Source organism: Saccopteryx leptura, chromosome 4 (genome assembly GCF_036850995.1).
Source record: "Saccopteryx leptura isolate mSacLep1 chromosome 4, mSacLep1_pri_phased_curated, whole genome shotgun sequence".
In the NCBI taxonomy this organism is placed as follows: domain Eukaryota; kingdom Metazoa; phylum Chordata; class Mammalia; order Chiroptera; family Emballonuridae; genus Saccopteryx; species Saccopteryx leptura.
In genome coordinates this window covers 173570242-173710235 of record NC_089506.1, presented here as the reverse complement: position 1 = coordinate 173710235, position 139994 = coordinate 173570242, and the positions used below count along the sequence as shown (strand labels likewise).

The window sequence follows — 139994 nt, the reverse complement described above, 5'->3', positions numbered from 1 at the left end:
CTACCTGGTGTTGAGATTTACAAGTTCTTTATAGATTTTGGTCATTAACCCCTTATCAGACGTATTGTCAAATATGTTCTCCCATTGTGTAGTTTGTCTTTTTATTCTGTTCTTATTGTCTTTAGCTGAGCAAAAGCTTTTTAGTTTGATATAGTCCCATTTGTTTATCCTGTCTTTTATTTCACTTCCCCGTGGAGATAAATCAGCAAATAAATTGCTCCGAGAGATGTCAGAGAGCTTACTGCCTATGTTTTCTTCTAAGATGCTTATGGTTTCACGGCCTACATATAAGTCTTTTATCCATTTTGAGTTTATTTTTGTGACTGGTGTAAGCTGGTGATCTAGTTTCATTTTTTTGCAGGTAGCTGTCCAATTTTCCCAACACCATTTGTTAAAGAGGCTGTCTTTACTCCATTGTATTTCTTTACCTCCTTTGTCAAATATCAGTTGTCCATAAAGGTGTGGGTTTATTTCTGGGTTCTCAGTTCTGTTCCATTGATCTATATGCCTGTTCTTATGCCAGTACCAGGCTGTTTTGAGTACAATGGTATTGCAGTATAACTTGATATCCGGAAGTGTAATACCTCCCACTTTATTCTTCCTTTTCAAGATTGCTGAGGCTATTCGTGTTCTCTTTTGGTTCCATATAAATTTTTGGAATATGTGATCTATATCTTTGAAGTATGTCATTGGTATTTTAATCAGTATTGCATTGAATTTATAGATTGCTTTGGGTAATATAGACATTTTATTGTGTTTTTTTTTTATTCATTTTAGAGAGGAGAGAGAGACGGAGAGAGAGAGAGAGAGAGAGAGAGAGAGGGAGAGAGAGAGAGGAGAGAGACAGGGGGGAGGATGTGGAAGCATCAACTCCCATATGTGCCTTGACCAGGCAAGCCCAGGGTTTTGAACCGGCGACCTCAGCAATTCCAGGTCTATGCTTTATCCACTGCGCCACCACAGGTCAGGCAATATAGACATTTTAATGATGTTTATTCTTCCGAACCATGAGCACGGTATATGTTTCTACTTGTTTGTATCCTCCTTGATTTCTTTTATCAATGTTTTATAATTTTCCGAGTACAAGTCTTTAGTCTCCTTGGTTAAGTTTACTCCTAGGTACTTTATTTTTTTGGTTGTAATAGCGAAGGGGATTGTTTCCTTAATTTCTCTTTCTGACTGTTCATTGTTGGCGTTTAAAAATGCCTCTGATTTCTGAATATTAATTTTATATCCTGCCACTTTGCTGAATTCATTTATCAGGTCCAGTAGTTTTTTGACTGAGACTTTAGGGTTTTCTATATACAATATCATATCATCTGCAAATAATGATAGTTTTACTTCTTCTTTTCCAACTTGAATGCCGTTTATTTCTTCTTCTTGTCTGATTGCTGTGGCTAGAACTTCCAGGACTATGTTAAATAAGAGTGGTGAAAGGGGGCACCCCTGCCTTGTTCCTGATTCTTTTCATTTTTTCCTATTGAGTATGATGTTGGCTGTGGGTTTCTCATACATGGCTTTTATTGTGTTGAGGTATGTTCCCTGTATTCCCACTTTGCTGAGAGATTTGATCATGAATGGGTGCTGGATTTTATCAAATGCTTTTTCTGCATCTATTGAAATTATCATGTGGTTTTTCTCCTTCCTTTTGTTTATGTGATAAATCACACTGATTGATTTGCAAATATGTACCAGCCTTGCCTCCCAAGAATAAATCCCACTTGATCATGGTGTATGATTTTTTCCATATATTGTTGGATCCGGTTTGCTAATATTTTATTGAGGATCTTAGCATCTATATTCATCAGAGATATAGCCTATAATTTTCTTTCTTTGTGTTGTGTTTGCCTGGTTTTGGAATCAGAATTATGGTCACCTCATAAAAGGACCTTGGAAGTCTTCCTTCCACTTGAATTTTTTGAAATAGTTTGAGAAGGATAGGAGTTAGTTCTTCTTTATATATTTGGTAGAATTCAGTTGTGAAGCCATCAGGCCCCGGACTTTTCTTTGTTGGGAGTTTTTTGATAACTGTTTCGATCTCATTGGGTATAATTGGTCGGTTTAGGTTTTCTGATTCTTCCAGATTGATTTTTGGAAGATTGTATGTTTCAGCGAATTTGTCCATTTCATCTAGGTTGTCTAGTTTTTTGGCATACAGTTCTTCATAGTAGTTTCTTATAATATTTTGTATTTCTGTTGTGTCAGTTGTTATTTCTCCACTCTCATTTCTAATTTTATTTATTTGAGTCCTCTCTCTCTTTTTCTAGGTGAGTCTAGTTAAAGGTTCATCAATCTTGTTTACCTTTTCAAAGAACCAGCTCCTGGTTTCATTGATCCTCTGAATTGTTTCTTTATCTTCGATGTCATTTATTTCTGCTTTGATCTTTATTATTTCCTCCCTTCTACTACATTTGAGCTTTACTTGCTGTTCTTTTTCTAGTTCTTTTAGATGCAGGGTTGTTTATTTGAGCTTTTTCTAGCTTCTTAAAGTGTGCCTGTAGTGCTATGAACTTCCCTCTCAGTACTGCTTTTGCTGTGTCCCATAAATTTTGAGTTGTAGTATGCTCATTGTCATTCATTTCTAGGAATTTTTTTATATCTTCTTTGATCTCATTCTTAATCCATTCGTTATTTAACAACTTGCTATTTAGTTTCCATGTGTTTGAGAATTTTTGAGCTTTTCTGTTGTGCTTCATTTCTAGTTTCATGCCGTTGTGATCAGAGAAAGTGCTTGATATTATTTCAATCTTCTTAAATTTGTTGAGACCACTTTTGTGCCCTAGCATATGGTCTATCCTAGAGAATGTACCATGGGCACTTGAAAAGAATGTATATTCTGGTGCTTTAGGGTAAAAGGTTCTGAAGATATCTATTAAATCCAGTTGATCTAGTGTGTCCAATAAGTCTGCTGTTTCTTTATTAGTTTTCTTTCTTGAGGACCTATCTAGTGATGTTAGTGGGGTATTGAAATCCCCTACTATTATAGTATTGCTGTTGATCTCGCCCTTTAAATCCATCAAAGTCTGCTTTATATATTTAAGTGCTCCTATATTAGGTGCATAGATATTTATAATAGTTATATCTTCCTGTTGGATTACTCTCTTTATCATTATGTAGTGGCCTTCTTTATCTCTTACTATAGCCTTTGTTTTAAAGTCCAATTTGTCTGATATAAATATTGTTCCCCCTGCTTTTTTTTCATTTCCATTTGCATGAAATGTTTTTTTCCATTCTTTTACCTTCAATCTATGTGTATCTTTTGTCCTAAGGTGTGTCTCTTGTAGACAGCATATGTAAGGGTCCTGTTTTCTTATCCACACAGCTACCCTATGTCTTTTGATTGGATCATTTAATCCATTTACATTTATGGTTATTATTAATATGTAGTTGTTTATTGCCATTTTATTCTTTAAAGCTGTATTCCTTTTTTGCTATATTCTTTTCCCCCTTTGATCTGTTTACACCATGCCCCTTAACATTTCCTGCAGCATTGGTTTGGTTGTAATGAATTTCTTGAGTTGTTTTTTGTCTGGGAAGCTTTTTATTTCTCCTTTGAGTTTAAACGATAGCCTTGCTGGATAAAGTAGTCTTGGTTGTAGGTTCTTGTTCTGCATTACTTTGAATATTTCTTGCCATTCCCTTCTGGCCTCAAGTGTTTCTGTTGAGAAGTCGGATGTCATCCTTATGGGAGCTCCTTTGTAGGTGATAGCTTTTTTTTCTCCTGCAGCTTTTAATATTTTCTCTTTATCGCTTAGCTTTGGTATTTTAATTATTATGTGTCTTGGTGTAGGTTTCTTTGGGTTTCTTTTAATGGAGTCCTCTGTGCTTCTTGGACTTGTGAGAGTTTCTGCTGCATTACTTTAGGGAAGTTTTCAGCTATGATATGATTGAACAAAGTCTCTATCCCTTGTTCTTTTTCTTCTTCTGTAGGAACCCCTATGATGCAGATGTTATTTCTCTTCATGTTGTGACAGTGCTCTCTCAGAGTTTCCTCAGTCTTTTTGAGTCTCTTTTCTCTTTTCTTCTCTGTTTTCATGCCTTCATTCCAGTTGTCCTCCAACTCGCTGATTTGATCCTCAGCTCTATCTATCCTGTTTTTAATTCCTTCCATTGTGGTCTTTATTTCTGATATTGTATTTGTCATCTCTGACTGATTCTTTTTTATACTTGCTATTTATTTATTTAGGTGTTCATAATGACCATCTCTTGTTCTAAGATCCCTAAGCATCCTTACAATCATTATTTTGAACTCCGCATATGGAAGTTTGATTATTTCCATATCACTCAGTTCATCTCCTGAAGGATTCTCTTGTGGTTTCATTTGGATTGCACTTTTTTGTCTTCTCATTGTCGGTGTTTTGTTTGTAGAGTTGGTTGAGTCTAGGCTTGGTGTTGTCTGCCTCCAGTTTTCAGTTGTGTTATTTCTAGGTCTTTTTGGGTTGGTATCAGCTATTATTTGTAATCCACTTTTGGATTTAGGCAGTTTTGAAGTCTTGATTTGTTTGTTTTCTTAACAGGTGATAGTCTTGTTTACTGATCTCAGCAAGGGGCTTTCTTGAAACTGTATCCAGGAATGCAATGGGTGTAACCGAGATTCTGAAGGCCTCTTCCACCAACTAATCTCTCTGGGGGCAGGGTGTTTCCTCAGCTTCAGTAGGGGGAGGTGTATCTCAGATATCCATGGAGACCTGAGTTACTGCCCCTCCTCCCCACTTCTTGTTTTCAGCTGTGTCTTGTTGCACTGATTGGAGCTGGAGAGATGTCTGGAGATCTCTGATCCGGAAGCAATTCAGTACTGTTTTTTTGGAAGGGTCAGTCCCTCCCCCATATATGGCCACCTCCAGCACAGATGAGTCAGCTTTTTTAGGTGGTCTCCTGCATTCCTTAGCCCCTCACAGTCTGTCCCTCTCTCTCTCCTTTCCACTTGGGAGATAAGCTGGTCTTTTCAACACACCTCTCTCCCTGGTCGCCAGGCAAGTATCTGTGAGCAGTATTTTCTGCTCTTTTCCCTGGAGTGAGATCCCCTCTGGGCTCTCAATCTCACCCCCCCCCCCTCCGTTCCTGTAAGCAGGGGAGATTCAGTCGCTCCCTACCAGGTTTGTTGTGGCTTCTTCTTTGCTCCTTGGTTTTTGAGAGCTGTTCTTATAGTCCAGAGTTGGTTTTTCATGCTGATATTTCCTAAATTGATTTGTATTCCAGTTTGGTGGTGAGAGCTGGGCGTCTGGGCGTCCGCCTACTCTGCTGCCATCTTCAGGTCTCTTTGCTCACTTTTATTGTTAAAAAATGCACTGGGCAACCATGTGTGCTTGCCCTCAGAGCAGGGCAGTTGATTTCAGATTGCATTCCTGCTTGGGAGGGACATTGTTATGCTAATGTGTGCTGTAGGAAGGGTCTATGTGGGCCCAGGTAGCTTTTTAGAAAGAGGAAGAAGAAGAAGGAGAAGGAGAAGGAGAAGGAGGAGGAGGAGGAGGAGGAGGAGAAGGAGAAAGATAAAGAGAAGCCGAAGCCACCAAGGTGGAAGGGAAGGAGAGAGAAGCCAGTTTTGCAGAGTAAGAAACTATGTTGGCAGATGGGGAACCAGAGGTGACTAAGACTGGTGGGGGTCTTTGTTTCTAGGAAAAACCAGATGAGTCAGTGGCATTGGGTGTCCTGAATGGAAAGGGAAGTGTTTTCCAGCTGGTGTTTACTCACTGGCCAGTTGCAAGGCTAGAATAAAGGAATGGCCCACCATTTTTTGGGTCTACTATCTCTTTACCATCTGCCCGAATCTAATGTGAACCTGCATATAATTGTCCATGATAGTGGCAGCTACTGGCCATACAGACAAAAATTTCTTAATCTTTCATATTATCTTAAAATAAATACATCACTTAAAAGATAGATTATAACTTGTTAATCTGGTTTTTAATTTTTGTAAGGGTAACAATTTACAGAACTATAGTATGAATATGGCTCAGAGAGTATGGAAATATTTTGTCCAATTTGACCCACTCAGTGATAACATAGACAATGTAAATAAAGAGATTGTTATTTTGAAAACAATACTAACAACTTAATGTCTACAGCTTTCTTTATAAGTCATATTGTCACTGATCTTGAAGGCACTTGAGATTATGACCCCCCCGCTTTAGAAGAATATTTTAGGGACATACATATATTTGTTCAAGAAACAACTATCAAAAATAAAGCAATTTCTTCATTTTTTTCCCCTTCTCTGATCCATTAATAAAATAATTTCTATACGTCTATTGATTGTATATGTCACATATTGATAGAGATTACTGGAATTGGGTTTGGCTAATGTTTACAATATTATTTCTGGTTGACAAGATTTTATATATATATATATATATATATATATATTTTTTTTTTTTTTTTTTTTTTTTTTTTTTTTTAAACAGAAACAGAGAGTCAGAGAGAGGGATAGACAGGGACAGACAGACAGGAACGGAGAGATGAGAGGCATCAATCATTAGTTTTTCGTTGCGCATTGCAACACCTTAATTGTTTTTTGATTGCTCTCCCATACATGCCTTGACCGCGGGCCTTCAGCAGACCGAGTAACTCCTTGCTGGAGCCAGCAACCTTGGGGTCAAGCTGGTGAGCTTTTGCTCAAACCAGATGAACCCGCGCTCAAGCTGGCGACCTCGGGGTCTCGAACCTGGGTCCTCGGCATCCCAGTCCGATGCTCTATCCACTGCGCCACCACCCGGTCAGGCAGATTTTCTATATTTTTTACCTTCAATTTTGTACTTCTCTGTATTGGTTGGGTTTCCAATAATGAGAAATGTATTATTTTTATAAAGTAATAAAGTTGTTATTCAAAATATAATAAAAACAAAGTGAATTATATGTTCAGACTTTTTGACATTAGGTACTAAAAGAGATTATATATCAATAAAAATACTTCAGGTGATCCAAATATTAACATCATTCTCATGGTAACTTGTAAATAATATTAATTTATAAATTATTATCAAACTTTACTGTTTTTTTTTTTGTTAAAGGCAAGAAAGGTACAAAGTAAATTATTAATCGTATTGCATTTGAAAATAATGCACTTATTTATCTCTTCACTATAACTATCTTTTATTTAGACAGGGTTTTAAAAGATTTCTTTTTACTCTTTGCTTAGATTAGTAAGCTGACGAGACAGGCAAAGTTCCTTTCCTTCAGCATGAGTCGGCCTAGAATTACTAAAGATAAAGTGGTGTTTCTATCAAGTCAAATAGCCGATGAGGTCCTCATCTACCTCATCCGAGTCACAGGTAAGTATGCAGAGTATATTTGATTTTTCATCCGTTTCCTCATTGTTCCAGCAGAATGCCAGCCCATTGCCAATTCTGTGCCTAGAGCTGAGTAGTTTCTCCTTTGTGATACCCTCTCAAACACAAAAAAGGCATTAGGAAAAAAATTTAATAAAGCTGAATAAAGTATTAATTTTATATAATAATGTATCACTATTGTTTCATTAATTATAAAAAATATGCCATATTAATGTAAAAAGTTAATAATAGGGGAAACAAGGTGTAAAGCCAAGAGCCACGGCTACCATCACAGCTGCCTGGACCACGCAGATTCACATTGGATTTGGACAGTCAGCAAAGAAACAACAGAGCCAAAAACTGGTGGGCCATCATCTTTAATCCTAGCTTGCACCTGGCAGGCAAGTAAAAACACACACTGGGCTCCAAAACCCACTCACATTCAGTGATCACCAAGCTACTGACTTATCTGAGTTTCCTAGAATCAAAGGTTCCTAGCTCACCAGACTTATTCACCTCTGTTCCCCATCTCATTCCTTCTCCCTGCACAAACTCCGCACAAACTGACTTCTCACTCAACACTCCGCCATCTTGGCTGCTTCTCCAGGCCTCTTCCATGTGGCCTTTCTCTGCTCTGCTCTCTAATGCTAATCTCAGGAACCAAGAGCAAGCTCCCGTTCTGCCTCCATTTTATAGTATAGAAATCAAAACTGGCCCTGGCCGGTTGGCTCAGTGGTAGAGCGTCAGCCTGGCGTGTAGAAGTCCCGGGTTCGATTCCCGGCCAGGGCACACAGGAGAAGCGCCCATCTGCTTCTCCACCCCTCCCCCTCTCCTTCCTCTCTGTCTCTCTCTTCCCCTCCCGCAGCCAAGGCTCCATTGGAGCAAAGATGGCCCGGGCGCTGGGGATGGCTCCTTGGCCTCTGCCCCAGGTGCTAGAGTGGCTCTGGTCGCCGCAGAGCGATACCCCGGAGGAGCAGAGCATCGCCCCCTGGTGGGCGTGCCGGGTGGATCCCGGTCGGGCGCATGCGGGAGTCTGACTGTCTCTCCCTGTTTCTAGCTTCAGAAAAATACAAAAAAGAAATCAAAACCTTTAATCCAATATACAAAATAGGGAAGTCTCTAATACAAAGTCACTTATCAGAGACATGATGGGACTGTACCACCCCACATCAAAAAGAGTGGGAAAGGTTTAGTCCTAAAACCAAGCCACAGGCTACAAGGATCCTGCCTGCCCACAGCCCGCCCCCAACATACAATATCACCTGGGTGAAGGCCTCCATGTGGGCAGCACCATCTTTAACAAAGTGAGCATAATATATTTTATCTGCCCTACACGAGGGTTTATGGAAACTTTTTGTACTATCTTTGCAATTCTTCTGGTTTCTAAAACTGTTCTAAAAATGAAGTTTATTAAAAAAAAAAAAATTGATGCCTGACCAGGCAGTGGCACAGTGGATAGAGCATTGGACTGGGACGCAGAGGACCCAGGTTTGAAGCCCCGAGGTTGCTGTTTTGAGCATGGGCTCACCAGCTTGAGCAATGGGTCACTCACTCTGCAGTAGACCCTTGGTCAGGGCACTTATGGAGGGTCAGTCAATGAATAATTAAGGTGCCACACAAAGAATTGATGCTTCTCATCTCCCTTCCTGTCTGTCCCTCTGTCTCTATGTCTGTCACACACACACACACACACAGACACACACACAAAACAATTAATTACATGGAATTTTTTAAATGATAAAGGAAATACTGCTGTCAAACGACACATACAAAACTTAGAAATATTGTCATCTCTGTGCTTTCTCATAGCAGCACAAATAGATCGTGGGGACTGTGGATGCTGTGCTGTGCCATCCATATCCCTCCTTCAGGAATGAAGGATATGGTCTCCCAGCTGCAGGGCAGGTTGCTGCTGACAACTCTGAACTATCAGTCTTCTTCAGGAATTGCTTCCTGTGGAGAGCACCACCTCGCCCAAGGTCACAGTCACCTGTCAAGGCAGCCTGTCTCCAATGACTGTTTATGTTAACTACCAGCTCTCTGAAGAAGAAAAAAAAAGTCCTAATCGGTAGCATTTGCCAATTTCTATAGTGTAAATGCTCCTATCTCAGCCCATTTCAAGCTACAAATGTTTAATCAATGAACGTACATCTGAGAAGAGATGCATGCAATTGCTTTTTCCAAGCTGGTAGGAGCCAGGTCCAGCACACCACTGGGTCTTCCTGAAGTCAATTTGGGACTTCAAAGAACTATTTCAACTCCAGAGCTTCCGGTGAGGCCAGCTGAGTGCTTGGTACAACTGCATTGCAGCCCACCCTCCCCTCTCCCTAACCCTGCTTCCTTCCCACCCTTCTCCAGGTGTTAAATGCAAGAGCACTCCTTCAGTAACTTCCTGCATGCTAATGTCAGCTCCAATTCTGCTTCCTATGAGATCTAACTTGCAATGGGGATTTATTGTTGAAGGTGTTTTTTCAATTATTGCATGAAGTAGTTGAAGACAAGGATGGTGGTGATGACGATGGCAGTGCTGGTGGTGATGCGAATACAAAGAAAAGGAAAAGCTTTAGTCTGGATAGTCTCCTGAATTTTATTTGAACAAGGGATCAGAACATTTGTCAAGTGGAAATGAAAAATTTTAAATGATAACCAAATATTTAACTGAAAAAACATTATGTTACTATTTGGGAAACCCAGAAGACCTTGCATAACCATGCCTACTTTACTTTAATATTCCCCTCAGCATGGACCCCATATCTCTCCCCTTCACCCAATATGTATTTATTATCTACTCCGAGCCAGGCTTTGTGCCAGGGACCTGGTATTTTAATGACAACAGTACTTTCCTATAAGGAACTTACAAACTAATGTGAGGCTAAGAAAAAAAGTGTTGTGACAGATGTGAACACGAGAAGGGTGGATGCTCTGAATACACAGTGACTGCCACCATTTATCAGGTTGTGCTTACTGTGTGCCCACATTGTTTTAGATGCTTTACAAGCATTATTTCATTCCATCTCGCTTCAATCCTGTGAGCAGTTCCACTTTAACAGATAAGGAAGCTCACATGAAAGCTTAAGTAGTTTTCCCACGGTCACTCAGGGAGTGAGTGGTGGGTAGAGCCAGAATTTGAACCCCATGGGCTAACTCAACACTCAGCACTCTTAATCACTGTCCTGCTGGGAAACTGGATATAACAAGGAGTGTGCAAGTGGGCTGAATAACAAAACAACAACAAAAGAGACTGGGAAAAATAGTCTGGGAGGAAGGAGGGGAATCAAGGGTTTAGATAGTTTCAAAAAACAGAGCGTGGCCAACAGAGTCAAATAGAGAGAGGAGGTCATCCAAAATAGATAAAGGTTCTTGGGCTTTAACCACAGTGAGGTCCTTGGGGAGCTTGGTAAAGGAAGTTCTGGAGGTTGGAGGGAGCTGATACCAGACTTCAGTGAGTTGGGAGATGAATAAATACATGACAGTGAGTATGGAGTATTATTTCTGGAAGCCTGGCTGTTCAGATAAGGGTGAGCAATAGATATCAAGTTAAAGGGAGACTTTTTCTACAGTTGGTTTTGCTTTGATTTTTCTAGGAAGGCAGATACTTGAGTGTGGATAGTGCCTAGATGTTGTCTCATCCAACATCCTAGACCTGTCTAGCGTCTCTTCCACTTTTTTTTTTTTTACAATAGCACTTGATTTTTATTTGAGGTAATTCTCTCCTCCCCATTGATGCTGTTCTGGTGGGACTGCTAACTGGGTGAGGGGTGGTTCCCTGACCTACCTTAGGTCCTCCTGACACTCTCTCTAGGGACTTCAAAACTTGAGTGGTTGATACCAGAAAGAACAAACATGGGCTGGAGTTGATTCACCCTAACAATAATGAGGAGTCTACCCTAACAATGAGGAGTCTGGCTGTGGTTATAAAATCTCCACATGAATGTGCAGGTCTGTCCCTAGGCAATTACAATTACAGAAGCTTTACCTGACAGGCTCCACTGGGGAAAGCTGCCCTATGCACCAGCTTGGTGCATAGCCAGCGCAGTGCAGTCTGGGGTAGTACACTCAAGGACTCAGGATCTCGGGCTCCTGCTCATAGTATATTTGCACACCTAGCCCCAGTGGCTTCATTCCTTGGTCTCTTAGCTGAGGCCTTGAGGTCTTCTTCAGGCCCCTCTGCTGCGGCCTCCTCACACAGAGAGGAAGAAATCCTGAAGACACCTTCCCCCACTCAGACTCAATACCCCTACCCCTCTTGCCTCCTCCATCCCAGGCTCTATAAAACTGCAGGAGCCTTTAGCTCAGGGCTTCTAGACAGTGAGATGACCCACTTGTCTGTGCTGATCAACTTGAGCCTCATCCAATGCTCATTTCATGGGGGGAGTTGGCACTTGTCTGGTTTTAGCTCCTTGCTTAAACCATTGCAGTAAATGATTAAAATTCTCTTTCCCTTGGCCCTGGCCAGTTGGCTCAGCAGTGGAGTGTCGGCCTGGCGTGCGGAGACCCGGGTTTGATTCCCGGCCAGGGCACATAGGAGAAGCGCCCATTTGCTTCTCCACCCCCCCCCCCCTTCCTCTCTGTCTCTCTCTTCCCCTCCCGCAGCCAAGGCTCCATTGGAGCAAAGATGGTCCAGGCGCTGGGGATGGCTCCCTGGCCTCTGCCCCAGGCGCTAGAGTGGCTCTGGTCGCGGCAGAGCGACGCCCCGGAGGGGCGGAGAATCGCCCCCTGGTGGGCAGAGCGTCGCCCCTGGTGGGCGTGCCGGGTGGATCCCGGTCGGGTGCATGCAGGAGTCTGTCTGACTGTCTCTCCCCGTTTCCAGCTTCAGAAAAAAAAAAAAAAGAAAAAAAAATTCTCTTTCCCTTTGGTTCTTTGCTTTAGTCATCTACTTTGACATCTGACAGCTCAGCTGAGTTCCTGGGAATGGGCCCCAGAAACCCGTCTGTGATGCCATGCTACCCAGCTCCACAGAGCTGCTCTGGCTCCTGTTCTTCCCAAGGCAGGTTCAACATTTCCTTAAATGTGGTGACCACAGAGCTGTTTGCAGATAAAAACCCTAGCTGCTATAGCCTGTCTATATCCTGATTGTGAAAAGCCATTAAAGGGAAATAGTGCAAAGATATAGAAAAGGAAGAGGAGAAATAGTGATGAATACAGTGGAGCCCCTGAATAATCGGGGAAAATAGGACCCAGAGGACATTCCAATTGACTGGCCTTTGACAGGAGGAAAATGTGTTTCTCCAAACCTAGAGGAATGAAGGCAAGAGGAGGCATGGATGAAGAGTTATAGGAGGATTTGGGGCAGGGGAATAATAAGGATGTCAAAATTATCTGTGTTGGATGACCTCCAATATTTCTAAGGAGGAGGAAACCTTGATGAAAGGATGAAGAGATGGTGAGTTAAAGAGGTTAAAGACTTAAGTAGCTGCTGAGGAGCTGATTGAACTAAGGGAGGCCTGGCCATGGGAACAGGTGAGAGTATCAGCCTGTATAACTGGGTACCTTCACCACAGACAACGTGAGAAAGGCACTGGGAGTCATGCATTTTATCCGAAGTATTTTCTAACCTTTATTTTTTTTGCTAAATGTATCCTTTGTTTTCATTTATAAATTTTGAAGCAAAAAGGTAAAAAATCAAAATACATCCACCAAATTTTAAAGTCTGTCATAAGTTTGGAAACATTAAATTAAAAAATTGAACTAAATTTTTGGGGGAAATACCTATTTTAATAGTGTCTTACTCTGTGTAAAACTTAAAAGTACATATGAATGGCCAGCAGAGGGAGCTAAAATCATGCATGGACATTTAAAACTACAAAATGTGAAACTCATCCTCTGAGAATATATGCAAAAATCATACACTCACATAATTTAATGCTTCTCTGCCACCAAGTAGTGCAAAGAAAATTCCAAAGCTAGAATGAGATTCTGAATCTCAAGTAGTTCAAAGAAGAAACAAACCTCCCTTGCTTCTTTCCTCTCTCGTTCTCTCTCTCCTCTTCCGGGACTTGTCTGGAGTAACTCCCCAAAGCTAGGTAATTTGTATTCTATTTACGTGAAAACATTCTATGAGTTGTGTCAATGCTTTTTCAGTTCCTGTTGCATTGCGGGAGTCTGTGGGTTCATAGTAGTTTCCAGCTGTGCTGAAAAGAAGTAGGAGGGTCTAGCTCAGACCTCTTGAATCAGGCCTTAGGTATGTATCCCTTAGGAAGAGAAGGAACATATTTCTTTTTTAAAAAAATATTTTTAACTTTATTCAGTTTTTTTAGAGAGAGAGAGAAGGGAGAGGAGCAGGAAGCATCAACTCTCATATGTGCCTTGACCAGGCAAGCCCAGGGTTTTGAACCAGCGACCTCAGCGTTTCCAGGTCAACACTTTACCCACTGCGCCACCACAGGTCAGGCAGGAACATATTTCTTATAGAAGTTTGTTGAAAGGAATTGACTACTAAATATCTCTCCAATTTCTGCATGATACCTGTATTATTAGGATGTTTTGTTTAAAGAGAAAATCCAACTTTGACTAAAGAGGGGAAAAGAATTTATTGACAAGATACTGGTTTGCATTATTCTTTCAATAGTTTATAACTAAAATTTGGGGAAATATTTTATAATTAAAAATGATAATTTATTTTGTACAACTTATTTTAACAACTTGAAAACTTAGATAACATGGATAATTCCCAGAAAAATATAACTCTCCAAAATTAATATGAAATAGAAAACAAAGTTTAACTATTTTTATAAAAGAGTATATAATTAAGATCCTTCCTATAAACAAACAAACAAACAAAAAAACCGCTCCAAGCCCAAATGGCTTCACTGGCAAGTTTCAACAAATATTTTAAAATAATAATAACAATGTCATCTGAAACAAAATGACAAAGGAAAAAAATACAAAAGACAAAGCAGTCCCTAACTTCATTGCCTCACATTACCTTAATAGCAAAGCCCAACAAGTAACTCCCACTTGCAGAAAGATATTCTTTTTAATATTCTACTCAGTAAGTATGGCTAAGTCATGACATTGTAAATAAAACAAATAAGACAACTCTGTAATATGGAGCAAGGAAGGCAGACTATATAGAGACCTCAGACACAGATGATATAATGGTAAGTAGCCTGGGTTTCTTTTCAATTCATCTTCCTCTTTTTCCCATTACCCATTGTATTCTTAGGGTCTCATAAAGTGTCTGGCAAACAGGAGGTGCTTGATGAATGAAGGAATGAGTGTATGGTTACTAAGTGATGTATTCTTTTAAGGATGCAGGATTTTTTAATGCATTTTTGAAGAAAAATAAACCCAGTCCTTTTGAATCGCTTTGAATTTATTATCTCACATAAGCACTGGCCAATTTAAAAAGAACAAACAGACAAACTACACAAAAATGAGGGGGAGAAATCTGCTAAAACTATAAACACAAAATAAACTTGTTAGACAAAGATAGTGATAATGAGAGAGTAATTTTCCTTCCATAGAGTGATGAAAAATTACTATAGAAAAAGCAGAATTTTAGGGATTATGTGAACATGAAAAATAATACTCAAAATCTAGAATTAAGGCCCTGGGCTGGTTGGCTCAGTGGTAGAGCATGAGCCACCAGGTGGGAGTCCTGGGTTCGATTCCTGGTCAGCGCACACAGGAGAAGCAATCATCTGCTTCTCCCCCTCCCCCCTCCCCCTTTTCTGTCTCTTCCCCTCTTGCAGCCGTGGCTCAAATGGCTTGAGCAAGTTGGCCTGAGCACTGAGGATGGTTCCATGGCCTTGCTTCAGGTGCTAAAATAGCTCAGTTGGAAGCAAGCCCCAGTTGGGCAGAGTATGGCCCCATAGAGGGCTTGCTGGGTGGATCCCGGTCAAGGCACTAGCGGGAGTCTATTTCTTTGCCTCCCTTCCTCCAACGTAATTAAAAAAATAAAAATCTAGAATTAAAATATAGATTCTGAAAAAGAAAGTATGAAAACTGCTTGGCCAGATCAGGTATATGGACTACTTTCCTAAAAATCACCTGAAAGCTGTCTTTTGCTATTATAGACCCCGTGGACAGTGAAGGAAAAAAGGGAAAAGTAGAAAAAAAAAGAAACAAAAATGATAGATTTTCTTTTTTTGACAGAAACAGAGAGAGAGAGAGAGAGAGTCAGAAAGCGGGCCAGATAGGGACAGACAGACAGGAAAAGAGAGAGATGAGAAGCATCAATTCTTTGTTGCGGCATCTTAGTTGTTCATTGATTGCTTTCTCATATGTGCCTTGACCAGGGTTGGGAGGGGCTACAGCAGGGCATAACCCCTTGCTCATGCCAGCGACCTTGGGCTTCAAGCCAGTGACCTTAGGGCTCAAGCCTGCGACCATGGGGTCATGTCTACGATCCCACACTCAAGCCAGCAACCCCTCGCTCAAGCTGGTGAGCCAGCGCTCAACCCAGATGAGCCAGTGCTCAAGCCAGTGACCTTAGGGCTCAAGCCAGCGACCATGGGGTCATGTCTACGATCCCATGCTCAAGCCAGCAACCCTTCGCTCAAGCTGGTGAGCCAGCGCTCAACCCAGATGAGCCAGTGCTCAAGCCAGTGACCTTGGGGTTCGAAGCTGGGTCCTCCAAGTCCCAATCCTACGCTCTATCCACTGCGCCACCACCTGGTCAGGCAATGGAATTTCTTTTCATTATTTTATACAAGAATACAAGCTAATCTAAAGCACTCAACATTTAGAACATACTAAATGTCAATAAATACCAGACAATCAAGAAATCCACACATCAAACGGTACTTGCTTGCACGGCCACTTTGCTGTACAGTTGCAGGGAGTGTTCCTGGCAGTGCTATGTGAAAGGCACCCCTGGACATAATAGGCTTCATGGCCACACACTGCAGCCCTGCTCAAGCAAATGTTTAAGTCCCAAGGAATTATAGAACCACAATCTTGATACCCACCAAATATACAAGTTGGCTTTGTTCAGTTTCCAGAAAAGCAAATAAATATATAAAGGAGAGGTTAGATGATATTCTATGAGTTAGCACCCCAAGGTTTATACCTGAAATGGGTCCAGGATACTGTGCGGGGAGAGAATTAGGTACAAAAGGATTGTCTGTCCACTGTATGAATATTCTTTAATTCTTACAAATTACACTCAGATAAAGTTATTCTGCAAACTGATGTGATATGGCGCTCCAACTGTAAATCTTTTTGTAAATCAGTATAGGATGACTTGTCTAAATTCTTCAGTGTGTAAGTTTATGTTTAAATGACCTTCTGTGAAGTAGCTTTCCTTGCCATTTCTATTCATATTCATTTATACACCCCGTCAGCATTAAAAGATAGTCAAGCAGAAAGAGAAAAATCCTAATACAATGACAATTTTCTTAGTTAATGTAATCAGATAGTATAGCTATATTCCTTGTTAATCTGAATTTACTTCAAATAACTAGAGCTTTGTTCACTTTGTGATAAAATTAGACACTTGTAAAATTGGTTTCTGACAATTCACATAATTTAATTTTTGCAATAATCCTTTAGTGCAGAAGGATTTTTTTTTTAAAATGTATAGAACTGGCATTAGGTCAGGATGAAGTAACCTGATTTCTAAAAAGGCACTTCATTAAATGTCTTACTAGGTTTCCATGAAAGCAGTATGAGATGTCTGCTTAGTAACTATGTAATTTTTTTAAACCTTTTTTATTGCTTTACTTGGAAAACTTATTAACATAATTTGCCAACACACTTTTCAAACTAGCTCTTTTTATTTTATTTATTTTAGTTTTTTTACAGAGAGAGAGTCAGAGAGAGGGATAGACAGACAGGAACGGAGAGAGATGAGAAGCATCAACCATTAGTTTTTCATTGCGACATCTTAGTTGTTCATTGTTTGCTTTCTCATATGTGCCTTGACTGCGGGCCTTCAGCAGACCGAGTAACCCCTTGCTCGAGCCAGCGACCTTGGGTCCAAGCTGGTGAGCTTTGCTCAAACCAGATGAGCCCACCCTCAAGCTGGCAACCTCGGGGTCTCGAACCTGGGTCCTCCACATCCCAGTCCAACACTCTATCCCCTGCGCCACCGCCTCGTCAGGCTAAACTAGATATTTTTAAACCAGATTATTTCATCTAATGTTTCAGACTGAATGACCACTCTTCCCTCCCTCTGTAAAGAAACCCAACACACTAATTTAAAAGAATATATCAACCCCTATTTCATTGCAGCATTATTTATAATAGCCAAGATTTGAACACAACCCAAGTGTCCATCACTACATGAGTGGATAAAAAAGCTGTGATATATTTACACAATGGAATACTAGTTGGCCATAGAAAAGAAGGCAATCTTACCTTTTATGACCGCATAGATGGACCTGGAGAGCATTATGCTAAGTGAAATAAGCCAGTCAGAGAAAGACAAATATCACATGATCTCACTTATATGTGGAATCTAATGAGCAAAATGAACTAACAAACAAAATAGAGACAGACTCACAGAGAGCAAGCTGACAGCTGTGGAGGGAGGGAGTTGGGGGCAGTGTACAATACAGTGTATAGACAATGGGTTGTGCAACTGTGCACCTGAAACCTGTATAATTTTGTTAACCAGTGTCACCCCAATAAATCCAATAAAAAGGAAAAAAAAGGCAAAAGCAAAATCCTCATAACAAAGTTTTAAAATTATAACTATAATTGTTTAAAACAAAGAATGACAAGAGACAAAAGGGAAAGGTACTTTAGTGTTTACTTGCCTAAGATTATTTTTTAATATGAAAATTGGACAACTAATGATAAAGCAATCTTTCTCCAACTTACCTGATACTGAGACTTATCTGGGGTGCTTGTTTGAAAGTATGGATTTCCAGGTCTCATCTATAGAAATGGTGATTCCTGAGGTTTGGGAGGGGGCTTAGGAATGCTATTATTAAAAGCACCTGGGTAAATTTTAAAATTGGACAAATTTGGGGAATGCTTGATGTCACAGAACAATGAAATAGCCTTAGGGCTCAAAGCACCAGGATTGCCAGCTCTTCTGTGTCCTTAACAGTCATTTTATCTCATTGGGTCTGAATTCCCTCAGTTGTAGAAACAAAGCAAGGCAAAAAGACTGGTTTTAGTCTCTAAACCCTGTGAAGATGGGAAGAAGCTGGGTTTTACTCCCTGCCCCATCCTCTGTGCCTAGTCTGGTCCCGGCACAGAACAGCCTCTTTGTATTAGTTGATTGGTTTACTATTCAGACAACCTGTAAGATTACTTTGAATTTTTAAAATATATGATTGTAAAATAAATAAAACAGTTCATTTGGTTAGCCATTTGTAAAATAAAAATTATTCTCAAAACAAGACATAAATCAAAAAAGCCACTACTCCTTTCAAATGGATTCAGGGATGTACGTTCCCGTGAGTATTTCAAAAGATATCACTTGGGTGATTTGATTTCACATCTTCTTCAGAGTTGCTGTGATGGTTGAGGGTAATGAACTGGAAGCACTTAACACAATGTTTGGTTCAGTAAAAGTGAGCTGAATCTGGAAACTCAGTCAATTGTGTGGAAAAGAGAGTAAGTTCTCCTGCTACACATACAGGAGTACTGTATTCATAGCACGACTTTTAAGATTTTTGTTGCTTTAGTTTCAACACATACTGTCAAATCACAAGCCCAGGATTATTGGAATCTTCCTTCCCCAGCACATGTAGATTGTACAGAATTAAGTGCTTTTGAAAGTCATTATGGAGGAAAAATAAGCCCTTGAAAAGTTTAAGATTAAATACTCTCGGACCTGACTGGGTGTTTAGCATCAACCTGGCATGCCAGGGGTCATGGGTTTGACTTCTGGTCAGGGCTTGTAGGAGAAGGAATCAATGAGTGCACAACTAAATGGAACTAAGTGCAAGAATGAGTTGATGCTTCTCTCTCTCCCCCCTTTTTTCCCCTTCCTCTCTCTCTCTCTCTCACTCAAATAAAAAAATTAAATATTCTTCTCGCCTGACCTGTGGTAGTGCAGTGGATAAAGCGATATGGAATGCCAGTTGAAATCCCTGGGTTTGCCTGGTCAAGGCACATACAGGAAGCAACTACTCCAAGTAGGTGCTTCCTATTTCCCCACCTCTTTCTCACTCTCCCTCTCTTCCTCTCTCTTCCCCCCTTTCCAAAAATCAATAAATAAAATCTAAAAAAAAAACCTTAAAAAAATTAAATATTCTTAATAATTTTTAAAAATATTTATTAAATTATCTATGTAAACCCTTCCATACATTATGTATCTAATATAACTTAAAGAAATGGTTCTCGCCTGACCAGGCAGTGGCGCAGTGGATAGAGCATCAGACTGGGACACAGAAGACCCAGGTTCAAGATCCCAAGGTCGCCAGCTTGAGCGTGGGCTCATCTGGTTTGAGCAAAGCTCACCAGCTTGAGCCCAAGGTCGTTGGCTCGAGCAAGGGGTTACTCGGTCTGCTGCAGCCCCCCAGTCAAGGCACATATGAGAAAGCAATTAATGAACAAGTAAGGTGCCGTAGCAAAGAATTGATGCTTCTCATCTCTCTCCCTTCCTGTCTGTCTGTCCGTATCTGTCCCTCTTCTGACTCTGTCTCCATTACAAAAAAAAGAAAAAAGAAATGGTTCTCTAAGGGTGGTCCACACACAAGTATGAAAAGCACCAACTTAAGGTAGTTGGAATTAAAAACAACAAATTTAAGGATGACTGAGTTCAACTTTCTATAAACCTCCTAAAATGTATCAGATTTGAAAAAAAAAATCATATCTCTATTCAACTGCATAGTAATATATTTAATTAGCAAACAGATAACAAATACAGTTTTGTACAATAAGTTTTCTTTTGAAAAAAATTCTGAAATACTGAGGCTGAAATGAAAAAAATATAAACCACTGGCTTTTAGGATATACAAGTCCTAATTTCTCAATTTTACAAATAAAATATAAATTTTTAATAAAAAAGATTACCAAATTTAATTTTAATATTATTGAAATAAATAAAAATGAAACTATAAATATATAATGCAAAGTCACAAGGTCTGGGTCTCTTTTTAAGTCCACATAGCAATTGTTGCTAAATTCTAAATCTGTGTATGACCTAAGGGTAACTAGATATTATCAACTTATGATTTTAATTAAAAAAAAACCTCTCAGCCAAAGAATTCTCAAAATCTCAAAATTACACTTTCTCAGCTACCAGCAAAGAGAAACAAGATTTTCAGTTTGAGAGAAGAGTAGAGCTGGGATGGGAGTGTTGACAAGAGAAACTGGGGTCCACCCACTGTCACACTCTTCGGTTACAAGGGAAAGGATCTGAGAAGACACAGGAAGAATGACTGCCCAATCTAAACTGTTCTACAGCTTTGGAGGATAAGGCTCTTAAGTATGTTTTTCCAATATTTTCCCCTAAGCCCTAGAAATTCACCAAGAGAAAGGGGTTGATTTAAACATAAAGAAGAAACAGATCAATTCACATGTAACAGCTCCTAGTCAGGAACATGAAAAGGCAGCGTGCTGATGACCTCTCCGGACTCGGTGACAATGTCATCATAGACCCACTTGCGGCTGCAGCGGCACTCAGGCCCACACTTGTTGGAGTTACACTTGGGGCAGGGGTAGAAGCAGCCCAGGCAGTTCTTCTCCAGGCAGTCGCACAGATCTGCATCGTTACAGATCAATCTGCCAATTTTGTCATACTTATTCATAACTCTGCAAAGAAAAAAAAAGACACTAACATGAAAGTGTAATTTTCCTCAAAACTGAGGATAAATTATTATGCAGCAAACATTAATATGATCATTTTATTTGGAAGAATAGCACCTTTGAGATTACCCAGCAACATTTCAGAATATTATATGGCAGTTATGTCCTGGAAAATTTAGTCAATATGTGAACAAGTACAGTCAGTATTGTCACTGAGGGTAAAAAATACTTTACTTTTGCAGCATGCTGGAGAATGTAATATTCCATCCAAGCAAATTATGAGGAATAGCTGGTTAAAGCTCCCTTCTACAAATGTCCCAATTTTTCCTTTAAAATATACTGCTCACAAAAATTAGGGAATATTTTATCGCTTCATATGAAGCAGTGAGCAGTATATATATTTTGTGAGCAGTATATAACCATTCTTGATCAAGTTTTCCCTAGCAGATCACATTCTTTTTTTCTTTCTTGAGAAAAAATGCCCTATAGTGAATACAATTACATTTTTTAATGCCAGGCATTAAAATTTCCTCATCATTTAAAAAGTAAATAAATGAAACAGTTTCTTAGCTAATTGTTATTGCTTCTGTTCCCTTTCTGATTCTGTTTTCACCCAGTGAGGAGGAAGAAAACAGGTGACTAAGACGGGGGATCCACTGTAAGCTCTGAGCATAGGCAAAACCTCCTGTACCAGAGGAGAACATCAGAGTCTACACCTTGCCTCAGGTTCCAACACTTTCTCTGTCAGCCTCTACAACAAATCCAGGAAACAAATGGTTTTCAAAGAATTCCAACATCCTCTCAAAACCAAACTGCTTGAAGCCTTAGAATAACAAAAGTACTTCTTTACAGCCTGAATCCATCATTACCAGAAGTCAAAAAAGGCTGTGAAATGATGATCTTCTGCACCCTGGGTCCCAAAGCAGGCATGACCTCTCCTCTCTACCTGTTCAGTTAGGTGATGCTGTTCTGTCCTCTTCCCCCTCCTAGTAAAGCAGGGAAAGTTGAGGATCGGAGTTATGTATATACTTGCTACCTGATTATCACACTTTAGCAGAGAATGAGGATTTCCATAGGAAGCATTTCTTCTGTGGAATGGAAGCTCTTCTACCCCTCCCAAGCCCACTAGGAAATTCAGGTGTCAACTGAATTTAAAATCTATTATGGGAATGATGGGAGAAGGGCGGGTGGCTCTAAAGACAAGAGATCAGGTTCTGTCCTTTCCCTTTGCCTCTTAACCCAAACACTGCCTCATCCTAACTCAGGCATCAAGATAGATTTTATAGTTTCTTGCCCATCAATGTATCGTTTGCAAAATTCTAAACCATCAGACATACAAAAGTATATAAAACATACAAGCACAGATAAAAACAAAATAAAACAAACTGTGTGGCCACTCCCAGCATAATGATAAAAGAGTACTGTACCTTCGATGTCCTCTCTGTGCCCCATGTATTGCATCCCTCTGCCCACAAGGAACTTCACCTTGATATTATAAACATCACCTTCTTGTTTTACTTTTAGTCATTACACATGTGGATGTATCCCCAAGCATACTACATATTTTCTTCTGTAATTTTATTTTTTATTCTGCCTCTGATAGTGTAGCTATATCCAAATATTTTTACTTCTTCATATATTCCACTGAATGAATATACAAGTTACTTATCTTTTCCCTTATGGATGGGCATTTGGATTATTACTACTTTATTTTCTTTGCTGTTGCAGTGATGCTATGAAATGTCTTGAACATCTCATACTGTACATGTGTAACAGTTTTTACGACATATCTCCAGGAGTAAAGATGTTAGGTTATAAGCTATATAGGTAATGCCAAGCTGTTTTTACAGAGTGGTTGTATCATGCTATACTCAATTCATGTCTCATAGTTTCATCAACATTGATATCAACAGACCAAATTCTTTGCCTGTCTAGGAAGTGGGGCACTTCTTCACTTGTTACTGATGGGGTTCAGTATTATTAGCCTTTTCCTCTATGAAATGTCTGTTCATTGCTTGGTTCATTTTTCTGAGAAAATTTATATTTTCATTGACTTGTAGAATTCTCTCTATATTTTGAATACCAACCCTTTTTTTTTTCTTTTTTTCTTTCTGAAGCTGGAAACGGGGAGAGACAGTCAGACAGACTCCCGCATGCGCCCGACCGGGGTCCACCTGGCACGCCCACCAGGGGCGACGCTCTGCCCACCAGGGGGTGATGCTCTGCCCCGCTGGGGCGTCGCTCTGTCGCGACCAGAGCCACTCTAGCGCCTGGGGCAGAGGCCAAGGAGCCATCCCCAGCGCCCGGGCCATCTTTGCTCCAATGGAGCCTCGGCTGCGGGAGGGGAAGAGAGAGACAGAGAGGAAGGAGGGGGGGGTGGAGAAGCAAATGGGCGCTTCTCCTATGTGCCCTGGCCGGGAATTGAACCCAGGTCCCCTGCACGCCAGGCCAATGCTCTACCGCTGAGCCAACCGGCCAGGGCCTTGGATATCAACCTTTTAAATTATAAATAACTTCTCCTGTCTTGTGATTTGTGTCATTATTTTAAGGATATCTTTTAATGAGTATAAATTCTCAATTTTAATGTAGTAGAATGTGTCAACCTTTTTCATTATGGTTTTATTAGTTTCTATTTCTGATGCATTAGCAATCATTTTACTTATGATTCTTTGTGCCCGTATGATACCTGAATCAATTCCCATAGTTATATTACTTCTCCTTCAAATGATACATCTCTCTGGCCCTGGCCAGGTAGCTCAGCTGATTAGAGCATTGTCCCAATATGCCAAGGTTGCAGGTTTGATCCTTGGTCAGGGCACATATAAAAAGCAACAATGAATACATAAATAAATGGAAAAACAAATCAATCTTTCTTATATTTTTTAATTCTTTTTTTTTTTTTTACAGAGACAGAGAGAGAGTCAGAGAGAGGGATAGATAGGAAAGACAGACAGGAACGGAGAGAGATGAGAAGCATCAATTATTTTTCATTGCGACACCCTAGTTGTTCATTGATTGCTTTCTCATATGTGCCTTGACCATGGGGCTACAGCAGACCAAGTAACCCCTTGCTGAAGTCAGCAACCTTGGGTCCAAGCTGGTGAGCTTTGCTCAAACCAGATGAGCCCACGCTCAAGCTGGCGACCTCGGGGTCTTGAACCTCGGTCCTCCACATCACAGTCCGACGCTCTATCCACTGTGCCACCGCCTGGTCAGGCTCAATGTTTCTTTTTCTTCCTTCCTCTCTCTCTAAAAAGATGTATCTTTTATCTTTTAATCATCTTTTCTACTAAAGTTGTTACTCTAATCCAGGGGTCGGGAACCTTTTTGGCTGAGATAGTCATGAACACCATATATTTTAAAATGTAATTCCGTGAGAGCCATACAGTATATTTAACACTAAATACAAGTAAATGTGTGCATTTTATGTAAGACCAACACTTTTAAAGTACAATAAGTCTATGAATCCTTTTAATAACACTGTTATGCTGTTGTTAACCAATGATGAATAAAGTACTACTTACCACTAATGCAACTTCTGGTGCTGCACAGTTTTGCTGATGGCTTTGTAGTCTGGTTGATGCATGGTGAGGTTAAGCTTCATGCAGGTGTTGAGACTTCCATCCGTTAAACATGATCATAGATTGGTCTTAACATTCTTTAGATATGAGAAAGACTGCTCACATACATACGTAGAGCCAAATATTGTCAGTACAGCAATACTCACGCTGCAGTGTGTGGTATGTGACAGGAAGCGCGTTCCAAGTTTTGACGATCAGCTGGTCTGCAGGTTGAATTTTTTTCATTTCTCTCCACTTGTGTTTACTCACCAACTCTGCTTGCTGTCCTGCAAGTCCTTCCAAATCTTCATTCAGTGACTTGAACTTATTCACCCACATGTCTGAGGCCTTCAGGTCAGCAGCTTATAGCTCAAAATCTCTGGTGGAGACACTGGGGATGTAACTCGGGTTGGCGCTGTCCACTGTTCACTCGTGTGAATGGGTGATGAAATTAAAAAGACAAGTGCAGCCCTGGCCGGTTGGCTCAGCGGTAGAGCGTCGGCCTAGCGTGCGGAGGACCCGGGTTCGATTCCCGGCCAGGGCACATAGGAGAAGCGCCCATTTGCTTCTCCACCCCTCCGCCGCGCTTTCCTCTCTGTCTCTCTCTTCCCCTCCCGCAGCCAAGGCTCCATTGGAGCAAAGATGGCCCGGGCGCTGGGCATGGCTCTGTGGCCTCTGCCTCAGGCGCTAGAGTGGCTCTGGTCGCAATATGGCGACGCCCAGGATGGGCAGAGCATCGCCCCCTGGGGGGCAGAGCACCGCCTCTGGTGGGTGTGCCGGGTGGATCCCGGTCGGGCGCATGCGGGAGTCTGTCTGACTGTCTCCCCCTGTTTCCAGCTTCAGAAAAATGAAAAAAAAAAAAAAAAAGACAAGTGCACTCACGAAATTCTCCAAAGTGCGCTTTCAATGACTGCAGGAGATTAGATGTGAAGCCCACTAGCTGCTGGAGATCAAAGTATTGAGCAGGGTCACTTGCTGTGCATGCATCTTTAAACTCTCCCAGTTTTTCAAAGTGTAAGAAACGACCTGTTTCAATGAAGAGTTCCAGCTTGTTTTCAAATGCAAACACTGCTTGTTGAAGGGATAAGACTGTATTTCCAATGCCTTGCATTTTCACATTGAGCTGGTTCAGATGTTCAGTCATGTCCACGGGATAGTAGAACTTCAGGATCCACTCAGTGTTAGCTAACTCAGGATGCTCGACTTTTCCATTTCAAGAATAGTCCGGATTTCGCTCAGACAATCCACAAAACGGCTGAGCACCTTTCCTCTTGACAACCAACGCCCATTGCTGTGCAGAAGCAGGCCAGGATAATTATTCCCAACTTCATCCAGCAGTGCTTTAAACTGGCGATCATTTAAAGCTCAGGCAACAATAAAGTTGACCACCCGAATGACCAGCGACATCACCTCACCAACCTGCTCGCCACACATCTGAGCACAAAGTGCTCCTGATATAGGATGCAGGGAAAACTTAGGATGGGTCTCTTTTCATGTTCATGAAGAAGTGCTACGAATCCTCTGTTTTTCCCCACCATGCACGGAGCATCATCAGTACACACCGAAGTAAGTTTATCCATTAGTAGATATTTTCTTTAGTGAACTCAGTGAAAGACTTGAATAAATCCTCCCCTCTTGTTGTCTCTTTCATAGGCAAAACAGCAAGACTTTCCTCACGTAGTGTGTCACTGACAGCATACCGTGCAATCACGCTGAACTGGAATAAATGGCTTACGTCTGTTGACTCATCCAAAGTGAGAGAAAAGAATGATGTTGCATTTATGTCCTTCACTTGTGTTGCCTCAATTTGATTTGCCATCATGATGGTACGACCGTGCAGTTCTTGCCAACAGAGGCATGTCTTTTTTCATTTGATTATCTTGTCTTTATCCGAAAAGTTGTCAAAAAGTTCATTGGTAACATCAAGCATGAATGTTTTGGCATACTCCCCATCTGTGAATGGCTTTCCGTTTCTCACAATTGCTAAAGCACCAGCAAAGCTAGCTGAATTCTAGTCACCTTGTTGGGTCCAAACATGGAGTTGCTGCTGACTAGCTTGCACTCTGCACAGTAGCTCTTGACATGCTTTCTTCCTGCTGTCCCCCGCTGGATATTTCGACACAAATGTAGTATGGCGTGCGTCGAAGTGCAGCTTTATATTTGACTGTTTCATCGATGCAATTTTATCATTGCATATTAGACACACTGTAGAACCTGCTCTCTCCACAAAGGCAAATTCCTCTGTCCATTCCAGCTAAAAAGTATGATACTCCTCATCTTTTTTCTTTTAGCCATCTTCTTCGTCATAAGGGTTTCTTCAATTAGCTAGCTGACTACTTGATTAAAAGGAGGGAAGTTTACTTCCTGACCTCACAATGACCCATGTACGTTATCCATTATCCAATAAAAATTTGGTGTTGTCCCAGAGGACAGCTGTGATTGACTCTAGCCACCCGCAACCATGAACATGAGCGGTAGGAAATGAATGGATTGTAATACATGAGAATGTTTTATATTTTAAACATTATTATTTTTTTTATTAAAGATTTGTCTGTAAGCCAGATGCAGCCATCAAAAGAGCCACGTCTGGCTCACGAGCCATAGGTTCCTGAACTCGGCTCTAAAACAAGGGCTTCTGAAGTCTTTTGTAAAAATTGATTTCTAATTTGGAATTATAGTCTATTTCTTAAAGGTGATAACTTCCAGACACATGAGGTGATATTGTACTTTAGAAAACATATTTTTATTTTATTTTATTTTTTTCATTTTTATTTTTAATTTATTGTGTTGACATGGTTTCAAGGGTTCCACTCAATATAACACGCTCTATCCCCCACCATCATGCACCCCATACCCCATGCAAAGTCTCTTTCCACCCTGTTTCACCCTTTTGCCCCCCCCCCGACCTCCCTCCACCTTTCCCTCTGGGAATTGCTACCCTGTTGTCTGTATCTATGTGCTATGTACCTATAACTTGGCTAATCCCTTCACCTTCTTTGACCCCGTCTTCTCTTCCCCCTTCCCTTTGACAGCTGTCCATCTGTTCCCTGTGACCCTGCCTCTGTGTGTTTTGTTCCTCAGTTTATGGTGTTCATTAGATTCCATATGTAAGTGAGATCATAAGATAAAGAAAATGTATTTTTAAATCATAAACAAGAGACAACCTTTAATTACTTTGCTTTGTCGAGGAGAACTCATGCATTTTATTATCCCGCTAATAAAATGTAACAAATTATTATCTTACTTGTAATTTATAGAAAAATACTCATTCATCTTTGACATCCGAGCTTTCTTTTTCTGCTGTCGTGTTTCAGGATTAAAGTCTGCAACCTGTGGTCCAGGGTTTTGAAATGCCAAGCATCTTAACTGCCGCTCTATCTGTTGCTATGAAAAAAATAAAATGTATTAGTAGTAAAAACTGGATAGTTTTATCTGTTTTACATCATATCAAAATAAAATTTCAGAAACTTTTACCACAATGGCATGAAAGGATAGATATTACCTAGAGAAAGAACCAGTTTAATCTGATTAAGTTTCAAAAAATGATGTCAATTTCTTCAAGTGAGGTCATTATAAATAAAGAAATTCATAGTCGATGACGTCAGAGTAATGGCAGGGTAGGAAGCAATACCGATAAATCTCCCCCAAAACTCAACAAGATCTTCAACCAGAAACAGAAAAACCTATACTTGGAGCCTCCAGATGCTTCGCAATACACCCGAAGGTATGGTCGAGTGAAAAATTGGCTAAATATATAACCAAACCCCAAAGGAAATAGGGAGTAAGAAATGCTCCGCCTTCCTCACTAACCTAAACAGGGCGGCTTTCTCTGGTAACTGTGAATATAGAAACTGAGGCGGGCAAAGGGGGTGAATAGATCCAGGCTGCGGCACAAACGGCCAAACCAGGCTGTGGCACGGAGATCCAAGCCGAGGAAAAACTGATCCTGTGGGAACCCAGGCAATACAAGCTAACACTCGCGCCAAACCCAAACAAAGAAAGACAAGCGGGGCAGCCATTTTACCCGATCTGCTGGTCGGTGCGCAGTTAGTGGGAGAGAGATTTCTTCCTAAGCCCCGGGAGTGGGTGCCCGTGTTACCCCACAGAGAGGCAAAGTCAGAGGCCTTTCTGTGGGCCAAAAGCAGAATCTCTGGGCAGCCCCAGTGCCCTGGGAAAGCCGCGCACGGGAGGGAGCGAGAACTAATTCCAACGGTGGAAATTTTCCATGCTGGTGGGGGTTTCACTCAGAGGGAAATGCGGCCGTCCTCATATCCTGGTCTGCGCACACAGTTAGTGAGTGAGAAATTCCTCCGAGTGCCTCGGCAGTGCACGCCCGTGTTATCGCACAGAGGGGCAGAGTCAGGGGTCATTGTGTGGGCCAAAGCGGAATCTCGGGCCGCCCCAGCGCCTTGCAAAAGCCGCGCACGTGGACGGAGCGAGAGCCAATTCCAACGCTGCAACTTTTCCATGCGGTTGGGGGTTTCACTCAGAGCGTGAGACTGCTGGCCGGATATCCTGGTCTGCGCACGCAGATAGTGAGGAGAGTTTCCTCCAAGCACCCCGGAAGTGGGCGCCTGCCTGTGGTACTGGACAGAGTGGCAGAGCCAGTGGTCTTTGAGTGGGCGAAAAGCCCGCCTGATTATGCTAGCAGCTCTGACTGACTGAGCCTTACCCAGAGCCCTGTGCTGCGTGGAAATAGAGTGGGGAGTTGCCAGCTTTTTGAGCCTCTTACTATCCAGGCAGAGGCAGCAGCAACCCCATAGCTGGATTATCAGGCTACTAATTGAGGAAGGAAAGACTAAGAGAAAGGCTCCAGGAACATGGACTCTCTCACTGTTGGAGCCTAGAAATGCTAATGAGCCTCGACTGCCAACGAGACTAAAGCACAATACATGACATTGCCATAGAGACTTATCAACTGCAAACCTCTACCTGAGCGTGCCAAAGGGGCAGAACCCAGGGTACAGAGTCACCGACCAGGAAGAGGGAGAGAAAAGAAAAAGCAAGAAGATAACCTCTCAAAATCAAGAATAATCTGCAGACTTTATAACCTATCCCATTTTATTATATTTGTTCGTTTGTTTCTCTTATCTTCATTCTTGATACTTTTTTTCCTCCTCCAATTTGGCCGATTAACTCTCTGCCGGTCTTACTCTCTCCTCTCCTTGAACTACACTACCCATAAGTGTTACATCTCCCATTATCTTTTCTCTCCTCTTCCTTTCTCTCTATGAGGGTTGCACTCCAAAACCCTTAACTCTCTCTCTCTCTCTCTCTCTCTCTCCTTTCTTTTTTCTTCTTTTAGTGGTTCTCTCTTTCTCTCTCTCTCTTTTTCTCCCTCTATATTAGTTTCTTCCTTTCTCCTTTACATCTCCTCTCATTCAAACCTCAATAACGAACAAATTATCTTATCTGGGACTCAAAATTATGTTTGTGGCATTTTGGGGGGTTTTTACTTCACCTTTTTAACTCACTAGCAGTGCTCCCATCCCGGGCTCTCCATATTATCTAGTTCTTGTTCCACTAAATACAATAGTAATTTTTTAGTTTGTCCCCCCACTTTTCTGTTTTCCTCTTATTCCTCTCATCATAACTCTTAGACAACCAACACCTAAAAACAAATCATTTTATTCTTGACCCAAATTTTTTCCTTATTTGCTTTTTGTGGGTCCATACCCTCTTTTTTTTTCTTTTTTTTTCTTTTTTTTGCCCCTTTATTACTTTTCCCCAATTTAGGCCCTCCATCACAGTCATTGTTTGTTATAATTCACAGTTCACCACAAGATTTTCTCAAGAAAGAGGGGAGAGAAGAGGAGAGGAAAAAAGGAGGGGGGCAATAATTTCCTTTTTTGAAAATTTTTATTTTATTTTATTTTTATTTATTTCATTATTAATTTTTTTTAAAAAAACAACTCTTTTCGATTTTTTATTTTTATTTTTTTTAACTTTTTATTCTTTATTAAATCTCATTAATACTATCAACAAAACCACCCTCAGATGCCATTAAGGAAGAGAAAATCGAATATCATGGATACAAAAGAAAGAGAGGTAACACAGCTAGATGAGGAAAAATCTATGGAGAAAAAATTTAATATATTGGAAACCTTGGAGCTAAATGACAGAGAATTCAAGATAGAAATCCTAAAAATCCTCCGAGATATACAAGAAAACACAGAAAGGCAATTTAGGGAGCTCAGAAAACAACTCAATGAACACAAAGAATATATGTCCAAGGAAATTAAAACTATAAAAACAAATCAAACAGAGATGAAAAACTCAATTCACGAGCTGAAAAACGAAGTAACAAGCTTAGCTAATAGAACAGGTCAGATAGAAGAGAGGATTAGTAAAATAGAAGACAAGCAACTTGAGGCACAACAGAGAGAATAAGAAAGAGACTCAAAAATTAAAAAAAATGAGATAGCCCTACAAGAATTATCTGACTCCATCAAAAAGAATAACATAAGAATAATAGGTATATCAGAGGGAGAAGAGAGAGAAAATGGAATGGAGAACATACTCAAACAAATAATAGATGAGAATTTCCCAAGCCTGTGGAAAGAACTAAAGCCTCAAGTTCAAGAAGCAAACAGAACTCCGAGTTTTCTTAACCCCAAGAAACCTACTCCAAGGCATATCATAATGAAATTGACACAAACCAACAGCAAAGAAAAAATTCTCAAGGCAGCCAGGGAAAAGAAGAATACAATATATAAAGGAAGGCCCATTAGATTATCATCAGATTTCTCAGCAGAAACTCTACAAGCTAGAAGAGAGTGGACCCCAATATTTAAAGTCCTGAAAGAGAGGAACTTTCAGCCACGAATACTATACCCATCAAAGCTATCCTTCAAATATGAAAGAGAAATAAAAACATTCACAGATACAGAAAAGATGAGGGAATTTATCATCAGAAAACCCCCACTCCAGGAATTACTGAAGAGGGTTCTCCAATCAGATACAAAGAACAAAAAAAAAACAGAGCCACAAGAAAAAGCTCCAAGAAGAATACAATAAAACCAAATTTAAACTGTGACAACAACAAAAAGAAAAAGGGGGAGAAGATGGAGATTAACAGTAGCAAAGGACGATGGAGTGCAAAAGTACTCACAAAATAGTTCGCTACAATGAACAGGGTAGGGACCCTTTTCATTACTCAAAGGTAACCACCATTGAAAAAACCACCACAGAAGCACATGAGATAAAAAAGATAGCAACAGAGGAAAGATGTATGGAATACAACCAAATAAAAACAAAAGATAGAAAAATGAAAGAGAAGGATCAAACAAGACACAAAACTAACAGAAAGCAAGATATAAAATGGCAATGGGAACTCACAAGTATCAATAATTACACTAAATGTAAACGGATTAAACTCACCAATAAAAAGGCACAGAGTAGCAGAATGGATTAAAAAAGAAAATCCAACTGTATGCTGCCTACAGGAAACTCATCTAAGTAACAAGGATAAAAACAAATTCAAAGTGAAAGGCTGGAAAACAATACTCCAAGCAAATAACATAAAAAAAAAGCAGGTGTAGCAATACTCATATCGGATAATGCTGACTACAAAACAGGAAAAGTACTCAGAGACAAAAATGGCCATTTCATAATGGCTAAGGGGACACTGAATCAAGAAGATATAACAATTCTTAATATATATGCACTAAACCAAGGAGCACCAAAATATATAAGATAGCTACTTATTGATCTTAAAACAAAAACTGACAAAAACACAATCATACTTGAAGACCTCAATACACCGCTGACGGCTCTAGATCGGTCATCCAAACAGAGAATCAACAAAGACATAGTGGCCTTAAACAAAACACTAGAGCACCTGGATATGATAGACATCTACAGGACATTTCATCCCAAAGTGACTGAGTATACATTTTTCTCCAGTGTACATGGATCATTCTCAAGAATTGACCATATGTTGGGCCACAAAAACAACATCAGCAAATTCAGAAAAATTGAAGTTGTACCAAGCATATTTTCTGATCATAAAGTCTTGAAACTAGAATTCAACTGCAAAAAAGAGGAAAAAACCCCCACAAAAATGTGGAAACTAAACAACATACTTTTAAAAAATGAATGGGTCAAAGAAGAAATAAGTGCAGAGATCAAAAGATATATACAGACTAATGAAAATGAGAATACGACATATCAGAGTTTATGGGATGCAGCAAAAGCAGTGATAAGAGGGAAATTCATATAACTTCAGGCATATATGAACAAACAAGAGAGAGCCCAAGTGAACGACTTAACTTCCCACCTTAAGGAACTAGAAAAAGAAGAACAAAGAAAACCCAAAACCAGCCGAAGAAAGGAGATAATAAAAATCAGAGCAGAAATAAATGAATTAGAGAACAGAAAAACTATAGAAAAAATTAATAGAACAAGGAGCTGGTTCTTTGAAAAGATCAACAAAATTGACAAACCCTTGGCAAGACTTACCAAGGAAAAAAGAGAAAGAACTCATATAAACAAAATCCAAAATGAAAGAGGAGAAATCACCACGGACACCGTAGATATACAAAGAATTATTGTAGAATACTATGAAAAACTTTATGCCACTAAATTCAACAACCTAGAAGAAATGGAAAAATTCCTAGAACAATACAACCTTCCTAGACTGAGTCAAGAAGCAGCAGAAAGCCTAAACAGACCTATCAGTAGAGAAGAAATAGAAAAAACTATTAAAAACCTCCCCAAAAATAAAAGTCCAGGCCCTGACGGCTATACCAGCGAATTTTATCAAACATTCAAAGAAGACTTGGTTGCTATTCTACTGAAAGTCTTCCAAAAAATTGAAGAAGAAGCAATACTTCCAAACACATTTTATGAGGCCAACATAACCCTCATACCAAAACCAGGCAAGGATGGCACAAAAAAAGAAAACTACAGACCAATATCTCTAATGAATACAGATGCTAAAATACTAAACAAAATACTAGCAAATCGAATACAACAACATATTAAAAAAATAATACATCATGATCAAGTGGGATTCATCCCAGAATCTCAAGGATGGTTCAACATACGTAAAACGGTTAACGTAATACACCATATCAACAAAACAAAGAACAAAAACCACATGATCTTATCAATAGACGCAGAAAAGGCTTTCGATAAAATACAACACAATTTTATGTTTAAGACTCTCAACAAAATGGGTATAGAAGGAAAATATCTCAACATGATAAAGGCCATATATGATAAACCATCAGCTAACATCATATTAAATGGCACTAAACTGAAGGCTTTCCCCCTTAAATCAGGAACAAGACAGGGTTGTCCACTCTCTCCACTCTTATTTAATGTGGTACTAGAGGTTCTAGCCAGAGCAATCAGACAAGACAAAGAAATAAAAGGCATCCATATCGGAAAAGAAGAAGTAAAGGTATCACTTTTTGCAGATGATATGATACTATACATCAAAAACCCCAAAGAATCCACAAAAAGACTACTAGAAACAATAAGCCAATACAGTAAGGTCGCAGGATACAAAATTAACATACAGAAGTCAATAGCCTTTCTATATGCCAACAATGAAACAATTGAGAACGAACTCAAAAGAATAATCCCCTTCACGATTGCAACAACAACAAAAAAAATACTTAGGAATAAACATAACAAAGAATGTAAAGGACTTATATAATGAAAACTATAAACCATTGTTAAGGGAAATCGAAAAAGATATAATGAGATGGAAAAATATACCTTGTTCTTGGCTAGGAAGAGTAAATATAATCAAGATGGCTATATTACCCAAAGCAATATACAAATTTAATGCAATTCCCATCAAACTTCCAATGACGTTTTTTAAAGAAATAGAGCAAAAAATCATCAGATTTATATGGAACTATAAAAAACCCCGAATAGCCAAAGCAATCCTAAAGAAAAAGAATGAAGCTGGGGGCATTACAATACCTGACTTCAAACTATATTATAGGGCCACGACAATCAAAACAGCATGGTATTGGCAGAAAAATAGACACTCAGACCAATGGAACAGAATAGAAAGTCCAGAAATAAAACCACATATATATAGTCAAATAATTTTTGATAAAGGGGCCAAGAACACACAATGGAGAAAAAAAAGCCTCTTCAATAAATGGTGCTGGGAAAACTGGAAAGCCACATGCAAAAGAATGAAACTAGACTATAATTTGTCCCCCTGTACTAAAATTAACTCAAAATGGATCAAAGATCTAAACATAAGACCTGAAACAATTAAGTACATAGAAGAAGACATAGGTACTCAACTCATGGACCTGGGTTTTAAAGAGCATTTTATGAATTTGACTCCACAGGCAAGAGAAGTGAAGGCAAAAATTAATGAATGGGACTACATCAGACTAAGAAGTTTTTGCTCAGCAAGAGAAACTGATAACAAAATAAATAGAAAGCCAACTAAATGGGAAATGATATTTTCAAACAACAGCTCAGATAAGGGCCTAATATCCAAAATATACAAAGAACTCATAAAACTCAACAACAAACAAACAAACAATCCAATAAAAAAATGGGAAGAGGATATGAACAGACACTTCTCCCAGGAAGAAATACAAATGGCCAACAGATATATGAAAAAATGCTCAGCTTCTTTAGCTATTAGAGAATTGCAAATCAAAATGGCAATGAGATACCACCTCACACCTGTTCGATTAGCTATTATTAGCAAGACAGGTAATAGCAAATGTTGGAGAGGCTGTGGAGAAAAAGGAACCCTCATACACTGTTGGTGGGAATGTAAAGTAGTACAACTATTATGGAAGAAAGTATGGTGGTTCCTCAAAAAACTGCAAATAGAACTACCTTATGACCCAGCAATCCCTCTACTGGGTATATACCCCAAAAACTCAGAAACATTAATACGTAAAGACACATGCAGCCCCATGTTTATTGCAGCATTGTTCACAGTGGCCAGGACATGGAAACAACCAAAAAGCCCGTCAATAGATGACTGGATAAAGAAGATGTGGCACATATACACTATGGAATACTACTCAGCCATAAGAAATGATGACATCGGAACATTTACAGCAAAATGGTGGGATCTTGATAACATGATACGAAGCGAAATAAGTAAATCAGAAAAAACCAGGAACTGCATTATTCCATACGTAGGTGGGACATAAAAGTGAAACTAAGAGACATTGATAAGAGTGTGGTGGTTATAGGGGGGAGGGGGGAATGGGAGAGGGAAAGGGGGTGGGGAGGGGCACAAAGAAAACAAGATAGAAGGTGACAGAGGACAATCTGACTTTGCGTGATGGGTATGCAACATAATTGAACGACAAGATAACCTGGACTTGTTATCTTTGAATATATGTATCCTGATTTATTGATGTCACCCCATTAAAAAAATAAAATTATTAATTAAAAAAAAAAGAAATTCATAGTTTAAAATTTATATAATAAAAATGTAAAAAACAACCAAATGGATTACAGAATTCTTTTTGAACCTGCAAAAATGCCAGTTTGCTTCTCAAATGTATTATAGATGGAAGTCAGAATTAGCATTTTATGGTGGAAAAGGACAAGGGAGTAAGGGCCCTGCACAGCTGGTAGCTGAAAAAGCCTAGGTAAAGTGTGTCAAATCACAGAGAGAGCCTCACACACAGTCCTCCCCTTCAGAACTCTGGGACATTTCAGAACTACTTACTACCCTGTGAATATTGGCTCCATCAGAACTCCAATGCAGAATATAGCCAAATGAAGTTTACACTCTCAGTCAAAGCCAGATTTGAAGAAGAAACACTTGTTACAGTGTTAATTTTCAAAAGTCTCTATTTGGAGATATTTATAATTCCAAATTAAATAGAGCCTAGGAAGACAAGTAATGAAGATGCTTCAATCAATCCTAACAAATTATTTTGAAATTTTAAAACTTTTATCTATTAATTTGAGAGAGAGAGGTAAGGAGAAAGAGAAAGAGAAACATTAATTTATTATTCCACTTATTTATGCATTCACTGGTTGATTCTTGTATGTGCCTGGACCGGGGATCAAACATGCAGCCTTGGCGTATCAGGATGACATTCTAACCAGCTGAACTACCTAACCCAGGGCATGAAAAATTATTTTGAACATGTAACACATATGTCATGAGGGAAGGGAATGCTCTTTTGAAGGATTTAAGAAGAAAATAACCTGAATGACCCAAAAATATATAGGCAAATATACAGGGGTGGGCAGTAGGTTTACAGTTGAGTGCATGGAAAATAATACAGTAATTAATCAAAAGGAGGGATCCAAGATGGTAGCAGAGTAGGTGGATGTTACACTCACCTCCTCCCAGGATCAATATGAAATTACAACTAAAATATAGAGCAATCAACTTGAATAACCAACTGAAGATGAGCTGAACAGAAGTCTTATAACCAAGGATTTACAGAAGAAGCCACATCGAGACTGGTATATAGGGCAGAGATGGGAAAGGACTGGCCCTATCCCCACTGATGGTGGTTGATATTCCGGAAGGGTATCTCAGCACAAAGGTTCTCCTGGAGGAGTGTGGAGTCTCATCCCCAAGCCAGGCTACCCAGCCCAGAGCACCAGGACTGGAAAGATACATCCACACAACACCTAGCTGTGAAAATCAGTGGGGATTCTGTTGACCATGGAGAGACAAGAGTCTGCTAGGGACTCAGGTGCCTGCTTAAAGGGCCAACACACAAAATCTCGTTTGCAACCACTCACCCTGGGTTCTGGCAAAGGGAGGGAAAACTGGACTAGAATTGTGTGAGAACAGACTGGGATTTGTAGCTCTGGGGAGAGCTGAAGGGATAGCTGCAGGATCCTTGTACTGAGTCTATCTCTCACACTGCAAATGCCATCTTTCTTGGGTGGAGCATTCCCTACCAGATGGCATCAGCTTGGGGTAAAGCAACAGTCCCACCCTCTGGAAGCCCTGCAACTAGCCCTATGGAGCTTAAGCCCTGCTGAAAGATCAGCAGCCTGGGCCGGGGTGTTAGGTCTGGGCAGACTCAGGGGGTGTCAGTGACTGAGTTGTGTGGCTTTAAGGTGGAGCCATTACTCCCACTTTCCCTTAAACCTGACTGGTGCCTCCCCCTCACAAGATATTTGCTTGTTCTACTCTCAGAGCTCTTAGCAACCCTACCCTCCAGATTCCTGGTGTCTCTGCCCTGTGAGATCTGGAAAACATCTGGGATAAACTGAGATGTATGGCTCTGGTGTGGTACCAAGCCCCCCATCATTACCTAAGCCTGACCAGCAACTCCCCCGTACAGGAGTTCCCCAATCCCATCCTCTGGAATCCAGGTGGGTCCACCCTGCTGAGATTATGCTCCTGGCAGAATCTGGGAAAGAATGAGTTGTGTGGTTCTAGGATGGAGGCCATTATTACCTCCCATTCTTGAGCAGTGCACAGCCTTCCCTTCACACAGGCATACCTTGGTTGTTTGGGACTGATAAACTTGGCCGGCCTCACCTTGACGACTCCCTGAGACCATATCCACCACAAAGGTGTGCAAGCACACAGCAGGTGACAACTACATTTACTATACTCTGGGACATTTTCTGAGTGGCCTCAGAACTACCTCAGGTACCAAGTTTGACTCTGTATCAATCTGCTAAACACCCCTCACTCCTACCTGGTGACTGATGAAGAACCTACCTCACGCAACTAGAGTACTGCCACAGGCTCTTTCAGTGACTGATTCTAACAGGCAGCCAGCAGTTGGCAGCAGGTGAAGGCGAATCTCAGGGTGCCTACGGACTTTTGCTGAAATGCCCCTGGGCCTGTTGCTGGTAAAAGCTGTCACTGGTGCACAGTTTGGTCCTACCTACACACACCCAAGCCCAGCAAAGGAAGCCACAAGCTGTTGATTGCTTTGTAGCTTCAAACAGGTTGCCCAGAGTCAGTCACAGGGAGTATCTGACATCAGCTGCACCAGAGTCCTTCCTCAAAGGCCCTAGAATCAACACACCCATTAACCAACTTCACACTACAGCAGAGCAAGATACAATTAGCTTCAAAAGTGGCATATCCAAAACAGATCTCAACCAACACAAGACCCTGTTGCAGATTCTGCAACAGTAGCTTATAAACTGAGGTATAGATTGATTCCCACTGTCAGCCAGCCTGAAGGTAGACTCTACGCATGAACAGGCCAACAGAAATCAAGATGAGTAAAACAGAGGGCCCACATAATCCCCATAAGGAATATATGTATATATTCCTGGTGCACTCCACTTTGGTAATCAAGGAGAATGGACACCCACTACATAAGGCCATCTTAGCAAGACTACAAAATATAGCAGAAGTACCTAATACAAAACAACAAACACCAAGAAAGCACAAAAAAGGGAATACAAAGGGCAGAAATAAATGAAATAAGAGTCTAAAAAACAATGCAAAAGATCAATGAAACCAAGAGTGGTTCTTTTAAAAGATAATCAAGATTGACAAACCTGTAAGCAGACTCATCAAGAAAAAAAGAGAGGATCCAAATAAACAAAATCAGAATTAAAAGAGGAGAAGTAACAACTGACACCAAAGAAATACAAAGAATTATAAGAAAATATTAAGAACAAGTATACGCCAATAGATTGGACAATCTGGAAAAATGGATAAATGTTTAGAAACATACAATCTCCTGAAACTGAATCAGGAAGACTCAGAGAAACTGAAAACAAATTACAACTAATGAAATTGAAGTGGCCCTTAAAAAACTCCCAACAAATTCAGGTCTTAGACCAGACAACTTCACAGGTGAATTTTACCAAACATTCAAAGGAGAACTAGCACTTACCCTTCTAAAAGTATTCCAAAACATTCAAGAGGAGGGGAAAACTCCCAAGCTTGTTTTACAAGGCTAGCATTATCATTATTCCAAAACCAGATCAAGGCACTACAAAAACAGAAAATTATATGCTAATATCCCTGATGAATCTAGATTCTAAAATGTTCCACAAAATATTAGCAAACTGGATTAGCAGTACATTAAAAAGATCTAATACCATGATCAAGTGGAGTTTATTCTGGGGATGCATGAAGGATAAAAATTATGTGATCATATCAACAGATACAGAAAAAGCATTTAATAATATCCAGCACCCAATTATGATTAAAAACTCTCAGCAAAGTGGGAACTGACCACAATGTAATAAAGGCCGTATATGACAAACTGATAGCCAACATCATACTTAATGAGTAAAAACTAAAAGCATTTCCTCCTTTAAAATCAGAAGTAAGACAGGGATGTCTGCTACCAGTCTTAGTCAACATAGTACTGGAAATCCGAGCCATAGTAAACAAACAAGAAGAAGAAATAAAGGCATCCCAATTAAAAAGGAAGAAGTAAAACTCTCATTATTTGCAGGTGACATGATAATGTATACAGAGAACCCTTAGGATTCTGCCAAAAAAACTACTAGAACCGATAAATGAATTCAGTCAAGTAGCAGGATACACAATTGATAACCAGAAATCAGTCATTTTTATACAGCAATGATGAACTATCAGAAAGAAAAACTAAAAAACAAACCCATTCACAATTGCACACACATTAAAAGAACTTAGGAATGAATTTAACCAAAGATATAAAAGACTTGTACTCAGAAAACTATAAGGCGCTGAAGAAATATATTGAAGAAGATAGATGTCATGACACTGTATTAGAGAACCCTAAAGATCCCACTAAAAATCTAGTAGAACTGATAAGTGAATTTAGTAAAGTGGAAGGATGCTAAATAAATACACAGAAATTAGTTGCATTTTTATACACAAGTAATAAAATATCAGAAAGGGAAACTAAAAAAACAATCCCATCTACAATTACATCAAGAAAAATTAAATACTTTGGAATAAATTTAACCAAGCACATAAAAAAACTATACTTGAAATATTATAGGATTCTGACGAAAGAAATTGAAGAAGATACAAATAAGTGGACTCATACACCATGTTGATGGACAGAAAGAGTTAACATCATAAAATGTCCATACACCTAAAGCAATCTATAAATTCAACACAATTCCTATCAAGATATCCATGTGTATTTCACAGAACTAGAACAAAGATTCCAAAAATGTATATGAAACCACAAAGGACCCAGAATAGCCACAGCAATTTTGAGAAAGAAAAACAAAGTTGGAGAAATCATACCACCTGATATCAAACTGTACTACAAAGCCACAATAATCAAAACAACATGGTACTAGCATAAAAACAGACACATAGAATAGATCAATGGAACAGAATAGAGAGGCCAGAAATGAACCCATGCCTTTATGGTCAATTAATATTTGACAAAGGAGACAAGAATATACAATGGGGTAAAGATAGACTATTCATAAATAGTGTTGGGAAAATTGGACAGACACATGCAAAAAAATAAAACTGAACCACCTTCTAACACGATATAGAAAAATGAACTCAAAATTCATTAAAGACTTAAATGTTACACTCAAAACCATAAAAATCCTAGTCAGTCCAAAATAATAGAAATATATTATAAGTAATATAAATCTTTAAAATTTCATTTTAGTGTGCATTTATGGAGTTGTACAAATTTAACCTTATGAAACAATTCTGTGTTTAGGTACAGCTGTGAAATGAGTGCATCTTAGTTCCATATGGTAATATTCTCAGTAGCACAGGTAGAACTGAAGAACACAGACAGCATGGTAAACCTATCTGTGTTCTAATCTGGGCTTTCTACTTGTTAATGGTGTATACCTTTAGCAAGTTCCTACTTCTTTAAGTCTAGCTTCTCCTTTTGTGAAATGGGGTTAACAATAGTATCTTGTGATAAGGATTAAGTAAATTAATATATGTAAAATCTTGGGACCATGACTAGCATATAATAGGAAAAAAACCAAGGGCTTGTTAAATAAAGACACTTGACCATATTCTGTAAAATATTCTACTCCAAGGGCTCAGTATACTACACTAGGTTAAACATCAGGGACTGAGAGGCACAGAGGAGAAATGGGAGGTGAGCCCTGCTTAGTAGTGATTAGAGTTAAGAGGAGGGAAAGCCCCATCAGTAGGGAGAGGGGGGACAGAAACCCTTCCTGAGGAGTCCCGACGGAGCCCACCCTCCCACCCAAATCTGGGGTTTCTCAAAGATCCCCACGCTGGGAACTCCCCAAACACCATGGAGTCATCCGTATGCCATGCCATACCAGTTGCTTTTGTCCGATTTGATAGTTTTGCTCAAGATAATTTTGAGCTGTGTGTCCCTCTTCAGTAGAATTGTTTTTTTCTGTTTGTTTACTCATTTCTGGTCACTAAAAAAAAGAACAAGAAAAAAGTAAAACATATTACTTTCACAGATCACCAGTAACTTAATTGTCACTTTCCCACTCTGTCCCTCCATATGTCTTTTATGCTATCTGAAGAGAAACTAGAGTATATCTCTCCCTCCATATGGCTTTTAAAGTCAGATTCCATCTGCACTGCCAGTTTCTTTTTTTACCACTCACTCTTTTATTCATTGTTTGTTCATTTATTTTGATTTTTAAGCTGTACATATAAGTGAAATCACGTGGTACTTGTTTTTCTCTGTCTTAAATCATGCATCTGACTCCCCCATCCACTTCACAGATGCTCTTCTTCGCTGGTGTTCCACAACAAATCAAGTGCACCTTTTACAGTTCTTAGCACTGCGACCTCACTGGAGCAGGCAGCACTGGGACCATTCTCCCCTGCATAAACGGACTGTGAACTCTTAGGCCTCTATTTTTCCCCTTAATACTCCCTTTAAAACAGGTAAGACATTAATGCCATATATCTTCAGTCAGTGTGTGAAAATCTTATCCACTTCTATGGTTTTAGTTGTTTCCTCTTCAGAGACCATTCCCCAGGCGTCCTCCTCACTCAAGTTTTCTGAAAAATTCCCAACACAACTTGTGCTAAATGAAACTCATCATTTTTTCCATAAAACTCAACTGCTAAAATGCCTGTAATTTACTTTGAAATACTTCAGTATATATACAGGGTGCAGTGCGTGTGTGTGTGTGTGTGTGTGTGTGTGTGTGTGTGTGTGTGAGAGAGAGAGAGAGAGAGAGAGAGAGAGAGAGAGAGAGAGAGAGAGGAAGGACACACACACACTCAGGTGAAGCTAATACAGGGCGCTAATCACAAATGCACCGCCCAGGCTGTTCTGAGGATGTTAGAAAGGCCCATGCTCCAGAGGCGGCTTCCACAGCCCTGCTGCTTTCCCTCTCTCTGTCCACTTCTGGTGCTGACTATAGGGTCCTGTTTCTACCAAAGGATGGCCTGGGTCGTTTGGCACCACCACTCTGCTGGCCAACTGGAAACTCCATTTCTATCAATACACCTTCATTCTCCCTTTGTCTAGGGTCACTAGACATTGCTCACTTTTTTGTATCCCCTATTGAATTAATTCCTAACATTAGGTTAGGAAGTATGCTGATTTTTCCCTCCTAATATTCTTAATATGGATTCTTCCTTTCCATGCTCTTCCAGGTGTTACCCACCTTGGAGACAGTAGAACTAGTAACAGTACCTTATGCTTGACCAAGACAGCCTGACTAAGCTTCCATCAGCCTGACTAAACTTTAGACAGGCTTTTCCCCGACAGCAGGCCCCTGACCTCCCCTTCCTAGAGCACTTCCTTCAGAATATTTTTACTTACTTACTTAACAATAATTGTAAATTCTTTTTCTTCCCCATTGAGATGTAAATCATAGCACAGACTCTCATACTTTTATAACCTAGCAGTGTCTTCCTCAAGGATGAGGAGTCATGGTTAGAAATGTAATCAGCTTGAAAAAGAGTCCCTATTTGCCAGTCTCTGTGGGAAGGCAGAAACCTAACTTGCTAAATGGTGGAAACCAGTTAGTAAACACAGAGGGCCAAATCACAGAGATCAACATTTGCAGACTCAGGAATAAGTCAATGTGCTCTACAGTCCCAGTGATCTGACTCTCTCCCCTAAAGTGCTCCCTTCCGGTTAGTGAAGCTGAGTTCAGACTGAGTTCTTGTTTCTCTCCCCTGTTACAACAATCTTGAATAAAGTCTTCACTGACTGTTTAACTTTGTCCAGTGCATTTTTTTTTTTGTATTTTTCTTTTCTTTTCTTTTTTTTTAAATTTTTTTTTTAATTTTTTTTTTGTATTTTTCTGAAGCTAGAAACGGGAAGAGACAGTCAGACAGACTCCCGCATGCGCCCGACCGGGATCCACCTGGCACGCCCACCAGGGGCGATGCTCTGCCCCTCCGGGGTGTCGCTCTACCGCGACCAGAGCCACTCTAGCGCCTAGGGCAGAGGCCAAGGAGCCATCCCCAGCGCCCGGGCCATCTTTGCTCCAATGGGGCCTTGGCTGCAAGAGGGGAAAAGAGAGACAGAGAGGAAGGGGGGGTGGAAAAGCAAATGGGCGCTTCTCCTATGTGCCCTGGCCGGGAATCAAACCCGGGTCCCCCGCACGCCAGGCCAATGCTCTACCACTGAGCCAACTGGCAAGGGCTGTATTTTTCTGAAGCTGGAAACAGGGAGGCAGTCAGACTCCTGCATGCGCCTGACTGGGATCCACCCGGCATGCCCACCAGGGGGCGATGCTCTGCCCATCTGGGGCATTGCTCTGTTGCAACCAGGGCCATTCTAGCACCTGAAGCAGAGGCCATGGAGCCATCCTCAGCACCCAGGCCAACTTTGCTCCAATGGAGCCTTGGCTGTGGGAGGGGAAGAGAGAGACAGAGAGGAAGGAGAGGGGGAGGAGTGGAGAAGCAGATGGGCGCTTCTCCTGTGTGTGCCCTGGCCAAGAATCGAACCCGGGACTCCTGCACGCCAGGCCGATGCTCTACCACTGAACCAACCGGCCAGGGCATGTCCAGTGCAATTTTTTTGCTTTGACATCCTCACATACAATTTCTCATTTGATCAGGCCAACATTCCTGTGGAGTATTTCCCAACTTGTCTGAAGAGAAAATTACATGGAGCCGTTTTAAAAACGACAAATCCCAGACTTAATGGGGTTATAATTTGCAGAACAGAATCTTGGTAACCTTCATAATTAATAAGCTCTCCAGGTGAATCTTATTCTTAGGCAGTTATGGAAGACATCAGGATAGGGAAAACAGCTATCAATTTCTCCATCACTTTCTGTCTGATTCTAAAACTATTGTCCATATTTTCTTCCCACACCCGATTCAACTAAAACATGTGGTCATGATGATATTCCTGTATCAGAAATTTCTTCATCTCATTCCTACTAAAAGACTTAACTGACTTTCTCTGCCAGTAAAGTTCCACATCCCTGGCATATCAGTGAAGATCCATCACAGCTATCTCCAATCTGCCTGGCTAGGCTCATGCACCTCATACTTTCACTTGGGCCAAAGCTTCCTGACCTCCCAACTTACATTAACATATCTCCCACCTCTTACCTAACTGACCCTTCCCCCTTTGAACTCTGCTTTCTCTCTGGCCCAAGAAGTCTCCTCATCACTCCAGAATTCCAAGATCCTTTTCCCTCTTGGACTCTTGTTTATAGCTTCCTCAAGAAAATTCCCCCCAAAGCGGCCCTAAGCCCTCTAGCTTCTTCTTTTTTCTTTTTTTTTTTTTTACAATTTTTTTTTATTTATTTATTCATTTTAGAGAGGAGAGAGAGAGAGAGAGAAAGGAGAGAGAGACAGGGGGGAGGAGCTGGAAGCATCAACTCCCATATGTGCCTTGACCAGCAAGCCCAGGGTTTCGAACTGGTGACCTCAGCATTTCCAGGTCAACGCCCCATCCACTGCGCCACCACAGGTCAGGCCTAGCTTCTTCATATAACAAATTTTCCTGCTCCTGGGAATATATATGACCTTATGATTATCTTTGCAAGCAAGAACTTTTCCTGAAAAGGCTTCCAGTTAATCGCAGTGGGAGAAATGAGTATTTTAGGCAAATCATCTCCCTGAGATGCCTTTGTTAAGTCCTTTGAAGAATGTAGGTCTCCACAAATAGAAAAGAGGAAAAACTTGCTCCTTTGTATTCCAAATAAAGAAAAAAAATTATAATAGAACCTCATCAGGGACTGAAACGGTAATTGGATTTTGTTACAAACCCAAAATATCTGTCCCAGGAAAAGTAATAAAAAGCTTCAGAACTCCCCTTTTTCCCAGCTTGGTATTCCAAAGGCAGGGGTTCTTAACCAGAGAGTGAATGCAGTGGCCCTTGAACTTGGATAAGTAAAGAATACATATTTAGCCCTGGCCTGATAGCTTGGTTGGTTAAAGCATTTTTGCAATACTCAAAGGTTGCAAGTTTGATTCCTGATCAGGCACATATAGGAACAGATTAATGTTTCTGTCCCTCTCTCTCTCCTTCCTTCTCTCTCTCAAATTAATAAATAATTTTTAAAAATACATATTTATTTTCACTAACCTCTAACTGAAATTCTGGCACTTCCTTCTATTATAATTGTGAGCTCAGTTGGCAATGGGGGAAGATCAGGTGAGGAACCAGGCCCGGGAACTTTGGCTGGAACAGCCCACACCCATGCACGCCAAAAAGAAATGGCCCAGAGCCCTTTGAAAAAGAACGACTGTCTGTCAGCCAATGAAATTTTGCCATGTCATATCAACCCGACCACCCTACCGATGCTATAAATTACCCCCAAACAGGGGAGGTGGTGCGACTTCTCTGGCCCCCATCTGGTGGACGAGAGAACCTCGTCCAGGAAGTGCTCTACTAAATAAAGCTTTTGCTATTCCACACTTTGTGGCTACGCCCTTTTTTCTTCCTCAGCAGGGAAAATACAATAATGCAAGCAACAAACCACAAGAGTGTTAGCACTACTTGTGACTTTGTTACCTGTGAAAGCACAGATGTTTTCATTACCCATTAGAGTTGTTGGAAATATGTCAAAATGTTATTTGTGCTGATTTTTTCTTCAAAATAATGGTAGTTCTTAGACTTGATGCTAGCTTTTATTATATGTTAATAATGAAACACATATATTATTATTACAAACTGTTTCTTGGGTTGGGTATCAGATGAAGTAGTTGGCTTATATGTAGGAGCCATCATGGTTAAATTATGTTTACCTTTAAATCTCAGAATCACCCACCCTAGCATGTTGCTCACTGTATAGAAGCCTCAGGAACTGGGTCCTATAGAAACACCACCAGGTCCAGATGTCTACCTTCTTGCTCACTCCAAGACATAGCTCATCAAAGGAAGTGCAGGCAAAATCACTCAAACTTTAATCACTTACACTTATGTTTAGGATGCCTGCAGCACCAGACAGTTGAATTTCATTGAGATAATTGTGTCTTATATAATGTAGAATAAATATTTTACCTATTTTTATCTCCAAGGACACTAGCAAATTATCATACCAAGTAAAGTGCTTTGTTTAAATTCTAGCTCAAAAGTTGGTTTCTGCTTTTATTCAGTAGCAGATAAAGATGTTTATTCAGAGATACCCCTCAGAAAACACTTAGAAGTAAAAGACACACATATTGACACAGATAGAACATTCAGTTGGGTAATATAGTAGTAACTTAACTTTAAAAAAGCAATAAGGTAGAGAGTCAAGCTGCTTCAATCTCATTCTGTCTGTGGCCTTAGTTTTTATCCTTGCTAAAAATGACAGGTCACTGGGGTAGTTGACAGTTAAGTCAAATCCCACCAGTAACATAGATAGAGGTAAAAGGAACAACTGAAGTTACAGGTGTTCAATTAAGTCATTCCCTGGATGCTCCCTCCCAGCTGACTCAGCTGTTTTCACAGTCATAAAAACTTCTCGATAACCTCTAACAAAATTTACATTGCCATTGTCCATAAGAATTAAAAGTAAATTTTATCTAAGCCTTTGAGAGTGTTTTTAGATAAACATTGTTAATGTTTGATAAGCAACTTTATTTACAACACATACATTTTCCTAAAGGCACTTTTATTGCTGTATATTCCAACACACACACACACACACACATAAACATACACATGCATACATACACTTCTGTGGCTCAGTAGAAAATAATGTAAAAACAAATATCGTATTTTAAGAATAATTAGAAAGGGCACTCAGCAGAACATCTGACAAGCTGTGGAACACAATGCGACCATGCAGCTGTTTTTGCAAACACCGGGAATTCTGCAATCTGGTATTGCTCTGAAACCAAACACCCTGAAGGGCCCATCTGAGCTAGTTACAATCAGTATCCACAAAGCCTCTCTACTCACACTTCCTTTATAATCTGGATCTCTTGAATTATACACTTAAATTCTTCCTTGCAATTTTAAGGATCATAAAAACCAGAAACCTGTCTGTTACTCTGTCCCATCAATGGAAAGCAGAGAAAGAAAAGAGCTCTTTTATGAGATGAGAAGATGGGTCATTTTCTGCACTGTCCTGATAAATACAGTTAGCATTATCTTGATAAAAATACTTCAAAACCACTCATCCTAAATTTCGAGTGTGGAAGTTCTTTTTCAGATCCCTAAGGCCCTTGTATGCTCTTCTTTTTTTCGCTTTCATTTTTAATTCAGTCCACACTGAAACAAAAGAACACCAATTTTCTTCTGTTCTTAACTACAACACATTAATATGGCAATATACTGTCAGATTTAACATTCAACAGCTTGCTTTTGCCTCTTCTTTCTCTACAAGCCTCAGAGGGAGTCAAGTTTAAATGCATCACTGAAAAAGAAGTGCCTTTGTAAGGATGACCTTCCGCTGTCCTATGACTCCCTGCTTCTTAATGAGAGTTACCTTGTCAAATGGAAGCAGTAGGTGGTTAAAAGAAAGTCCACATACCTTTAAGTTTGATGAAAAAGAAGGAAAGATTACTGCAAAAAAGAGAAACTATACTGGTTTGTTTCCTTTGTTTTGTTGAGAAACCGTGGAACCCTCTCGGGAACAAATCATAGGCCCCTAAGGTGTTTCCATAATTTAACACTTTAATAATATTGGCCAAGAGGAGGAAAGGTGGAAAAGCAGAGGGGTTTGGTGGTGAGGGGGGAGGAGTATAGATGTAAACATCATTAACTCTCTCTTCCCTCACAAGTCTATTCTAAAATCATATGAAATCAGGAAATGATAATTCATCTGCTCACTCATATTACATTTGCAATAAAAATGAATCTAGAGTTTAAGTTTTTACTATACTGCTAAGTCTTATACCTCAACTTCAAATGTTCAGCTAATATTAACACCAAACTGATCCCTGGCTATTTTTATAATTCAGTGTAAATAATAATATTATATATTATTTTATATGTATTATATATATTATTGTGTCTTGTGTAAATAATAACATGTATTCAGTGTAAATAATATATATGTGTATGTTTGTGTATATAAATACATATATATACATATACATGATATAAATATGTGTGTGTGTGTGTGTGTGTCTTGGCAAGTTGCTTAAATATATGTATTCAAGCTAAAACCCATTTAAGAAATAACTGTTGTCCCAAGAGAGAATGGAACCATATTCATAAGTTGTGTCTGACATATTAATCTCTAAAATCCAGCCCTCTAACCATTGCCCTGAACCATTAGGACTCAGATATTGTGCTATGAACCATTAAAACCAATTTACTGAAGGTTAATACCCATCCCATTCATTTGTGAATTAAAGGGTAAAACCACCATTTCATTCCTCATTACTTTTGCTGCAAAGAACAAGGAAAGGAAACAAGAAAAAAAGAGCTTGCAACCCATCTGGCAATGATGTGGAACCTTAAGGCAGTATAAAAATTAAGTATATTTGACCTGAACTTTATATCCATTAAGCAACTACTATATACACAGTACATTTTACTTATCAAAATTTGCCATTTTGCTATTTAAGGATTGCCATTCCATCTTGCTATTAAGGACTGATAAACCTCAAAGCAGGTAGAAATCTTACCAGAATTTCTACAGTAAATCAAGCCATTGATTGGCCAACATCTGGCTTTATTCTTATGTAATCAACAGGAGAAGGTACTTACTCTTCACTGATCTAACCACACAAGAAGCTACAGAAAGAACAAACACATCAAGGGTCAGGTGCAAAGCAGTAATCTCCTTAAAAACTGGATGGAAGAAGATCTTCTAAAGGACAAGGATTGTGACCAACCAAGAAAAGTCCCAAGTGAAAACTTAAAAAAAAATAAATTAAAGTGCTGCGAAATAACAGTAAACCAGAAAATAGATAGTACTTCCTCTTAATCTCTCAATTAAAAAAATAAACCATGCCTGACCGGGTGGTGGCGCAGTGGATAGAGCCTCAGACTGGGATGTGGAAGACCCAGGTTCGAGAACCCGAGGTCACCAGCTTGAGTGCGGGCTCATCTGGTTTGAACAAAGCTCACCACCTTGAGCCCAAGGTCACTGGCTTGAGCAAGGGGTCACTTGGTCTGCTGTAGCCCCCCAGTCAAGGCACATATGAGAAAGCAGTCAATGAACAACTAAGGTGCCACAACGAAGAATTGATGCTTCTCATCTCTCTCCTTTCCTGTCTGTCTGTCCCTGTCTGTCCTTCTCTCTATCTCTGTCTCTGTCACACACACACAAAAAAGATAAATAGTGGGCAAAGGACCTGAATAGACACTTCTCCAAAGAGGACATACAGATGGCCAATAGGCATATGAAAAAATGCTCAATGTCACTAATCATTAGAGAAATGCAAATTAAAATCACAATGAGATATCACCTCACACCTGCCAGATTGGCGCTCATTAACAAATCAACAAACAATAAGTGCTGGCGAGGGTATGGAGAAGAGGGAACCCTCCTGCACTGCTGGTGTGAATGCATACTGGTGCAGCCACTGTGGAAAACAATACGGCATTTCCTCAAAAAATTAAAAATGACCCAGCTATCCCACTTTTAGGAACATATCCTAAAAATCCCAAAACATTCATTCAAAGGAAGATATGCACCCTTATGTTCAATGCAGCATTGTTTACAATGGCCAAGATCTAGAAACAGCCCAAGTGTCCATCAGTGGATGAGTGGATAAAAAAGCTGTGGTACATATACACAATGGAATACTACGTGACTGTGAAAAAAAAGGAAATCTTCTTACCTTTTATGATGACATTAATGGACTTGGAGATTATTATGCTAAGTGAAATAAGCCAGGTAGAGAAAGGCAATATCATATGATCTCACTTACATGTGGAATCTAATAAACACAATAAGCTGAGAAACAAAATGGAGACAGAGGCAGGGTCACAGGGAGCAGATAAACAGCAGTCAGAGGGAAGGAGGAAGAGGGGATGGGGTCAAAGATAGTGAAGGGATTAGTCCAATTTGTATTGGCTATTCACAGATACAACAGGGTAGCAATTCACAGAGGGAAAGGGGGGATGGTGGTAGGGGGATGGAAAGAGACTTTGTATGGTGTATGGGTGGCATGAGGCACAGCATAGAGGGTGATATATTGAGTGGGGTATTTGAAACCATGTCAATACAATAAAAATAATTAAAAAAAAAAAAAGAAACTAGAAATGAATCACAAGAAAAAAATCCCAAAATCCACACAGAGACATAGAGGCTAAATAACAGATTACTAAACAATGAATAGATTAACACGAAATCAAGAAAAAAATCAAAAGATACCTTGAAACGAATGAAAATGAGAACACAACAACCCAAAATCTATGGGACACAGTGAAAGCAGTCCTAAGAGGGAAATTTATAGCATTATAGACCTATCTCAAGAAACAAGAAAAATCTCAAATAAACAATCTAATTTTACACTTAAAAGACAAAAGAACAACAAACAAAGCCCAAAGTGAGTAGAAAAAAAATAATAGTAAAGATCAGAGCAGAAATAACAGAAGAGTCTTAAAAAAATACAAAACATCAATGAAACCAAGAACTAGTTCTTTGAAAAGATAAACAAAATTGACAAACCTTTAACTCGACTCATTAAGAAAAAGAGAGGACCCAAATAAATAAAATCAGAAGTGAAAGAGAAGAGCAACTGACATCACAGAAATACAAAGGATTGTTAGAAAATGTAACAAATAACTATATGCCAACAGATAGAACAATCTGGAAGAAATGGATAAATTCCTAGAACAATACAACCTTCCAAAACTGAATCAGAAAGAAACAGACAATCTGAACAGACTGATTACAACTAATGAAATAAAGGCAGTAATCAAAAAACTCCCAGCAACAAAAGCTCTGGACCAGATGGCTTCACAGGTGAACTTTATACTTAATATTAAAGAAGAACTAACACCTATCCTTCTCAAACTATTCCAGAATATCCAAGAGGTAACAAGACTCCCAGACTCATTTTATAAGGCTAGCATTATCCTAATTACAAAACCAGATAAAAACACTACAAAGAAAGATATATAATTAAATGCCAATATACTGTACCTGATTAACAAAAATGCTAAAATGCTCAACAAAATATTAGCAACCTGGACCCAGTAGTACATTAAAAATATCATACGCCGCCTGACCAGGCAGTGGTGCAGTGGATAGAGGGTTGGACTGGGATGCAGAGGACCTAGGTTCGAAATCCCGAGGCCGCCGGCTTGAGCACGGGCTCATCTGGTTTGAGCAAAGCTCACCAGCATGAGCCCAAGGGCGCTGGCATGAGCAAGGGGACACTCGGTCTGCTGTAGCCTCCCGGGTCAAGGCACATATGAGAAAGCAATCAATGAATAACTAAGGTGCCGCAATGAAGAATTAATGCTTCTTACCTCTCTGCCTTCCTGTCTGTCTGCTCTCTGTCTCTGTCACACACACAAAAAAAATCATACACCATGGTCAAACTGGACTATTATATTGCTGGGGTGCAAAGTTGGAACTATAGCCACAAATCAATAAATATGATACACCACATAAACAAAATGAAGGATAAAAATGACATACCATCAATAGATGCAGAAAGAGCATTTGATAAAGTCCAGTACCGATTTATGATAAAAACTCAGTAAAGTGAAAATAGAAGGGACATATCTCACATTATAAAGGCCATATATGACAAAACTCCAGCCAACACCATATTCAATAGGCCAAAACTAAAACAGTTCCCTTAAGGTCAGAAACAAAACAGGGATGTCCATTTTTACCACTTTTTACAATATAGTACTGGAAGTCCCAGTCACAGTAATCAGACAAGAAGAAGAAATAAAAGACATTCAAATTAAAAAGGAAGAAGTAAAACTATCATTATTTGCAGATGACATGATACTGTATATACAGAATCCTAAAGATTGCACCACTAAAACTACTAGAACTGATAAATGAATTCAGTAAAGTAGCAAGGTACAAAATAAATATTCAGAAATTAGTTGCATTTTTACACACAAATAATGAACTTGAAAGAGAAACTAAAAAAACAATCCCATTTACAATTGCATCAAGAAAAATTAAATAAATCTAACCAAGGATATAAAAGACCTACACTCAAAAATTGTAAGGGAATAAAAAAATTTAAAAAGACATAAATAAGTGGAAGCATATACCATGTTCAGAATAGGAAGGTTTAACATTAAAATGTCCATATTACCCAGAGTAATCTATAGACTCAATGCAATGCCTATCAGATATCTATGGTGTACTTCACAGAACTAGAACAAATATTCAAAAAATTATATGGAACCACTAAAGACCCAGAATAGCCACAGCAACCTTGAGAAAGAAGAACAAAGTTGGAGGAACCATGCTACCTGATATCAATATACACTACAAGTCCATAATAATCAAAGTGGTATGGTACTGGCATAAAAACAGACATATAGATCAATGAAACAGAATAGAGCGCACAGAAATAAACCCACACCTTACAGTCAATTAATACTTGGCAAAGGAGGCAAGAACATACAATAAGTTAAAGACAGTATACCAATAAATGGTTCTGGGAAAATTGGACAGATACATGCAAAATAAATGAAACTAGACCACCTTCCTATACCATATGTAAAAATAAACTCAATATGCATTAAAGAATTAAATGTTAGACTTGAAACCATAAAAACCCTTGAAGAAAACAAAGGCAGTAAAATCTCAGACATTTCTCATAATGTTTTTTCTGACTTTATCTCCTTGTGCAAGGAAAACAATAGAAAAAAATAAACAAATGGGACTACATCAGACTAAAAAGTTTTTGCACAGCAAAGGAAACCTTCAGTGAAATGAAAAGACAATCCACTGAGTAAGAGAACATTCACCAATGACATATCTGATAAGGGGTTAATATCCAAAATTTATAAAGAAACACCAAAATAAAACAATCCACTGAAAAATGGGCAAAGGACTTAATAGACACTTCTCCAAAGAGGATATAGAGGTGGCCAAAAGACATATGAAAAGATGCTCAAAGTCACTAATCATCAGATAAATGCAAATTAAAATCACAATGAGATATCATGTCACATCTGTCAGAATGGCTAGCATCAATAAATTAACAGACAAGTGTTTGTAAGGATGTGCACTGTTGTTGGGAATGCAGATTGGTATAACCACTGTGGAAAACAGAATGGAAATTCCTCAAAAAATTTAAAATTGAGGCCCTGGCTGGTTGGCTCAGTGGTAGAGCATCAGCCTGGCGTGCAGAAGTCCCGGGTTCGATTCCCGGCCAGGGCACACAGGAGAAGTGCCCATCTGCTTCTCCACCCCTCTTCCTCTCCTTCCTCTCTGTCTCTCTCTTCCCCTCCCGCAGCCGAGGCTCCATTGGAGTAAAGATGGCCCGGGCGCTGGGGATGGCTCCTTGGCCTCTGCCCCAGGCGCTAGAGTGGCTCTGGTCGCAACAGAGCGACGCCCGGGAGGGGCAGAGCATTGCCCCCTGGTGGGCAGAGCGTCGCCCCCTGGTGGGCGTGCCAGGTGGATGCATGCGGGAGTCTGTCTGACTGTCTCTCCCCGTTTCCAGCTTCAGAAAAATACAAAAAAAAAAAAAAAAAAATTTAAATTGAACTGCCATATGACCTATAATTCTACTTCTGGGAATATATCCAAAGAAACCCAAAACACTAATTCAAAAGAATATATGCACCCTTCTGTTCATTGTGGCATTATTTACAATTAGCCAAGATTTGTAAGCAGTTCAAGTGCCCATCAGTATATGAGTGGATAAAAAAGCTGTGGTACACTTACACAATAGAATACTACTCGATCATAACAAAACAAAAAAAAAAAAAAAAAGGAAATCTTACCTTTTGCAACAGCATGGAAGGATCTAGAGAGTACAGTGCTAAGTGAAATAAGCCAGTCAGAGAAGACAAGTACCATACGATTTCACTTATACATGCAAGCTGATGAACAAAATAAACTAGCAAACAAGATAAAAAACAAACTGATAGATACAGAGAACAGACTGACAGCTGTCAGAGAGGATGGAGGTTTGGAGGCTGGGTGAAAAAGGTAAAGGGACTAAGCAAAAAAATAAATAAATAAAACAACTAACAGACCCAAACAGTACAGTGATTACTAGAGAAAAGGGAGGGTAGAAGAGAATAAAAGGGGAACAAATGGTGATGGAAGTTATTGGACTTGGAGTGGTGAACACAGAATATGTACTATATAAGTGTACACCTGAAACCTATATAATTTTACTAAGCAATGTTACCCCAATAAATTTAATAAATTATTTTAAAATTAAAAAATAACATAAACCAAAGCCAAAAAATAAAATATTCTTGTATACATGAAAAGAAATATTGTTAAAACTTACTAGTAGGTATTTTTGAATTTTTGCCTTATCCTTTACTATTCCCTATACTTAAACTTTTGCTATAATAAATATATACTTTATAATTTAAAAAATATTACCAAATATTTTAAAGATACTCCTGAGAATGTACAGTTCTCTCACATATGTACAATATAAATATGTCCAGCAGATGGTGCAAATACCTAATCCAAAACTAAAACATTTCAAAAATAATAACCCTTATTATTTCAAGAATGCTATGTGGACGATATGTTTCTAAGTTACCAGGAATCAGTCAAAATGGATACTGGCTCCAGAATTTTTATGTCTATTAAATATAATTTGCTTGACTACTTCTACAGTCAAAGCTGAATCACTTCAGGGGTAAGTAAGTAAAAGGTGTTTGGAAAAGGGACGTATGAGGCCTACAGAGGCTGTAAAGCAAGATAATTTAGGTAGAAGAGTCTTCAGGAATGGAGACTAGACGTCAGTGGGATGTTGTAAAAGAAAAAAGGGCCTGGAGATCACACCGTCCATCAGTTTTGAACAGTTTTTTAGATTTTTTTTTCCTCTACATAAATTCCATTATATAAAAGCAACAAAACTGGAGTCATCCTAATTGAGGTGGAGGTTGGGAACAAGAGTCATGCTGGGCCTGCTCTTAAACAGAGGCAGATTAAGGTCAGTTGAGGCCCTGGGAGCAGAAAAAAATATTAGGCCCCCTAAAAAAAAGAGAGAGACAGGGAAAATAAAAATACATGTTAACCACATTTTTAAATAAGAAACATTATGTACTGTTAATGTTAAAATTGCACATATGAAACCAAACTTGGTGTCATTAGAAAAACGTCTAAAGTTGGGGTTTTGCGAGGCCCTTCAGAAATCAGGGCCACAGGGTGCACACCTGGTGTGCTTGCCATTAAATCTGCCTCTTCTCTTAACCCCAAATCCCCACACCTACACTTCCTTGGTGGTTGACATAATCAACATCTCTAGAATCCACAAAATACTTCCAAGAAGCCCTGGAGAAAACTTCCAATACAGTGTAATACTTTCCCTTTATTACTGATAAAAGAGAATCTCAGAGAGGAAGCGCTTACCTTTTGGAGTAGAAAACTATGTAAAAAGCAAATAAAAACCAATTTTTTAAAAAGACGATTCAATTCAGTAAGGTCATTCAAAATGTATGAATAAATCCGACACCAATATTTTTCACAAAATTGACAGAGCATTTAGAATTTATATTGACTTGTTTCTGATATTTTAAACTTTGGATTCACTTCAATCCTTTTTATGTATATGGTTTATGAAAACCGTAGGACCTCAGCATTTAGCTAAAGCTAGCTTTCACGAGTAACATACACATAATTTTTAAATGTGAATATAAACCAAACAAGTGATGATCTGACAGTGTAAAGTGAAAGAATTTTGCAATCCTTTAAAAATCTAACGTTTGCAAAGTCGATACAACAACCTATTTAAATACATTTATCTCGTTTCTTTTCAATACAAGTCCAAATAGAAGTCTCGTAAAAATCATTCTTAACAAGTTTTGTTTTGAATGGTTATGTCTACATGAAGCAAGGCCTGCTATTTCCAAGTGCTGCCTACTTGACGCCCGACATTTCTGATCCACAGATGTGTGTGGAGTAAAAGCTTTCACACGAAGCCTCTCAGTATATAATAGTATATTTAACCATGGCTAACTTAACAGGTAAGAGGGAAAACAGAACAAAACAGAAAACTAATGTGGTTCGGCAGTCAACAGACGGGATCTCAAATCTGGCTTCTGCGTCGGCACTAAGCCTCTCGTTTCCCCGTGCATTAAAATCAGAACAAGCACACTGACCTGAAGCTCACACTCACTGGGTTCCAGGTTCACTCTTCCGTTCGCGGTGCAGTGTTGGGGCAGGAAGTCGCAAACTGCATTTCCGCCTTAGCAACAGGGGGCGCTGAGGGACCCCGGAAGGCCAGAAGAGGGCGGGAACAGCGGCTGGCTTCTTTCTGTTGGCTTCCGGTTGCTATCACTATCACCTCTGCAGTGATTTTTACTGACTTGTGATAGTTGGGTTCCGGTTCCCAGGATTTACCCCTGTCCCGCCCCAGTCTCGCAGCCTAGAGTGTCCCCTCACAGATGCTAGCACCTACCCAGTGCCTACTCCTCAGAGGTCCGGGTCCAGCTGTAGGAGGCCTTAATCTGAGTTCCTGCAGCATCCGCACCAGTCAGGCCATTTCCCTCCTCAAAGCCTGGATCTCGGTTTTGCCCAGCCCTTTCCCTGAGCTTCAGAGGAAACAGTACCAGCATCTAGATTCTAAACAACTCCATCCCTTCCTGTGTTGCCCCTGCCCTAGAAGTGCTAGCTATTTCCTGCAGTTCCTATCTTAGGGTTAGCTAAGTGTTACCCTTTTGCCTTTTTTAGTTCCTTATATACCAATGCTTTATAAAAAGTTCTCTTAGTCAAAAAAAGCTGATCTGGACCTGGCTAGTTGGCTCAGCGGTATATCATCTGCCCAGCGTGTGGAAATCCCGGGTTCAATTCCCAGTCAGAGCACACACAGGAGAAGCGCCCATCTGCTTCTCCACCCTTCCCCCTCTCCATTTTCTCTGTCTCTCTCTTCCCCTCCCACAGCCAAGGCTCCACTGGAGCAAAGTTGGCCCAGGCGCTGAGGATGGTTCCATGGCCTCTGCCTCAGGTGCTAGAATGGCTCCAGCTGCAATGGAGCAATGGCCCAGATGGGCAGAGCATCGCCCCCTGGTGGACATGTTGGGTGGATCCTGGTCAGGCACATGCAGGAGTCTGTCTGCCTCCTCGCTTCTCACTTCAGAAAAATACAAAAATAAAAATAAAAAATAATAGCTGATCTGGTTTCTGTTTTTCTAACTGGTCCCAGACAAATACCATCAGACTCCCAGGAAATGGAATCTCAGGTGAGATTTTGATCATGTCCTGTCCTTGAACACAGAGCTGACACCTAGTTCCTCCATGATTAATCAGGTAATCACCTGGGGTTGATTACAATGAGGTATCTACTGGAGCAAGTGGCTTCTGGGACCCAGTGACTGTTGTGTGTAACCACTGTGACTACAAAGTTATAGGATGGGATGGCTATTTCCTAGTGCGTTGGATGATTAAAGGAGGAAAATGGTCAGCTCAAGTCAGAGGTTTCCAACCTTTTCCATCTCATGGCACACATAAACTAATTACTAAAATTCTGCAGTACTCCAAAAATTATATTGTGCTTGGCCCTGGCTGGTTGGCTCAGCGGTAAAGCGTCGGCCTGGCGTGCGGGGGACCCGGGTTCCATTCCTGGCCAGGGCACATAGGAGAAGCGCCCATTTGCTTCTTAACCCCCCTCCCCTCCTTCCTCTCTGTCTCTCTCTTCCCCTCCCACAGCCAAGGCTCCATTGGAGCAAAGATGGCCCGGGCGCTGGAGTGGCTCTGGTCGTGGCAGAGCGACCCCCCGGAGGGGCAGAGCATCGCCCCCTGGTGGGCAGAGCATCGCCCCTGGTGGGCGTGCCGGGTGGATCCCGGTGGGGCGCATGCGGGAGTCTGTCTGACTGTCTCTCCCCGTTTCCAGCTTCAGAAATTAAAAAAAAAAGAAAGAAAAAAATTATATTGTGCTTTTTGCCTATCTGACAAAAAAAAGAGTATAATTTTGATTCTTTCACACCAGATGGCTATTGTGGCAGCTGTTCTCAATATTTTGACAATTTAAAGGAAAAGAGCTCAGTGCCCCTGACTAAACAATCAAGTATTGCATGTTTTAAAAATTCTTGCAGCACACTGGTTGAAAATCGCTAGCTCAAGTGAAAGAACCAGGCCTTGGCCAATTGGCAGATCATCCATCAGGTGTGTGGATATCCCGGGTTTGATTCCCTGTCAAGGCACATAGGAGACGCACCCATCTCTCTCTCTCTCTCTCTCTCTCTCTCTTTCTCTCTTTTTCCTCTCCTGCAGCCATGGCTTTATTAGAGAGAGTGGGCCCCGGTGATGGCTCCATGTCCTCCACCTCAGGTGCTAAAAAGAATGGCTCTGGTTGCAAGGGAGCAAAGACTTCAGACGAGCAGAGCATCGCTCCCTAGTGAGCTTGCTGGGTGGATCCTGGTCAGGGCACATGTGGGAGTCTGTCTCTGCCTCCCCTTCTCTCACTAAATTAAAAAAAGAAAGAAAGAAAAGAACCAAAGAACTCCAAAGGCAGTTCTAAAAGAATCTCCTAATTCTTGTATCTTCTATGTAAGATGCATGATTACAGTGCAAGTTGAATTCACAGGTTTTCTAAGTCCCTACTGTGAGACATTGACTGCAAAGGAGTGAGACCCTGAGATCTGGAATGAGAACATCTCAGTGGACTAACCAAAACAAAATCTTGTGCTGCCTCTCCAAGCTTCTACATTCTAGGAACCCCAGCCCGGTATTCTCTACCACTAAGGGAGAGAACTACTTCCTGTGCTATAACTTAGGGTTTTTTTTTTTGTTTTTGTTTTTTTCATTTTCACTTCTGTAAGAGCTGATAAACAAATTTCTAAAGTTAAAATCTCTTTGATAAATCAAACAAAAAATGTTCTGGTTTCTGTTTTTCAAACTGGATCCTAATGGATACACTGCCTCATAGGGTTATTTTGAAGATGAGATAAAGGGGCACACAGCTCAGTACATCCTCTGTAGGGGGCACTCAACAGATAATAGCGATTTCCTGCTGACCACATCTCTTCTGTACTTTACAGAGTGGGGCAAAAGTAGGTTTACAATTGTTCTTATGAAAAATAATACAATAATTAATAAATATTAATACAAGAATAAACTGTTTCATTTACTCACAACTATAAACCCACTTTTGCCCCACCCTGTATCATGCTACTTTGAGTTGGCTAGCTCATAACTTCTCTCTGATCTTATCTATAAAATAAGTATATTTCCTCAAAAATTTGGAATTACTCTCATCTTACTTATCTCTCACAGGAGCTTATAAATACTGAAATCTTTCTGGTGCTTGCAATTAGGAAGGCCTTCTGCTTACTATTGGTAAGTCCAAAAACACTTTCTGAAAAAAATATTTCTTTTCTGTTGTGGGGTATTCTTAGAACAGTTTCCTTAAATGAGGCCTGAGACCCCTGGCATCGCCAAGAATTGTTCAAGTTCATAGGAACTGATGAAACTGACAGGCTGTTGATCCCAACTAAGATATGCTAAGAGTCAGGGGCCATTTCAAATAACAGGGCAATCATTGCACTGAGGATAGAGAAGAAGAAACTCCTGCAAACCCCATGCTTAGCACCCCTTTACTCCTCTAATATGTATCTTTGAACCCCTAGGGTCCAGGACTCATCAAAAAGGCAGTTTGAGGCCCTGGCCGGTTGGCTCAGCGGTAGAGCGTCAGCCTGGCGTGCGGGGGACCCGAGTTCGATTCCCGACCAGGGCACATAGGAGAAGTGCCCATTTGCTTCTCCACCCCAACCCCTCCTTCCTCTCTGTCTCTCTCTTCCCCTCCCGCAGCCAAGGCTCCATTGGAGCAAAGATGGCCCGGGCGCTGGGGATGGCTCCCTGGCCTCTGCCCCAGGCGCTAGAGTGGCTCTGGCGCAGAGCGATGCCCCGGAGGGGCAGAGCATCGCCCCCTGGTGGGCAGAGCGTCGCCCCTGGTGGGCGTGCGGGGTGGATCCCGGTCGGGCGCATGTGGGAGTCTGTCTGTCTCTCCTTGTTTCCAGCTTTAGAAAAAAAAAAAAAAAGGCAGTTTGACATTGTTTGTGTGAGAAAGTAAACAAAAAGGACACCTTTGATTTGTTCTGTTTAATATCCTGTCATTTCTTTTCCATGGCAATCAAAAGAATCAATATGCAGTTCTGCCCAGGACAAGCAGGTATTCATATACACTTGTTTATGTACATACATATACATATACTGGTTAAATATACACATACATACATAAATAGCCTTTTCACACAAAATAAAATTTTAGCAAACAAGTTATAGTAAATAAGTTGTAATATATGTTTAAGGATATAGCTTGCATAGGAAAAGTTCCTATAAATATGCCTGCAATTTATTATTTTGAAAACTCTGATCCAAGGATATTAACTTTTAAAATAGAGCAGAAGTGTCAATCTATATTTTTCATTTTATACCTCTAAATCCTATTTAGAATTTTGAAGTCATGCATGTTATAGCACCCAAGTTAAAATAATTTATATTCATCTAGTAAGATTTTTCTCCAGTTAAGGAGGTGATGAAAAGAGCTGGAATATGTACTTAGCAAAAAGTCTTTATTAAATCAAGATAGTAGTACTTAAGAATACATAGCTATATGGCAGCTTTGGTATACTATACAACTTCTAGACTTATATACCATTTATTACTAGTTGTGTAAAATGGCAATGTATTATTTAGGCCTTACTCTGCATAGATAAAGTCAAGGTGTTGCCAGAGTGACTTTTCAAGGTTACATTCATCCATGTATATATGTTTTTTTTTAAAGAACTTAAAATTTTAATAACTGCAGAAGCATAAATGTGACAGACTAACACATAAATTTCAAATAAACTTTATGTGAAAGGTTAATGATTTACATTTACTTTATATTTATGTAACTTTGCTAATTTTTGAATAATGAATTTTTATTTTAATTTGTTAGTCCCTCTGGTTTAAGATGGAAAATATTGGCTGAAAGAAGAAATGAAGTCTTGTGGAACAACCTGTGTTTTCATTTTGTGCTTACTGAAATGCTTAATAGATCACTTTGGGACCGTGGCCACTGCCATTGCCAAGTTGGCAAGGAAATAAAGGTTTGAAAGAAAAATGCATTGCAGTTCTAGAAAATATTTTATTTTTAAATTTCTTTAATTACAAATTTATGGAGAAGTTAGAATTACAGTAAAAATTATTTTTTCTGCATCATTAAGTTGTCACACCTGATGTTGCATTCACCCCTTGATGTGTATTTCCTACAATAGGGATTGTTTCTACATGAATACAACTGTCAAAGTCAGAAAATTAACATTGATACATGTCTAGTACCTAATTCTCAGACTCCATTCATTCAAAATTTTCCAATTGTCCTGATAATGCCCTTTATAGCAAAAGTATACAGTTCAGAATTACATGTTACATTTTGTTGTCATGTATCTTTAATCTTCTTAAGTCTAAATGGTCTTCCATCTTTCCTTAACTTTCATACTTTTTTTTGACAGAGAGAGAGAGTCAGAGAGAGGGACAGATAGGAACAGACAGACAGAAAGGGAGAGAGATGAGAAGCATCAATTCTTTGTTGCAGCTCCTTAGTTGTTCAGTGATTGCTTTCTCATATGTGCCTTAATGGGGTGGGGGGGACAAGGGGAGCGGGCTACAGCAGAGCAAGTGACTGCTCAAGCCATCGACCTTGGGCTTAAGCCAGTGACCTTGGGCTTCTAAGCCAGCGACCTTCGGCCTCAAATCAGCGACCATGGGGTCATGTCTATGATCTCACACTCAAGCCAGCGACCCCTTGCTCAAGCTGGTGAGTCTCTACTCAAGATGAGCCCACACTCAAACTGGTGACCTCAGGGTTTCGAACCTGGGTCCTCCACAACCCAGTCCGACGCTCTATCCACTGCGCCACTGCCTGGTCAGACTTTCATGCTTTTGAAGAATATTTTGTGGCATGTTACTCAATTTGAGTTTGTCTGATGTTTCCTCATAATTAGATTTATACTATGTAGATTTGTCAGGAACATGACAAAAGTGATGTTGTACTTTTGTCATTTTCACTTTATTAAATGGAACAAAATTTTTATTTATCCCACTATGATGATGCTCACATTAATCTGTTGATTAAGGCGACTTCTGCCCACTTTCCCACTGTAAATTACTTTGCCTTTGCAACTTATCAGTATCTTGAGGAAAGTTACTTTGCAATTGTGCATATATTCTTTTCCCATCAGAATATTCATTTATTCATTACTTAAACATATAAGTATAGATTCATGAATCCTTAGTTCATTCTATTACTGTCTTTTTTACAATATTCAAGACTTTCCATATTTGACTAATGGGGGCCCTTTTAAGCTGGCTTTTTTGCCTTTGATATGTTCTCATCATTCTTTGAGAAATTCCTTGTCATTTAGTACAAAGAGATGTTCCATCTCTAATTGTCCCTTTCTTGTCCCAGCCCTGAAATCATCCATTTCTCTTAGAAACCCTAGTTCTTTTAGCAGAACATGGCATTTAGAAGCCAAGATCTGGGCACTAACTGTGATCCTTGTTATTAGCATGTTGCTGCTCCTAGGCTTTCCCTAAGTTGAAAAGTAGGGTCTACATCTATCTATATCTATATCCCTATCTATAGCTATCTCTATATATATCTATAGCTATCACCACATACCTATCTATGTAAAGAGCAAAATAAGTCTACAAACACATTTATATCTCCCATATATTGAGACCTGTAAGGCCTGTTTATATCAATACCTCCAATTTTAATCCAAAAACAAAGGGTTCATTTTAGGGATTTTTTTTTAAGTATCTGCACCTCTCTTCTCCAACAGTGATAAACCTGAATCCTAATCTATGTATTTTCTTATTTGATTAATACCACTATGGTATCCAAGTTCCCATCTCTGCCCCTTCCCCACTGCACATGGATGCCCTCCTCGCCCTCCTTGGCCTCCTCACCCTCCTCAGGCTCTGATGCTTCATGCTGGGCCACCCCAGCCCCAGTCTAGATCGCCTCTTCATCCAGTAGGACTTGGATTCCCCATTCCCACCCTGTTTGGGCTTTGACTGCTCACACCGGTGGCTCCCCTGCATAGATATCCTCCTTACCCTGTTTGGCTCTGACCCATCATGTCATAAGCCCCTCTGTGCATGGTGTGATCACTCAAATCACTCTTTTTGGGATCTGACATCCTGTGCCAAGCTGCTCCGACTACGTGGACACCCTCTTTGCCCCACTCAAGCTCTTATACCTTGTTCCGGGCCATGGGCTAGCACTGCTCCCTCTTGGCTCCCACTGGGGCAAAAGCCTACCTTTCCCTGCCTCACCCTGAGCACTGATCTCTTTATGAAAGGAAGGAAGAGGAAGAGTCCAAATAATTCATGTGTTGTAAGAACATCTGAAGAAATATATGTGTTGTAAGAACATCTTTGCTAAATTTTGTTGAATTAGAGAGAAGATCAAGCTGGAGGCAATATATGTGTGGTTTCAAATGCTGCTACTATGCTACGCAAGTCTTTGTGGGGGGAGGCAGTTTTATTTAGTTGTAAGCCCCCTTAAGACTTTGCTTTGGACATATGAATTCTGCTAAAGTTTGGATGGAACAAAGATAGCATTTATTGGGGTAAACAGGAAAAGTAATCAAGTATAGCTCCCTTTTCAATGCCATCTTATTTTGCTTCTTCATTTTTTCCTTAGAATAATTTGCTTTACAGATAGATTCCTTTACAGGGTTCTAAATTACAGAGGCTCTTTAAAAAATTTTTTTCCATTGATATGAGATAGAGAAAGAGAGGGAGAGTGTGAGAAGCATCATCTCATTGTTCTACTTAGTTGTGCATTCATTGGTGCTTTTTGTATGTGCCCTGACTGGGGATCAAACCTGCGACCTTGGTATGTAGGAATGACACTCTATCCCCGGAACCACCCAGTCAAAGCCTTAAATTACAGAGAATCTTGAGTCTTCAAGACTAAGGCATTTATTCTTTCACTTAATGTCAACAATGGTAAATCACTAACTGGGAGCAGAAAAGCAGCATAAGATTGTGAAAAAAACTTTAATTTCTTTTTTTAATTGATTTTAATTTATTGTATTTACATAGATTTTAGTGTTGCCCCAAATGCATTCCCCCCTCCCCCATATTCCTCTCAACATCTTCCTTGACCCCCTCCCCCAAATGCTCTCCTGCTTCCCTTTAGGATTATCCCATCCTATCATCCCCTTTCCCTCTGTCCTCTTTTCCTCTGGTCCCTTTGATCCCTCCTCTGTCTCAGTTCCGTTCCTCAGTTCACATTGTTCATTGGATTCCTCAAATGAGTGAGGTCATGCGATATCTTTCTTTTTCTGCCTGGCTTATTTCACTTAACATAATAGTTTCCAGGTCCATCCATGTTGTCACAGAGGTATGTCCCCATAGTATTCCATTGTATATATGTACCACTGCTTTTTAATCCACTCGTCGACTGACGGACACTTGGGCTGTTTCCAGACCTTGGCTATTGTGAACAATGCTGCCATAAACATGGGGGTGCATTTCTTCTTTTGAATCAGTGATATGGGTGTTCTTGAAATATATTCCTAAAAGTGGGATGGCTGGGTCAAAAGGCAGTTCAATTTTTAATTTTTTGAGGAATCTCCATACTGTTTTCCACAGTGGCTGCACCAGTCTGCATTCCCACCAGCAGTGCAGGAGGGTTCTCCTTTTCTAAACATCCTCGCCAACACTTACTATGTGTTGTTTTGTTGATGAGCGCCATTTTGACTGGTGTGAGGTAGTATCTCATTGTGGTTTTAATTTGCATTTCTCTAATGATTAGTGATGTTGAGCATTTTTTCATCTGTCTATTGGCCGTCTGTATGTCCTCTTTGGAGAAGTGTCTAATCATTTCTTTTGCCCATTTTTTTATTGGATTGTTTATCTTCCTGGTGTTGAGTTTTACAAATTCTTTATAAATTTTGGTTATTAACCCCTTATCAGACGTATTATAGAATATGTTCTCCCGTTGTGTGGTTTGTCTTTTTATTCTGCTCAGATTGTCTTTAGCTGTGCAAAAGCTTTTTAGATGACATAGTCCCATTTGTTAATATATACTTTTACTTCACTTGCCTGTGGAGATAAATCAGCAAATATATTGCCGCAAGAGATGTCAGAGAGCTTACTGCCTATGTTTTCTTCTAAGATGCTATGGTTTCATGACTTACATTTAAGTCTTTTATCCATTTTGAGTTTATTTTTGTGAATGGTATAAGTTGGTGGTCTAGTTTAATTTTTTTGCAGGTAGCTGTCCAATTTTCCCAACACCATTTGTTGAAAAGGCTGTCTTTAATCCATTTAATGCTCTTACCTCCTTGTCAAATATCAGTTGTCTATAGAGCTGTGGGTTTATTTATAGGTTCTCTGTTCTGTTCCATTAATCTATATGCCTGTTCTTATGCCAGTACCAGACTGTTTTGAGTACAATGGCCTTGTAGTACAACTTGATATCAGGAACTGTGATACCACCCACTTTATTCTTCTTTTTCAAGATTGCTGAGGCTATTTGTGTTCTTTTTGGTTCCATATAAATTTTTGGAATATCTGTTCTATATCTTTGAAATATGTCATTGGTATTTTAATTGGTATTGTATTGAATTTATAAATTGCTTTGGGTAATAGACTTTTTTTAAAATAATTTTTTAAATTTTATTTTTATTTTATTTATTCATTTTAGAAAGGAGAGAGAGAGGGAGAGAGAGAGAGAGGAGAGAGAGAGAGAGAGAGGAGAGAGAGAGAGAGAGAGAGAGAGAAGGGGGGGAGGAGCAGGAAGCATCAACTCCCATATGTGCCTTGACCAGGCAAGCTCAGGGTTTCGAACCGGCGACCTCAGCATTTCCAGGTTGACACTTTATCCACTGCACCACCACAGGTCAGGCAATATAGACATTTTAATGATGTTTATTCTTCCTAACCATGAGCACGGTATATGCTTCCACTTGTTTGTATCTTCCTTGATTTCTTTTATCAATGTTTTATAATTTTCCGAGTACAAGTCTTTAATCTCCTTGGTTAAATTTACTCCTGGGCACTTTATTTTTTTGGTTGCAATAGTGAAGGGGTTGTTTCCTTAATTTCTCTTCCTGACAGTTCATTGCTGTTGTATAAAAATGCTTCTGATTTCTGAGTATTAATTTTATATCCTGCCACCTTGCTGAATTTATTTATCAGGTTCAGTAGTTTTTTGACTGAGACTTTAGGGTTTTATATATACAGTATCATATCATCTGCAAATAATGATAGTTTTACTTCTTCTTTTCCAATTTGGATGCCTTTTATTTCTTCTTCTTGTCTGATTGCTGTGACTAGAATTTCCAGAACTATGTTGGATAAGAGTGGTAAAAGGGGACACCCCTGCCTTCTTCATGATCTTAAGGGGATTTCTTTTAATTTTTGTCCGTTGAGTATGTGTTGACTGTGGGTTTGTCATATATGGACTTTATCATGTTGAGGTATGTTCCCTGTATTCCCACTTTGCTGATAAAGTTTTGATCATAAATGAGTGCTGGATTTTATCAAATGCTTTTTCTGCATCTATTGATATTATCATGTGGTCTTTCTCCTCCTTTTGTTTATGTGATAAATCACATTGATTGATTTGCGAATATTGTACCAGCCTTGCCTCCCCAGAATAAATCTCACTTGATCATGGTGTATGATTTTTTCATGTATTGCTAGATCCAGTTTGCTAATATTTTGTTAAGGATTTTAGCATCTAAATTCATCAAGAATATTGGCCTATAATTTTCTTTCTTTGTCTTGACTTTGCCTTGTTTTGGAATCAGAATTATGCTTGCCTCATAAAATAAGCTTGAAAGTCTTCCCTCCTCTTGAATTTTTTGAAATAGCTTGAGAAGGATAGAAGTTAGTTCTTCTTTGAATATTTGGTAGAATTCACCTGTAAAGCCATCTGGCCTAGGGTTTTTGTTTGTTGGGAGTTTTTTGATAACTGTTTCTATCTCATTTGTTGTAATTGGTCTGTTTAGGTTTTCTGATTCTTCCAGATTGATTTTTGAAAGATTCTATGTTTCAAGAAATTTGTCCATTTCACCTAGGTTGTCTAACTTTTTGGCATACAGTTCTTCATAGTATTTTCTTACTATCCTTTGTATTTCTGTTGTGTCAGTTGTTATTTCTCCTCTCTCATTTCTAATTTTATTTATTTGAGTCATTTCTTCTTTTTTTCTTGGTGAGTCTGGTTAAAGGTTCATCAATCTTATTTACCTTTTCAAAGAACCAGCTCTTGGTTTCTTTGATCCTCTATATTGTTTTTTTAGCCTCTATGTCATTTATTTCCACTCTGATCTTAATTATTTCCTTCCTTTTACTTCCTCTAGGCTTTACTTGCTGTTCTTTTTCTAGTTCTTTTAGATGCAGGGTTGTTTATTTGAGCTTTTTCTAGCTTTTTAAGGTATGCCTGTAATACTATGAACTTCCCTCTCAGGACTGCTTTTGCTGTGCCCCATAAATTTTGAGTTGTTGTTTGCTCATTATCATTCATTTCTAGGAATTTTTTTCTTTCTTCTTTGATCTCATTGTTAACCCATTTGTTATTTAATAACATACTATTTAGTTTCCATATGTTTGAGTATTTTTCAGTTTTTCTGTTGTGGTTGATTTCTAGTTTCATGCCATTGTGATTAGATAAAGTGCTCGATATGATTTCAATCTTCTTAAATTTGTTGAGACCACTTTTGTGCACTAACATCTGGTCTATCCTAGAAAATGTACCATGAGAACTTGAAAAGAATGTATATTCTGCTGCTTTAGGGTGAAATGTTCTGAAACTATCTATTAAATCCAGTTGATCTAGTGTGTCCTCTAAGTCTGTTGTTTCTTTGTTAATTTTCTTTCTTAAGGATCTATCTAGTGATGTTAGTGGAGTATTGAAATCCCCTACTATTAGAGTCTTGCTGTTGATCTTGCCCTTTATATCCAACAAAGTTTGCTTTATATATTTAGGTGCTCCTATATTAGGTGCGTAGATATTTATAATGGTTATATCTTCCTTTTGGATTGTTGCCTTATCATTATTTAGTGACCTTCTTTATCCCTTATTATAGCTTTTGTTTTAAAATCCATTTTGCTGATATAAGTAATGCTACTCAGATGTTTTTTCATTTCCACTTGCATGAAATATTTTTTTCCATCCTTTTACCTTCAGTCTATATGCATCTTTTGTTTTGAGATGTGTCTCTTGTAGACAGCATATGTATGGGTCCTGTTTTTTTATCCACGCAGCTACCCTATATATTTTGATTGGATCATTTAATCCATTTACATTTAAGGTTATTATTGATATGTAGTTGTTTATTGCCTTTTATTCTTTAAAGTTATATTCCTCTTTTACTATATTCTTTACCCTTCTTGTTCTGTTTACAACAGGCCCCTTAACATTTCTTGCAGCATTGGTTTGGTTGTAATGAATTCCTTGAAATTTTTTTTCTGGGAAGCTTTTTATTTCTACTTCATTTTTAAATGATAGTCTTGCTGGATAAAGCACTCTTGGTTGTAGGCTCTTGTTCTGCATTACTTTGAATATTTCTTGCCATTCCATTCTGGCCTCATGTGTTTCTGTTGAGAAGTCAGATGTCATCTTTATGGGGGCTCCTTTGTAGGTGATTGACTTTTTGCCCTTGCAAATTTTTGTGTTTTTTCTTTATCTCTTAGCTTTGGAATTTTAATTAAAACTTTAATTTCTAATTAGCAAACTGAAAAAAAATCATGAGTACATTGCACATCTTAACTTTTCTTAGAATGAACAGTATAAAGAAAAACTGTTTTATAGTTGGAGTGCTAATTGATAAGCTAGTTTTTTACTTAATAAAATATTTATACCATTTAGACAAACCTGTCTCAGTATCACTCCCTGACTTATTGCTATCACAGGAATTAATCAATAATTACTTCTTTTTTTTTACTAAATACAAGGTGCATTATAATAAAATGTTATTCTTTTTTTTTTTTTTTTTTTTTGCATTTTTCTAAAGCTGGAAACAGGGAGAGACAGTCAGCAGACTCCCGCATGCGCCCGACCGGGATCCACCCAGCACGCCCACCATGGGGCGACGCTCTGCCCACCAGGGGGCGATGCTCTGCCCATCCTGGGCGTTGCCATGTTGTGACCAGAGCCACTCTAGCGCCTGGGGCAGAGGCCACAGAGCCATCCCCAGCGCCCGGGCCATCTTTGCTCCAATGGAGCCTTGGCTGCGGGAGGGGAAGAGAGAGACAGAGAGGAAGGCGCGGCGGAGGGGTGGAGAAGCAAATGGACGCTTCTCCTATGTGCCCTGGCCGGGAATCGAACCCGGGTCCTCCGCACGCTAGGCTGATGCTCTACCGCTAAGCCAACCGGCCAGGGCAAAATGTTATTCTTATCTGGAGTAACTGGATTTATCCAAGCCAGAATAACATTTACATTATTCAAAATTCCTTTTCATATTTAGAGGAAGGACAACTAACCAAATATTTGAGCATTTTCTTTTGCAGAAGCACTTTCAGCACTACTTAATCACAGGATTCTCTGGGTTGCAAGTGTAATAAGTTCTATAGGTTTGTTTTTCAGGTAAATTTGTATATAAGTTCAAACAGGTACATTTACCTATTAAATGCAACTTAGATGTTTGTCTTAACATAGTATTTATTTTTATATTTCTAAGCATATAAATACTTAAACATTTTCAAATATAATCTTAAACAATCTTGGATGATACAGAAGATGATGGACTTGTTGGAGAGAATGAGGCTGGAATTAAAGAGTCAGGGTTTGATTCTGCTGCTGGAGTCAGTTTCTTGAAGTATGCATTAAGGGAGGTTTGTATAGAGCTTTTCTTTTTCTCATCATAAACGGCCTTGTAGCATCTCAGGCCTTTGACAATCATACAGTAAACTTTGGTGAACCTCTCTGTATCAGAATGTTACTCCTCTAACTTTACCATTTCTACTTCAGTGAGACAAAAAAACATTAGCTAACTCTTTTGTAAAAGAGTTTTTGGTCCTGGAGTTATATGACTCTGTTTACTTCCCTAAACACTATCATCTGCTGCTCTAGTTCCGTAAGTTATTCATTGGTTAGTTCTTTGCCATGGGAGTCCAGTAACTCAATGATATAATTTTCACTGATGTACAACTGTAGCTGGTTACCAATAGCCTTATGGTGTTCCATTTGTAAGTGCAAGTTGTAAGTCAGGTGTTTGTAACTTGGGGACTTACAGTACTACAGAAGCTAAGATATAATGGGATTTTAATTTTCAAAAGATGGTCTGGAAAGCCCTGCCAATGTGCTTCTGGGTAGGATCAGGCTGTGCTTGGCTTCACCCAACAATGGACATCAGTGACACAGGGGTCCCAAGTATCAGCCTTCAACTGCCCTTGGAATGAGAACACAGTGAGGTAGGAAAGACCAAGGACAGAGGAGAGGGACAACCAGGCAGAGGTCAGTGGAAAGGGAGAACAAAGAGAGGGAAGCCAAGGAAGAAAGGGAGGAGGTGGAAGTGGAGGAGAGGAAGATGAGGAAGGAAAGAGCAGTGAGAGGACATATAACATGGTTATCAAAGATGAAACTGATGATCAGAGGAAATATAGGAGATATGGAAGGAATGTTTAAGAAAACACAGGAAGAGATCTCATACACCACAATTTGAAGACATGGAGATATTTTATTGCTTAAATTTCTATATTTATTTATGTGTTTGTTTATTTATTTATTTTAGTGAGAGGAGGGGAGGCGGAGAGACAGACTTCCCTACCAGGATCCACCTGGCAAGCCCACTTGGGGTCAATGCTTTGCCCATATGGTGTTTTGCCCTGTTGCTCAGTAACTGAGCTCTTCCTAATACCAGAGGCAGAGGCTATGGAGCCATCCTCAGTGCCCAGGGCCAACTCACTCCAATTGAACCATGGCTGCAGGAGAAAGAGAGAAAGAGAGAGAAGTGAGAGGAGGAGGAGTAGAGAAGCAGATGGGTGTTTCTCCTATGTGCCCTAACCCAGAATCAAACACAGGACATCCACACACTGGGCTGGCAGGCTACCACTGAGTCAACCGGCCAGAGCTTCAATTTCTAAATTTAAAACAAAAACTTCCTAAACTGTGACCCATGGTTAAATCTAATCTGAGTAGATTGTGCTTTGGTTTGTCCTCATGACCAAGTCTCATAGCCTTCCACTCAGACTCAAGGCACACATTCTTCCGAAGCAAACATGAAGTGAACTTCGGTATTGCATTTTAATTAGTGGCTGCATTAACTTATATAAGAAATAGGGGAGGAACTTTGATCACATTGTCTTGAGTTCATAAAACGTATTTAAAGGTCTTTAATTGACATATTCCTTAGTCTTTACAATATCACTCTGAAGTAGAGAGGAGATCTGTAGTTTAATCCCCATTCTACAAAAATAAAATCAAAATTAAAACATAATTAAATCATATACACACAGCCTGACCAGGTGGTGGTGCATTGGATAAAGCATTGACCTGGGACACTTGAGGACCCAGGTTCAAAACCCCAAGGTTGTCGGCTTGAGCACAGGCTCATCTGGCTTGTGCACAGGTTCACTAGCTTGAGCATGGGGTTGCTGGCTTGGGCATGGGATCATTGGCATGATTTCATGGTTGCTGGCTTGAGCAAGGGGTCACTGGCTTGGCTGAAGCCCTCTAGTCAAGGCACATATGAAAAGCAATGAATGAACAACTAAAGTGACACAGCTATAAGTTGATGCTTCACATCTCTCCCTCTTCCTGCCTTTCTCTCTCTTGCTAAATAGAAAAAAAAATCATATATACACGAACTCTAGAGTAGGATGACTTGCGTTAGCTGTCCTGATTTAATCAAGTGTAATAATACTAAGCTAATTTCATATGTTGTGACTGATGAAAATGTTTAAAGTTGTCTAAACTACAAGTAGGTTAAATTTGGCCAAATGAAACCACATTTCAAACATAATCCCCTGAGTGCAGAGCTGCAAAGATTATGCAATGGTTAGCCTTTTAGTTTCATTGCTCTTTATCTGACCACCTCCCTTTGTGCTGAAGATTAGCCCGTGATCAGAGGCAGATTTGACAGCGGGGGCACTGGGGGCGTGCCCCGGGCCCTGACTTCAGAAGGGCCCTGCAAAACTCCAACTTTACACTTTTTTCTAATGACACCAAGATTGATTTCATATGTGCAATTTTAACATTAATAATACATAATATTTTTTATTTATTTTAAAATATGGTTAGCATGTATTTTTATTTTCCCTGTCTCTCTTTTTTTTAAGGGGCCCAATATTTTCTTCTGCAACCAGGGCCTCAACCAACCTTAATCTGCCTCTGCCTGTAATTACTATTGTCTGCTGACATCAAAACCTTTGGCTAAGAGTGTCTGTTACCACAGGTGAATACAGTCAAGAGCTTCAAGGTGGAACCTTCTCCAATCTGGCCACCACAGCAGCAAGCCCAAAGGCACTTCATGGATTTTGAATCCTAAGTCTTTGTGACACTGTACATTCAGTAGCCAGTAAAGTGTGGCCCAGAGCCTTAGGCACTCTGTGGTGAGAGAAGGGGGCAGAAGACACAATTCCGCCTTTAGGGCACTTCACATAGCTGACAAAATGGTACGTTCCTTCTTTGTGAACTTGCTTTTCTTCAGCTTCTCTGATTTCTATGGAGTATTATTCTTTTGGTTTCTATTTCTTTACACTGCTATTTCCTCATTATTCTTTTAAATATTGTATTAAACAAACCCAAGAGTGTTGTAAGTCTGTATTACCCTCGGAAAAGAATGTGCTCATTTAGCTGATGATTTAATGTTCCACTGGCCTTCACAACAGAATAAGCAAGACTTTCTAAGGTAAATTTGTTTTTACAGGGCATTTAAAGTAAATCCTGTGGCTCTGTAGCCCAACTGGAAGTGAAATCTTCCCCAGAAGCACAGCAGTGTTGGCAAAATCCTTAGCCGTCACTGAGCCTCAGAGCCAATGACATACCATGGGAGGAATAGGACCCTGAGTCGTGAATGTGACTGAAATGCAAATAACAAAACGTGGTTTTCTAGATTCACAGAGTATGGGAAGACAAAATTGTTGGCAAACTACATTATAATACTCAAAGGGAATGCCAAAGGTGGCCACTGAATTAGGTGTTTTTCCGTAGCCATGCAGCTATCCTGGCACTTCGGTGTTTGTTTTTCAGATTTTCGTTCTTTATTGTCTGTAATTTGGCATGAATTGTGAGCCTCTGGTGCTCCTCCAACATGGGACTGAAAAACTGCTGCAGCTGAAAGGACAAAGAGATGGTCAGGGCACTATCACTTCTTATTTAGACAAAAGCAGATGGAGTTCATGCGGAGCTGCAACATGCTTTTGCAGAGAGCCCTTGAGAGTTGGAACAGGTAGAAATGTGTCAGGACCACCTACTCTGAAGGGTCAGATGTAGACTGGAGGCTCCCTAAAGTGGGAACTTCATCTATTTCATTCACTGCTCTATTCCCCGAGCACCTAGCATAGGTGCTCAGTAAACATTTACTGAATGAGTACTGGGTATGAGGTAAGGTTTGTGGACAGAGATACAGTGAAATCTTTTCTTACCTCAAAAAGAAACTTTGCAACTTTCAAAAATGGCACACAACATCTGTGTATTTACAAATGTTATCCTTCATTTAAGAATATTTAGATAGTGGATTTGTTCATTGCCTAAAATTCCTTCATTGAATCAAATCAAGCATTCGGTTACAGGAACACAGCAATATTATGTACAAACCAGATCCCAATTGACTAATTACTTATATCCCAAATCTATTTCTCCATCAATGAATTAGAACTCAGAACATGTGTGATGGCAGTGTACCCATGCCAGCTCACAAAATGTCACTTAAACCACAATGCACTTGAGATTGAGTAGTAATAGGGCTACCAAGACATTACAATGTAAAAGAAAAGGAAAGTTCTAGGGGAAAATAGGTTAAAGAACCAAAACAAACCTCCCACCCTCTCCCACACCTGCCAGGCAGTGAGAGCCACATGCCTACCCACAGCCCCATCTGATTGTGCACCTGCAGCGGGTGGGAGGGGAGTGAGGGTCCGTGGCATTGTAGGCAGGGTTTCATGTGTGCTTGAGAACATGGGAGAGGCCAGACTCCAGCAGGGCAGAGTATAAGGGAAAGAGCAAAAGGAGCACAAGAGGGTATAGAGAGGTATAGGAGGAGAAGGGACTCATGGGACTTTCTTTTCATCCTCTTTTTAGCAATTATTTTCAATATTATCATGTGAATTAATACATTATAGTAGGACTGTTGGGCATGATGGGCTTTTGACAAGGATATTCATAATAGCTAACTTGTTTCAAAATTGCAAAAATTTAATCACTGCTAAACATCCACTTTTGCATTAAAAAAAACTGACTACCAGTGACTATACAGTTTTGGAACTTTGAGGACTGCTAAATTTATACAACCTTCATTCATTCATTAAACAACAACAAAACTTTACTGGGTGCTGGAGAGACAAAAATAAATGGTTGCACTTTAGGAGATACACACAAACTCAGTCTTGAATGTGGGCGCTTCCCTTCCAGTATTTCTGGGTGTGCCCTTCTCTCTCTCCTCCAGGGAATCCCTGATAAATCAGGTCTGACAGCTCAGCTCCATACCAGCCAAACCAAAGCAAAGCTGATTCCTTCAGGAATTAACAGTTCTCCCTCTCTCTCATTATAACAACTACATAACTGATTGCTTCTCTTTTTCTTGCTCAGGATCAAATTTCAGGCCTTTGCATTTATTTATTTACTTGGCAGGGCAGGAAAGTTGATTTTCCTTTCTTATTTACAAAAGCCTTTTCTATTTTCTATTTTTATTAATATAGTTCTAGCCCATGGCTAATTTATACTCATGTATTTTTAAAAAATTTGTCATCAACATTATTGAGATAAAATTGATGTACAATAAACTGTATCTACTTAGAGCGTACAAGCTGAGCTTTGATCTTTGTATACACCTGTGGAACCATAGCCACGATCCAGTGAGAGTCCGTTTCCATCATCTACAGAGTGTCTCTGTGCCCTTCTACGCTACCCCTCCCTCAGCCCCAGGCAACCACTGAGCTACCTTTTGTTATTATAGCTCAGTTTGCTTTTCCTAGAAAGTGTCTGGTTGCTTTTATTCAGTATAATAATCCACATTGCTATACAAACTTGCTCCTTTTATTAATATTATTATTGTGGGGCAGTATCTCATTGTGTGAACATATTACATTTTCTTTATCTATTCACCTATTGATGAACATTTGTATGGTTTCCAGTTTTTGGCTAATGTCAATAAAGCTGATATGGACATTCATGTACAAGTCTTTGTATGCACATAGGTATCCATTTCTCTTGAGCAAAAACCCAAAAGTGGAACTGTTGGGTCACATGTATCTAATTTACCTTTAAAAATACTGCCTGTTTTCTATAGTGGTTATACCATGTTTTATTCCTACCAGTAGGGTAAGTCACTTTACATCTTTGCCAACCTTTGGTAGTATAAATCATCCTAATTTTACCAAAGCTACTGTGTGTACAGAGATTGTATTTATATTTTATTTTTGTTTTACTTTGCACATGCGTAGTTTTGTAGACATTTGCTTTTGTCCCTCAGTTTACCTTGTGGTTATAGGATACCCTTTTTTTTTACAGAACAAATCCCCCCCACCCCTATCCTAGTGTTTATGGTTTGGGAAGGGCTGCTTCCAATTGTAGGCACATGACCCAGGCCAGGACAATTAGAATATTTCATTCCCCCAGACATGGTGATTATGACCAAAGTAGGCCCAACCTGAGTCTTTCATTAAGGGCTGGAACTTGAAACTGGGTGAGAAAGGATTTCTTTTTCTTCTTTTACACCTGAGGGTGCTAAGGATCATGTAAGCCTAGAGCTATGCTTGCCTCCCTGTGAGGAAGCCAGCCTAAGGAGAAATTCAGCCCAGAGGAAAGAAGAGACTAGAAACAGCAAGCCCCGTATTAGGCTCTAGAATATAAATATAATTAAAATATGGGTTCAGTCCTGAAGAAGCTCATTTTAGCCTCATGGAATAGACATACTGTCTTTATACTCTAATTACAATATAATGTGGTAAGTGCTATGATAAAGATATTGACAGGATGACTTGGGAATATGGAGGAGGAAAGGGTATAAATCAGTTTATAAAAATTTCTTAGAATAAGATGTTTGAAACAGGGTCTTAAAGGATAATTAGGAATTATCCAATCAAGAACAGGGCTGGGGACGGCATCCCAGGCAGAAGGCAGAGTGTTTCTGACATCTAGAAAATGTGAAACAACACACAATAATTTCAGAAAATCTGTAGGTGACAGAATACAGCTAGAAGAGAAGTGTTCGGAGGTGTCTGTCTCTCTTGCTTTCTGATACTCAGTAGTGAGTTGGGTAAAAATGAACCTAGAGAGTAAGGCAGGGCTCAGCTTATTAAGGGCTTCGTGTGCTAAAAAAAAAAAGTTTAAAATTTCCTAAAATGATGAGCTACTGAAGCCTTGGGAGCAGGGCAATGGCTGCAGCAATGTGAAGAACGGAAGGAGGCAAGACCAGTAGCCTTGGGAGCAGGGCAATGGCTGCAGCAATGTGAAGAACAGAAGGAGGCAAGACCAGTAGCCTTGGGAGCAGGGCAATGGCTGCAGCAATGTGAAGAACGGAAGGAGGCAAGACCAGTAGCCTTGGGAGCAGGGCAATGGCTGCAGCAATGTGAAGAACGGAAGGAGGCAAGACCAGTCTGGGTAGGAAGGCTGGGTTAGAGTCGACTGCAGTAATTCAGGTGAGAAAGAAGGATGTCCAACCCTCGGAAGCAAGATAGAATTAGATCACATTTCATGCACACTTATAATAGCACCAGTGGGAGTATAGAGTGTAATCATTCAGACAAACACATTATTTTTAATTTTAGCAACTCCAAGTGACATTAAAAAAGTGGCTTCCAAATTATTGTTATAATTCACATTATCTAAAGTACTTACCTCCATGATCTGTAAATCTGTGCTGATGGTTCTCCCTATTATATACATCAGAGTAACCAATGATTGTATTCCATACCTAGAAAGCAACAAGATGCTAATCAGGGTTGGGAAATGTTTTGCAAGAAAAAGTTATATTTTATTTGCCAGATAAATGCTAAATATATAGCCCCTTCTAATTTCTATCTCCCAAATCTAAGAGAAAATATGTATGAACTACTTTACCTTCATTTTTTGATGGAAAATCTATTATGTAAAAAATTCTACTAGCACTAAAAAATATTTATAGTTAAATAATGATTTGTGTAACAGTTTTTAACTTACTCAAATGTAAAAAGCTCCTCTTAAAAACAATATCAATGACAACATTTTTATCTTTTTAAATGAGGTGGTTAGAACAGATGTCACATACTTCAAATTAAGAAAATGTGTAAGCTGGCCAGTTGGCTCAGTGGTAGAGCATCGGCCTGGCGTGCAGAAGTCCTGGGTTCGATTCCCGGCCAGGGCACACAGGAGAAGCGCCCATCTGCTTCCCCACCCCTCCCCCTCTCCTTCCTCTCTGTCTCTCTCTTCCCTTCCCGCAGCCGAGGCTCCACTGGAGCAAAGATGGCCCGGGCGCTGGGGATGGCTCCTCGGCCTCTGCCCCAGGCGCTAGAGTGGCTCTGGTTGCAACAGAGTGACGCCCCAGAGGGGCAGAGCATCGCCCTCTGGTGGGCAGAGTGTCGCCCCCTGGTGGGCGTGCAGGGTGGATCCCGGTCGGGTGCATGCGGCAGTCTGTCTGACTGTCTCTCCCTGTTTCCCGCTTAAGAAAAATACAGAAAAAAAAAATGTGTAAGGAAGTAAGCTAATAATGTAGTTAATGTGGGAACAATTTCAGAAACTCTAAAATACCCTGAAAGCTCATTTAAAATTTTGTATTTGTATAAGCTTTTCGGAGAGAGGATCCATATCATCTGAGACTCTGCAAATGTTGGTGATCACTCAAGGCTAAGTGCCTGGCTCTAACCCACTTATGTTCCCTCGAATAAGCATGGTCATTGAAATGTCTTCCTTAGTTTAGTGTCCTTGACTATCCAACAAGAATCATCTTTTAAAAAGCCATGAAATGTTGCTATAGAGAAAGAGCAGATACATACCTGCCCAAAGTGGTGCCGTACTTAAAAAAGTAAATAAACAGTTTTGAGTGCATTAAAAAAAGAAAGAAAATTAAAATAGGGTTAATATGGACTGAACAAGAAATGGTTGAACTGCCTGACAGTTAATATACACAATTGATTTATTTCAAAATGTATACCTGAAATTGAAAATTTCAAGAGTTTATGTTGACATAAAACACAAACAAGGATTAGAGAAAACAGTGCTTTTGTTCTTTTTAAGTTCCCAGCTATAATATAATCCATGGAGGGAAAGAGACAGTCTGCATGTAATTCAGACACGCAAACTTGTTTCTATGGGGAAAGAGGAAATATTTCTTAGTTCTTCATTTTTATTGGCCCGGTATTAAAAAGCCTGTGAGATGACTCAATAAACTTGGCAAAATTTGCAAAGAAACCAAAATCCAACCTTTTAAAAAAACTGGAAAACTACTTAGGGTACTAAATGTGTGATTTTTCTATCAGATCCAGGAGAAACTTCTCCCAACAAGCAGGGGGTAACTTGAAGTTACTTTGGGCAACTTATAAACTGTAAAGATGGGGACTAATACGTAGTTAGAAGCATTGTTTTGGAGAGTAACTGAGATAATGCATGTTGAGGCACCTATCAGAATACCTGGCACTCATCATTCCTTCTTGTTCTTGCAACTTCATTCAAGAGGAGATATTTTCGAGACAGAGAAGATTTGTCACTCTTGTTGGGAGAGCAATCTCTTAGAAATATTATTCAAGAAAAATGTTTACTTTACAAATAGTTCATCTTTCTAGTAGTCAAATACATTCTAATTAATATAAAGACAAGAGCCAGTGGGTATCTGCATAATTACCTTTTTAAAAATATTGATAACATTCAAAGCTAGACAGTGATTTGGTCCTCTAGTCTTGCTTGCTTTCTACCTCTCTTCTTTCCCACAATTACCTTCCCTCTGTTCCCTTCCCCTGTCAATCTGACTTCCTGTAGCAGGCATGGCCACTAGGCAAGCATGGGGGCACCAAGGCATCCAGCCCAATCCAGTGACAGGCCATGGGAAAGGTTCTACTCCAACATCTCAACTCATTTCCCTTGTACTTCTTCCTATTTAACCCTTTCAACTCTGCATTCTCCATCATAAAGAAACAACAGAATAGAAGTGAAAATATGTACAGGTTTCAAGTTCCGGACTTCAGGCAATATAACAATATTTGGAGGAGAAATCAAGTGTTTGGTAAAGAAAAGGGTAAGATTCCTTTTGGGCCAGCTGAGTTTGAAACTGATTATACATACCCTGTGTTCTATAGTCAAATAAAGCTAGGGTTTTCCTGGAAGCTGTGAAATCCACATTGTTTTAAGAAAGCCAAAAGCAACTTAACAAGGATGATAAGGGCACAAAATAATTTCTACCACATACAATAAAAGCCACAAAAATCCTCTTGTTCCATCTCTTGTCGCACATTCTTCCATAGAATCTATTTACACCTGCATTTACCTATTGATTTTCCTGTAACCTGAAAGATGTCTTCATGGTCAGTAGAGATTCTTTTATTTAGACCAGTGTTCAAAGGAGCATTTTGGGTCCATCAACTAATTACCCCTCAGCAACCAGTATAGTGCCTGCATGTGAGAGTGAGGGACAGGACCAAACTGCAGCTATTTTCCTCAAATATTCCAAAGTCTATTTTCAGATGAGGCCTCCTGAGAAGAACCCTGGGCCTGGAGGGTGCAGATGTTCCTAATTGCTACTGGCAGTGCTCAACTCCGCATTGACTAGCCCTGTGTCCTCTTCCGCAGTGCCCTACGCTCCAGCCAGTGACTGTGAGCAGTGCCAAGTCCGTCTTTCAGTCCTTCTGTGTGGAAGGTGACTTTTTCCAACTCTGCCTGTTTAAGTCTCACTCAATTCCCTTTCTTCTCTTTGAACCTCCAAAACCCTCTCCAACTCCATCTCCACATTCTAATCACTTTATATCCGCAGCAACAGCTTAAACTAACTGTGCCTTGGCATAGAAAAAACCAAGACATTTTATTACTACAAAGAATCTTAGAATTAACCAAATACATGTCTTTCATTTTATAGAAGGGAAAACTAAGGCCTAAATGTTTATAGGCAAACAGTAAATAGATGTCCAGTTCCAGTTCCAGTTCCAAATGAGCGGGTGGAGTATTTACTTTCTCATCTTTCTCCTGATACAACAGATCTACCGGCAAAACGACACCTTGTATACATTAGCACATATAGTGTGTAGCAGGGTTACAGATGTAAGATGCTAGGCAAAATACATGAAAAACTCTAATTTCCTTCCACAGGGCTTCTTGGAGCCATTAAGATGCTAACATATACTGTGAATTTACAAAAGCAGAGGTTAAAACAGATGGTTTTGGGGGCTATTGTCTTCTTTGTTAACAGAAGGCTTATCAACATCTCTCATGTATAATGCTCAGTGAAATATACTGGAGAAACACTAATTTCAGTACCAACTTGCCAGTGATCAGTGACATTTTAGCAAATTCAGAATAAATCCTTTCCACATTATTAATATAAAACAATTTGTCATAGAATTCGTTTACTTATATTTTTATACCATCTTTATCATTTTATGAAGACAAGTGACATGTATATATTCATGTTAAATATAACTTTAATAAATGATAAATATTCTTATGTAGAAAAAAGTAAACATTCCTATGCCATTTTACTGTATATCATATTTTAATTATTAATTTTAAATTGTTATATATTTCCTTCTAACCATAAATATTTTCCAGGGATTAAACCCACAACATCGGTGTATCAAACGATACTCTACCAACTGTGCGCTAGGCCAGGGCTGGTGAATATAAATGGAACTCTAAAAATAAATGTATTAAGTGGAGAAAACACGTTTATTTGAATCTAAAAGACTTTTTGAACCAGACATTAATGTGCAAAAGGAGTGAACTGAGATGAATTTACCATAAACAGAATAGGCATCTATTTTATAAGCATAGCATTTTGTCTATAAAAGAGAAATACTCAAGCCATGGTTAAAAGTTCATGTATTTATCATTTTAGGAACTTCCTGGGGTAAGGATAAGATCCATTTAGATTTTTAAAATTTCCTTCTCTACTCTTATTTAATACAGTAGTATAGATCATTTAAATAAGTTGCCAGGCAATGGGTATTTCAGAAAGTGCTACCAACATGTCCCTGTTCTGTAAATGCAGAAAAAAAAAATGTTCTAAGAAATAAAAATTAAAACACACTTGAAGTCCCCTAAGTGAAGAGCAGTCTTTCCCAGGGCTTGCTCAAAGCCATTTGGGGGGCTCCTGCACTGTGTATGGTATAAGAAAAGAGGACAAACTGAACCGAGGTCTGGTTTACCCTGAGGGCCGTGCCACCCCATTGAACTTCCTGCAATGATGGGAATGTTTGATACCTGGACTGGCTGTAATATAGCTTCCGGCCACCTCGAACACTTAAAACAGGGCGAGTGCAGGAAGGAACTGAATTTTAAGTTTTATTTAACTTTAATTTAAATGTAAATATCCATATGTTAGCTAGTGATTATCATGTTGAGCAATGCAACCTTAGATAAGTTTTTAGATCTAGTGTCACTGGTTCCATGTTGCACTGTGCCGGAGTCACCCAGGGAACTAGTGAGAGGTACAGATTTCCAGCCCTAGTTGGGCAGAATCTGAATTTGAAGGGTTAGGTGCGCTTGGTAGTCTCTGGTGACCTAGCCACTCTGGGTGATTCCAAATTTCTGCCCCATTAGGAAGTATCTGGTTTATGCTTGGAGTGAATAGGGCCTGTGGTTGACAGGCACCATGCCACCTTGAACCACAACAACAACACGTAATAATCCTTAACACAAGTACACACCCAGTGCCAGGCACTAGTAAATACTAAGCCTGGACATAACTGTAAACCTATGCCTTATTCAGGGTCCAGCAGGGCTTCGAAGAAATGGAGATGTGATAGCCTATGGTGATCACAAGGTCCTCAGGCAAATCATGACATAGTTCTTAAAGAACCTGTTCTCTCAACATTTTAATTCCAAAATCACTACTAGGTTGTTCAGCAGGAAGTTCTGAAAGAAGACAGTCAGGGACTGTAGCTGTAGCGAATGACCTTGGGTAATATGACCCTAGCAGCAAGAAGGCAGATAGCTTCAAAGACCTGGCAAAGCCAGGCATTTCAGACCTACAGTGAGCATGGAGATGGAGTGTTGTTACAAGCTCCAGGGAGAGAGGTCAAAAACTAACAGACAACCCTATAAGGTTGGCATCTCTGAAACCTCACGTAACAAGGGGACCTATGGAAATGGTCCCAAATTCCCAGTGAGAAATCAGACCTAGGGAGGAGGGTATTATCTTTAATGATTTAAGCAAAATTGGAAACACCATTTATCCCCAAGGTCTTAGGGATCCCAGGAAATTTAAGGAATTCATAAGGCTCTCTGAAGCAATGAACCTAAAATGATAAATAATTGAAAATGGGAGATAAAGACAATTTTCTCAATATGTGAGGAGGCTATGTATAGCCCACTGATAAGCCAGTACATGGTACTGTACAAATAAGCTTTTGTCTACATGTTTTTAATTTCAGATTTAAAGTTATGTTTTCTTTTGGTGTTGTAAAGGTGTTCAATAAATGTACACAAAAAGAACAAACAAACAAAAACCTACCCTATTCCATTATTTTGCACTTTGAGAGAACATATTCAGGCCCCGGACAGTTGGCTCAGTGGTAGAGCATCGGCCTGGCGTGCAGGAGTCCGGGTTTGATTCCCAGCCGGGGCACACAGGAGAAGCGCCCATCTGCTTCTCCACCCCTCTCCCTCTCCTTCCTCTCTGTCTCTCTCTTCCCCTCCCACAGCCAAGGCTCCATTGGAGCAAAGTTGGCCTGGGTGCTGAGGATGGCTCTATGGCCTCTGCCTCAGGTGCTAGAATGGCTCTGGTTGCAACAGAGCAATGCCCCAGATGGGCAGAGCATTGCCCCCTGGTGGGCGTGCCAGGTGGATCCCGGTCAGGTGCATGCGGGAGTCTGTCTGACTGCCTCCCCGTTTCCAACTTCAGAAAAATACAAAAAAAAAAAAAAAAAGAGAAAACCATATTCATATTCTTTAAGATTTTTATTCAAATATACTTTATGTTTCAAAAGAACTTATTTATAAAAGGTATCTTTCAACTTTACAGGTTTTTGGACCTAAATTGTTAGCTACTTTTTATCTGCTAACTCTGCAGTATGTGACCATTAGGAATGTATGCTGTGTGATATTTGTATGTCAGTGTATATTTTACCCAATAGATGGGCTAGGAAGCAAGCAGATTAATTTTAAATGATGAGAAATATAAAAAAGTTCAAGAATATGGAATTGAGATACATAAAGGGAATCTGACAAAACACATGAATAACATCCAGGCTGATGTAATAAGTTTTGTTGTTTCCTAAAGATACAGTGATGTAGTTCACAAAATAAATTAATGGGTGATGTATGTGTATACCCCCCAAAAAACACGACTTGCTCTAATCCGTGTTTCAAACTTGTTCGTGGGCACCATGGGGAGATTGTGGTATAAAACTATCTCATGCAAATCCATTTTCACACAGAAAGTTGAAACTGAGGATAAGTGACTTTCTCTTCTATAACATAGCCAGTTTGTGCTGAGACTGCATGCAGGAAAAGCCATCACTTTTTTAGTCAGTACAAAGCACTTCCGTGACCTAGCCAGATGCACACTGTGCGTGCAGTGCCAACCTGATGCCCTGCATGAAGGAGTGGCCTTGTATCTCCTGCTTACCTTTCACTCACAGCTTGCCAGTTGTTGACTAAGAAGTCTTTTGCGACATACCGGCCAACTTCAGATGCCGCCACAACTTCAATTATATTTGTATCATTAAAATTGAATGGAGATGTAGTGATGGCATATTCCATATATCTGCAAAATGCATTTTCAGAAAATAATATGTAAAACTTATCAAATATAAAAGGTTAAATTAAATAAATGAAATCAAAATCCCATATGATTCTAAGTTAATGATGCACAAATATTTATTAATTCTTATCTCAGCACAGTTCTATTTTTCTCCCTTTGGTTTATTAATTGCATTCTTCCACCAGGAACTTTGAAGGTAAGTTGATCATAATCACCTGTTAAGTATCCATGGGTCTTTACTGCAGCTCATTGCAAGAATAAGTTGAATCCTTTCTTCTTCCTCTGTGTTATTACTGTAGATACTGAACAAAAAGTCCCATTCTTTATCGCTTCCCAAGGCAATGCCATAACATAAAATCTCAGTTTGAATTGGGTAAGGCATTCTGTAAAGTATGACATGTAATGATATTTATCAGAGCAGTTAAGTTATATGCTTATCTAGGCTATCATATAGTTAGAATTATATATCTAGAAAAAAAAGTGTTGAGATCTCAGATATAAAGATCAAAAGTAGGAATCTAGAAAGGCAACTATCATGAGATGAGATCATTAAATTAGTTTAGAAACTAAAGGGTTTTGGCCCTGGCCGGTTGGCTCAGTGGTAGAGCGTTGGCCTGGCGTGAGGAAGTCCCGGGTTTGATTCCCGGCCAGGGCGCACAGGAGAAGCGCCCATCTGCTTCTACACACCTGCCCTTCTCCTTCCTCTCTGTCTCTCTCTTCCCCTCCCGCAGCCAAGGCTCCATTGGAGCAAAGATGGCCCCGGGCGCTGAGGATAGCTCTGTGGCCTCTGCCTCAGGCGCTAGAGTGGCTCTGGTCGCAACAGAGCGATGCCTCGGATGGGCAGAGCATCGCCCCCTGGTGGGCGTGCCGGGTGGATCCCGGTGGGGCGCATGCGGGAGTCTGTCTGACTGCCTCCCCGTTTCCAGCTTCAGAAAAATACAAAAAAAATAAATAAATAAAAAAGAAACTAAAGGGTTTTAAGAGAAGTAAATTAGAACAGTACAAGCAGTAAGTATATGCTGATAATAAATGCGGTCTCATATCTTATTACCACATTTCCCAAGAGTCCATCTGAGGTGACACACTAGAAGTAATAGAATAAACCCAAAATAATAGCCTTAGTCTCAGCTCCCAGTGAGATAGCGAACTCATAGAGAAAAAGGTGCACTGATGTAGATATCTGTGATATACATATCATAAAGAATAACCTAAAGAAGACTCCAAATAAGCACATGTGCCTATAGGGAAGACCCTGGCAGTGGTAAGTCCTGGGTGACAATCACTGCATACATTCTAATCGACTGTTATACATAGACTTGCACTAGACCATTGGTTAAATAAAAAGGATACTTGAAAAAAAATAGGAGAAAGAGATCAGCCAAATGAAAACAAAACAGTCACTCCCAGAGTGAGAAGGCAGAGAAACTGTTGGTGTTGAAACAGAACAAAAACAAGGATAATTACAGTATTACTCTTACTCATTCTCTGGGTAGTGCATCCAGTTTTTGAAAAGTTCTCTTGACAGCTGAAGACAGTCTTCAAGGCCCAACAAACATGCCGTTCCAAAAAGTTTTCCCAGTGATATTCTTGAAGGAAAAGTCAAAGAAAACCACTTTATTTTGCATTACTACACTATTTTTTTTTGTCCAAGACAATGTTTTATAAAAGGATGGATATTTTAAAACATCCTTCCAATAACATCAGGTTTGTTTTAAAAAAAATGTTTTTGTATTTAAAATTCAGAGCAATGTCTGCCGAGAGGCTCTCGGGCACCAAATAAGCTCCTAGGACTGATATTTTTTAAAAAGCTAGAAATAAGTTACTGCCACCCTTCATCTCCCTCAATCACGCACGGTGTACACACTCCACATCTGTTATCAATTTATTTTTCCTCCATTTTACAATAATTGCCTTGTGGATAAAAAAAAATGTCTTTAGAGTATTTGATCTAATATTCTTAAAAATAAAGTTCTTCATACATGGAAAGTAAAGAGGGTGGTTTATTTCTCTCCTTGGATAATGTGCTTTTCCTTGCTTAAGTTTCTGTTTCTTCATCAATTCCTCCTGGCTATAATAGTTATGGCCAGAAAAAGAATTCAAGTTATATTACACACACACATACACACACACACACACACACACACACACACATAGTTGAGCAGGGGTACACATTATGGTTCAAAACAAAAATAAGTTCCTAAGAAGACAATGAAGAACAATCAGTAATAACCCAGAGAAGCAGTGCCTTGAGGTGTGCCTCCTTACAGTCCCTTAGTTAGGGGTTGGTGGTAAAGGAATTCAAACTGGCCGTAAGTTTCCAGAAGAGGCAAGAGCCAAATCTCTATTGCTCCACCCTCTTGACCTGAGGTTTCAGCCCAGCTTGACCTGGCCTTCTGATAAGTGTAAGTGTAGTGTCCAGGGTGGAGGCCCTCTGAGAGACAGCTCCAAGCATTCACTTACACATATACTCCCTCTCCCCACCCAGCCCAAGCTGGCTGCAGCAAGGGCACTCCAAACATACTGGTCTTGGGATGCCGCAGAGAGCAGGTCACTTCAGTTCAATGAACTCGTCCAAGGATATGACTAGTTAACAGGTGTGCTGTCTGACTGGGCACACTTATCCTTCCTGTTTATTCACAGATGCCTACACACTTACTATCCCAGCTAGTCCTCCCTGTCTTCCATTCAATCTTGTCCATTCAACCCTATGTCCTTCTCCATTTTCAGAAGGATATTCATGAGAGATAATAATCACATTCTGCATACTGTGTATTTTTTCTTTGGTCTAATTCATTTCAGCTGGATTTGACTAGTGCTGTATATGCATAGAATCCCTGTACTGCTGTTGATTACAAACTCCCTTCTAAATCTAGAAGCCCAGCGCACACACACAAACCTCAGGTTATTGACATAGGCTGACTTTACTTAGCACAACCCTTCTCCAACTGTATGACATACTTACAATTTTAACCAATAGCCTAAGATTTGAGATTATTGAGCTATAAATCCCTGCATCCACGCATATGTGCTTTGCAGGTAAATTAAGATCCCAAAATATTATTTCCTATTAGGATACAAGTATCTCACAAATCACAAAGCTACTGTTCTAAAATCATAGGTATTAAGACAGGGGTCCCCAAACTTTTTACACAGGGGGCCAGTTCACTGTCTCTCAGACCGTTGGAGGGCCGGACTATAAAAAAAAACTATGAACAAATCCCTATGCATACTGCACATATCTTATTTTAAAGTAAAAAAACAAAATGGGAACAAATACAATATTGAAAATAAAGAATAAGTAAATTTAAATCAACAAACTGACCAGTATTTCAATGAGAACTATGCTCCTCTCACTGACCACCAATGAAAGAGGTGCCTCTTCTGGAAGTGTGGCGGGGGCCAGATAAATGGCCTCAGGGGGCCGCATGTGGCCCGCGGGCCGTAGCTTGGGGACCCCTGTATTAAGACCTTATTATGTAGGCCCTGGCCAGTTGGCTCAATGGTAGAGCCTCAGCCCGGCATGTGGAAGTCCAGGGTTAGATTCCCAGCCAGGGCACACAGGAAAAGTGCCCATCTGCTTCTCCACCCCTCCCCCTCTCCTTTCTCTCTGTCTCTCTCTTCCCCTCCTGCAACCAAGGCTCCACTGGAGCAAAGTTGGCCCAGGCGCTGAGGATGGCTCCATGGCCTCCACCTTAGGTACTAGAATGGCTCCAGTTGCAATGGAGCAACACCCCAGATGGGCAGAGCATTGCACCTGGTGGGCTTGCTGGGAAGATTCTGGTTGGGTGCATGTAGGAGTCTGTCTCTCTGCCTCCCTGCTTCTCACTTCAGGAAAAAAAAAAGCCAGAAAAAAAAAATGACCTTATTATGTAAATCTGGAAGCCTATTTATTAGTATGAATCATTTCATGAAATTATCAGTTCAAAAAATACTTACAGAGCTAAATAGTCATCTTGTAATGCTGCCACATTTTCACGAATTATAGTTGAATAAATATTCCATATTGAGTTCAATCTCTTTAGTAGATACTTCTATAAACAATAAAGAAAACACTCTGTTAGTTCTGGCTCCCAGCATTGAATTTGCACTGTGTTTCTCTTTATCACAAGACATTAATAGTGACAGATATTTCTTCAGAAATGATCTCTATTTGTTAGTAATATGTAATTGGTTTATTTTGTAATCTCCCTAGGTAGTTTTCTCAAACAAAATATGGAATTTACATTAATACCAAATTACAATTTGGTGAAGACTAAATAATGTAATGCATGTAAGCACACTACCTGGCACATAAATCAATAAATATTAGCTATTATTATCATTTAATATCACCCCAGCCATTTCTGATTGCCTTCAAAAATGAGAAAAAATGTAAAAATTTAGAACTATTAAACTTTTACCTTGGAACTTCTATGTTTAATATATATACTTCTAAGAAAGTAAAGAGAACTGATTTATGCCTTAGACAAATTTAAGCCCTAAGTCTGAAATCAAGTTTCTTCAATTGAGCTATCCTCTGGCAAATAATAAGATTATAGAAAATTATACATTTACAGTATACCCCTGAGAATAAACTAGATGTTATTCATGGAAGTTCTTTAAAAACAAATAGTAGTTGCTGCTTCTGTACCCCTAAGCAGTCATCAGATACTATCAACAAGCCAGTTTGATCCCACAGACACTTACGCACCTTCTGCTGGTCACCATCCCTACATTCAAGTAGGTTCCCACCTGCACTTCGGACAGTAGAGAAAGGAAAGTCTGGAACCCAGACATGCTTGTGATCTCGCCCTCCAACCGCCCCAGCAGCTCACTTGAAATCATCACCACTTAACTTACTTTCTGGTTTGTCTGTGGCCCTTAACCCTCCAAAGGGCTGCTCCCTAACTTTTGCTTTGATTTTATCTGAGCTATTTTTCTTAAAATCATTGTTGAAACTTAAAGATAGAACTTTTCTCCTTTTATATTATTTCACTAATAATGACATGTTATTTCTTCATTCATTAATTCTAATTTCCTTCTCTTCACAACATCAAAAGCAGCTTTAAAATTTGCACTTTTTCGCCTGACCTGTGGTGGCACAATGGGTAAAAATTGACCTGGAATGCTGAGATTGCCGGTTCAAAACCCCGGGCTTGCCTTGTCAAGGCACATATGGGAGTTGATGCCTTTCTGCTCTTCCCCCTTTCCCTCTCTCTGTCTCTGTCTCCTCTCTCTAAAATGAATAAATAAAATCTAAAAAAAAAAAGTTGATAAAAAAATTTGTACTTTTTCTGGACATACCTCTCTGGTTTTAAGTGCTGTCCCTATATATCAGAGTATTTCAATTTGCATATATGATTGTTAAAAGTAATTCTGTTTGCTTAACAATCTTCTGGGGAAATAGTTGCTAATATATACTATTCTTTTCTGTAAGAGAAAAAGGCATACTATTTCTATTTACTTCTGGTTTCCTAGGACACATTGCCACTTCAATAAGAATTAAGTACCTTTCTAAAGTTCTATTGTACTCATCTCCTAGACTAGGTTTATGACTAAAGTATTTTCTTTTAAGAACAATCAGTCATTCCTTTAAAAAATGAATATATATATATGGAACTAATATAACAGACTATTACTTTTGGAAAGGCCTGTTTCACAGATGCTCTTTAGAATACAGAAAGAGGAAGAACGAATTTTTTAAAACCACATAACAAAGAATGAAATTACCTTTAATAATGGGTATATATCATAGTTGTTCACATCAGAAACAAAATTCCTGGGTAGCAAGTTCACCAAGACTGCATGCCATACTATGATTTCATCTTCTTCAGCAAGGTACTTGGTTAAATCAAGTGCTGTTTCAATCTCAATATAATTGTTTCTGTTTGGTTTAAAAACACACACTAAAAAACCTTCACTTGCTAAATGAAAACCTTCACTTGCACACTTACTATATTTGTTCCATGCTTCACTGCCTGACTTCAACAAGGTACGGAAAATCAAGAGGCTAGCAGGGAAAGGTCCCCTCTCACTGATAAGATGGAAAGCAAGCAAAGCTGACAGGTCCTCCATTTCAATTTGACATGTTCAAGTCCCCAAATTCCTGGAAGCTACAGATAATCCCGGCCAAATATTGGCCTGATTATGGGGCAAAAGAATTCTTGTGCATTTAGTATGCATTCTTATGAGAGTATAATTTCCCGTTAACAGTATTAATTAAAAGTTATCATCTAATGTTTTGCCAGCAGAAACTAGAATATAGGACATACTCTTGCCTCCCATTGAGGAGGTTATTACCTCCAGGAGGAGCTGAGGTTTATGCATAAGTAGCTGTTGACAAATGTCCTAAAAAAGGCAATGAATATATTAAAGTAGCAAAGAAGGAAAACATAGGCATGTGATGAAAGAATTAGCAAAGGCCTCCTGGAGGGGGCATTTGAGCAGAACAATGAAGGATGGGTAGGATTGAAATGGGTGGTAAAAAAAGAGGAAGGCAGCTTAGGACAAAGAAGATAAGTGGGGATTAATATGATGGGCAGACCAAGCTAACCGAAGCAGAGGATTTCTTTTGTGTATAGTTGAGAGATGAGGCTTAATCACAAAGGTGCATCAAAACTGCAGAAAGCCACGAATTTCCGATGAAAAGTTTACATGTGGTGGGAGGTGTTTTGATAACTGGGAAACATGGTGACACTGGTGCCTAAACATTTTCTTGCAATTGTGCTGAAGAAGACAGAATGGAATTCAATAGAACTGAGGGCTAGGAGCTAATGCAGTTGGCCAAGCAGAAGACTTTGAAAGCTTGACTTAGTATGGAAGCAGTGAAGGTAGTAAGTAAGGTGAGGATTCAAAAGACTATCCCAAGAACAAACAGATAAGACATGGTGACTATTTGGGAAATGTAGAGGAGTTCAGGATATCTCTGATGTTTCAAGTTTGGGTGATAGAAAGAACAACAGCACCTTTGACAAAGAGAGAACAATAATAGCATGAGCAATTTAAAAACAAAGTCCAGTGTCCCAGGTGCTGCATTTCAATGACCACAGGATAAACAAAACACAGGAAGAGACAAGTAGAGATGTAGATGTAGAAGTTATAGACATATCTTCCACCAACATTTATTGAGTACCTTATATCTTCAAGGCACTGTACATGTACACACTAAAATAATCACTGAAATTTTTTAAAAATGCAGAAGTTATCCAAAGGAAAGATAGAAGAAAATAACACAACCATCACTGGTCTTGAGGATGCTTACCGCAGCAGAAAGAAGAAAAGTCAGATACATGAGAACCAGGTTTGCACTAGCCAGAGTCTTAGGAAGCCAAACAAGAAGTTTCCGGGAGGATGTGGTCAATAGTATCAAAGTCACGGTAATCTTAGAGAGGAGTTTCAAAAAAGTAGTGAGCAAGGACGTGTGCTGCAGGTCACAGAGGGGAAAAGTGGTAAAGAAATGAAGGATGAAATGAGCAGACTTTTATTCAAGAAATATGACAAGCCAAAGAAAGAGGGACACACTAGATAATTTACTATGCATACTCCTTAAGTTTGTTGCCTGAAAATTTTCATTCTAAACATATATTAGTTCACCTGATTAAATACTTACCAGCAGTTTATACTGAATAAATATGATATAAATAAAATCACTAATTTTTGTAATATGTTAAAACATAGTCCATAGCTCATTAAAATTAAACCTACAGTCACCACCTTGGGTAACATAAATCATATTTCCAGCAACTCTTATTTTTTAGATATGTTAGCTACTTTATTTCCCTAACCCTCAATACCACAGAAAATATATGAACATATCTATAATCTTCCTAAATTTATCCATTTTAGCATTTACTAGAGTTTAAAGAGGCAAGCCTGAAACACTTGTAGTTTTTACCTAAGTTTTTATTCCTGGTTGATACTTCAAAAATAATGTTTCTTATACTTTTTTGTAATAATTTTATAAATATTTAAACACCATTATCTTTTTTCTATTTATATCTTCACTACTGCATTCTTTTCAAACTTTTCCTTTAAACGGTTCCTTTTAAAACACTGAATCATCTTTGCTGTTCTTTTAAGACCTTCTAAAAAATTCTCCATAATCAGTTTAAATCTTATTGCAGCAAAATTAACCTAATTGAAAATGTATAGAACTTTGATATAATTGACTGCCAAGTTTTGACTTGAGAAAGAACATATTCTTCCTCTCAAACTGTTGTAAAAAGCATTGTTTACTATGGCTTTCTAATTGTAATAGATGTTATTGCTCTTTCCTGATAGGACCTTTTAAATTGTCTTCCCTCTTCCCCCCTTTTTCTATTGTGGAAAAATACACATAACAAAATTTACTGTTGTAACCATTTTTAAGTGTCCAGTTCAGTGGTATTAAATACATTCATTATGTTGTGCAACCACACCACCATCCATCTCCTTAACTCTTTTCATTTGTAAAACTGAAACTCTGTACCCATTAAATACCTCCCCTTCCCCCCATCCCCTGGGAGCCACCATTCTACTTTCTGTCTTTATGAATATAACTATTCTAAGTACCTCATACAGTATTTGTCTTTTTGTGACTATCTTATTTCACTTAGCATAATGCCTCAAGTTTTATCCATGTTGTTGCATATTCCGGGAAGTTTTATGTAATAAAATTCCACTATAACCACAGAACTTGATCCTAATCTTGATAAGTCAGGACCTGCATATGCTAAAGAACCAACTTCATAGTGATGAGGTTATTATTTTTATAAGGTTCTCAAGGTACACTCTCTGAGAGAAGAAAACATACTTACTTAGATAAGGAAAAGGCATCATCAATCAACTGCAGTCTGTGAATAACAGGGATAGCCTGCAAATCAGATCCCCAAATGTGCAGAAAAAGACGAGAACTTTATTTTAGTAAAAAAAAAAAATAATAATTTTCAAGGGAATAACAACACTTAAAGATCATTGCTGCTTACAAACCACTTTGACGTGAATTGTCTCATGGGCAGAGTAATGATCATCACTAAGGGTAGTCCCCATAATTTATTTATTATACATCTGTTTTTGATAAATGATCCTTCTGGACATGAATCATAAGGCTTAAATAAGGTAGAAAGTTTTGCCAAAATACTCCCTGACAACAGCATGTTAAAAAATAAAACAGAAAGCCAAGTTTAAAAGGCCTCTCCAAAACAGAAAGTATACATTAAATTGTATTACAATGTCCAAATTATTGTCAGGGGAATTTTTTGGCATAGGAGGCATTAGATAAATATTATTTAGCACTGTTTAGTAATGCTGAGGTACTCTCTAAAATAGTATCTTTTTTCTCAAAATTTTTACTACTTTGACACAATACCACCAACAGAGCCCTTTGAATCACAGACAGGCAGGGGTCAACTGCCAACCTAACTCCTTAGGCTTCTGTTAGCACTCCCTGGCTGCTGGGCCACTGACTCTGTGTTAGTGTCTAAGGATGCCCAAGCCTCCCACAGTATTCCTTCAACATCTCCCAGCATTTCCATATATTTGCTCCTAGAAAATTTATTGTCATTACATCCCTTTGAACGTGTGTGCAAGTCAAGCCTAATTTTTTCCTTGGTAGTAGTCTCATTTCTTTTCTGGCAGTAATAAAGCATTTTCTAGATTAATATTAATAATTGAAATATTTTTTATTTGCTCACCAATTATGTTGTAGGAATAATTAACCTCGGTGAGTAAATAAGTAAATCTACAGTGGTTTCAAGAAAACTTTCCTATAATGACATGACCTAGTGCTTTCCATGGCCAGGAGTGCTCTTAGAAATTAACAAGAATTTAGCTACTCTGAAAAATATTTCAAAACAAAATATCATAAATGATTTTTCTAGTTTCATTCAAAAGTGTGATAATATTTTTTTAAAATGACTGAAAATGTTCTGAATACCTGATTGCGTGAGGCTTCTGTTAATCACAACACCTGCATCACTTCACTTAAACTTTACAACAACCTGTTACAGTTGCTCTGTTATGCCCATTATTATACGGATAAGGAAACTGAGGCATGACTAGCCAAATAAGAGACCTGAGGTCACACATTTGATAAACGATGAACAAAAATATAAACACAAATCTACCTGACCCAAACTGAATGTCTGGACCAATGCTCTTTACTGTCTCTTCCAGTAGAAAGGCTGCTGCCTGTATGCCTCAGAGAACTTGCAAAGACAGAGACACCTAAGACAATTCTTTTTAGTTCAACACTCTAGTTTTACAGAGTCTCAGTGAACTTGCCCAAGGATTCACAGCTGAGCCAGCTCTATAGAATTCTAAGCCAGCATCTATCTCCACCAATGGATATTTGGATTGATTCAACCAGTTAAAACCTTACTGATTACAGCTAGGCAATCTTTTAATATTTACATATTGCATAATGACTTACAGTTATTTCACAATTTAAAGTGATATTGGATTATTATTGATATTTTGTGGATTAAATTCTCTCCTCTGAGGGAGAGTGGGAATATAATTTTTAGAAAATTAATTATTTCTAGCATATACTGCACACCTATTATGGGCTTAGAAATTTTCAGTATACATTTACCTACATCATCTCTAATCCTCATGATAAATAAGAAAAATATAATATCATTTCCATTTTAAAGTGAAGAAATGAAAGCAGGACATTTAAGTAACCTGCCTAAGATCACAAAATGAATGGTTAATAGGAAAATGTATTCTTATTTTTACCTAGAAAGATAAAATAGTGGAAAAGCGAGATTAATGTTCAAAAGCACAATACAGTCAACCAAAATCTCCTCTCTCTAAGAAAAGTAGTGAGGAGGGGTATCTCTTCCCACCAGACAGGTTTGTGAAAGTTCAACTCTTAAAGGCTACAGAGTACAACAATAACAATATTTAATAAAAAAATATAAAAAATAATCTTACCTTAGGATCTTTTTCAAGCTGTTGATTTAATTTCTTCCAACCTAATTTATCATAGTTAACTCGATAATATCCAGTCATATTCAAATTTAAAATTACCCAGTCATGATCGGAATCTGAAACTTGCATTTCAGGAAATAATTCTACAAAAAAATATGTGAAATTTTTGAAATGGTATACTTGGAAAACATTTCAATATTATGTGTATACCATAACCTCTTAATTCTCAACAAACCACATGAAACAAAAATTAAAGTAATTCTAAAAAATATATATTGATCTTACCATATAATTATATATTTTAGATTAATAGCTTTTAATTTGAAACTTTTAAAAATCTCTGCTCAACAAGAATGATATAAAATTTTAGTTTTAAACAAGATAGCTTTTCAAAAGCTAAATATTTCAACTTTCATTGTCTGCTTTTATATAATATACATTTATGAATATATGTGAAGATATTTTTATTTTTATTTGTGAAGATATTTTAAAAATTTGTTACTTACTGCTACTTTTATCTAGCCAGACTAAAGATTGTGTAGTTCCATTTTTCATCCAAAGAATAGGTACAATCCATGTGTCACTTATTGGGAAAAAAAATTTTAATTCCGTTAATTTTCACAGATAAGAATGCAAGCACTGAGCCAATATTAAATGAGATGATAAAATAACAGAACTCAAAACCTTTGGTATTTCCCTCTGGATATGGAGGACATTACTCTTATGATTATTCCAGTGGTGAGATTTAAATAATTTAACAACCGGTTCTCTACCCTAATGCCCATTTTAAGTATAAAAAAATTATATACCAAAAGGTATATTATTATTTCATGCATTTAATACTTAAATAAGGATAAAAGAAGTACACAAAACTAGATTATGTTATGAGTTTTAAAATATTAATGCAAAAGTATTAAATAGTACCTGACAAAAAATCAGTTATTTAAGATATTTCCATATTGCTTCTTCTCCTCTCTCTCTCTCTCTCTCTCTCTCTCTCTCTCTCTTTTTATTCAGTAAGAGAGGAGGCAGAGACAGACTCCCGCATGGGATCCACCTGGCTAGCCCATTAGGGCGTGATGCTCTGCCTATCTGGGGTGTTGCTCCATTGCTCAGCAACTGAGCTCTACTTAGCACCTGAAGAGGAGGCCATGGAGCCATCCTTAGTGCCTGGGGCCAACTCGCTTCAATTGAGCCATGACTACAGGAGGGGGAGAAAGAGAGAGGGGGGGAGGGTGGAGAAGCAGATGGGCGCTTCTCCTGTGTGCCCTGTCTGGAAATCAAACCCAGGATATCCACATGCTGGGCAGACACTCTACTACTGAGCCAGCTGGCTAGGGCCCCACACTGTTTTTTGATTGGAGTCCTCATTTGCAAATTTTTTCGCCTGTGGACGAAATGAATATTACGGGCACTTAAAATACACTGTTGCACAGATGAATATTTAAAAAGAGTAAGGAATGTAAATTTGTGATTTCCACATTGGGTGGCTACCCAGGTGCCCACTTTAGAGAGAATTATGATTACAAATGCCATTTCAACAATGTGTTCGCAAAACTCAACAAAAAATTAGGTATCAGTTCTGCTGAACCGGTGCAAACCAGCTGAATCCCACCACTGGATTTCTATAAGCCGGTTTTGCTTTAGCTATTTGTTTACTCTCTTGTTGTACATTATAGATCTACTTCTTCTTGTTAGTTAAGGTAGCTACTAAGACTATCTTATATCTGAAACTTTAAAGGCCTGTTTATAATAAATTATAACCACTTGGTCTTTTCCGAGGTCGTTCAAACACTGCTGACAGACCCAAATTCATCCTTGCCAAGAGAGGTAAAGGGCAATTTAAGAAGAAAAAGTTTGACAAACATTTCAAAATGATTTTCTGTGTCAAGCTTTCTCCCCATCTGAAAAACTTTCAGCATGAATCCGCCAGGTTATTCATATTTACTGAATGCCGATATTCTTCCCACATTGGTGACCATGACCTGGACGAAGCAGCTGGCCACAGGGAGGGTGTTAGTCATTGGAAGGAACACACTACTTGGAATTTGGGCAAACTTTCCAATATTGCTCAAATGCTCATAAGTCTGGGTTCTCAAACACAATAAACTGGGGGTCTGTATTTACCTGATAGCTAAGGCATATCGCTTCTCAAAAGACACAGAATAATATCACAGTGAGAAGAGACATTTTGATCTCTTGTTCCTCTCCCCTGCAGTTTTAAAGAAACAGTAGGATGACCTGAAAATTTTGGTGGTAGTATTTAAAAATTAATTACTCATGTGTAGTGATGCTAAAATGAGATGTGAGGATCAAAACTTTATAAAAACCAGCTGAAAATAATATAAGTTAAGATATAGAAGGGAAGGGAAGGAGAAATTGATGAATGCTAAGCCATTTTATAAATATTATTTCATTTCATTTTTACAACAATCTCCTGGGATACATGTTATTACATTTACTTTATAGATAAGGCAACTGAAACTTGGAGATTTTTAAATAAGATTTGCTTAAGATTTGAATTTTGGTGACATCAATATTTGAACCCAGGTATAATACTATCTAAAGGCCATAATTCTAATATTACAAATATTAGAAATAATACAAATATATATGTATATATATATATGCATGTGTGACATGCACAGAGTTACCATTCAGCACTGTTTCTAGTAAAGAGAAGATGACCTTGCAACAGGATCTCCTTTTCTCTTAATTAGCAAGAGGTCATCCATGGCTCTATGGCATTGCCTGTCACTCTGAATCCTTAGTAATTCAATATTTCTGTCTGAAGGGCAAAAGGGAATACATAACACCCAAAGTATTGGTCACCCGGTGTGTGTGTGTGTGTGTGTGTGTGTGTGTGTGTGTGTGTGAGAGAGAGAGAGAGAGAGAGAGAGAGAGAGAGACACGCAGGCACTCCCTTAAATGAAGGTCTCTGGCGTGGCTCAGGAAATCAGGGGGCTCTGCCTCATCCTAGCACCCCAGTAACATCCCCCATGGAGTCTTAAGTCACCAACCCAGAGTCACTCGGCAAAACGGTATGTAGCCACAGGGTTCTGCTTCCTTGCCATCAGCATGGTCTCCATTTGACCAGAACTCAACCCCAAGGAAGGCAAAGACAGGGAACAAATCTACCTACTTGTGGGTTAGAAGAGTCTGATTTTTAACCTTTCCAAGAAAAAATGGCTCTTGTTTCATGATGCCAGTAGATACATTTAAGGTGATAACTGGAAAACCACTCTGGTGTGTCCAACTGTCCATTATGCTTTTTATTGTCGCTGGTAAAACAATTTTACTCTGGTTATCTATGGCCTGTTGCAAAAAATTATCAGAAAAGCAGATATGTATCATCAAAATCTTTTTTTTTTCATCATCAAAATCTTTTGAGGTAGCAATCTCCTAAAACAAAACCTAAAAAACAACTACATAGCTATTCAATATAGTAATTTCCAGTGGGTGATATTGTGGGGCAAATTCAAAACTCTGTTCAACTCTTTATCTGAATGGTTCCTTGGCTCATTCATTCATTCATTCACTGAACACATATTTTTAGATCTAATATGTACAGGCTGTATTCTGGGCACTGGGAACATAGTGATAAAGACTAAAGAAATGGTCTCAATCAAAGGGAGTTTCACAAACAAGGCAAAACATGCATGGCTCCCCATCTTGTTAAACTCTATCATACAAACCAGAAATGTATCAGGAAGTAGGACAATACCATTTGAAAATGCTTCCATAGATCATCTTGCTCAGCATTTGAGTAAGAAAATGTTTCCAAATATGACTGTAAAAATAGAAAGTTAAGGTTAAAATAAATCACCTCCCAAAGCAATTTATGTTTAATACTTTCCACGTGACAATTTTGTAAACTCACCTTAAGTGCGCTGATAAATAAATTCTCATTCAGGAAACTAGAAAGCATCCGGGCCATCGACGCTCCCTATAACGTAAGATGCTGTCCATGACTTGAACAAAATTCATTATCTAACTACTAACACATTCCATTTTGATAAGCATTATTATGGGCTGTGCTCCTGATTGCATTGTGTAATTTAGTTCAATGTTTCAGTTATTTCAAAATATTTTAATAAAATAGCAGACTGTCAGTAATTAAAAGGTAAAAGGTGAACTAATGCCCTACATATAAAGAGTTCAGGGTACACAAAATGTTTTAAATTGATATATTTATATGGCAAGAATAAATTTATATCAAACAGAAAGGTTTACCTTAAAAGTAGTCAGTGTGTAAGTCTATTTATAATGTTAGATGGTATTGAGCACCTAATATGAGCTTAATATTTACTAGATAAGAATTGATTTAACTACATTTTCTTAAATCTATCTACTGAATATATTTAAGGTTATTTGTATCAAAAGTTGGATAGGGCCCTGGTTGGTTGGCTCAGTGGTAGAGCGTCGGCCTGGCATGCGGGGGACCCAGGTTCGATTCCCAGCCAGGGCACATAGGAGAAGCACTCATTTGCTTCTCCACCCCCCCCCCCCTTCCTCTCTGTCTCTCTCTTCCCCTCCCGCAGCCGAGACTCCATTGGAGCAAAGATGGCCCAAGCGCTGGGGATGGCTCCTTGGCCGCTGCCCCAGGCGCTAGAGTGGCTCTGGTCGGGCAGAGCAACGCCCCGGAGGGGCAGAGCATCGCCCCCTGGTGGGCAGAGCATCGCCCCTGGTGGGCGTGCCAGGTGGATCCCGGTCGGGCGCATGCGGGAGTCTGTCTGACTGTCTCTCCCGGTTTCTAGCTTCAGAAGAAAAAAAAAAAAAAAAAAAGTTGGATAGTAACATATTAGTCTATGATCCTTAGAATGAATTTTATGCCACTTTCTGCAAGAGTGTAGAACAAAAGGAAACATATGACTGATTTTACCTTATTGTACGTAAATAAGTCAAAGAGCTCATTTATTTCATTCATTTCTGTGAAATTCTCCACCTTCATGGATACAGCTCTAGACACCAGGGCGTGATCTTCTCTGAGAACATCATGTAAAATGTTAAAAAAAAAGATCTCATTCTAAAAGGAAAAGATTGAGCCACATTAAGTTCTGAGGTGTCACAGAAACGCAAAATTCAATGTTTCCAAAATAGTTTCAAAAACTGACATTGAAGAGGAAAAAACCCCCAATATCTGAAAAGTGCTCTGTGAGCTGCTATATGCCAAATAAGTCAGGATTCCATGAACAATAAAACTCTGGGACACTTTTCTTCCCATTCGGTGTCCTTTTTATTTCAATTTTTAAAAAAAACCAATTATAAAAGTTAATGCGATTTCCAAGAAAGCCATCTACGTTTCCCCCCAGGAAGTCCCTGGGGGGAAAGCATCTCTTGGTGGTCTTAATCCTCTAGAATTTTATAGATCATTTTATTAGTAATCCTTTAAAATCGATCAGTCTCTCTTACATGGACATTTATAAACCAAAAGCATGCCATAGTTATAAATCCACAAGGATGCTGATGTAATAATTAGTAATTGAAAGTAAATCCACAGACTGGATACAAGAGTTTAGAACTTATGCACTAAGAGAAGGCAGTCTGTTATATTTTAATGAGAATTACAGAACTCTCCAAAAGACTAAATCTCTCTAAGACATGACAAGGGCCACTTCTTTCTGAAGGAAGTATAGAAGGATGGTCAAAGGATTGCTAGCAGTGTGTGGAAGGAGGAGCCAGCGAAGGGGCAGTGGAGGAGCTGCAGGGACAGCTCACTCATGCCCTTCATAATCCACAGGAGGCCTCTCTCAGGGGGGGCCCCACGTTGACTCTCACCCCTGGATATTGTCAGATGAACTTGCAAATTTTGTGTTGCTTCCATTAGCCAATGGTCCAATCAACCCTCTGATTAGCTCATAATTTTTAGATTTATTAATATCATTGATTAAGCTGTTATTAAACTCTGAGAAAACCTGTCACATAGGGCAATGCATGTCAATAAAGACGATCTTTAATGTCAATAAAGAGCACCTGAACACGTGTCAAATTCATATTCTAATTCAGTTGATCTGGGTTGGGGCCTATATTTTTAATAAACTACCAGCTGATATTGCTAGTTTGAGAATCACACTTTGAGTAGCAAAAGTTTAAGGGAGACATTTGTATAAGTCTGATGTTATTCATTAAATATTGGTTCTATTAGTTTAATATTCAAGAGTTCTGATTGTCATACTCAGTTTCAGTGTAACAACTAGATTAAAAGCCCATGATCTCTCAAAGATCATTGAAACAAGGCTTTTTAAAAAACAAAGCTTGTGGTAATTTCCTTAAGAGCCAGAACCTGACGCTCATCTAGAAAGGGCTATATTCCCCCGGCCCCACAGCAATTGAGAAATGTAAACTCAGGAAGGAGTGATTAAGAACCAATGAAGAAAATAAATAAATGGTACAAAAAGAAGCTAATCTTACCATCTGAGCTTCAAAAGCACCACTAATATGTTTTCATCAAGTTTTCCCAGATATAACAACATCTTAGTCATTTAGTTGCATTAAGAGATACTGATTGATGTTAGTATATTCTATTCAATTAAGAACATATGGTGTAAATTTTAAAAATGGGCAGAAAATCTGAATAGACACTTCTCCAAAGAGGACATAAAGATGGCCAATAGACATAGAAAAAGATGCTCAATGTCACTAATTATCAGAGAAATGAAAATTAAAACCACAGTGAGATATCGCTTCACACCTGTCAGAATGGCTATCATCAATAAATTAACAAACAAGTGTTGGTGAAGATGTGGTAAAAAAGGAAACCCTTATGCACTGTTAATGAGAATACAGACTGGTGCAGCCACTGTGGAAAACAGTATAAAGGCTTCTCAATAAATTAAAAATAGAACTGTCTTATGACCCAGTGATTCCAATTCTGGGTATATATCCAAAAAAAGCCAAGACACTAATTTGAAAGAAGATATGCACCCCTGTGTTCACTGCAGCATTATTTACAGTAGCCAAGATCTGGAAGCAGCCCAAGTGCCTATCAGTAGATGAATGGATAAAAAAGTAGTGGTACATATATACAATAGAATATTACTCAGCCATAAAAAAGAATGAAATCTTACCATTTGCAACAGCATGGATAAACCTAGAGGGTATTACACTAAATGAAATAAGTCAGTCAAAGAAAGACAAATACCAGGTGGTTTCACTTATATGTTATTGAACTTATATGTGAAATAGCAAAATAGACAAATGAACAAAATCGAAAGTCTTATAGATAGAGAGAATAGACTGATGGTTGCCAAAGGGAAGGGAGGTTGGGCAACTGGGTGAAAAAGGTGAAGGGATCAAGAAGTACAAATTGGTAGCTACAAAGCAGTCACAAGGATGTAAAGTACAGCATAGGGAATATAGTCAATGCTATTATAATAACTATGCATAGTGCCAGGCAGGTACTGGAAATATTGGGTAAGAACACTTTGCAAAGTGTACAATTATCTAACCACTATGCTATACACCTGAAACAAATGTAATATTGAATGTAAACTGCAGATAAAAAAGAAAAGAAAAAGGAAGTAGAGGGTGAATCTAATTGTTTTATGGGAATAGAACTTTTTTCCTTATCCTTTAAGCACAGATGAATAGAGTGCATAGAAAGAACTTCTGAAGAAAACCAAGATTGACCAGATGTATAAAAGTTTATATATGAACAGAGTCATATATTACACAGACACACACACACATGCTAGCTCCTTGAGAACAAGAACACTCCCAGGTGCTTCCTCTGCGTGGTACAGTGGGCATGGGCTTTACAGTCAGAGAAACCCGGAATTGAATCTCATCCTTGGTATTTAATGACTCTGAAACATTGAACAATTTACTTAGTGCTTCTGTGCTTGTTTCCTCAATTATAAAATTAAAAAAAGAAAAACAACTAGACTCAGATGATTTTTTTAGAAGATTATGTAAAATGATGTGTACATAGAATTCACACTACCTAGCACTTAAATCCTAAGTGCTCAGTTGATGGTAAATACCGTATTATTATTGTTACTGTCACTATTATACTCATCATCGGACTAAATCTAGACAACTGGTTATAACCACAGTTCTGTCCGAATGAGGAAAATGACCTTGGCAAGTCACTTGACCGATACAATGATGTCCGATCCAGGGGAGGAAGAACAGGGGCGCCACAGAGCAGCTGGACTGTGGGATGGTGGGCATTTTATAGTACGTCTGCCAAGAGTAGGCTGGGTGGTGTGGAACTAGGGCATTCAGAGGCTGCCACCTCGGTGCTTCCCAGAAACTATGATTTCACAAACAGATGACAAAAAGATTTTTAAGTTTCTATGGGGCCAAGATAGATTTGTCCACTTTTATTCTGCCAACTCTTTAATCAACAGAAACCAAATATTATTTACCTACCATCATTATCCTTTCATTAAAGAAGAGAAATTTTACTACCAATTTAGAACATAATCTTACAATCTCCTTCAAAGTGAGTAACTTTAGCCTGTAAGGGAGATCTGACCAGTGGAGATCAACATTTCAAACCAGTAGGGAAAGGACAAAAGAGGCCAAGAAACCACCTGGGAAATAGTGGGAGGGGGGAGGAGAGTTGAGGGGGGAAGATGAGGGGAGAGATGAAGGGGAGGTGAGGGGGGAGGAGAGGGGGAGGTGAGGGGGGAGCTGAGGGGGGAGGTGAGGGGGAGATGAGGGGGGAGGTGAGGGAGGAGCTGAGGGGGGAGGTGAGGGGGAGGTGAGGGGGGAGGAGAGGGGGAGGGGAGGGGGGAGGGGAGGGGGAGGGGAGGGGGAGGGGAGGGGGAGGGGAGGGGGAGGGGAGGGAGCAGCTGGCAAAGAGCAGCAGGAAGTGTGACCCTGAGCATCAAAGATGACGGGAGGCAGGAACAGAAGGGAAGAAAGGACCTCTGGCTTCATATAAAAAAGTGAGGTCTGTGTCAAAAGATGATATTAAATATAAACATTTAAACAACTAAATCAAATAAAATCAATTTGGCTTTATCATGACATTCTGAAAGTACTAACTACTCTAAAAAAGTTATCAGAAATATACCTCATAGTTGAAATCATCAGACTTGCATAACCATAAGTTTATTTTTTCATATTACCACTTACTCAAAACAGCAAAATAATATCAGATATAATATGTAAATATCATCTACTAATATGATATATAATATCAGCTATATTATATGTAATATTATATATAATATTTATAACATAAAATATTACTTATTTTTAAAGTCATAGGCCACTGATTACAACTACTTTAAAATTTAGGCTATGCTCAATAGGAATAACTGAAAACCTGAAATTTAACAATAGGAAAAGATTATATACATATACATTATAAGGTAATATAATAAAATACTAGGCAACCCTTAAAAACTTTCTTTTAAAAAATAATTAATAATTTGTGTTAATGCTTTTAATAATACATGAAATAGAAAAAGCATTATACATCTCTGTGTAATTCTCACTTTTATAAATATTTATAATAAGTAAAGGCTGGAAAAAGAAAATACATTAAAAAGATAACACTGATCATCTCTGGTATTGCAGATAATGTACTATTCCTTGTATTTTTCTGTATTTTACACATTTTCTACAATGACTATGCATTACTTTTATAAGTAGGAGAAAAAAATTATAAATATATTTAATAGACATACTTACTCTCGGGAGTTTAGGATTGAAGTAGCTAATTACTCCAAACTCAAAATAAGATGCAAAACCTTCATTGAGCCAAATGTTGTTCCACCAACTCATGGTAACCAAGTTTCCAAACCACTTTTGAAGATGAAAGAAAAAAGAGCTTTCTTAAATTTAACTTAGGTAACATTTATTGTCATTTCATGTTTCATAAATATAGGGTCAAAAGCCAATTAAACTTTATTTGCTATCAATAAAACAGGACTAAAAAAAGCATATTGTTTTAACATGAAGAGATATCAGTGTTGTATTTCTCTGAAATAATTATTTCACATCCAATGATTGAAAGCATTTTTGTTTTAAAACTGTGATGTTCAAAAATAATGAAAGCTAGAGAAGCATTTCTTAAACTGTCCACTTTGCACATAAGTTAATTAAAGCACAAGTTCTGAATGCTCACTAATAGCTAATTATAGCATCTTATACTCTAAATAGTCTACATTAGGATTTTGCTGTAAGCAGTTATGCTTTAAAAATATGATTTGATCTGTGCCATGTACAAATCACTCAAGTAATCACGTTCTACAAAATGGTCCAGCTATAATTATTTTTTATTCAAGCTTAACAGAAAGAAAGTGTCAAACAGATGATGAATAGAATCAGGAAAGAAAAACACAATAATTTCCAAAACCAACAAATCCACACCTTGGTATTTAACCAAATTCTTATAACAGCTGTGATGTACTAATAGTTAGCAGGCTGTATTCCAAAACAATGCATCACTTAGGATATAATAAAAAATGACACTTTGGGTGGCTGATCAAAACTTGTGACAGTATGAGTTAACTGTGTAACAGGGTGTTTGCTATTCAATTCCAGTAAATCACTCTTTCTCAAAATTTCTTATGGATTCATATAACAAGATAATTTCATAGTTTAGATGATCTCTTGAGAGACTTGTATTAATGGAGTCAAGGTCAAAAGGCACATGTAAGAATTCCCATAAAATCAAATAACTAAATTTCCCAAATCACAACATGAAAGTCATATAATTCTGATGAAATGAGTCTTTGCTTACGTCACCTTTGGGGATGCAGCTGAAGGATTAACGACCATTCGTCTTACTGACACTAACATATTGCCTATATCCCTTTAACTTCTCTCCAAAAAAATATAGTTTGTAACAATCTACTGATGAAATGTGGATATCTTTCAGTGACCTTTTACAATGTACCTTATTTTGAGATGGCATGAAGATATATAATCATAACTGTGCTTGGCTTATTTTTCCTGAAGAGAACTTTGTGGAGCAAAGTTAATCTTTGGATGAAAATACCTGACTCTCCAATGGACTGTAAGGTCTCATCACTATGACCCATCACCAGTTGTTCAAGTCCACCCAGGATCCGATCACACAGAGCCTTCCTTGTTTTTCTCATTGTCCCATTTTTCAAATAAATTTTTAAATTTTGGTATACTGCAGGTTTTTTTAATTGTTTTTTGTTTTTGGTAGAGCAGCTGGAGAACATCGTGTGAAATAAGAAAAAAACATTTTACCACATGCCTGATGTCCGATCTCGTGGGAGACAATTTGGGAAATCAACGTCTTTTTTTCTGTTAGTTGATCATCTGGTTGTAGCAACAATAATGACTCATCAAATATCAATAGTCCCCAATTTTCCATTGCACGGTTGTCAAAAGTAGGCAAGGCAATTATATCTAAGTGGATTTAAATGAAGGGGAAAAAAACAATCATCTCTTCCCCCACAAAAAATTGAGATTTCCAGTTATAAATATCTCAAAGTTAAATCATACAATTACTCAAAGAAAATACAAGTGAGTATGAATAATCTGAAAGAAGACTTTAAAGACAAATACTAAAGGCAGAAGCCAGGAAATAAATTGTTTTGACTATATAAAAATCAAAAACCTTTGACAAAGGACTTGTATCTAAAATATACAAAGATCTCTTAAAAGTCAACAATAAGCAAATGAACAGCTTTATAAATTTGGCTAAAGATCAAAACAGACACTCCACTCAAGAAGATATACAAATAAAAAATAAGCATATGAAAAGATGTTCAACATAACATGTCATTAGGAAATTGCCAATTAAAATAATAATGAAACAAGAATAACAATGAGATACAATTACACACCTATTAGGATGGCAAAAATCCAAAACACAACACTAAATGCTAGAGAAGATTTGAAACAACAGGAATTCTCATTCATTGCTGGTGGATATGCAAAAGGGCACAACTACTCTGCAAAAAAGTTTGGTGGTTTCTGATAAAGCTTAACAGGCTGACCAGACAGTCTAGCAACTGAACTCCTAGGTTCTACCCAAATGAGTTGAAAATTTATGTCCATGCAAAAACTTGCACGCAAATGAGTATTGCCTCTTTATTTGTAATTGCCAAAACTGAGAAGGAATCAAGACGTCCTTCAATTTGTGAACGGATAAACAAACTGTGGGACATCCATACAATAGTATATTATTCAGTGATAAAAAGAAATGATCTATCATGGTATGAAAGGGCATAGAGAAACCTTAAAGGTATATTACTAGGTGAATGAAGCTAGTCTAAAGAAGCTACACATGGTATAATTCCAACTATACATCATTACAGAAAAGGCAAAGCTATAGAGACAGTAATAGGATCAGTGGTTTTCAGGAACTTTGGGGAGGGGGCAGAATGAATAGGTGGAACACAATGGATATTTATGGTAGTGAAACTATTCTGTATAATACTATAATAGTGTATATAAGTATTATACATTTGTCAAAACTCATAGAACTGTACAACACAGAGTGAACCCTACTGTAAACTATGGACTCTAGTTAATAAGAAAGTATCAATATTAGTTCATCAATTATAATAAATGTATCCCACTAATGCAAGCTGTTAATAGAAGGAACTGGGGGCAGAGTGGGTGGGAGGAAAAAGAGGTATAGGAGAACGCTCTAAAAAATAAAATCTATTTAAAATTAAATATTTTAGTTTACTAAAAGACACCATAAACAAATTTGAAAGGCAAACCATAAAGTGAGAAAAGTATTTGCTGCATATATCACAACTAGACAATATTTTTCAGTAAAGAACTCTGACAAATCAAAAACATATGAACAATTCACTAAAGAATTCAAACCAAAATCTTATTTAAAACGTTCTACTTCTCCCTTCCTCTTTCTCTAAAATCAATACAATAAACATTTTTTATAAATAATTTTTAAAAAACATTCTACTTCTTTAGTTATCAAAAACAAAAATTAAAACAATGATATAACTTAATCTTTCAAATGTATGAGAAGCTGAATAATTAGCAGTGGTTAACATTAATATTAATAATTAGCTATAAGAGAACTGACACCTGGCCAACTAGTGAAGGTGTGAACTGGTGCTGTCCGTCCAGAGCAATCTGATAAAATACTTCATCACCTTTAGAAATATTCCCACCATTTGACTAAATTATTCAACTTTTGGAATATATACTAAGACAAACGGCACAGGTATTCATAAACATTTCTTTACAAGGGTGTTCTTTAGTGTTTTGAAAGTAGCCTATTAAAAGTGGTAGAAGCAGTCCAAATGCTCAACCATGGAGGAGTAAAGAAAGTATTTTATCGCCTCTTCAATAAATGGTGCTGCGAAAACTGGAAAGCCACATGTAAAAGAATGAAACTGGATTACAGTTTGTCCCCCTGTACTAAAATTAACTCAAAATGGATCAAAGATCTAAACATAAGACTTGAAACAATTAAGTACATAGAAGAAGACATAGGTGCTCAACTCATGGACCTGGGTTTTAAAGAGCATTTTATGAATTTGACTCCAAAGGCAAGAGAAGTGAAGGCAAAAATTAATGAATGGGACTACATCAGACTAAGAAGTTTTTGCTCAGCAAGAGAAACTGATAACAAAATAAACAGATAGCCAACTAAATGGGAAATGATATTTTCAAACAACAGCTCAGATAAGGGCCTAATATCCAAAATATACAAAGAACTCATAAAACTCAACAACAAATAAACAAACAATCCAATAAAAAAATGGGAAGAGGACATGAACAGACAGTTCTCCCCAGAAGAAATACAAATGGCCAACAGATATATGAAAAGATGCTCATCTTCTTTAGTTATTAGAGAAATGCAAATCAAAACTGCAATAAGATACCACCTCACACCTGTTAGATTAGCTAGTATTAACAAGACAGGTAATAGCAAATGTTGGAGAGGCTGTGGAGAAAAAGGAACCCTCATACACTGTTGGTGGGAATGTAAAGTAGTACAACCATTATGGAAGAAAGTATGGTGGTTCCTCAAAAAACTGAAAATAGAACTACCTTATGACCCAGCAATCCCTCTACTGGGTATATACCCCCAAAACTCAGAAACAATGATACGTAAAGACACATGCAGCCCCATGTTCATTGCAGCATTGTTCACAGTGGCCAGGACATGGAAACAACCAAAAAGCCCGTCAATAGATGACTGGATAAAGAAGATGTGGCACATATACACTATGGAATACTACTCAGCCATAAGAAATGATGACATCGGATCATTTACAGCAAAATGGTGGGATCTTGATAACATTATACGAAGTGAAATAAGTAAATCAGAAAAAACCAGGAACTGCATTATTCCATACGTAGGTGGGACATAAAAGTGAGACTAAGAGACATTGATAAGAGTGTGGTGGTTACGAAGGGAGGGGGAGAGGGAGAGGGAAAGGGGGAGGGGCACAAAGAAAACTAGATAGAAGGTGACAGAGGACAATCTGACTTTGGGTGATGGATATGCAACATAATTGAACGACAAGATAACCTGGACATGTTATCTTTGAATATATGTATCCTGATTTATTGAAGTCACCCCATTAAAAAAATAAAATTATTAAAAAAAAGAAAGTATTTTATCAAATTGATATGTAGGTATTCTATGTATTAAAAACGACAATAAAAAAGAGTATTTTGTTATCTAGATCATGTTGCTATATATATTTAAAAAACCCAAAACATTCAAAGAATAATGTCAACTCTATATTGCCATCTTTATCAAAAACAAAGCAGTGCCTGACCAGGCAGTGGTGCAGTGGATAGAGCGTTGGACTGGGACGCGGCAGACCCAGGTTTGAAACCACGAGGTTGCCGGCTTGAGCAAAGGGTCATTTGCTCTGCTGGAGCCCCCTGGTCAAAGCACATATGAGAAAGCAATCAGTGAACAACTAAGGAGTTGCAACAAGAACCACAATGAAGAATTGATGCTTCCCATCTCTCTCCCTTCCTGTCTGTCCCTAGCTGTTCCTCTCTCTGATTCTCTCTCTGTCTCTGTCAAAAAAACAAAAACAAAACAAAAAAACAAGCAAATACAGAGAAAGACAGAGACCCAGACTAAGACAGGCACTGGGCTACACTGCACGAGTCAACCGTGGGTAGCTCTGTGTGGGAGCATTAGAGTAGATTTTTCTTCTCTTTTTTGTGTTTTCCCCTATTTTTCCAAATGTTCTACAGTGTGATCATTTATTACTTTTATAACTAGAAGAACAATAAAAGTTTTTAAATTTATTTTGCTAATAGAAGAAATATCATTCTTATAATCCATGCTACACCTGCCTAGTGTCTGTTCTGTGCTATGTTCAACAATTTAAGTTGACTTTACACCTGGTTGAAGTTGACAGTATGTAGTAAAGTGTGCACCTGGGTCATTACGTAGCCTCCACAGAGAATGCTCTATTACCTTGGGACAAATTTAGTTGACCTAGCCTAGGTTTCCCATTCTTCTAACCTTCCTTTTCCTCCCCCCACTCCTATCCCACCCACCAATCCATGTCAGAGAAACAAAACACATTTACTGAAACCCTCACCTGAAAGAGAGAAAAAAAACATTGAACAACTTTCTCAGTTGAGTGGCTCATATAATTTTAAGGACATACGGTATAGATCTACAAGAGATAAAATGTTTACATATTTCCTCAAGGATCATATTATATTCACACATGATTCCAATTTTATATAAGTAAAATTCACAGATGGGACCCTGAAATTCTAATCCAATGACTCGCATCTAAAGAATATTTTTTAAAGGCTATGGCTGGGTTGTTCAGTGGTAGAGCATCATTCCGTCACGCCAAGGTCGTGTATTCTATCCAGGGTCAGAGCACATACGAGAAGCAATCAATGAGTGCACAACTAAATAGAAAGATGGGTTGATGCGCATCTCTCTCTCTCTATCTCTCTCTCTATCTCTGTCTTCCCTGGCCCACCCTCTTCAAATCAATGGGAAAAATTTTTTTAAAGAATATATTTTTTTAAAACCAACAAAACCTTACTAAAGGGAACTGGAGTAACTCATGCAGACCTGCTGAAAGAACACTGAATTGCACACTTGCATTATGAGAGAAAAGGACAGCATGCAAGACAGAAGGCAGCTCTGGAGGATGTGAGGCTGCTAGTGAGTTCCAGGAGGGACTAAAAGCCTGAGAGCTCTCCGAATGCCCGCTGGGCACATGGCCCCACACAGAAAGAGTAGACAGGCCTCTGTGTGCTCGGGCGGGATGGAACCAACTCCCAAACAGCAGCTAAATGGTGACAATGGGTCCTTGAAGGCTCGTCTGGATACACTTAACCTCAACTTAGAGCCCCCATAATCGGAAATCAACTGCACCAAAAGGGATGATGACTCACCTGTTTTTGGAAGTGGGTAACTAATATTAAATAAATCTTCCAGAAAAGAGAAGATGGGGCCTGTGATGTTCAAAGCAAAGTCTGCATTTCCATTTGCAATGTCATCTTTCCGGGCCCAGATGCGTATCTAAATCAAAACAAGTACACTGTGATTAGGAAGCAGTTGTGATATTGGAAAATGACAACCTGCTTGCTCCAATACCCTGATACTATAGAGCAGGGGTAGTCAACCTTTTTATACCTACTGCTCACTTTTGTATCTCTGTTAGTAGTTAAATTTTCTAATTGCCCACCGGTTCCAAATTAATGGTGATTTATAAAGTAGGGAAGTAACTTTACTTTATAAAATTTATAAAGCAGAGTTACAGCAAGTTAAAGCATATAATAATAATTACTTACCAAGTACTTTATGTCGGATTTTTGCTAAGTTTGGCAGAATAAATCTTTATAAAACAACTTACTATAATTAAATCTATCTTTTTATTTATACTTTGGTTGCTCCGCTACTGCCCACCATGAAAGCTGGAATGCCCACTAGTGGGCGGTAGGGACCAGGTTGATGGCCACTGATCTAGAGCCAGTCACATTTTTTCCAAAGAAACTATATAACAAAATATTTAAATGTATCTGCGCACTGAGAAAAGCCCAGACGGCTCCTTACTAAGTTGTAAACAGTGGCTCCCCCAGAAATTGTTTTAATCTTTTGCAATAACATGGGTAACTACTGTAATCCAAAAACAACCTGTTTCTTCTCCCACAGAAAATGAAGAATCTATGTTAGAGTAAATGGGTACCTTGGACCCTCACTTCTCTGTTCTGGACATATTTCCAATGTTCAAAGGCAGAATTGTGCAGTTAGTGAGGGTTATACCATACGGTACATGTTAAATCTGAATCATACCAATTTTAAATGGTCTGTTAACAAAAACATTAATAGTCCCATCTTATTCTCAAAATGTGGAATACGGTTAATTTCCCTAATTTTAAAAAGTTCATCAAAAGTCTTGATTTTGCAGTTGTTGATGCAAGTAAATTATGTTCTTTTTACCACTTTAGTAGGTAAAAAGAAGTCTCTGCCATGTTCTGTTAGTTTAGGGTAACCGTGTTGTTGTTTGGGCAATTGGAAGCTATTTGCATGACTTTGGTGACCACTGTAATTTGCTGCCATTTTAAACCTTTATTATTATCTTAATACAAAATTATTTTATACCCCCCCCCGAAGAATGCCATCCAACCACCTTTTAATGGAATTGCCAGTATTAACGCTAAAGAACATGTATGAAACTCAATAACCCTGGAACAGAAGTTAGAAGGAGATGAGGAAATTAAAATAATTGCCACAATGTGAGTACATTTGAGAAAGAGCTCTCTGCAAAACATTAGAGAAAATAAAAAAACAGCACAACAATATTTACTGACTATTACACTCTAAGGACACATTCACTTTACTTTGTTTTAATTACTGCTAGAAAAATTTGTTTTGAATTATGAGAATTTTGAACTATGCGAGAACTTGGGGAATGCTCCTCTTTCCCAAACATGTTTTGGAAGCCTCCTGCGTGGGTCCTCTCATTCCTGCCAACCTTCCCCTTGCTGCAAATGTCTCACTGTCCTGGGAAAGAGGGGCCCCGGACTCAGCCCTGCTCTAAGTGAATTTACCCTCCCCAACTCTAGTTCTAATTGCTGAGGTGCAGGAAGACTGCTAAACCAAAGCCCACACTACTGGGTAGGAAGGAAGAATAGTTTCCTCTCCCCGCATGCAAGATAATAAATGCATTTTAATTCATTTGATTATTTGGAAAATAATGACGATAGCAATTAAAGCCTGAATGTTCATTTTCAGTTTGTAAAGCTCCTCCCATAAACTACCATTCTATATGACAAAAGGCAGGCAAATAGTGGAGATTTCAAGCTGGGTGGAAGGGGTGAAGGGCTCCTGGCCGGGCAGCAAGGAGCATTTGGAGATGCAGCCATAAAGTTCCTTTAAAATCACACCAGTCCACCAGTGTGCTCTTGTGGTCCTCCTGAGACACAGGGACCTCAGCGTCTGAAAGAGAGGAATACCCTTACACATGCCCACGTGTGCTAAATTCTACTCAGAATGTGCTATTCCCTTCCTGGTTCTGTGTTTCCTAGGTTTACCCTCATGCCATACATTAATTACAATTTCAATTTCACTAAGTTTTCTCCTACTTGATGAGCAATTTTTCTATAGTCTGCATGCCATTCCAAGAACGTGTTCTAGTTCTCCCATAGAGTAGATGGTAGACTTCTTCATTTTGTGGAGCTGAGCCTTAGCCAAATGCAACATTCCACTGATAAACTCATCCCAAATTTCAATTTTCTGGCTAAAAACGTTACTTTCTTAGGCATGTTCCATTTCCTCTTTGCTTCCAAGACAGCTGGCTTTCTTTTCAGGATGATCTTTTGCTAAGAAACAGATTTAATCCTGGTATAAGAACTGTTCACTGTGCAGTAGCAGGGAGAGCAGCAAGCCGCCTGAGATGTGGATGCTGACAGACCAGAGCACGCCGGGTTCCTCCTGAGCTCCGGCCCCATTCCCTCTTGCCAGGCACAAAGCACATGCTTTCAACCCATGCCTTGGTAAATTTATCAACGTATATGTCACGAACGTTTGACTTGGCCAATGTTACATGTGTGAATATCAAGGATTTACCAGTGATGATTCAAGGGGAGAAATCAGGCTGGAGCCAACCGCTGAAGAGGATAACAAGCCGTTGTTTGCCTCTAGCACAGTATTTTTAATTCATCATCAGGTTAGGAGTGCAGGAGTGACCTGGAGTGATTCTCCCCCCCCCCCCCCCCCCCCATTACAGACGTGGCTCATCCACAGCTTCCTTGTCTCCACAAGTAGGAGACAAAGGAGGAACCTGGAAGATCTTGGGCTCATGAGAGGGCCTCAGCCAGCTTGGAGGTCTGGTCTTCCTCAGCCCTGTGGGGTCAATCTGACCAAAAAGAACTCAGACAACAGCCGAGGGGCCTTGCTTACCTCCACATTCCAGCACAGGGAGTGAACCAGTTTACAAAGTACTGGCACACCAATCTGGATAGTTTCCTAAAGGCTTATTATGTAATGAGGATATAATTGGGTGAAAACTAGGTATTTCAGGACAGAGCAGCTACTTTATACAGCTCCGGGGAAGTGTTGCATGTCCCAGCGCTGAGGAAGTCCGCAGCCCCGCCTCTCAATTGGGAAAGTGTTTAGCGCGCATGCACCATTTCAGGTGCAGTGGATGTTCCGGCTCGTGTCTGCTTTGGTTGTTCGGGGCTCGTGCCACATTGGTTCCTAGACATTTTGGGTATCACTTAGCATAAAGGCCGCATTAACATCATAGGCGAGGTAGACAACAGATAAACCTGAGCTAGGACATCAACTTTCCCTTATTCTCACTTGTCCTCTGAAAGACAGCAACAACTTGGGAAGAGGGGGCTCAGAATCTGCCCTGCGTGGACTTCACGTGTGGCCTTCCATGGAAACCCTCTACAGTGCTGCAGCAGGAACTGCTGTGCCTCATTCTTCAAAGCCACACTAAGGGCTGTAAAAGGGCTTGGAAAAAGTTGGAGTGAGAACGAGGAAGTGGGGCTGGGATATGCAGTCACAAGGCATGGATGCAGGAAGAATGGATGAACAATCTGCAGCCACTGCAAACGTACCCCTACCTGGAGAACGTTCCTCACTCACCTCCTTGCCCCTTTCAGTTCTGCTGACGTGGTCATAGTCACATACAGCAAATGCAGCTAAATAAGTCGGCATGTGGGGTGTGGTGTAAAAGGTGGTAACAGTCCATTTGTTTCCATTCGCATCTTCTTCTTCAGACTGACCTGGAAAAAATTATTTTAGTCCAAATCACTATAAACCTAAGCAATGATGTTTACCTTTAAATTAACTTATCAAGTTGACTATCACCTGGATACTTCTTCCCAACTACTCCTTACAGTTGAGCAGTTTGGATTTCTCTGCCCCTAAGCTGTCAAAAGCACACTAGAAAGATCTAAGGACAGCACCTTCGTCCTGAATTTTAGGTTGAGTAACACAGTCTTGACTGAGGGCCACATCCATGGGCATTGTATGTTAGGCCCACAGTCTGCCTCCTTTTTGCATCCACTTCTACCATTTCCTAGTCCGGCCCATTTCTCACAAGACTTAACCTAGAGTGTCCCAGGACCATGGTAGGTCAATAAGGTACCATTCTGCCAGTCTCAAGTTTCAGCAAGGTCTGCAGTGGAGGGAAACCGGGCCCTTGAAACCTGAAATCACAAATTGAAATGCCAGCGAGGGCCAGGTACTTGGTGGGAAACAGACCGTGTGCACTGACTGGGATGATGGAGACCAGGCCCAGTCTGCAGCGAGCAGCCTCTCAGCTGTAACTATCACTGTCATGTAAGAACTGCGGGCCAGGTGTGGTTAGATCTTTTAAGTTTTCGAGGAAGTAAGAATTTTAATTTTTATTAGAAATCTCTGAATTTCTAAAAGTTAAATACAAATTTAATCCAAAGAAAAGAGTCATGTGAGTCAAATAAAACACCTCTTTCTACCAGATGCAGATGAAGTTCACTAGGTTATTATCACTTATGATCAATACTGGATGCCTAAACCAGTGGGCAGTCAGGCTGCTAATGCATAAGAACAGTATAATGTCCCCAGCTTCTACTACAAAAAGGAACAGGATTCAAGACAGGGAAACAACTCAGTGTCTTTTGATAGGTGATTGGATAAAGAAGTTGTCGTACATGTATATATGATGGGCTACTGCTCAACCACAAGAAGTGATGAAATATTGCCATCTGAGACAACATGGATAGATCTTGAGCATATCATGCTAAGTGGAATAAGTCAGACAGAAAAGGGTAAGAACTGTGTGATTTTATTCATACATGGGGTATAAAACAGAAAGCAACAAATAAAAATCAAAACAAACAAGAACTCATAGACAGAGACAACACTATGATGATTAGCAGAGGGGAAGAGGGCGAGGGGGGTGAAGAGGGGAAAGGGGGTCAAATACACGCTGACAGAAGGAGACTAGACTTTGGGCCGTGAGCACACAATGTAGTAAAAAGATGATGTATTATAGAATTATACACCTGAAGCTTATATAATATTATTAACCAATGTTACCCAATAAATTTAATTAAAAAAAAAAAGAAATAAGATTTATCATCTCCAAGATGTGGGTACTGTCGCATACCCCAAGTGACCGCTCTCCCTAATTATAATATACTATCAACACATTGCCAAGAAAAGCTATTGATTTAAAAGCTATTACAGAGTTAAATAGATATATACATATATAATTTATATCTATATGAGATGACAGATACTTACCCAGCTTCGGCATGTTGGAAAGAGCCACATAGCTTGGATGGTGAACAATTGTAATATTGAAAGTTGCCTTCAGAGCTGGTTCATCAAAACAAGGGAAAACATTCCTGGCAAATGTTGGTTCCATCTGAGATGCTAACAGGGCCCTAAAATACATTTTTAGGGAAAAAATATCTATTTATTTTTATCTCAAACCAGTGGAAGAGAAAAAAATACTGACGGATTATGGCTTATAATTACATGTAGGAAGGAGCTAGACTGTTTCCCCTCATCTTCCTTGCTGCCTTCCCCATAACACACACACACACACACACTCCAATCCTCACAAGACCTAAAATACAAAAGAACTATTTAATTTTCAACCACAAAATAATATTTACCTCATTACATCATATGCCTTTAAAACCTTTTACAAACAAAATAGGAATAAATACAACCAATATGCAATGCCAGAATTTTGAAAACCAAGTAATTTTAAAAATAGGATTACTACGTTAGGAATGGTGTATTGCTTTTATCTTCCATTGAAATTAAATCAGTTGAAAATGTCTACATTTTTATCTTTTGCTCACATGTTTCCTCTTCTTGGTTGAAAACTTATAGCATGTTTTATTTTGCACATGCTTGGGGGTAAGTGCCAACGGAATAAAACAACTTGCATTTGACTTTTTGAATGATCCCATATATGGATGGGTAAATTGATCAAGTCCATGCTGCTCTTTTCCCCAATCTCCATGGAAAAATAACAGAAGGTGACATTGTCCCACTGTGCACTGGTGACTTTAGAGAAAAGCTTAGAGACAAGAGTACCCTGAGCGAACAAGGAGATTGTCAGGCTCGCCCTCTGTAAAAACTGCCAGAGTCTGACAGGAGATGAGTTCTACCAAACCATTTTTTCCTCAAACTAAACCTGTAGTCTCATGACCCCATTTTCCTAGAATCTCTGGCAGGGGAACCTGTTTTTAGATGACAATCATAAAGACGAAATTCCTTTTTCCTCTTCAGGTTCTGAGATTTTAATGTCTCAGAAGCATTTACTGTTGCTTCAGGCCCAGTTCTTAGACAAATAAAAGGTGAGTTCAACAAAGATATGTTGAGAGAGCACATCCCATCTAGCACCTATCTCTGCAACTCCTCCTCTGCCATGATAAGGCCCCGGCTCACACAGAAATTCACACAGCATTAGGAAGGACACACGGAACAGCTGGCATGTTCAAAAGCTTCTCACAGTCAGCTAATTTGATGTGTCACCTCACTGTGACAAAAAGACAATTTTCAATAAGCCTATTTTGCCCTATTTGCTTTTTCCTCACTTTATTGAGCTCTTGCTAGCATGGACTGGAATTAGGCCTCTGAGCTCTGACCCTAGCAACTTTCGCGGCAAGACTTCGCTCCATCCACTACCAACTGAGCAATCCTGAACAAGCCACGCATTCCTGCTAAGCCTCGGTCTCCCCATCTAAAAAATAATGATGTCATCTATTTTTGTTTTTGAGATTTCATATTATTAGTGATTAAATTTACCAACAAATGACCTTTGAATTAGTCTATATTCCTTCCAATCTCACAAATTGTTCTTGATATAAATGAACTACAGGAGAATTCAAGGAATAAGAAGTTGTAGGGTGGAAGTGGAAGGCTGGAAATCACTAATTACAAATGCATTTTAAAAGTTTCCAGAGGTCACAGTTGACCACAAACTGAATATGAACCATGTCTGTCTCCCCAATAAATTTTAAACTACCAAAAGTTAGGGGTTAAGTGATTTTCCTTTTGTATCATTTATATCACTTGGCAAAAATATGGTTCATAGCAGTTGAATTAGTGTTTTCTCAGCTTTGACAGGACTATAAAATAAAGGCAGCTTGATATTAGTATGTACAAAGACTACGAAGTATTTTTTGCAGAGTTTTTACACTGGCATTTGTCTGTTTCCCAGCATTGGCTGCTAACTTTACAAAGGGTGAGCTAAAGCAGAGAAGACGGAAACAACTGAAAATCCCATGGAAAAAATAGTGAGCAGGAAATTCAGCCGCCTGAGTCCTTGCTCAGGGTCTGCAGGATAAACACACAGGTGTAACTTTGGGAAAGTGGCTAAACTCTTAGGGCATCCCTTTATATAAAATACATAGATGGAACTAGATGATATCTTAAGTCCACTTAGAGCTCTAAAACTGATTCTAACAGGGTTAAAGATATCCAGTGGTGGCCCTGGCCGGTTGGCTCAGCGGTAGAGCGTCGGCCTGGTGTGCGGGGGACCCGGGTTCGATTCCCGGCCAGGGCACATAGGAGAAGTGCCCATTTGCTTCTCCACCCCTCCCCCCCTCCTTCCTCTCTGTCTCTCTCTTCCCCTCCCGCAGCCGAGGCTCCACTGGAGCAAAGATGGCCCGGGCGCTGGGGATGGCTCCTTGGCCTCTGCCCCAGGCGCTAGAGTGGCTCTGGTCGCGGCAGAGCGACGCCCCGGAGGGGCAGAGCATCGCCCCCTGGTGGGCAGAGCGTCGCCCCTGGTGGGCGTGCCAGGTGGATCCCGGTCGGGTGCATGCGGGAGTCTGTCTGGCTGTCTCTCCCCGTTTCCAGCTTCGGAAAAATGCAAAAAAAATAAAATAAAATAAAATAAAATAAAAATATTTAAAAAAGATATCCAGTGGGATGAAAACAAAGAGCCCATGAGGTCATTCAGGTTTGGGAAAAATTGTCCCTTAAGAGTTCATGCAGGAGCTTCAGATCTACGAGCTCTCTGAAATTGCAGGACGTTTTGTACTAACAGCGATATATTAGCATGAAAAGGTGTCATGTAGAGTCAAAAAGCACATCAAATACATGCTTATATATTTGGAAGGCCTACAAATGCCTATTGTTTGTATAACAGAAACTATAGAAAGTAAAGCTGGATAACATCTCCGTTGCTGCCATGATTTCACAAGCGTATAAATCTCAAGGAGGTTGCAAGGTGGGGAAGAGGGAGGAAGTCAAACTCTCAGGAAATGGGAAACTTTGACGCTCAGCAAAATGCAGTACAGGTTTACAAAGGCTAACAGACACATAGAGTCCCCACTTTGAGAAATCAAACATTAAGCAAGTGCCTTTCAACTTTGTGAGTCAGGTTTCCAGAGAAGTGAAATTAAAGAAACTCTTGGATTTTACTCAACTATTTCTCTCCCCGTTATTATACAAACAAACAAAATGGGAAAAATTCCTACAATAGTCTTTCTGGCTCTCAATATCAACTGCAAAGGTCAGAGCCAACCAGAACACATATGATCTGGTTATGCCACATCTGGGGACCAAAGGCTGGTATTTATTTCTCTTCTCTCTGCTTTGGACTCAAGCAACCCTGTAAGGATATCCTGGCCTCAGAAAATAGAACCATCCGCCACTCTCTCCTCCCCTCAAACCTCACTGAAACATGCTATTATGGTGCCTATAAAGTCTGGGTTTAGAGTGCTCAGCTGGTGAGGGAGTTAATTTAGGAGAATTTGTCTCCTAACAGCTCAGTACTGCAAAGCCACTCTCTTTCCTGACCTCTTGTGTAGTCAGAGAATTATGGACTCACCACTTTCTCGTGCTGGAAAAGGTCTTAGTGGTAAAGACCACTTGATGCCCCTGGGGATAAATCTACTACCATATAAAAATATCCACTCAGTAAGGCATTTCATTCGAAATTATTTTATGAACTCCATATGCCTACAACTCTCGTTAACAAGTGCTAAATAATATAGCTGGTCAAAGATTAAATAAGACTCTTTGGAGAATTGTCTCCAATTTTTTTTTTTTTTTTTTTACACAACACACTCAGAAATCAAAATATTTAGTAAAGACAGATATTATACCACTGGACTGTGGTTCAAGGATTGGCTCATGAATCATCTTTGTTTATTACTTGTGTAATAGAATCTTAAAACTGAAGTTTCCACCAGGCAACAAAACATAATACAGTCTGTAGATGTAAAATTCCAAAGAAAGGTGCCAAACCATGTTATGAACATTTTCAAAGTAAACGGTCTCAAAAACCTGTGGACTCTTCTTAGACTTCTCAGCTATATCTAGGACAGAAAAGAAGTGTCAGGAAATGGAGACAAAAAGATCAGAGAAAAGATTTCTTGGTGGGGGGGAGGTGGGCATTATTTTGCCAAGCCCTCCTGCTCTCAGGGAGCTGGGTAGGGTGGGGTGGGGGTGCAGCCATCTAACCCTGAGCTAAGGGCTGAAGTTTCCTCGGGGGGCAGCAAATGTGTTTCCTGAGACTGAGATTTAGAGGCTAGTGGGGTGGGGTGGGGGTGCAGCCATCTAACCCTGAGCTAAGGGCTGAAGGTTCCTCGGGGAGCAGCACATGTGTTTCCTGAGACTGAGATTTAGAGGCTAGTGCCCAGCTGACTCTTGAGAAAGTTCAAGTTGACACCAGCTGGCATATGACTCCTACCAGGTGGGGATCTGAAAGGCAAGAGAACTGACTGCTTTGGAAGCAGAAGCAGAGGAGGGCTGCTGCCTGGGACCCACGTCAGCCTTGGGCAAGGGATGGATGAGTGTTCCTTGGAAGAGCTGCTGGCCCCGAGACACAGAATGAGCCAATGTGGGGACTCTCTTGGGTTCTGTCCAATAGAGCCACCTGGAGGAGCTTAGAAATGCTCTAGTCAATGTCTAGGGGCTAAGAAAGGAGTCACAAGTGACCATAAGAACAGAAAAATAAGAAAAACATCCTACAGGGTCAAGGGAATTGCAGGAGAAAGGAAAACAGTGAGAAAAGTCTTAAGGGTCCAGGAAAATGACATCTCAAGGAATAAAGGCATCTGTTAGACTCAAGTGAGATTAAATAAGAGTGCTGGTTCAACTAACACTGCCCTGTGTGCCGCACTCCTGTCTCCCCCAGTCCCACTGGACCCAGTGGGGTTGAGACAGCAGCTCTCAAGATGGAAGGGGAGAACTAGAAATATGAGGCGGAGAAATGCAAGGGCCACTGTCCCCAACCTCACTGAAGGTTTCCATCCTAAAGTCAGCCCAAACTCGGAGAACTGAGGGTGGAGGGGGAAAGAGGGAGATTTTGTAGTAAATTAAGTTCAAAGTTTTAATATCACATAGGACTAAATTTTCTAATTTCTGTATCTGGACAGTGTTTGTGACTTAGTGACCACAGATCATCTGCCATCTAAGAATGAACAGGAGAATATAGGCGACTAGGGTATTCATGTGGAGGCAGGAGAGATTACTAAAGAGATTAAAAAGTAAAAGGACAGTGAAAGAAACATGGCAGCATTTTATGGAACCATGAGGTATGCTTTGCCAATATGCTGGAAACATTGGTTTTAAAAAGAGACAGGATCTAAATCTTTCATGAACAAAACCATCTCACAGAGAAAACTGCTCAGCCACATGAAATGTATGGGTGCAATATCTCTACAGGATAACAAAATGACTCTTTTCTCTGTGATACCAACAACATCATGTGCCTGGCTCTTGAGTTCACTGACCTTGTTTTGAGACTTCTCAACTCTTTCCTAATATTACTCACATTTCTCCCTGTGTGTCATACCCTGAGGACTGTGCCAGATTTCCTAGCATAAACAGTGACTGGGAAGAAGTCTTTCAATTCTTTGTGTACTCTTTCTACACCTGCACGAATTGATTGATTTTGATCATGCCGTTCTCACCTTAATTTGTGTCAAATAAAGATTCAAGTTTTCTCTAGCCATTTCACACTAGCAAGCTGTTCTTGCTCCTTTGCTCCTGAAGGTGACAAGTTTGAGGTGTGGCTCACATTTTCTCCAGAATTCTCCTCCATGGGACTTTGATCTCCTACCCTGGCTTGGCCTCCTTCTCTTCCCAATCATACTTCCCCATTCTCCAGTTGGTTTTTCCTAAGGATACTTCCTAAGAAATTACTTTCACAAGAAAATATGTCTCAAGGTCACACCATCAGAAGAAGAAGAGTGAAAAGTAAAGATACTTGTTTTGTCTATATGTCCTTCTATCTCTCTTCCTAGTCTTCCTCCCCTAACAAAAACTTAGGGGACAAGTAGGCTGACTCAGTATTCAAAAATCACTTAATACAAAACACCATATTAATAGACAAAAGAAGGAAAATCACAAATAAAATTAAATATATGTAAATGTAACAAAAAGATATAGGATAGTATGCTAGAAATTATAAAATGATAAACTAAATCAAAGGTCTAAATAAATAGATAGACATTCTGTATTCATGGATTGAAAAATTCAACATAGTAAAGAAAGGCAGAAAAAGAGTGAAAAAAAGAGGAACAAAGAACATGAGCAACAAATAGAAAAGATAATGAACAGAGTAGATATTAATTCAACTACATCAATACCAATAACACAAATGCAAGCAGGGACATCACTACAGATCCCATGGATATTAAAAGGATAATAAGGAGGAGGGTGTAGGGGAGATAAATGGCGATGGATGAAGACCTGACTTGGAAGGGGTGAACCCACAATACAGTGGACAGAGATGTGTTGTAGAATCGGGCACCTGAAATGTGCATACTTATGTTAATCAGTATCACCCCAATATATTCAATTAAAGTTAAATAAGTGATAAGGATAATAAGGAATACTATGTAATATACTGGGCACACAAATCTGACAATCTAGATGAAATGGATCAATTCCTTCAAAGACATAATCTGGCAAAATTTACATAAGAAAAAAATAGATGATCTGAATAGGCCCATATCTATTAAAGAAATTAAATCAATAATTAATCATTATTGTCAAATAGAGTGTCTCAGGTACCTTGCAACAAACAGAACTGGGAAAACGAGGACCTCGCGCCCAGGGTGACCTTTCCTCCCCCCAGCATATCGCTGGTTCTGCCGTTCAGACCCTCCCCCGACCTTTCCTCCCCTAGCAGGTTGCTAGTCATGAAGGTTAGACCCCTTAAAGGGGGAAGGGAGATAGGGGCCAGATAATAGCCCTTAAACATTAAACCCCCAGGAAAATGAGGTTCTCATCCACATCAAAAACATCAGCCCCAGGCCTAGAAAAGCAGCAAAATCAAACAAGCTACACCATGGCTGTCTCAGGACCAGATACATTGATTAACAACCCTGCTCTGGCACTGACCAATCAGTGGAGGCCAAGACCCTGAAAGAACACACCTGGAAAGCTGATGACTATTATACTGAGATCTTCTGCAGTGATCTCGCCTTAAAATCTCCACCCATAAAAGCCCTTAAGAAGGAGGACCTAGGACAGAAAATGAGCTCCCTCCCCCTCCCCCTCCCCCTCCCCCTCCCCCTCCCCCTCCCCCTCCCCCTCCCCCTCCCCCTCCCCCTCCCCCTCCCCCTCCCTCTCCCTCTCCAGTGGCTGCCAGTCTTTCACTCACCCACCTCTTCCCCACCAGGTGGGTTTTCCTTTCATCTTTTTTTCCTAAGCTCAAAAGGCCCTACTTTTGCCTCTGTAACTTGTTTCCTAAAGTGTATTTCTTCTACTTCTGTGACTTTCTAAATAAACTTTATCTTATAAAAATAATTCAAAATCTTCAAATAATTATTAATAATTAATGATCTTCCAAAACAAAAATACCAGGCCCAGTTGGGTGTACTGGTGAATTCTACCAAACATTTAAAGAAGAAATAATACCAATTCTCTACAATCTCAGAGGATAGAAGCAGAGGGAATACTCTTACTTAGTCTATGAAGTCAGCATTAATTACCTTAATACCAAAAACAGACAAAGACATTACAAGAAAATAAAAATATAGACCAGTATCTCTCATAAACAAAGATGTAAGAATTCTCAACAAAATAGTAGCAAATTTAATTTAACATGTATAAAAAGAATTATACACCACAGTCAAGTGGGATTTAGCCCAGGTATGCAAGACTGGTTCAACATCTGAAAATCAATTAATATAATCCATCACATCACCAACAGAAACCCTAAGGTAAACTATGAACTTTGAGTAATTATGTCAATATAGGTTCCTCCTTGGTAAACAAAGAAAAAAGACCCTTCTGATGAGTGACATGATAGTGGTGAAGGCCATGCATATATGAAGATAAGGGCTATATGAGAAACCTCTGTACTTCTCTTTCAGTTTTGTTGTACACTTAAAACTGCTCTAAAAGATAGTCATAAAACAAAGAAGTCTTAGACATGACACTAAAAGCATGACCTATAAAAAAATGGATAAATTGGACTTGGTTAAAATGAAAAACTTTGCTCTCTGAAAGACTTTGTTTTTTTTTAAAGAAACTTTTAGATTTTATTTATTCTTTTAGAGAGAGAGACAGAGAGAGAGAGAGAGAGAGAGAGAGAGAGAGAGAGAAAGTGGGGAGGAGCGGGAAGCATCAACTCCTAGTAGTTGCTTCTTGTATGTGCCTTGCCCAGGCAAAGCAACCTCAGCATTCCAGGTCAGCGCTTTATCCACTGCGCCACCACAGGTCAGGCTTTGAAAGATGTAATTAAGAGAATGAAAAGACAAGCTACAGACTGGCAGAACATCTTTGTACACCATATATTTCACAAAGGACTCATATAAAATATATAAAGAACTCCCAGAACTCAACAGAATGAAACCAAACAATTCAATGAGAAAATGGGCAAAAGAGAGAGAGTCACTTCATTGAAGGTGACATACAGATGGCAAATAAGCATGACAAGATGTGCAACATCATTAGCCATTAGAGAAATGCAAATTAAAATTACAATGAGATATCGCTATAGACCTATCAGGACAACTAAAGAAACAAACAGTGACAATACCTAATGGTGGACAAGATGCAGAGAGACTGTCATTCAAACATTGCTGGTGGAGCTGCAAAATGGTATAGACACTTTGGGAAACAGTTTGGCAGTTTAAAAATGAAACTACCATACAACGCAGCAATTGCACCCTGGGCCTTTATTCCAGAAGAATAAAAACTCACAATCACACAAAAACTTACATACAATTGCTCATAGAAGCTTTATTTATAATAGCAAAAAACTGGAAACCAAAATCCCTCGTGAAACATTCCCCACTCCCCCAGTCATTAGCAACCACAATTCTACCTTTCATCTCTATGAATTAGACTACTCTAGGTACCTTACATAATATCCTCAAGGTTCCCTCATGTTGGAGCATATTTTAGAATTTCTTTCCTTTTTGTGGCTTAATAATACATTCCATTGTATGTATAAACCACATTTTTTAATCCATTCATTCATCAATGGAAAGTTGGGTTGCTTCCACCATGTGACTATGGTGAATAATATTGCTATCAACACAAGTGTACTGACTGACCAGGGGCTAGTGCAGTGGATAGAGTGTGGGCCTGGGATGCAGAAGACCCAGGTTCAAAACCCCAAGGTTACCAGCTTGAGCACAGGCTCATCAGGGTTGAGTGTAGCCTCACCATCTTGAATGAGGGTCGCTGGCTTGAGCAAGGGGTCACTCACTCTGCTGTAGCCTCCTGGTCAAGGCACATGTGAGAAAGCAATCAATGGACAACTAAGGTGCCACAACAAAGAATTGATGCTTCTCATCTCTCTCCCTTCCTGTCTGTTCCTGTCTGTCCCCCTCCCCTCTCTCTGACTCTCTCGGAAAAAAAACAAAAACAAAACACAAGTGTGCCCTAGGAATCTGCATGTTTAATAAGCTCCTCTGGTGGTTGTGATGCATGTAAAAAGTTTGTGAACTACTACTCTAATGCAGGATTTCCCAAAGTATAGATGAAGATAAATTTTTGGTAGCCCTCAGATACACTACAATATAGATTTGACTCATACATGAGAAAGTCAGTTCTTTTCCAATTTTATGGATCGTTTTAATTTGGTCAAGAGAAAGTCTTGGTATGGTGCTATTTATCTTAATCATCTAATTTTCCTTTTTAACAAAGAGAGATAGCTCTCAGATTCAAAGCTTTCAGATACTTCAGTAGGCAATAATAGGTAGAACTTACTAACTTGTTTTTATTGTATTAGTCTGTGCCATTACAGTATCTAAATAGCAAAAGGTTTTATATTTATGACAATGGTATAGAGTTGCTTTTCATAAATCAAGTAACTTTTTTTTTTCTTAAGTAAGAAGTGGGGAGGCAGACTTTTGCATGCACCCCAACCAGGATCAACCCAGCAAGGCCCCTACTGGGCAATGCTCTGCCCATCTGGGGCTGTTGCTCTGTTGCTCAGCAACCAAGCTATTTTTGCACCTGAGGCAGGCCATGGAGCAATTCTCAGTGCCCAGGGCCAACTTGCTCTAACTGAGCCATAGTTGTGGGAGGAAAAGAGAGAGAGAGAAAGGAGAGGGGGCAAGAGGTAGAGAAGCAGATGGTCACTTCTCCTGTGTGTGCCCTGATCAGAATCAGACCCAGGACGTCCATATGCTGGGCTGATGCTCTTGCCACTGAGCAAACCTGCCAGGGCCAAGAAACATGTTTTTAACGAAATAATATGGCTGGAGACATGACACAACCTGAAATAGTGTTGTGAATAGTGAAATGCCGGTGGATAAAGTTTGGGAAATACTGCTTTGAGGGACATTAACATTTCAATCTTGTTTTCAACTTTCTATACATGGAAGGGGGGAACCAGACACTGACACACATCCAAGGTATTCAGGAGGTGGCTTCTATATGGCAGAAATGTGATGGCACCTGCCAACTGGAGAAAGGCCAAGAACAGGAAGAATTCCCAGAAACCTCTGAGGGTAGAAAATCATAAACTAAACATTAGATAGAAGTGGGAGACAGTGATGCTCTCTGAATCATTTTCTGGAATGACTTTCTCTTTTCCCTTCATGTTGAGTAAAATTATTTAAAGAAAAACAAAAAAACATTAGCTCTCTAGACTGTGATAAAAGGTCACCAAAGAAGACAGGTAAACATGTTCTGACTACTGCAGCTGAAATTATAGATACTCTTAAGAAAAAATGTGAAATCAGTAGGCAGTTTCTTTCCATCTGGGAATCTTCTTTAAACTCATTATCAACCAGGGATGTGGAAGGTTCCATGTTTAGATAACCCTGATAGTAGCTACCACTAGGTGTTGAGTCAGCCCCTGTACCCATCCCCTTTCTCATTTAATTGTCACACCACTTCACAGGTTGACATTTTTTATGTATAGTCCATGCACAGAGGCAAAAAACTCAGAGAGGTAGAGAGACTGGCTCAAGTAACATGCCTCAGGTTCAAACTTAGCCTGTTGGGTTTCCCAAATCTCCCTCATCATAAGGCATCACATTGTCTAGGTTCTTTGTGACCTTAGCTTCAAGCTCAACTGCAGGTTTCTTTTCTTTGTGACTTTGGAAGCAGAGACCCAGAAGAACAACTTTGAGGTGACAGCTTCTTTAAGATACCACCATTTGGTCCTGGCTGGTTGGTTCAACAGTAGAGCATCACCTGGCACGTGGAAATCCTGGGTTCAGTTCCTGGCCAGGGCACACAGGAGAAGCAACTATCTGCTTCTCTACCCCTCTGCTCCTCCCTCTCTTCCCCTCCTGCAGCCATGGCTCAAATGAGCAAGTTGGCCCTAGGTGTTGAGGATGGCTCCATGGCCTCACTTCAGGCACTAAAATAGCTCAGTTGCTAAGCAACAGAGCAGCGGCCCCAAATGGACAGAACATCAGTCCCAGGCTGGGGGGGGAGTGCCAGGTGGATCCCCTCCAGGCACATGGGGGAGTCTGTCTCTCTGCCTCCCTGCATCTCACTTGATTAAAAAGAAAGATGCCACAATTCTGGAGCTCCACCTCAGTCTATGAACATCTGTAAAACTTTATTAAGATTTCTGCCTGTTTGAATTTTAGTGTTCTCAAAATATGGTTTCTAGTTACCACTAGAGTTGGCAGCACAATAGAAAAAGGGACTTTCCTTTCCCATGTTTGCTAGGGCAGTTTGTCCAGGCCACTGCCCCATTCAGACTTCCCACTGAGGAAGAAAAAAAAGATGGTTTACTTACTTACAGAGAGATGATTTACTTGCTGACAGCAGGAAACACTATTAGATATGTGTGCACACTGGCCATTTTTTTTTCCTATGAAAAATCTTGCACCCTGAGCTACACATAGTTGTTTCAAAAGGTTTCCAGTGTTCATAGTCCGGTTACACATCATCCTAACGAGAAACGTTTCAAACACAGTTTTTTCAAGCATTAATACATTTTTGAAAGAGAAAAACCAGGCACACTGTCCTTAAAAACAAAAGTTACAGATTACACGTCTACCAAGGCAGCTTATTAAACTTATTTTAAAATCCCTGAAGTTTTTAAAATAGCACAGGAGATGATTTAGGGGGTAATTTAGTGGGTTTCTAACATCTGAGAACATTTTCTCTAATAATAAAGGGTAAAGTACATGCAGTTGTGTAAACCGCAAATGCTCCTCCAGTGAGTGAGTGAAGAAGTGCGCCAGTTTAGGGGGTGGGGGAAAAGGGCCTTTCTGGTATCTTCCACCTAAGCCATGTATCCCCCGATGGTCGCCAGAGGTCAAGTACTGTGGTGGCCCACCATGGCAAGAGGCAGTTCCTGAACTGGAAACTTTCCGTGTGGGAGACATTATCTCCAATGAGTAGAAAAAGAACATATGTACACTACGTGAGCCTGCAAACTCAGAGGGGCGGCCTGTCATCGCTTTTATTTACTTATTTATTTATTTATTTATCTTCCTCAGCAGAAGGATCCCAGTCGCGCCGGCACGGACACTCGCGAGTGTGTTCAAAGAACTAGGTGGCGTTGGGGATGTTGCTGTTCACCAGCAAAATGAGACGAGAGCCCTAGGCAAGGGGTGGGTGGGGATGAATTGAAGGGGATTTCGAAGGTTTGGAGAACCTGGGAGGACAGAGGGAAGTACGAGAACTAACAGCCCCGACGTGAGTCTGTTTGTTGCGAGAGCAGCGGCTACCGAGCGCGAGGGAAAGAGGCCGGGCCGGGCGCGAGCGCGCAGTGTGCCCGGGGGCGCCAAGGCTGCGACGGGCCCGCGCTTCCCCGACTCTGTGCCCGGAGATCACCTGAGGATCTTATTGAAACGCACATTCTGATTCCTTAGGTCGGGAGTGGGGCCAATGAGTCTGCGTTTTGAACAAGCTCCCAAGTATGACAGCTCTTGCTGGTCCGCGGACCAAACGTTGAGTACCAAGGGATGTGTTTACTGCGATGAGGACTGCGGATTAGAGGAAAGGGGACTTTCTACAGGGAACGATACATTTCTGAGGTAGCAGCGACCTTGAAAGGGACAACGAGAGAAACGAACTGGGCGGGCAGGGATGAGAATGAAAATCTGCCACGAGCTTCTATTCCGAGCAGGGTCTCTGGAGGGAAGGGAGGAGAGGAGGTGCTCTCCTGGGGCTCCGGAGGAAGACGTCGCTAGGGACGGGCTAGGAGTAGGTGCCTCTCGGGAAGGGCAGGGGACTCGCGCCGGAAAGTAAGTGGGCAGCTAAACGGACGGACGCGGGGCCCGGGGAGGCCCGCTGGCCTGCCCTTACCTGCGCTCGCCCTGGTCCGTGTAGACGTTGAGGAAGAGCCCCTCCCTCGTGTCCCGGTTCGCCCGGCCGGAGAAGCTGAGCTGCAGCTCGTAAAGGTTGCCGGGCTGCAGGGCCTCGCGGAGCTCCAGAACCACGTACTGCATGTCCAGCGCGAACCACACGTTGTCCACCGGCACGCGTCCCGCGGTCGTGTTGCTGCTGCCCGAGAACAGAGGACCCCGCACCTCGGCGCCGTCGCAGTCCAGGAGGAAGCTGTGCAGCAGCAGCCGCGCGGTGGCCACAGCGCAGCGCACCGTGACGTTCACGCGGCCGGTGAAGCGCAGGGTCGGAGGCGAAAGCTCGTCCGGTCGCAGCCGGGGCCACAGCTCCAGCTCGTAGTGCAGCGGCACGAGCCAGGGCGGCAGGCGCAGCTGGTCCCAGGGCCCCGAGGGTCGCCGCCTGCCCGGGGTGGCCGCCCCTGCTGGCTCACCGGTGGGGCTGGCGGGGGGCGACTCCCCCTGCCCGCCAGGCTGGGAAGGCCGGGCGTCCGGGGCGCCGCAGCTGGGGAGCTCCGACGGCGCGACGCGCGCGCAGTGGCCGTACAGCGCGGCGAGCACGGCCAGCGCCAGCAGGAGAGCGGCCCCCAGCGCGGCCAGCAGCAGGGCTGCCGCGCGGCTCACGTAGAAGCCGGAGCTGGAATGGGGTCCCATGGCTGGGACTGACGGCGAGGACGAGGTGAGAGCCTGGAGACCCGGCGACGGCTCAGAGCCCCGGCCGGGTGCTCAGGGCGCCCCCCCCTCTGGTACTGCCCCTCCTCCTCCCCGTGGAGCTGGGAGTGGGAGAGAGCGTCTGGGACCACGGCTTCCCCCTCCCACCTAATCGGATCCAGGTCCCTGCCTACCCCCCCTCCCGCCGAGCCGGGCGAAGAGGCGGGTCCGCGCACCCTCGCGCGCGCCCTTAGGATCGATCCAAAGGAAAATACCTCCCCGAAGAGGCTTCCAGACTTGGTGCGAGGAGGGGACAGTTGGAACAAACTCGAATTTGGACATCTCCGGCCAGGATATTGGGTTCATGAAATGTGCTGGGTGTGCCTCGGTGCCGTTCAGGTGTCAGAGGAGAGACGGGAGCAGAGCGCTTTCAGCGCGTTGACCGCAGTGAGGAGCTGCAGGCGGCACACCTGCTGACCGCCGCCGGGCACCCGTGCCCTGGGGGCGTGGACGGAGGTGAAGGACCTGGGCTTTGGGGTGCGTTCTGAACTGACTGCGAGGGACAACGCGCGGTCAGAATCAACTTCCGGAGCTAAGTCATTAGCGTGAAGTCAGCCTTCGGAACGAGTTCGAGACGCGCCGCAGAGGCAGCGAGTGCTGGATGGAAGCGAGGTCTGGCGTCCTGGAGGAGGGAGGGCGAAGAAACCCTGGGAGCGCGGCGTCTCTTTCTCCCGCTGAAGGAGAGGGGAGGGCGCCTCACCTCGGGACCGGCGGGATGAGGAGCCGCCGCTTGGCTCCGCGAATGCCAGGCACTGGGTGTCCAGCCCTGGAGCCGGGTCTGGCTCTCCGCTCCCCTCCCCGGAGAAAGGGGAGTCCTGCTCTCAAGATCGGCCTTTTCAAGCAAAGAAAGTAAGACAGTCCGGGGGCCAGCCTTGCCACTCGGAAACAGCCGGGCTGGACCTCGTCTCCCAGGCGGTGCCCTCGGTGAGGCCACAGGCACGCGGGCACCTGCTATTGAGCGATGCTCCTGGGACAGTGCGGGCTTGCGAGCCGGTTCCGAGTCCGCACGCGCTCTCGGGGGAATTGGGTGTGGGTTGCAAGTACTCAGGACGCGCTGCGGCCGGGGGAGGAAAGGGTGGGAGGAGAAGGTGGTTAAAGATCCTGTTGATGCTGAAGATTTATTAGAGTATATCCCGTCGTTAGACCCCTTAAGTTATTACAGATCGAGGAGAAAAATTCCATTACAGCCATAAAACGATCTTCATTTTGCTTTTTTCATCGTTATCTCTCTTCCAATGAGAAAACCCTCCTACCTGAGTTCAGAGACAGGGTCAATCCAGGTAATTTCCTGGTCAATGTGATCTTCTTCACTCCAGGAACTGAAATCAGTAACATTCCAGTAACATTAACAATAACAACAAAACACACCTTCCAGAACAGATGGAGAAGGGAGAGGACACCAGGTTCACACAGATGGTTGTGCTATAATCTGTGGATCAGTCTCCTGATTCCAGGTTTGATTTGCTTTCTTTAGAAATAAAACAATCATATTTAAAAATATGACCACAGGCAACACTCCCAGAAGACTCTGGGTAGAACTGGTTAGAGACACTCCTATTTCTGCAAAACCTGCCCCAAGTCAGGCTGCCAGAATTGTGAGCTACTGAGCAAGCAGGAGCCCCTGGGTTTAGGCCACTGTAAAGTGGGACTGTCACAGAGGCAGTGCTAATTAATGCCCTTAAAAAACCCTGGACAATTTCTTGAAGGATCCCAGACTCCCAAGGAAAGGTACAAACAAACAAACAAAAAAAGACATCAGTAACAAAACTATTTCATATAGAGCCTCTCTCAATTTTATATAAGAAACTACCGAAAAGTGAGCACGTGGACATGGGTGTTTAATTCTGTTTCTCTAATATCATTAAAGACATAAGGACTGACTACCAAACAAAAAGTTTCAGAGTAATAAAATCTTATCAAATGAGTCAGCAATTTAAATATCTTATCAAAAGGGAAACTATTTCTGATGAATCACTAATATCACTCAAAAGAAGTTACAAAATAATATACTGGCTAAGTTGTGCTTATGTTAATAATTAAAAAAAACTCAGAAAATACTATTATATGAAATATTTAACATCTCAATAAAAGTAGTTCTGGGACATAGATCAGTTGACAGAAAAACACCAATTAAGTAAAAAAATTTTTTTAAATGAGCTATTCAGAAAACCTACTTCCTGTTCACATCAGCAAAAACAGGAATTCTCAGCTGTGGGGATTTTGTTGTCCTCCCTCCCTGGACATTTTTCAATGTTTGGAGACATTTTTGGTTGTTACAACTGTTTTGGGGAGGATTTGCTCATCTTGTCTACAGGTTAGAGGCCAAGGATTCTGCTAAATTTCCTATAATACACAAGACACCTACAATAACAAAGAAATATCCTGCCCCAAATATGGTCAGTGCTGCTATTTAGAAATCTTAAGCTAAAGCAATTATTCAAGCCTTTTATAAGCTACCCCAGTGAAACTTTACCTTTGTGTCTTGTGTCACTATTTACTTTTGCTGTTTATGTTTATACTTTGGTATGTCTGCTGTTTTTCCCCCTTGATTCCTTGGTACTTATTATGGACCTCTGTAATACTTCATTATCCCCTTTGAGCTACATGACAATTTTTCTTTTTCTTTATTTACTTTGAAAATACAGTTTTTGGATAAGTAATATATTCAGAAATTTCAAAATCAAAACATGACATTTTTAGATCAAAATATGAAAATTTGTTATCTTGCTTCTACCACTATTTCTATAGTTAATAATTTTTTATAGTTTGTGTATCCTTTCAGTATTTACTTATGCAAATGAGGCAAATACAATTATATACCCTTGTATTTCTCTTCTTACATAAAACAAAATAGTATGTGCCCTGACAGGGGCTCAAACCCACAACCTTGGTGTGCCGGAACAATGCTTTATCCGCTGAGCCACCCAGTCAGGGCCAAAGAGAGAATTTTAAAAGTAGTAAGAAAAATGCAGTTAGTTACCTGTAAGGGAGCCTCCCCTAAAATTGTCAGCCAATTTCACAACAGAAATTTTTCAGGCCAGAAGGGATTGGCACGAAATTTGAGAAGTGTTGAAAAACAAGGACCTACAACCTAGATTATCCAGCAAAGCTATCATTTAGAATCAAAGGATAGATAAAGAGCTTCCCAGACAAGAAAAAGCTGAAGGAATTCATCAACACTAAATAAGTTGTTAAGTGAAATATTAAAGGATCTTTAAAAAAAATAAAAACAAAAACAGACTCACAGAGAACATTTTGATAGTTGCCAAATGGAAGGGGTTTGGGAGGATGGATGACAAAGGTGAAGGGATTAAGAAGTACAAATTGGTTGTTACAGAATAGTCCTGGGGATATGAAGTACAACATAGGAAATATAGCCAATAATATTCTAACAACTACATATGGTGTCTGATGGGAGCAAGATTTATAGGGATGATCACTTAGTTATATAATGTCTAATCACTGGGGTGTACATCTGAAACTAATATAATAATGTACATCAACTAATTAAAAATGAAAAATGATTTTATAGAAAGAAAGAAAAAAGTGAAGGGATTAAATTAAAAAAAAAAAAACCTCATAGACAGAGACAACAGTTTGGTTATTACCAGAGGAAGAGGAGGGTGGGGGGGGCCTGACCAGGCGGTGGTGCAGTGGATAGGGCATTGGACTGGGATGTGGAGGACCCAGGTTTGAGACCCCGAGGTCCCCAGCTTGAGCGCGGGCTCATCTGCTTTGAGCAAGGCTCACCAGCTTGAGCCCAAGGTCGCTGGCTAGAGCAAGGGGTCACTGGGTCTGCTGTAGTCCCCAAGTCAAGGCACATATGAGAAAGCAATCAATGAACAACTAAGGAGCCACAACGAAGAATTGATGCTTCTCATCTCTCTTCCTTCCTATCCGACTCTCTCTGTCTCTGTTGCCACAAAAAAATAAAATAAAAATAAATAAATAAATAATAAATAAATAAATAAAAGAAAAGAAAAAGGGGTTGGGGAGGGAGAGGAGATAAAGGGGGATAAATGGTGTTGGAAGGAGACTTGACTTCCACAGCACGATATACAGATGAAGACATAGAGCTGTACACCCAAAACCTAAATAATTTTATTAACCAATGTCACCTCAATAAATACAACTGAAGAAAAAAAAAAAAAGAAAAAATATGTAACAGTGACCTAGATACAAAAAGAAAGAAATAAAGAAAGAAAATTGTTGCTATAAATATTCTTGTATATATGTTTTCTGGTATAGATTTTTGTTGAATATATTTGTGGAAATTAAATTATTAAGCCATAGGATATGTGTGTTTCTTCAGCTTAAGTGGATGATGCCGAGCTGTTGGCGGCACCAGTCTGCACTCCTAGAATCTGTGTGTGAGTCCCCACTGTTCCAGAACTTGCCAATATTCAATGTTATCTATCTTTTAAATCTCAGCCATTGTGGTAGGTTTGTCGTTTTAATTTTCACTTCCTAGATTTATAATGAGCCTAAGGGCTTTTTCACATGATAGGTCTTTGGATTTGATTTGTGAAGTGCTTATTCAAGGGTTTTGTACATTTTTTACTGACTTCCTTAGTTTGTTATTGATCGCTTTCTCATACGTGCCTTGACCAGCGAAGCCAGTGACCATTTGTTCAAGCCAGAGATCCTGGGCTCAAGCCCCCAACCTTGGACTTCAAGCCAGTAGCCTTTGGACTCAAGCCAGCGACCATGGGGTCATATCTATTATCCCACACTCAAGCCAGCAACCTTGGGGTTTCAAACCTGGTTCTTCAGCATCCCAGGCTGACACTCTATCCATTGTGCCACTGCCTGATCAGGCTAGATTATCTTTTTTTTGGCTGTCCTTTACTAATTCGAATAAACTTTTAGAGTGAGTCAATACTTATCATTTATGGTGCTCAGGTTTAAGGTTTTTGGCTGATTGCATGCAGTGGCCATGAAAATGTATCATTCAGATCTCCTGCTGGAGTGAGTATAATTGACTGACAGACCCAGCTGCTGCTCTGTGTCCACCACCCTGTTCACACTGAGGCCATGCATCCCATGGGCTGCTCCCAGCCAATGAATGACTGAATGTGGCAGGGGTCTTAATGAAGTTCCTGGTAGAGGATTCTGCTGATAGGCAGCTTTGACTGGAAGACTTCCCATTGGCCCGGAAACGTTCTTAACACTGCACTGCAGGCTGAGACTTCTTATCCAACTCTCTTCTCTTCCCGCCCTCCCACATAGTGGTCAGACCAGCATCACAGGGTGACCCTCTGCCCACCTCCTCTGGCTCCCTGCCCTTTTCCTCTCCCAGTCATTCTCCCCCACCCCCAGTACATCCTTTTCACACCTAATCCTATCTTAGAATTGCTTCTTGAAGACCAAAACGAACATACTATAGAAAAAGTCCTGTTTAAAATTCCATTACACTTCTGTCAGGATATATAAAATTTTTTTCTTTTCCTCATTATTCAAAAATTATTGCTAGGATTTATTTAAAAGCAAACCTCTTCCATTGATTTTTTTTATTAGAACATCATGTTCCTTTGAGATTTGTAAGCCATTTATTTCCAGTATAAGAAAGTTCTTTAGACTTATGTTTTTAATTATTTCTTCTTCTGTTTTGGTTGTTCTTGTTTCTTTATCAGAAATATCCACAATTCTTAGATTGAATCACTGTCATTTGTCTTCATTCTTTATTATGCTTTTTCTCTTTATTTTTATCTTAGGTCATTTTCTCTGTAGTTCTTGGAGAATTTATCAAGTGTAATCAGAGGCAGATTTAATGGTGAGCACACCAGGACGTGCGCCCAGAGCCCTGACTTCTGAAGGGCCCACAAAACCCCAAGTTTACACTATTTTCTAATGACACTAAGTTTGGTTTCATATGTGCAATTTTAACATTAATAGTACATAATTTTTTAAATTTATTTAAATATATATAATAATTGTATATATAAAAATATATATAAAAATGTATTCTTATTTTCCCTGTCTCTCTCTCTCTTTTTTTAAGGGGCCCAATATTTTCTTCTGCACCCAGGGCCTCAACCGACCTTAATCTGCCTCTGCAAGTGTTTCCTCCCCACAATATAGCTGCACAAAAGGAAAACTCTATTCAGTATGGGACTTGGGCAAGGACAGTAACCAAGCTGACAAAGATTTTGTCCAAATACGTAGAGAGTGAAGTCAAGAGTCCTGCACACCTGTGGATGGTGAGAGGGGTCTGATATAGGGCTGTATTCCACGAGGCCAAAGTGAAATCTCCACTCCCTGTGCCCACTACCACCAGCACCGGACCCCGAGTAGATAGAATATAAGAAAACTGTAGTGCCCAAAGGCTTTGCTGCTCTTATTTCCATCCCCACTTACAGTATACCACTCACAAAAATTAGGGGATATTTTAATTTGGGGAAAAATACCATTTTGGATGCAACATGTCATTCCCTGGATACCCTCCTCATTATCTCAGAGTTGTAATTATTTATTGGATGTAATGAAAGAGGGGAAGGAAAGGAGAGAATTGGGAAGCAACAGCATTATGGCTGTACCAAAAAGCCACACTTTTAAAGTAGGTGACACTTGTGAGTTTCTAGTCAGAACAGGGCTACTGGTTTTGATCTGGGGAGAGGATAGTTGGAGTTCTACAGTGATTAGGTGCTTTAGTAACAAGCTGAGGGAGGGTGCATCAGGAGCTCTAGCCCAGCACTCTGTCTTATATAAGACATGTGCAAGTTGCTCTCTTCCCTTCTGTAGGTTAAAGTTACTTGTCACAGAGACCATGGCCTCAGTGTTAATGAGGCCCTGAGCATAGCACCTTCACAGCATATTATGTTCAACAAATGTTTGTGGAATGAATAATGGAATTCAAATGATTAGTTCCTAAAGATCCCATTTCTTTTGCTCTGTCATATGGCATATAATCAGTGATGGGATTCAGCCGGTTTGCACTAGTTTGGCAGAACCAATACCTAATTTTTTGTTGAGTTTGGCGAACCGGTTGTTAAAATGGCACTTATAATCAGGGTTCTCTCTAAGGTGGGTGCCTGGGCAGCCGCCCAATGTGGAAATCACAAATTTACATTCCTTACTCTTTTTTAATGTTTATTTAGCAACAGCGTATTCTAAGCGCCATTAGTAATGTTCATTCCATCCATAGGTGAAAAAAATTGCAAGTGAGGACACCAATCAAGAAACAATATGAGAAAGATTTATACTCTATATTGATCAAGAAGGTTAATATTTTTAATCACCATTGGTTTTTATCAGTTATTTCTTTTTTTAAGGACCAACAATACAAATGCTAAATCCAAGTTAAAAATTGTTCACCGTAATATTCATTGCCAATACTCTTAAATGAGAATATAGATACTTTGTATGTGTTACCTGACACAGGCTCTCTCTCACATAAAAATCAACTAAAATTAAATCCAGACTTTGCAAGGTATAATGATAAAGTAACTTTTAATTTGTACTTTGCTATTTCACAATCTTAAGGAAATATATACTGATTTTCAGTTTCCTTTTTTTAAGAATTGCTTTTCAATTAGCATGTTCTCTGAAAAAATAAGGCAGTGATAGTCAATAAGGTGCAAGTAAGTTTTAAGTATGAGGTATGTAAAATTGTCATGTTCATTCTTGAAATTATTTGACCTAGAATTTGTAATTTTATTTATAATGATAAGAAAGCAACAGGGGCTAGTGATTTAATATAATTTCTACAATTTGATTTCTAGAGAATGGAGCTTAAATTCCATTAATTGGTTCAAAAAATGACATCATAACTGATTTTAAGTACTTTTATTCAATATAATGTGTGCCAAGATCTTTTTCCCCCTAAATGGGACTTTAATAGAAAATCATTTTATAAGTGAAAGAAAACTGTCAATAAAAATTTTTTCTCAGAAAACAAACAAACAAAAAAACAAAACAAAAGCAATATGGAAATATCTTAAATAACAGTTTTATTGTCTTTTTGTCAGGTATTATTTAATATTTTTTCATTAATATTAAATGCATGAAATAATAAACTACCTTTTGGTATATCATTTTTTATACTTAAAACAGTCATTAGGGCAGAGAACCGGTTGTTAAATTATTTGAATCCCACCATTGCATAGAATATTTTAGTCACTTTCACTAAATTAATGTGTTTAAAATCAAGTGTGAGTCAGTCCTCTTTCCTAAGTTAGGAAGCACACTGCCTATTTTGGCAGTTCACATTTAATAATTGAGAACAAACCTTAGAGAAGAGGAGGACCAAGTTCTGTTTTCTTCTCTGTAGAATCTTGCATGCAATCTGATGTGGGAACCAGAAATATGGAAAACAACCATTGAAAAGGAGAGGAAGAAAACCACACGGAGAAGAACACCATCCTAGATATAAGGCTAACAGAAAATACAGTAAAATATCTGCTCATTTCTTTTTTCAGCTCTCCATTTAATTACATAAGGTCAAATTTTAAAAAGAGAAACCGTGACTTTCAATAAAA

At 39.7% G+C, this 139994-nt stretch overlaps 2 protein-coding genes across 2 annotated transcripts; both read right to left on the bottom strand.

Moving 5' to 3' along the window:
• Positions 1 to 20136: 20136 nt before the first annotated feature.
• Positions 20137 to 48274, bottom strand: ARL14EPL (ADP ribosylation factor like GTPase 14 effector protein like). Its single transcript, XM_066379916.1, has 4 exons — positions 48224 to 48274; positions 41639 to 41743; positions 27720 to 27859; positions 20137 to 20921 (listed from the first exon to the last, which is right to left on the bottom strand). Exons 2-4 carry the CDS (start codon positions 41732 to 41734, stop codon positions 20699 to 20701), a joined length of 459 nt encoding a protein of 152 aa, XP_066236013.1. The 5' UTR covers positions 41735 to 41743; positions 48224 to 48274; the 3' UTR covers positions 20137 to 20698.
• A 21976-nt stretch (positions 48275 to 70250) lies between these two features.
• Positions 70251 to 134239, bottom strand: LVRN (laeverin). Its single transcript, XM_066382060.1, has 20 exons — positions 130772 to 134239; positions 117362 to 117504; positions 115718 to 115857; positions 112015 to 112141; positions 106889 to 107043; positions 105349 to 105462; positions 100586 to 100729; positions 99584 to 99649; positions 99428 to 99493; positions 98846 to 99018; positions 96210 to 96286; positions 95707 to 95846; positions 93588 to 93643; positions 90523 to 90676; positions 88750 to 88844; positions 86292 to 86399; positions 85029 to 85196; positions 84679 to 84816; positions 77769 to 77844; positions 70251 to 74045 (listed from the first exon to the last, which is right to left on the bottom strand). Exons 1-20 carry the CDS (start codon positions 131458 to 131460, stop codon positions 73905 to 73907), a joined length of 2970 nt encoding a protein of 989 aa, XP_066238157.1. The 5' UTR covers positions 131461 to 134239; the 3' UTR covers positions 70251 to 73904.
• Positions 134240 to 139994: the final 5755 nt, after the last annotated feature.

What these genes read in the sequence shown, in the direction of transcription:
- ARL14EPL (XM_066379916.1), bottom strand. Translation starts at nt 41,734, where the DNA reads ATGAGTAAACAAACAGAAAAAAACAATTCTACTGAAGAGGGACACACA. An exon ending in AAATCGGACAAAAGCAACTG is followed by an intron (nt 27,860 to 41,638) that starts GTATGGCATGGC and finishes TTTTTTTCATAG; the next exon opens with CAACAGATAGAGCGGCAGTT. An exon ending in TATTTTTCTATAAATTACAA is followed by an intron (nt 20,922 to 27,719) that starts GTAAGATAATAA and finishes TTTTCTTTGCAG; the next exon opens with AGTTATGAATAAGTATGACA.
- LVRN (XM_066382060.1), bottom strand. Translation starts at nt 131,460, where the DNA reads ATGGGACCCCATTCCAGCTCCGGCTTCTACGTGAGCCGCGCGGCAGCC. An exon ending in ACTTATTTACGTACAATAAG is followed by an intron (nt 99,650 to 100,585) that starts GTAAAATCAGTC and finishes CTTACGTTATAG; the next exon opens with GGAGCGTCGATGGCCCGGAT. An exon ending in CAGACTCTTCTAACCCACAA is followed by an intron (nt 96,287 to 98,845) that starts GTAGGTAGATTT and finishes TTTCCCAATAAG; the next exon opens with TGACACATGGATTGTACCTA.